Here is a 144,179-nt window from a genome sequence, read left to right as displayed (position 1 = left end):
TTCAGCTAGTACCTAAATTTGAGACCATTCTCCCCAAGGACTCAAGTGGTATAGGGGAAAACATGTCTCCAGGTACTGAGGAGGGTAGTATTTTTAATTTATATCTTCTCCATAAATATTCTTTTATAGAAACTAATTGACATTAACTATTGTTAGACCTTGAACACTAATCCTTAGTGATTGACAGTTTGAGAATGGAGAGGAAGGAGTACTAGAATGAGAGTTCAAGCCAATAGTTGTAGAAAAAAGACATCTACAATCTTTCAGGATATCTCAGGAATCCTGGGGTATGATATGGTGATTCTAGTTTTGAGAATCAGAATAATTAATGTGCATATTGGTTGGGAAAAGGAATCTAGTATCTCACTACAATTACATTTTGCTATATCAAATAGAATGCATTTGGGAAGGGGAGGGTCAACAAACACAAGGGAGTCTGCTTTTTATTAACTGCGGGACTATACAAATATGGTCTACTATTAAAAAAAGTTGTTTTGGAAACCACGCTTGGTATTTTCTCAAGTTTGAATCAAGGATTTCCTTAGTACATGTGTAGGTCATTAAAAATTATAAATTAAATATATAGATGGGTAGTTATTAATGTTCTATAATGACCTTTTAAACAAATAATAGCACACATTATTTCTTTTCTTAATTTCTTTGTCTTGATATCTTGAAAATTAATCCCTTGATATTTTAAAATTGTGTTACTTCTGGCAAAAATTCCTGATGTGTGTACTTGATCTTATCCAACTGCTTTTCCCATCTTCATCTTTTTAGGGCCATTTCTTTTTCTTCACATAGCATGTCAGGGATTGATGTGTTAGAGCACAAATTGTGATTCCACTGTCACCAATAATAAAAATAGATTGCTATTGAAATTCAAACTGATCTGTTCCATTTGTCATGTTTGTTGACTTCCTTCCAGTTTCAAATGCTCTTGAGATGATTTGGTTTCATTGGTTCTCATGCCTGACTTTCTGCAAAGCCATTTTCCCTCACACCATACTTGGGTGTTTTGTGAGGTGATGTTGCTCATAAACTCCTGCCATATTTCCCTCAAATGTTTTGCTACTGACTTTGGATGCTAAATCATTGTTATGTTTGAGCAGTATGTCTCTCTGTTTGATAGGTGTGAAATAATTGGTAGCTGAGGTAATCTCTAGATTCTTTTGGCCTCTGTTATTGTGATTGCTTCTCTAGGCTAAATTTCTATAGGAAATGGTAGTATTTCAAGTTACCTTAAAAATTCATTTTTCTCTGGTGTCAGTTTATTTGAATAGATCAGGTTGGAGCTGTTATAATTTCATTGTTGGGTTTATTTTGTTTTCATTTGGTTTTGGTCATCTTTAATCCTTTCTTCTAGTTATGTGTTGATTTTTAACTTTGTTCCACTAAGTTAATTGTGTGACTACAAATAACTGAATAAAAATGACTCTCATACTCTCAACTAGTCATTTTCTGTTTTAAGTTAGCAATTTCATTTTTCTGTTGCTCAATGCTCATGATACTCTGTACCTTTTGTTTATCTGACTGAAGAAATTATTCATCATAAAGATGTGAGACTTCAGAGCAGTCTACAAGCTTTTGACATCTTTTTAAAAATTAGTCCTGGGGCAGCTAGGTGACACAGTGGATAGAGCACCAACCCTGAAGTCAGGAGGACCTGAGTTCAAATATGGCCTTAGACATTTAACACTTCAAATCTGTGTGATCCTGGGCAAGTCACTTAATCCCAGTTGCCTCAGGGAAAAAAAATTTAGTCGGGAACCATATTCTAAAATTCATTTTTCACTGTTATCTTTTATGCTCACCTTTGCACTGAAGTTACCAAGTACTGTATTAAGGTATATGTTGACTGAGTTAGAAGGTCTGATTGAGTGCTTCGGATTTATACCAGGGAAGCCTGTTCAAATCCATAAATGGACCTGAGTTTGCAAGCTTGGGAGAAGAGTTGCATTAGGGAAAATAAGTAAACAGTTTTTCATTTTGTTTTGTTTATTGTTTTTGTTATTTTTCTGATTATACATATACACTAATTTTTTAAGTACATATTTCTTTATGAATCATATTGAGTGAGAAAAATCAGAGAAAAAGGGAAAAGCCACAAGAGAAACAAAAAACATAAGAAAAAAAAAAGTGATCATAGCATCACAGCATGTGTTGATTTACATTCATTCTCCATAGTTCTCTCTCTGGATATGGATAGCATTTTCTATCCAAACTTTATTGGGATTGTTTTGGATCATTAAACTGCTGAGAAGAACCAAGTCTTTCATAGTTGATCATCACACAATCTTGCTGGTTACTGTGTACAAGGTAGTCCTGATTCTACTTGTTTTGCTCAGAATCAGTTCATGTAAATCTTTTCAAGATTTTCTAAAATCATTCTGTTCATCATTTTTTATAGAATAATAATATTCCATTATTTTCATATACCATATACTATAACTTATTCAGCCATTCTTCAATTGATGGACATTACTCACTTTCCAATTCTTTGCCATCACAGAAAGAGCCACTACTAACATTTTTGCAAATGTGGATTCTTTATGAATTCTTGTGATACAGATGCAGTAGTAGCACTGCTGGATCAAAGGGAATACACAGTTTTATAGCCTTTTGAACATAGTTCCAAACTCCACTCCAGAATAGCTGGATCACTTCACAACTCCAACAACAATGTTTTAGTGTCCTGTGGGAAAATAACTAAACAGAAATAAAACAAATGCAATAACAAACACTATAGAGATTAAGAGAAGCCCTCAATATAAGCCCAAAGAATAATTTGATAACACATACATAAAGAAGTGAAAATCTTGGAATATGATATGCCCCAAACAAAAAATATTAGCTTAAAATAAAAAATGCCTTACTCTGAAAAAATGAATATAATAATACAAAAATTAAAATGAACCTTTAGGATAATAAATAATTTTAAATATTTCTGATGAAAAACTCTAGAGCTAAAAAGAAACACGTACAAGCACAGGAGTCAAAAGAATTTTCGAAAGATACTTATGAACAATTGGAAGGGGCTAAATAATGTTGAAGTGTTTACATTCTAATAGAAAGGAAAAGATAAGTTCCTTTAGATTCCCATCATCTCAATGGCCATAAAAGGAGCTGACTAATAAAAAAACAGGGAATGGCTATGATTTTGTTTGTTTCTTTTGTTTTTGAGATAGGAAAAAAGGGAATAAAAATGAATAAAATAAGGAAGAGAGGGATGGGAAGAAATGTATTATTTCAAGTAATTGAGATACAGGAGGAGAAAAGTATGTAAACATGGAGAAAGAGAAGAGAAAAATTATATCTCATGAATTTCATTCATAATTATATCTCAATCAAATAAAAGATAATTTGGTGTAGAAATACATTAAATTCAACAAAGAAAAAGATGGAGAAAGGAGGAGGAAAGGCAGAATTGGGAAGAAAACAATTACATACAAAATAAGCACCATCTTCAGAGGACCTAATAACTGATTATAAAGGGGAGGAGAAAAAAATGAGCCTGTAATGGAAGAAAATATACAATTGACATCACACTAATTGAATAGAGTGAACTCAATGCAAAAATTCAAGAGTGTAGCTGAATGGATTAATAACCCAAACCCAACAAGATGTTCTTTAACAAAACTTGAAACACAAAGATTTACACAGAATCAAGTGGTGGGGCAGGAGAACTTAATATGTTTCAAATGAATTTTTAAAAAGCAAAATAGCAATCATCTCAGAAAAGGCAACAGTAAAAAATGGGGATATAGTTAAAAGATATAAATGAGGAATCCTTAATTCCACCATAAGTAATGAAACAATACCATAGATAATGAAATATTTCCACTGCACAAGATGGCATAGCATCTAAATACTAAAGGGAAAAGTTAATCAAATGGTAAAGATAAATAGATAAAGAATAATAGTTAGGACTTGCATGTTCCTTTTCTCACTTAGCTAAATCTATTATTTATAATGTAAATGTCAATGTTGACATTGATTTTCTCCAATATTATATCAGACTTTGGTTGTTGGACTATATTCCAATTATTTATACTGATGGCAAGTTAATATATATAGATTGTCTAAATTCCTAATATTCTTTGGTTCCTTTTCTGGCATTCTTCAATTATCACTGTCAAAGCAGAAAAAGGATGAGGGCCCTTATATATTTGTTTTTATTTCATGAGTTGTCATAGTCAACCTAATGCAAAGTATAATTTTAAAAAATATTTAATTAAGTTTATTTTTATATTTAATATTTTTCAGATAACCTAGATTGGTATGATAATTACTAGAATAGGTAACACATCCAGTCTCTCCATCTCCCTCCAGATTTGTGTATCAAAATCAGAACCTATGGGTACTGTTCCTTTTTCTGAAGATGTCATCTTTTCATAATCAACTTTTGTGTATATTTATGTTGTCTTCCTCCATTAGATTGTTAGCATCTTAAAAGCAAGGGTTATGTCACTTTTTAGACTTGTACCCAAAGAAATGAACATAACTTCATGAACATTATGGCCTTTAACGAATGTTTATTGAAGTAATTTGGTTGATTACAACAGTCAGAACAATGGAGAATGTGTACCCTCACAATAGGCATATATTTAACCAGAACAATCACAACTTTGGTAGGCCATCCAATAATTTTGTAATGAAGTCAGTGAACAGTTTAATTAACAGGTAAAAAATATTTTTGATACTTTAATAAAATAAATGTCAACACTATTATTTGGAGGTGCTCTACCAAGGATATCTGAAATGTGTATTTCACTTTACAGACCTATAAAAACAAGCACTGATATATTTTTTAAAGTAGTGTTCTCTATTTTTTATTAGAATCATTAGAGATTTCTTTTGGGGAGGCATTTGATTTCCTAAATTAGTAGAAAAAAAAAGAAATTGAATAAAGTATAAAGGGATTTTTGAAGGGAAAATACAGGTGAATCTAGAAGAGAATTTTATCAACTATACAAAGAATAATCAACCCCAGAATAAATAATGTTTTTTGCCAAAATGGAGAAAAAAGACAATTCCTTCTATAATAAAAATATAATTCCAATACCTAAACCAGAAAAGAGAAATAAAGCAACATGTCTAATTAATATTGATGCAAAAATATTTAATGAAATATTAGTAAAAACCAACATTTTAAAAAAGATTCTATATTACAACAGGTTGTATATATACTAGAAATTCAGGAAATTCAGGGTTGGCTAAATATTAGGGAAACTATAAACTTAATTGTATATATAAATTGTAAAAATACAAAATCACATGATTATATGCCGAAAAGTGAAAATGCTTTTGACAGAATATAACACTAAGTATATTACTTCAAAGTATAGGAATAAATGAGGCTTTCCATAATATGTTAAATGTTATCTATTTACCACTAAGACCTAACATTAGCTTTAATGGAAAACTCCTAGAGAAAACTCTGAACCTTTCAGTTCAAAGGTAAAGCTGAGATTTCCATTTTCTCTACTATTATCTGATAATGTTTCTAGAAATGGTTTCTTTATCAATGACAAGAAAAAAATCAAGGAATAAGAATAGGCAAAAGAGAAGCAAAATTAGCACTTTTTGAGAATATGACCATTTATTTCAAGATTCTTAGAGATTCACCTAAGTATTAATAGAAATAACAACTTCAATAAAGTAACAGGATATAAAAAGAATATAAAAAGCTTCTAGGATTACTCCATTAAAGATAATGTTAGGTCTTGGTGGTAGATAGCATTTACCACATTTTGGAAAGTCCCACTTATTCCTATACTTTGAAGTAATATATCTAGTGTTATATTTTGTTGAAAGCTTTTTTTACTTTTCTTGATATAATCATATGGTTGTCTATGGGTTATTTTTACAATTTATATACATAATTAAGTTTACAATAAAACATATCACCAGCCTTTATGTTAATTACCAACAAAATCCAATAAGACAATAAAGGAAAATAATTACATTCAAAGTAACTACAGATTTTATAAGATATCTGGACATCTGTTTATTAAAACATATATAAGAATTATATAAATATAACTATAAATATTCTACAGAAATAAAGGAAAATCTTATTGCAAAAATACTAATTTCCTATATTTGGGCCATGTCAAAATAATACTAAATTTACAGATTCAATGTCATACCAATCAAACTACCAAATAATTACTTCATAGGACTAGACAAAAATCATAACAAAATTCTTATGAAAGAACAAAGGTCAGGGATCTCAAGATGAATCATGGAAAAAAGAGGCAAAGAACAGAATCTAGCAATATCAGTCCTCAAATTATACTACAGAACAGTAATGACCAAAATAACTTGGAACTGCTTAAAACACAACAATGCTTAATGGGTTGGATCGGATTAATAAGACCTGGAAACTACCAAATAGTAGCATAGGATTCAATAAAGCCAATGGCACTAACTATATGCATATCTTTTTGTCTTGTCCTTACTGGCATCAATTCTTTCATTTCATTTACATGCTTATTTCCCACATTGATGTGTCTTATAATGGTTCCAGTTTTGTTTGGGGAACTATTATTTATAATTCTGATTTTTTAAATAATATCTTCTCTTTGGCTTATTTGAACTCATAATAGTTGTTCATTCTATCAAAGTTAATTTGTTTCTGCTTTCTTATTTTTTTTTGTCCATCATTTTTCCATTTCTGTAAATCTCCTCTTGAAATGTTTTTATTTTCTACATTTTATTTTTTTTTTCTTCTTGTTTGACATTTCCACTGCTTCTTTTAATGGAAACATTGAGAGCTAGATTCTTTTTACAACTTCTTATTACACTATCTTACCAGTCTCCTAACAATCAGGATCTCACTACCATTTTGTTTTCTTCTTCAGTTGTTCTTATATTTTAATATTTTATCACTGAATTAGAACTGATCTTAAAAGTGAAGATTTTCATTTTAAAGATAAGGAAATGGATAAGCATAGTGAGGAAAAAAAAGAATGGAGGAAATTCACAAGTAATTATAACTTAGAATGTGAATGGAATGAATTTATCCATAAAACATATATATATATATATATATATATATATAATACACAGTGGTAAAAGACTATAGTAACTTTGTGTTTGAAAAATGTAAAGGCTTAAGTTTTTAGGATAAGAATTCATTATTTGATAAAATTTTTGGGAAAGCTAGAAAGCAGTCTGGCAGAAATTGGGCATAGACCATATACCAATCAAGATAAGGTCAAAATGGACACAGGACCTAAATATAAAGAGAGATAACAATCACAATAAAATTATATGTACATGGAAATATTACCTATCAAACTCATGAATAGGAGAGTACTATATGAAGACACCAAAGATAGAGCGTGATAATTTCAATTATTTTAAAATTTTAAAATTATTATAAAAATAAAGTAAATATAGCCAAGATTGAAGGAAAGTGCAAATGGGGAGGAGGAGTGGAATTTTCATAAACAGTCTCTCAGATAGGGTTCTCATTTCTCAAATATATGTAGAACTTTGTTAAGTTTATAAGAATACGAGTCATACTCCAATTGATGGGTGGTGAAAAGATGGAAAGATAGTTTTTCAACAAAGAAATAAAAATTGTAAATAAATATATGAGAAAATGCTCTAAATTATTATTTATTAGAAAAATGAAAATTAAAATAAATTTGAGATATCATCTTACATACATTATCAGATTGGCTAAAATGATAGATGCTCTCCAATTGAGGAATAGCTAAATAAGCTGTGGTTTATGATTGTGATGGAATATTGCTGTGATATAAGAAAATATGAGCTAGTTGATTTAGATAAATAAGGAAAGATTTGGACCTATGAAGGAAGCCATTATGCACCTCCAAAGAAAAAACTGAAAAATAGAAATATGCATAGTATAATAATCTACATATGTATGTTTGCATTTATGGATATGTATGGATATATGTGTATATATGTCTATTTATACAATTTTAGCCTTCTTTAGGAGTCAGGGAGGAGAATGCACAACAGAGAACAAAAAAAAATAAAACTTAGAAGGAAGTAAAGAAAAGCTGGGCTGCTTTGAAAACAATGTATAAGATTTATTACATAGTGAAACAGAAATTTATTGTTTCATATTGAATCTCTCTCATGTCCTTCTATGTACATGGAAATGTTTTCTTTTTTCTTTTGTATCTGTTCCAAATGAATAAAACATTAAAAAAATAAAGATGAGGAAACAGAAACTTACAAAGATTATGTCATAATAAGTGGCAGAAGCAGGACTTGGACCCACTTTTTTTCTGGCTTCAAATTTAGTTCTTTCCATTGTATCATGTATTCTTTTAAAATCTGAGTTCTTGAAGCCTTTAAATACTTCCCTTTTTTCTTCTTAATTGGGATCCATCAAACCAGAATTTTGCTTTTGAAAGCATCCCATCTTTCATTCCATCTTTCTAGAGATAACTTCCCATATAGAATCTCAAGAATGGGATCTTACTTCAGTACATTTTGAAAGTTGCTCCCATAAAAACTAAGATAAATGTTAGATGAGGCTTGGTATTTCCTTCTTTATTAGTCATTAATTCTAAGATGGCATGGCCACTGCCTCCACATATTCCTGTCATTCACAACTCTATTTCTCTTTATTGACCTCAGTTAGGCACAGAATTAACTATACTACATGTCATTTATCCCTCTTCTTAGAGGCAACAGAAGAGAGAAGATAAAAGAGGTGAGTCATGTTCATTTTTTTTTCTGACTAGATTCTTCTAAGATAATTGCTAATTGAAGCTATTGCAAATACTAGGGGTAATTAGGGTATGGAAGAAAATCTTCTAATCAGTGATTATTCACACCTGGAAAACTAAATTAGGAGAGGAAATTCAAGAGAAGAGGATTTTGGCAGTGTATGAAATCTGGAGCTCGGAAGCCCACTCCAACACAGCTGTAAGAGAAAAAGAAACAAGCACAACAAATAGGAAAGTTATTTTGTCAGGTAATAGCAAGGATTATTAGAGGAGCCCCAAATGGCAAAAAAAGGTGTCAATTCTAGCAGGTGTGGGAAGCAAAGAAGAAATGTTCCAGCAACTTACAGAAGCGATGTTGTTTATCTTTGCCATAGGCAATCAATAAATATAAGTGTACTAAGTGTGAGTTGGGTTCTGTCTTAGAAGAGAAGATAAAAGGATAATGGAATATCTCTCTGTTTCCAGAATTTTAGGAAAGATAAAGGGTTCCCTCAGCGACATGTACAAAATGACTTCAAAAGAAGAAAAAGGTTAAAAGAAAAAAAAAAGGGGGGGGGATCCAAAACAGGAAGGTGAGGATCAAGAAGTTAAAAGAAAGAAAAATCTGTATCAAGAATGTGAGATGTGTACTGAGAAATGAGTTCCAAAATCGTAAGAGATATTTTACATTGTAACATAAGTTTGAAAACTAATTGTCATTTTGGAATTTGCAGTTCAAGGAGACAAGTATTCTCTTGCAACCAGAAAGAAAATTTATTTATTTTCTCTCTTTTTTATTGTTCTTTTTCTTTTTATTAATTTTTTTATGTTTATACATGTACATTAACTTTTAAAATATTATTTATGAATTATGTTGGGAGAGAAAAATCAGAACAAAAGGAGAGAACCACCAGAGAGGAAAAAAAAACAGAAAAAAGAAGTGAACATAACAAGCATCCTCTTTGAGCCACAAGGAAGACTTGAGTCATGATTGGGAGTTTTAAAAAGAAAGAGTTTTCAAGAGAGCAAAACTGATAGAAAGGAGAAAAAACTCCAAGGCATGACTTAACTAGATATGCTGAAAGAATAGTAGAACAGGGCAACAGTTGAAAAAGAGAAACTGAAAAAGAAAGCCAAGTTTTTATTTAAAAGAAGAAATTCAAAGATCTTGGAATAGAATACTTAGAGTAAAGTTTCAAGTTGTACTAACCTCTTCAAAGTATCAGGGAAATTGCAAAAAAAGAAAAAAGAAAAAAGAAAAAAGAAAAAAGAAAAGAAAAAAGAAAGAAAGAAAGAGAGAAAAAAGAAAAAAGGCTACTTTCCCCCCCAAAAAATTTCCTGTCTAATAATAGAAATGGCACTATATTCTTTTCATTTTTTTTACTTAGCTTCTTGTTTTATGAAATTGCCACAAATATAGAGAAATCAGTCAGTCAATAAACAAGAAGCAGAAGGTGAAAGTACCCACTTGTGCAAAAATTTTTGCAGCAGCTCTTTTTGTAGTGGCAAGGAACTGAAAATTGAGTGGATGTCCATCAGTTGAGGAACGACTGAATAAGCTATGGTATATGAAAGTAATGGAATTATTATTGTTCTATATGAAATGATCAGCAGGATGATTTCAAAAAGGCCTGAAGAGAATTGCATGACATGATGTTAAATGAAGTGAGTAGAACCAAAAGAACATTGTGAGGATCAACCGGGATGGACTTGTTTCTTTTCAACAATGAGGTGATTCAGACAATTCCAACAGACTTGTGATGGACAGAGCCAGGAATCACAACATAGTATTCTCAGCTCTGTTGTTGTTTGCTTGCTTGTTTTTTTCTTTCATTTTTTAAAATCAGATTTTTCTTGTACAGCATGATAAATGTGGGAATATGTTTAGAAGAATTACATGTTTAACCTATATTGATTACTTGCTCTCTAGAGGAGGGGAAAGGTGGGAGGGGAGGGAGAAAAATAAGAACTCAAGGTTTTACAAGAGTGAATGTTGAAAACTATCTTTGTATTTTGAAAAATAAAATACTATTATAAAAATATTTTGTGAAATGTAAAGCTCTAAAAAAAATAAAAAAAAATAAACAAGAAGCAAAAGGAGATATATAAAAAAATTAATTAGGGTGAAGGACAACTTTTGTCTCAATTTTCCTAACCGGGAGTTGTAAACTAATGTAATTATTTAATGAATTTCTATCTAATGTGCACTCCATAAACTTCAAAAAAAAGGACTACAGAAATCTGAAGGTCATTTTATTGCCCCAGGTTGATTGCTGCAATTAGATATGGCTGATTATATCTCCAATCCCTATTTGAGAAAAAAAAATCAAGATAAAGACAGGTGAGATGGAGGTGAAGTTGAAATTCAGCTCCACTCTTTTAGAAGGAAAGTTGGAGCTGATAGATAAAATGCATTTTAGAATGCTACCCATTGGTATTAACACCAGAAAAGATGAATCAGGGCCTTCTGAGGAGAAAGCAGTTTCTCATGCTCCATAAAAGGTGATCCAAAAATCCCATCAGTAACAAAGGCATCTATTACTGAATTTGGGGGGGGGGGGAGAATGATGTCATAATGATACGATTCTTGTACTAATGAACATGAAGATGGTGATATGAACATGAACAGTCAGGACACCCACAAAGATGTGATAGGGCCTCCAGAGATACATCAATCATTAAAATTATCAGTAGTAGTTATCTGCATGGGAACAAATACTAAATTACATTCTTTAGCATTTAGGTACAAAATTACAAAATTATATTTTGACACATAATCTAAATTATTTTAATAATATAACTATTCTGTCCACTAATGCAGATTATCTCCACTCCCCTCCTAACACACACAGACACACATAATTTCTACTTCTGTGTGATTCTTGTTCAAATCCTCCAAAATTAAATCCTTCTAATAATGTAGAGACTTTCCTTTGTTTATTTTTTGTTGTTGTTTAATATTCTCCCAGTTTATCCATTTATTGATTTTATTCTCACTATTCAATTAGATTATCTGCTTCTGATCGTATGCATACCCTGTTGTTTTTGGGTTTCAAAGGCTAATTTTCTGGGGCTAAAGAGGTATTCAATCTTTCCTACCATTTTAGCAAATAATCTCTAAGAAAAGATGCAATAACACATAAACTTAAATATACTAGTGGAATTTAATAAAAAATCTGACAAATAAAGTGTGAATGTTAAGAACACGGCTCTTATTTGCTCAGGTACTTTTCCACATACTTTTGTCCAAGCTCATCAATTCTCATACTGTCAGTAACTACATATCAATAGATCAGCTCCTAAGATGGGACCAGCATGATAGGAAGTATTCCACAATCTTTTTAAATAGAAAAAAAAAGTCTCATTTTTCTATCTTTCTTTTCTTTTCTTTTCTTTTCTTTTCTTTTTTTTTTTTTTTTGCTGAGGTAATTGGGGTTAAGTGACTTGTCCAGGGCCCCACAGCTAGCCAGATTTGGATTCAGGTCCTCCTGACTTCAGGGCTCCACTACACCACCTAAGCTTCCCCAAAGTCTCATTTTTCATGTATGTTAGTAATACCTCAATAATTTCCCTACTTCTCAGAGAACAACAAAAAGTCAAGATACAGATAGTCAAAAATGGAGGTGGAATGTTGTCTTTCAGGATCTTGAACGATCAGGACATTCACATTCAGTCCATATTTATGCAAAACATGTACATGAGAAGACATATAATTTCCTTTTTTAAAAACAATAAAATATGTGTACTATTATATTTTAAAACAAAATAAATATGTAGCCCACAGTAATATTTTTTATCATAGTTTTTTATTTTCAAAATACAGGCAAAGATAGTTCCTAGAACAAAGATACATTCCTAGAACTGAAGGGCCAGAAAAGGACTCCTTCTCCTGCTCAGATAGTCACTGTCAATAGCAGAGGTAATCTTTTTTATGTCATAGAGTTCTCAGAATAACGCTTTTATATGCATAAAATAAAATGCCTAAGATAACAAAGGAAACCAATTACATTGAAATACAGAAGCACCCAACCAAATTCCTTCCTGAGTACACAAAGATGATGCTCTCCCACAAATGACCATATCACCAATGGGGTGATGAAACCTGACCAGGGAAAACTGAAGTGGGACACACCTAGTGAACACATGTGGTCAAGGATCATGTCAAGAGCCCACGTGGCAAAGGCACATGCATGGAGGGATCCACATAATTTTTTCTGGGAGGGCAGGTGTGCCCAGGGGCCATCTAGACCAGGGTACTAGTGACAGCATCTTGTTTTTCTGTTGCTTTCTGATAGACGTTATCACATAGTCTATGCTGGATACTGATGGTTTCCTGGATACCAAACTCTTCTCTGTTTCTGTTTGCTGGACTTCAACTCTTTAAAAACCTGCTGCTAAAATTTGCACTCCTATCAATGGACATGCAATGAATAGAAAAACCTTGACTAAGGCAGGTACTTTTTTACTATAACCTTGCCTGTGACATGCATGTTATAAGCATCACACCTACCCAAGCAGGCAACTCACGGGAGCCAGTAGAATAATCCCCAGGCTAAGATTAAATCTTCCTTAATTTATGGAGTGATAAAGGAGATTTAAAAGATTCCAAATTCATAGAAATTCTGCCTTTGGAAATTTAATCATGGAACATACAAATGGTTCATATTGATTCCCCAAGTTAGAAAAAAGCCACTTTCCCTGTGTGTTTCTCAGAGCTATTCTATAGCTTCCCTCATACCAGAAACAAGGAATATAAAGAAATGCAAATCATAAGGTCAACCACAAGGAGGGTGCTGAGAAATAAGATTATATCTATCTGATTCAGTCTGTAACAGAATAAAAACACACCTATAAATGAATGCATGACTAGAATGAGTGCCTGTCTCACCCGTTCTTAAGTAAGTTCAGGAAAGGCAATAAGGTTGCCCAGTTCCTGCATCCCTGGCTTTTGTTTCATTTTGTATTTATGTCAGCACTCCAGTCTCCAATCTCCTAATAAAACTCCAACTAAAAAATAATAAAAAATGGGAGATTTATTAGTCTCCTAATAAAACAAAAACTTCATCTCAAAATCCCCATCACTACTTTATACCTTCTCACTCCAGCTATTACCTCTCTAATCTCCTAGGAGTAGGTGTGGGTGATGTGGCCAGAGCAACTGGTGCTTGAAGCTGCTCTGTTATTCAGAGAAACCTTGCCATCTCCCTCCTCTCAAAAGTAAGCGTTAACAAATACTTTAAGCATGAAGCAATAACCCATCACCTTTTCTAATCTAAATATATGGTCCTCTAGACTTGAAGTCCTGCCTCAGGCTCACCTAAGGAAACACAAGTCTAGTATCATTGTCAAATATTCACCTCTGGCTATCATGGATGTGCTGGGAAGATGAGAAGAGAAAGACTAGCTTGGATGTGTCACAAGAGAGGAAAATGGAGATTTTCCATAGCTCTACTGGGACAATTCATGCTAGCACAGTCACCAATTATCTCTGACACACTAGCTAGTCCTGGGGATCCACAATAACCAGCCATAGTGCATGGACCCCACAACAATATTCTATGGACTTGTCCCTGTAATATTTATTTTAATTATCTTCTTATCAATGAGCATCAATTTTGTTTCCAATATTTTGTTACCACAAACAAGTCTTCTATGATTATTTTGATGGTTTTTTACCTTTTTTTCCCCTCAAGTTTATAACATCCTGAGGGCAAATACATTCTTATATTCCACCCTGGTTAGTTAGATGTATCTTTCTGACCAGAGCCAGCTGTAGGTCTAGGAATTCAAATCTCATTCTCAGAAACCATCATTAAGTAATTGTTCCCTTCCCATATCTGCTTTTCTTTTTTGCATCAGTAGCCAGCATACATTTAAAAATTACCTATCCCAGGGCACTATTCAGTTGCTGTTTGAGATTTTATCATCTTTGACAATGCTATTTTTTCATTAGTACTCAAGTGAATTACTACAAATAGTTAGTAGCCAACTTTCCTGATAAGAGTTTGGAATTCTCTCTCTCCTGACTTAGATACGAAAAAATAAATCAGCTCTTTTGTTGATTACTTTAATTATTTTTTAGTTTGATTATAGGATTAGTCACCCTTCTTTAGGAAGAGCTAGCCTTAAGTCAAACTAGACTAAAATAGATTACCTCTTAAGTCTAGGTTATCTATAAATTTAGAATAAATAGATTTAGAAGATTTTATCATTTAATAGCAGATAATTTAAAAGAGTAAAATAATAATAAGATTATAAGGTTTTTCAAAAAACTGAGTCCCCCTTTCTAGCAGAAAGTAGGGTTGACCAGAGGTCAAGTTCCTCTTTCTGGAAGCTGGAGGAAGGTTAACTAGAGGTTAAGCCCCCTTTTCTTTTTTTTTTTTCTAGCTGGACTCCAAATAGAATAATGGAGTCTCTAAAAGGAAGATGGGGGAGTGACTGCTAACCACAGACCTCAAGTTCCTCTTTTCCTAGTACACTTCCTGGTAACAAGAGGTACCACCTGGGGAAAGCATGTCTGGCATAGGATTAAAACAATCTGGGAGAAGCTAAACAGTCAGGTGACCTGCCTTGTTCAATTGAATTATGTTCAAAACAAGTTTCTGTTATTTTTTTTTAATTCCAGTTTTTTTTTTGTTATAAAAAAAAATTTCTTTGATGATTCAGGCCAGTTCCAATGATCTTGTGATAGAGAGAGCCATCTACACCCAGAGATAAGACTGTGGGGGATCACTTTTGTGTTGCTGTTTGCTTGCATTTTGTTTTCTTTCTCATTTTTTTTCCCTTTTTGATCTGCTTTTTCTTATACAGCATGATAATGATGGAACTATGTATAGAAGAATTGCACATGTTTAACTTATATTGAATTGCTTGCTGTCTGAGAGAAGAAGAAGGGAGGGAAAAAATTTGGAACACAAGTTTTTGCAAGGGTGAATGTTGAAAATTATCTATGCATATGTTTTGAAAATAAAAAGATTTGATTAAAAAAACTTAAAAAAATAAAAAAATATCTTTATAAATCACTTCTTGTCTCTGCCCTCTGGAAATTCAGGTGCCTTGATTTAATATGCAAATACTAGGTGTGCAAAGTATATTAAAACTGCAAAGTTTGGTAACTTTATTCTCAGTTTCTTTTCTAATTCAAATAATCAATTTTAATAGCTACATTCTCCAGGAAGACAATAGCCCTTCTCCATAATTGTTATCAGGTCAACAAATAGCTACCTCAGTATCCTTCTGCAATAAATCATCCACTACCTCTACTCTTCTATTCTTCCTCTGAAACTTAATGGATGATTTCTCACCTGTTGACAGATGGGAATCTTCTTTGAGAATAAACAGCTGCTTCCTCCTCAAAGCATCTACTGCTTTTAGGAAGCTTCTCCAATTTATTTCTTAGCCCTAACGGTCTAGTTGTCCATTCTTTTCTTTACATGATAATTTTTCACTCTTCAAACTCCTGAAAGGTCAGAATTTCTGTCTGCCTTTTCAGATTTTAAAAAATTCTTTCTTTTTCACACTGAAGTCATTCTGTTTAAAAAAAAAAACACATCTTGTGTTTGCTTCAGCAGCACTTATACAAACAGAGAAGATTAGTATGGCTTCTGCACAAGGGATGACATGCAAATTGGTGAATAAAAGAACACCTCATTATCTCTGGTAACCCAGAGAGGTGCCCCGTAAGCTTTTTCATTTTTTTTTTCTAGTAGGGATGAGTCCTCCCTTTGGCTACAAGAGAATATTCACTTGGTTATAAAATAGACACACATAGGACAGAAATTTTAAAATAGCCCAAAGGACCAAAGGACATCAAATTGATGCAGTACAGTTGCACATACTAGAAAATTGGAATGAAAATGTTAATTTTAAAGCAAAATTACAATATGTTTATTATTTTCTATTAAAATACATTTTTCCACAAATAAAAATTATATTAAAATTATTTTAAAATATTAAAAATATTGCATCAATTGATGCAATTAATTAACACCATACTTCTAGTGACATTGCAAAATTCTGTCCCTCTCCAAAATTACTGAAAATGAGAACTGCCTCTCCCTTTACAGGGTAATTAAGAGCCCTTGAAAGTGCCTCATTATAACTATTAAATCAGTCAAAAGTACTTCTCTTTGATACATGGTCAGCAAACTAGAACAAGTTATAAAATGTCTATCTGGGCTATAACAGTCTCTCTGAAGAACTTCATTACACATCATCACAGCTTGCCCAGAAGCAGGCTTTTAATCTCAAGGAGATGATAGCAGAGATCTCTGGTGTGTGTGTCAGTCACTGTAACACTAACCATAAAACTCACTCAAACTACATCAGTAAGTGAATGTCTCTAAATATTCCGTGGCGTGGTGGATTAAGCACTAGGGCCGAATGTTAGGAAGGTTCAAATCCCACCTCAGATGCTTGTAAGGTGGAAGACCCTAAGAAAGTCACTTAACTTTTGTAAAATGGAGATAATAATAGTGAAGATCAAATAAGACAATATTTGTGAAGCATTTTGCAGACTTTAAAGTGTTTATATAAATTATAGCTATTATTCATTCATCTCTATACTAGATATAATCCCATTACTGGATGAGCCAGGAGAGTCTTCAACTGTCAGAGCAATGTCTTTTACATCTTTAATTTCTGCCACAAAGCTGACTCAGTTATCAGAAAGTGCTGAAAGATCAAAAATGTGCATCTGTAAAACTGGCAGGGTAATTTCAGGGTTAATGTCTGAGGTATTACAGTAATAGAAACCTGGGCATGAAATCACAAGAATTATACTCCAGGTGGCTTTTAAACTACTTGACAGCAGTTTGAGCTTAGACAAGTCACTACTAACCCTTTCTATATCTCAGTTTCCATGACCTAAAAAGAATTGTGATGATCACATTAGATAGCAAATGAAAAAAATCCTTTCATAACTTTATAAATAAACATCTGCTAATATTATGATATTGACATTCAAGATCCTTCAAGTACTCCTTATGGGCAAGACATGATACATCCTTTCATTATAACATTTCCATTTCTATATTTTCTGATCACAAAACAGATTGTTCCTGCTTGAATGGGTGTAATTCCATAAGCTTTATATGTGAATATGTCTTAGGGTTATTTGATTGAACAGGAATCATTTAGTTCCTTTTTAGGTGGGTGGTTTTTTTTTTCTTTTGGTTGTTGTTGTTTTTTAAAAAATCTTCCCAAATGGTGTCATCTCTTCCCCAAGTTCTTTGCTAATATAAAACCACTCCTGACTTTTAATTTGTACATTCTCTACTTACATGTATATCTTTCATTCTCCTAAAATTTACATTTCTGCTCCTTTTGCTTATATCTCCTTCCGTGGACTGAAAATAGTGATCGAGGTTATCCATGGCATTAAAGATTTATCACTTCAAGTCTTATTTATAGGACTACTCATTTCTAAATAGTATCTCATTTGCTAAGGTTATTATGAGGGGAAAAAAGTTTAAAAAGGAATTAATGTTTCCTGGAGCTCTGCATGAGTTTTCAAAAATCTGTAGGATGGTGAGTTTTTAATAAATCCAACTAATTACCTTTTAAAAGATTAGATGTCAGGAATGAATCCTTTAAATTTGTTGCTATTTAAAACTAGCAATAAACCCAATTTGTTAAGAACTAAATGTAGTTTTAATATGAAAATACCATCAGGGATAGCAATTTCTATAAGAAAGAATTTTCTACCAGGTAAGGTATAAAGGATGATATATCAGTTCAACAAAGGTACATCAGTAGGGAGCAATTTTTCTTCTTTGCTGAGAATAATAGGATAAATTCATTTAATATATCATCTAATTGCAATAAGACTATGGTAACAGAAAGACAAAGAATAAAATTCTTACCCTCTGCTGGAAGTTAGGGAATATATTCACTTGTCAGGTTTCAAAACCTGTTTTTACAAATATTTGGGATCTGAAAAAAAAATGATCATCAAAGCCTTACAATTTGTCTTGCATTTCTATAAGCACATTAAAATATTGACATTAAAATTCTAGACATAGTTTAGGGTTTAATTCAAATGCTGCCTTTTCCATGAAACTTTCCATCATTATCCCTTCTTTTTGTTCTATATAATGCCTCCCAACTTCATCATTTACGATGATAATTACCAAACCACTTAGCCTCTAGGTCACTACTAGTAAAATTGTATTTATCTACTCATCTATCTAATAGATTCAAAAAGGTCCAATATGAAGTACTGAACTAAAGTCCTGAGCAAGTAGTATACATATGTATATATTATAGCATATGTATTTATAGAATAATAATATTAATATTTAATAATATATAATATAACATAGTATGCTTTTTATATTATAGTATAGGACAATATAATACCATTATAAAATGAATACTACTATATAAGACAGAATATTATAATACTATTTCTGTTTTCTTTTTTTTTATTTTAATAGACTTTTATTTACAGGTTATATGTATGGGTAACTTTACAGCATTGACAATTGCCAAACCACTATTTCTACTTTCTATCTGTATAAATATACACACATGTATTCTATACTTGAAGCTCTATAAAGAATATGTTTTTGACTGAGGAGAGTTGAAAGTGAGGTCAAAAATTCAGGCTATGAACAAAATTCAATGGTATCTTTGTTCTTTTTTTACCATTTCCTTACCTTGCATTTTTATGAAGTACCTTATCCTAAGCCCCAATGATTTATTTATCTATATTTATATATCCATATACAGATAGAGATAGAGATATATAATGGCCATCTATGTAAAGCATTGAGCTTCAGGTCTCAGGGAAAATGTTTGGTAGATTACAGCCAATGCTATGAGAGTAGACCCCACTACAATTCGGTTAATAATGTCTGCCAATTTAGTCATAGAATATGACATATTCTATTATCTCTTTTCCTTCTAACTGCTCCTTTATTCCAGTGATCAATTATGTTTAAAAAATCCCAAAGCAGCAGGCTGGAAGCAGAGATAACACATAATACTATATCTCCCCACAAGCACTCTTAGGCACTTTGGAAATGAGTAAAACTTATGAAACATCACTAATAAGCATAAGATATAAGACTTTCCTCAAATGTTGGAGGAAAAGTGAAAGACAGTTTTTGTATTGCTGCCTCTTATAAACCGACCTGGTCAATACCTCCTGTAATTCCCCTTTTCTCCTCTCCTTGAGGTTTCAGTTAGCTAAAAAAAAATCTTTCAATTAATCTTGATATTATAAATATGTTTTGTCCATTTTTTTATATGATGACTTGCTCAGCACAAAAATCACAATTTAGAGAGCACTCACTGCTAAATGGTGAGAAAAGCAGATCACTTTGAAGAAAGTGTTTTATAAACTTCAAAGAACAATGACAAATATGCTTGTTTTGAGAGAAACTTATGGTTTAATAGTTAGATGTCCTAGTTTTGCTTATTCTATGACTATGTAATCCTATTAGGGGCTGGTCTCTGAAATACAATTTCCTCATCTATAAAGTAAAGATAATAATAAACTACATAGATTTGTCATAAGGAAAGTTTTTGTAAAATATAAAGCATCAAAATTTTAAAAATAAGAATGCTAAAAATCAATAATTTATTTTTAAAATAAACACTGACTTTAGAGCACTATAGAAATGTAAATTATTATTTTACTTTATTCTTGACTTTAATATTCCCTTATCATATTTTATTTAAGTGATAGATATTTGCATGCATGTCTTCTCCTAGATACAAGTTAAACCTCTTGCCTTGAGATCAAAATGATATGTTTTTTGCTTTCCCCATATCTTCAATAAAGTAGACATTTTAATAAATTATTGTCATAATAAATATCAGCCTACGAAGGAATTTTAAAGGTTGCCTAATGCAATTCCTTCATTTTATAGAGTTTATATAAAAGAAAACTGAAATAAAGGGATTAGGTGATTTGCCAAAGGTCACATCTTTCATTTTGTGTGATAGTATTTTATGCTAAGAAACCATAGAATCTTAAAGTTAGAAGAAATCTCATAAGTCATATTATTAGTGAGGTACTGGTAACTGGATAAGCAATCAGCTCTTTGGTAGGGAGAAAATATATGCAGATATATTTTAAAAATTATTTTTCATTAGAATACCAGCCCTGAAGGGATCTGAGTTCTAATCCAGCCTCAGATATTAGTTCTGTATTACACAAATCATTTAACTCTAATTGACTAAAAAAATAATTAATGTTTTATTTACATTTGCCCATCTTTATTTAATCTACTTTATTAAATCTATTCAATCAACCTGACAGTGAATTAAGCCCTGATTTATACCTTTTTTCAATCTTTAAGATGCTTATGCTCACATTTACAAGTAAACAATGATTCCCAAGCGCCAGTTTAAGCTGGCTTCAGGATACCCATACCTAATCAAAACTTAACTCTGCAACATTCTTCAAGAACATTCTTAACAAACTATCAATCAACTCCCTAAGAAAAAAACCCCAGGACCAGATGGATTTACATCTGAATTCTATCAAACATTTAAAGATCAATTAACTCCAATGCTAAATAAACTATTTGAAGAAGTAGGGATTGAAGGAGTCCTACCAAACTCCTTTTATGACACAGATATGGTACTGATACCTAAACCAGGTAGGCTGAAAACAGAGAAAGAAAATTATAGACCAATCTCCCTAATGAATATTGATGCTAAAATCTTAAATAAAATATTAGCAAAAAGATTACAGAAAATCATCCCCAGGATAATACACTATGACCAAGTAGGATTTATACCAGGAATGCAGGGCTGGTTCAATATTAGGAAAACTATTAACATAATTGACTATATCAACAACCAACCAAACAAGAACCATATGATTATCTCAATAGATGCAGAAAAAGCATTTGATAAAATCCAACAGCCATTCCTAATAAAAACACTTGAGAGCATAGGAATAAAAGGACTTTTCCTTAAAATAGTTAGGAGCATATATTTTAAACCATCAGTAAGCATCATATGCAATGGGGAAAAACTGGAACCTTTCCCAGTAAGATCTGGAGTGAAGCAAGGTTGCCCACTATCACCATTATTATTCAATATTGTATTAGAAACACTGGCCTCTGCAATAAGAGTCGAGAAAGAGATTAAAGGAATTAGAGTAGGCAAAGAGGAAACCAAACTATCACTCTTTGCAGATGATATGATGGTATACCTAGAAAACCCCAGAGATTCTACTAAAAAGCTATTAGAAATAATTCATAATTTTAGCAAAGTAGCAGGATACAAAATAAATCCCCATAAATCCTCAGCATTCTTATACACCACCAACAAAATCCAAGAGCAAGAGATACAAAGAGAAATTCCATTCAAAATAACTGTTGATAGCATAAAATATTTGGGAATCTACCTACCAAAGGAAAGTCAGGAATTATATGAGCAAAATTACAAAAAAGTTTTCACACAAATAAAGTCAGACTTAAATAATTGGAAAAATATTAATTGCTCTTGGATAGGCCGAGCAAATATAATAAAGATGACAATACTCCCTAAACTAATCTATTTATTTAGTGCTATACCAATCAGACTTCCAAGAAAATATTTTAATGATTTAGAAAAAATAACAACAAAATTCATATGGAACAATAAAAAGTCGAGAATCTCAAGGGAATTAATGAAAAAAAAATCAAATGAAGGTGGTCTAGCTGTACCTGATCTAAAATTATATTATAAAGCAGCAGTCACCAAAACCATTTGGTATTGGCTTAGAAATAGATTAGTTGATCAGTGGAAAAGGTTAGGTTCACAAGACAGAATAGTCAACTATAGCAATCTAGTGTTTGACAAACCCAAAGATTCTAAATTTTGGGATAAGATTTCATTATTTGATAAAAACTGCTGGGATAACTGGAAATTAGTATGGCAGAAATTAGGCAAGGACCCACACTTAACACCACATACCAAGATAAGATCAAAATGGGTCCATGACCTAGGCATAAAGAACGAGATTATAAATAAATTAGAGGAACATAGGATAGTTTATCTCTCAGACTTGTGGAGGAGAAAGAAATTTGTGACCAAAGATGAACTAGAGACCATTACCGATCACAAAATAGAAAATTTTGATTATATCAAATTAAAAAGCCTTTGTACAAACAGAACGAATGCAAACAAGATTAGTAGGGAAGTAACAAACTGGGAAAACATCTTTACAATTAAAGGTTCTGATAAAGGCCTCATTTCCAAAATATATAGAGAACTGACTCAAATTTATAAAAAATCAAGCCATTCTCCAATTGATAAATGGTCAAAGGATATGAACAGACAATTTTCAGATGAAGAAATTGAAACTATTACCACTCACATGAAAGAGTGTTCCAAATCACTATTGATCAGAGAAATGCAAATTAAGACAACTCTGAGATATCACTACACACCTGTCAGATTGGCTAAGATGACAGGAAAAAATAATGATGAATGTTGGAGGGGATGCGGGAAAACGGGGACACTGATGCATTGTTGGTGGAGTTGTGAACGAATCCAGCCATTCTGGAGAACGATCTGGAATTATGCCCAAAAAGTTACCAAACTGTGCATACCCTTTGATCCAGCAGTGTTTCTATTGGGCTTATACCCCAAAGAGATACTAAAAAAGGGAAGGGGACCTGTATGTGCCAAAATGTTTGTGGCAGCCCTGTTTGTAGTGGCTAGAAACTGGAAAATGAATGGATGCCCATCAATTGGAGAATGGCTGGGTAAATTGTGGTATATGAATGTTATGGAATATTATTGCTCTGTAAGGAATGACCAGCAGGATGAATGTCCACTGCAGTGATATAGCTTGTCCTCCATCCATCCTGTCCATCTTTTGGGTTCTTTGTTGTAAATATTGATTTACCTAAATGAAGCTTTTAAATGAAATTATTCTAATCACTGTTGATATAATTTCCAGTGTCCAATATCCATTTTTTTATTATCAGTAACTTGTTTAAAGAGGCAACTAGGCAGCACAATGATAGAAGACCGGGTCTGGATTTAGAAAGACTCATCTGGGGGCAGCTAGTTGGTGCAGTGGATAGAGCACCACTCCTGAAGTCAGGAGGACTTGAGTTCAAATCTAGCCCCAGACACTTTTCACATCCTAGCTGTGTGACCTTGGGCAAGTCATTTAACCTGTTGCCTCAGTTTCCTCATCTGTAAAGTGAGCTGAAGGTGGAAACATCAAACCATTCCAATATCTTTGCCAAGAAAAGCTCAAATGAAGTCATAAAGAGTCAGATGACTAAAAATGACTGGACAAACTTGTTTAGAGATTATAGTCAAGTCGTTCAATTGAATGCTAAATATTTTTCCCTATTATTCCTTCTTCCATATTTATACTGGACTCTCTACTTGACTGAAGATGTAGAGAACACAACATTCCATTATCCTTGCTTTATTCTTTATCCTAACAAATTAGTGATCTGACAAAACACAGACACCTAATTTAGGTATGATATCCCATAAGAGTGGCAGAGTAAAATTTTAGTCCAAGTTTTGAGAGTGATCCAATTAGAATAAAGCCCAATATCAAGTGCCAAATGGCTTTTGTCTTAATAACTCTTAGGATCTTCCAATAGGAAGAGAATGACCAAAGAAACGCGGCCACGTATCGCCAATGATCTTTTTAATCATTATGTCAAATACACCTTTATTCTGCTACTTAGTAAGTGGAAAGATATTGCTTGTTGAATTTATATTCAACACCAATATCTCCCTGCCCAATTTTAAAGACTGGGTCTCACTGAATTGAGCTCAGTTTAGAGAGACTATGTTAGCAGCATGAAAACAATGTATAAGATTGCAGGTATAAGATTGAAAATAATTATTTCTTTGCTGCCAAGAAATCTGCGAAGAGGGAATGTCATGAAATCTGTGATTAAACCCCAGTTCAAATAAATTGATTTTTGTATATAATTTGAAGAGTTTGCCAGAATCTGCATTTAGTATCAAAATTAATCCAGGTCAGTTACTCAAGGGTTATTTCTCCATCTCTTTCAATAGGAATCAATAATCTTATGACATCTCCTCTGGGCACAGAAATATATGTCCCAGGCACTGTGGTAAAATGTAAAGGGTGCTAGATTGGGGGGTCAAAGAATATGGATTTGAATCCTGACTCTTCTTACTACCTGTGTGACTTTGGGCAAACCACCTAGTTTACTTCCTACTTGATCTCTTTCATTCAGTGACACTGGTTTTCCACAACACCCTCCATCTCTGGGCACCAGGCGTTCTCTCTGACTATCCCCCATACCTGGAATTCTCTCTCTTCTCTGACCTAAATATTGACCTCCTTGACTTCCTTTAAGTCCCAATTAAAATCCTGCCTTCTTCAGGGAACCATCCCCAACCTCTCTTAATTCCAATGTCTTCCCTATCTTAATTATTTCCTATTTATCCTTTATGTAGCTTGTTTGTACATGTTTGTTTATATCAGGTCTCCTTCTTTAGATTGTAATCTCCTTGAAATCAGGCATTGTCTTATTCCTTTTTCTGCATTCCCAGCATTTAGCAGGTCATCTGGAATATGGGAAGTGCTTAATAAATATTTATTTATTAATTGAAAGAGCCTCTTCTCTTATACTCTTCCCCCTTCTCACTCTGGAAAACCTCTCTCCCTCAGTGGCCCCTTCCTCTGGTCATTTTCTCTAGGAACCTCCATTTTATTTTAATTTTTTTCAAAGATTTATTTATTTATTTATTTTAATGAAAGTTTTTTGTTTTCAAAATATACACATGGAAAAATTTTCAACATTCATCCTTACAAAGTCTTGTGTTCTAATTTTTTTTTCCTCCATTACCCCCATTCCCTCCCCTAGACAGCAAGTAATCCAATATATGTTAACCATGTACAATTCTTTTATTCATATTTCCACAATTATCATGCTGCATAAGATAAATCAGATTAAAAAGGGAAAAATGAGAAAGAAAAACAAAATGCAAGCAAACCACAAAAAAAGAATGAAAATACTATGTTGTGATCCACATCCAGTTCCCACAATCCTCTCTCTGCAGGCAGATGGCTCTTTCTATCACAAGATCATTGGAACTGGCCTGAATTCCCTCATTGTTGAATAGAGCCACGACCATCAGAATTGATCATTGTACAGTCTGGTGCTGTGTGCAATGATCTCCTGGGAACCTCCATTTTAAAGAAGCGGCTAGTCTAGTCATGTTTACCCCTTGATTTCTCTACAGGGGCTCCTGACTTACTAGAGTTCTTTCTCCACCATAACCCAGCACTGGTACCTTCTTACTCTCCCCACCCAGGTCCAACCTTTCACCTTCCTTTTATTTTGACTTTCTTCCTTTTAGTTAGTTTGTATTTGTATTCCCAGTCTCTGGCATACAATATGCTTTCATAAATACTTGTTGACTTGGCTTGATTTTTCAAACCCTATCTTCTTAGATCTTCTTTCCTTGATACATTTGGGTCCCTAAGATAGGCAAGAACCACATCACTCATTATCAAAGCTTTTGAGTTCTCTTTGTTAGCAACTAACTGGAAGAGATCAGAATTCCTCCTCTTCAAAAGCACCCTTTTCTCTCTTTCTCTAATATATAAATTTCTTACCACTTTCATGTCTTTAAGAGAAATTTGTACCGTTATAGTTACTTTTCTCAACGTTCTTCAAGGGGCTTGCTATGACAATAGAAGTTTCATGGTTAAGAAAACTAAATTAATTGGTGCTTCTGTGTGTATGAAGAAGGAATGGATAGAAGTGGAGATAAAGTTTCATTTCTTTCTGACAGCCCAAAACTCAGAACGAATGATAGTAAGAAAATAATTTTTCACTGGCAAATATTGACTTAGTTACAAGGATTAAAGGAGATGAACATGGGAAATTTGCTAATCATATGACCAGGAAAGTGATTGGTTTCTTCAGTAGATCAGGACAGATGAGATGATCCAAGTTTCAAAAAGGGAAGTGACCACCAGACTTCTCCTTCCGGATAAACATCTTCTTCCCTTCCACCACCATTCCCAAGCGAGAGAGGAGTATCAATATTTGTGTCCTTAGCACAGCCTTTCTGCTCAGTTGCAAGTCCTTTGCTCGCCTCTACTCTTGGTGATAGAGAACTAAGTAAATTCTGAATTCACAGATGGTAAGTTCATATCCAAGAAAGACAGAAAATGACTGGACAACATTCCTTCAGTTTAGAAGAAAGCATTGAGCAATCTGCTATTGATAAGGTGTTCATATAAAAATGTGCAGCTCTTTGTACAGGGTACACACAGGGCTCAAATCCAAACATAAGACTCCCTTATTAGTGGAGAATAAATAATCTTTCTCCAGGGTGTGACAGGCAAACCTGACAAGAGCTTAGAGAAGACAGAGCTTGTTCTGGCTTCCAACTTAAAGAGAAGAAATATTCAGTTCCTGAGGTCCCTGAAGTGAGAGACCTCTTTGGTTCAATGATATTGGGAAAAGTATGTACAGAGTAGTTGGTGCCCTAATCATGTTCCTATCTACTGCTTACCCCACTATGGTCCTCAGATCATTTCTTTTTGGCTGAGATTTGTGACTCTCTGTCTTTGTTTCCTTCTCTCTCTTTCTCTCTGTCTCTCTCTGTCTCTCTCTGTCTCTCTCTCTCTCTCTCTCTCTCTCTCTCTCTCTCTCTCTCCACTGAGCAGCAGTGATATCTTGCTCCTAGTGAACGATCTCAGATACTTTGTGTATTGTCTGGCATGTTCTCATCTGTATTTCTAATTGCTATCAGCTTGAATAAAAGTGTTCATCTGCTATTCTCTGTGTCTTTTTGTAACTGGCATTTGGCAAGAAGGGAGTCAAGCTTTTGGATATATCTACTTCTCTGTCAAAGTGAAGAAATCAGAATATTTCCCCTAGCTTAACAGTATCTAGGAGGACAGAGAGAAACAATTCTTTTTTTAAAATTAAAGCTTTTTATTTTCAAAACACATATATGGATAATTTTTCAACATTGACTCTTGCAAAATCTTGTGTTCCAATTTTTCTCCTCCTTCCCCTCACCCCCTCCCCTAGATGGCAAGTAATCCAATATATGCATACATATTTATACAATTATCTTGCTGCACAAAAAAACAAACAAACAAACAAACAAACAAAAAAACAGCTCAAAAAGGGAAAATAATGAGAAAGAAAATAAAATGCAAGCAAACAACAACAAAAAGACTGAAAATGCTATGTTCTGAACCACACTCAGTTCCTGCAGTACTTTCTCTGGGTGTAGATGGTGCTCACCATCACAAGATCATTGGAACTGGCCTGAATCATCAGAAAGAAACAATTCTAAGCTGATATTCCCTCTTTGGGGAAAGCAGAGCAGGCAGACTCATGGAACTCCTTCTCCCCCTCCTGGCAGAAATCAAAGGCTCCTTTGGAGAGAGGTGATTGAGAAGTTTGTGAAAACAGCTAAAAACATATTCCATGTGGATATAACTGAAATGAGAGGACAAATACAGACCCCATATTAATAAGATGTACTTTTCATATTCCTCTTTATTTTCATTTCCCTCTAGTTGCAGAGCACTGGATTTAAAGTTAGATACCTAGTTTAAGTCCAGATTTTACTTAGCTATGTGATCTTGAGCATGTGCTCTTATTTTTTTAAGCTTCAAGTTCCCCATCTGAAAATGAGAGCAATGTGATTTATTAGCCAGACTGTAGTCCCACTGGCTCCTATTAAATAACACTGTTATGCTTAAGGCTAAATAGAAGGTAGGTTCTATTCAGAATTGAATGATAAAACATTCCTGCAAACTTGTTGAAATAATATATATGTATATGTATATACATATAATTTTATAATTATAACTGCTCCTTTCTCAGTCTGCTATGATAGTTTCTTTGTCTGAAAATCTTATACAAACCCAGCCCCCCATTAACCTTGAGCACCAAAGTGCAAATCCCACTGCTCATCCCGCCTATCACCTTGCATACTGCCCTATGGGAAACAGAACAAGGGAGACCTAATGCAACTCTATCTCTGAATGGTTGTTCATAACTTCTCAGTTTGTTCTTAGCTATGAGTAAGACATTTTAACCCATCTGACTGTTGCTTATGCTATTCATCAGAACTGAAGCTCTATTCTAAATACCTGTGAAAATAACCCAAGTTCTACTCATTGTTGGATTTGAGTGAATTGCCCTTTCATGAAAAATAGTTTTGTAATTTTTCCAAATAAACTATTGTGTGCTGAGCCCAGATATTTTGAGAAATGTCGCCCTTAATCAAATGCACTTGTTATGACAATATCCTTGTACTACCTACTTTACATAATTGTTATAAGGTATTGAGTTGGTAAACCTCAACGAGCTATAGAAATGTAAACCATTATTATCACTAGTAAGTCAAGAAATATTTGTTAAATATTTACTCTGTGCTAGGCACTGGGAATGCAAAGAAAAGCCAAATAAGTAAATATATATATATATATCCATGTGTGGGTAGGCTCTCAAGAGCTCACACAGTGTAAGGAGTAAAAAAAAAAGATGGAAATTATTATATACAACTATAAACAACTATATACAAACAGGACATATACACAGCAAATTGAAGGTAATCTCAAAAGGAAGGTGATAAGATTCAAGAGAATTAGTTAAGAGTTCATATAGAAGGGGGGACTTTGGCTTAGAATTGAAGGAAGCCAAGGAATCTAGGATGTAGGGAAGAGGAGGAAAAAAATTCCAAGTGGCAGAATATTTTGTGACCTCCTTGAGACCAAGAACTTTTTTTTTTTCTCTTTCTCTCCCTTTGCATATCCAGTTGACTGACTAGCACAGGAAAAAAAAGCCAGTGAAAATGCCTTATCAGAAGATGAAGGTCCTGTTCAAGGAAGAGCAAGGAGGCTGGTATGGCTTGGTTGCACAATATGGGAGTGGACCAAACTACAATAGGGGGAATGGGTGGTGGGTTGAAGGTAAGGTGTAAGAAGACTGGAAAGGTAAAATAGTACCCGGTTATAGAAGGATTTACAATGCAAATAGGGAGTTTTATATTTGATCCTGGAGGCAATAAAGAGCTATTGAAATTGATTAAAGAGGGAAGGTATTAAATAGTCAGATCTTTGTTTCTGAAGATCCCTTTGACAATAGAATGGGGAAGATGACCTAGACTCCAGACATGGACACCAACTATCAGTCTATTGCAATAGTCCAGGTGTGAGGCAATGTGGACTTGCAACAGGATGGTGGTGATGTCAGAAGAAAGAAGGGGCTATCTATGAGAGAGATAAGTAACAAAGGTAGAAATGACAGGACTTGGCAACTGATTGGACCTGGGAGGCAGGGAAGGAATGAGGCATTGGAAGGATGGCTAGGATGCAAACTTCAGTGAATTGGGAGGATATTTGATCTATATTAGTAGAATATTTACACTTAAGAAATCACAGATCCTTAAAATATTAAAGTAAAATGCAGTTTAATTATTTCTTTACAAATAATTGATTTCTTCCATTAGTGCTAAACTATCATAAAAGTAAATTCAGAAATCAAACAATTCTTTCTTTAATTATACCTTGATTGCAAAAATCAGCATTGTATTTTAGAAATTCCAGTGAAATACTTTGCAGACTTGGCAATGTCCTACTGAATCTTTGGAGAACTATCACAAAAAATTCAGGTAGGGGAACTTGAATTCATGACAGAATGGGAATGATATACCTATTCATGTTTTCTCACAATATCCCCCTAAGCTTTCTACTATTACCTCAAGGATATGTGATTTCATTTACTTAAGAACTACTTCAACCAACACTTTACAGATTTGTACCTTGGTGGATTTCTAATTTCATAGGTGTGGCTACTACCTCCTTCAGTGCAAATTGCAATCCATACAAGTTTCTTATCCTGTGTAATTCTCATTCTTGCTTTTCTAAAAACCTTATATAATGGATATACCCTATAGTCCTTCCTCTGGTTTTAAAAGATTTCATGATCTGATACATAGGTCACAAACTGTCCATTCTCAATTTTTTTGAGAGTTCTAGATGATCTCCCTCTCCTAGTCTATTCTCCTTTGCGTGCTTTCTAAATTATCAATAACTATTTAAGTATGGTACCCAGAACCGAATATAATATATTAAATTTTATCTTCCAGCATACTTCATATAGAAAGTCTACTTCTATGATAGAATTTAAAATCTCATTAGCTAATATCAGCAGTTGAATTACATCACTGGTTTATGTCAAGCTAGAGGTCAACTAAAACACTCACTTAACCTGCATTAAGAACAAATGCTCTTTTCAATCTACTATGCTGTCTGCCAAGATGATGCATGCAAAAGTGTTTTGTAATTATAAAGTGCTATATAATTTTATATTGTCATTATTTGAAGTAATTTATTTTGGAATATTGTTTTGTCTTGTAATATTTTATCTACCATTCTCAACTTTTTGCCAGCCATAGATTTTATGGAGATGCTTTCTATTTCTTTGACAAAGTCTGATAAAAAAACAAACAAACAACGTTTTATTAACAGGACAAAAAGCCCTCTTTGCCAGAAGATGATACACTCTGGATTTACATTATTTTAATAAACTTTTTTTAGAGACTACTATAGGCAGAACATGATAGCAAGGATCAAGTGAGGGATTTTTGAGAATGGGAGAGACAAGTTTTGTTTTGTTTTGGTTTTTACCTGCAAAAAAACAAATTTATATAGGACGTAAGAACTAGAAGACACCTTAAGGATCATCTATCAATATGTGTACATTTATAGGCAGTAGTGAAACAGTCAACTGACAAGAAGGGATTGAAAATAAGTGAGAAAGTGGAGATGATAGAGGTAACTTTTGCACTGCTGTCTCACATCCCAAGAATGGGTCTACAATTTTCTTAGAATCCTTGGTTTCCCTCCACACTTAGCTTCCATAATGACTTAGCTGTGCCCTCCCTCTAAAAACAAAAACCCTGTATTCATTTTATATGTATTTGATACGTGTGTGTATGTGTGTTTGTGTGTGTGTGTGTGTGTGTGTGTGTGTGTGTGTATGTGTATAAAATCCCATATTAGAATATGGCTGTCCCCCATTCCTGGAATATTCTCCCTCCTCCACTCCAACTATATTGACCTTACTTATTTCTCTTAAACCTAAACTAAAATACCACCTCCTATAGGAAGCCTTCCCCAACCCCTTTTAATTCCAGAATCTTCCCTCAATTAATCATTTCCTATTTACTCTCTATATATTCTTGCTTTGTGTATATTTGTTTGTTTGTTGCCTCACTCGTTTGACTGCATGCTTCTTGAGGGCAGGGCCTGCCTTTTGCCACTTTTTGTATTCCCAGAATTTAGCGCAGTTCCTGGAACATAACAGGTGCTTAATAGATGTTTATTGATTAGTTGATAAATAAACTTCATATGGATAGGCACTTTTTGACTTTTCCTCTTGGTCTCCCCAGATCTTTACACAGTACCTAGTATAGAAAATACTTGTTAGGTACAAATCCAGATTGGAACAAAACCTGGCGTTTTTCACTCAATGAATTTTGAGTCCTTTATGTTCAAATTCTTCCTTGCTGATATCATCATCAGCAACAGCAATTAGACATTTGGGGAGGGGGGCATCTTTACCCAAGGAAAAATGTTGCCATAACTTACTTTTCCTTGTCACTAAAAATGATCCTTTTTGTTGTTTAGTCATTTTCAGTTGTGCCGACTCTTCATGATTACTTCTGGGATTTTCTTGGCAAAGATACTGGAATAATTTGTCACTTCCTTCTTCAGGTCATTTTACAAATGAGGAAAATTATTTGTCCCAAAGTCACATAGCTAGTAAATATCTGAGGCTGAATTTGAACTCAGGTATTCCTAACTCTAGGCTTCTCATTCTGTTCACTATACTACCCCACTGACAAATTCAAAGAGAATTTACAATTTCCCTCAATTTCTCAAGCTAAAGGAGATATCTGTATCTAATGACTATCACAACAAACATTTGCAATTCCAATTTGACTACCTAGCAAAGGGACATGAGATGAAGTAGAATGCAGGCAGTTCCCTTTTAAGTTATGCTGCTCTATATACTCCTTAAAAATTATGCTACATAAAATGTCAGACTTAATACTACACAAAACTACATTTCATTTGATAGATTTTAGGAAGTTGCCAGGTATACTCAGAGATTAGAAATCCATTTATAAAGTACCTTTCTCCTACCCTAAATTGAACTGTATAAAAATCTTTGTTACATTAGAGCTGTTAATCTTTGCATAGAGTTTGATCTGAAACACTTAAAATTTTGAATTATTTCTGGGTAGCAAATGAAAAAAGTAAACATTTTCTTTTTTAAAAAGTAAGATTTTTTTTTAATGTTCTGGGACCATTCCCAATGGTAAGTTAATTAAAAAAAACAGCCCAACATTTTATTTGTTTTAATCAGCCAAGATCTGCTTTCTCATCCTCCCACCCCAATCCTGTCCTTCAATTGAGAACACAAAAAACCCAAAACCAATTAAAAACATATAGTCAATTAAAACAAATTCCCACATTGCCCAAATCCAAAAAAAATTAATCTTATTCTACATTCTGAATCCTTCCCCCTCTCCATCAGGATATGGGCAACATGTTTCTTCGATAATCTTCTGAAATCTTAGTTGATCATTATACTGATAAGCCTTCAGGGCAATAGTTTTCCATCACTTTTATATACCATAACTTATTAATTTGTTCCCAATTTGTGGGTACCCTCTCAGATTCCTACTCTTTGCCTCTTCTAAAAGCTATATTTTTGCACATCTTTAGAATTTGTTTTGCTTAGAACTACTTCTTGATTTCTCCTCCATCTGACTTTCCTTCTCCCCTTTTCTCTTTCCCTCCTATTTTCCCTGTTAAGTAAAATGTATTTTTTTACCCAATTTTGTGAGTGTGTGTGTGTGTGTGTGTGTGTGTGTGTGTGTGTATGTGTATTCTTACTTCTTTTGACCAGTTCATATGAATGAGGTTCAAATATTGGCTGCTTCCCTCCACCTCTCTCCTCATAGTTGTGTACTATGTACACTGATTACTTGAGAAATATTTCCCTAACATTTTTTAACCTCTTCCTCCCCCAATATATTCCTCTTCCTCTATTTCCATTTTTTCCTTAAGATCATCAAAACATAACAGAATCACTCCCAGACTTATTCTGACTAGATTCCCTCTATGAACAATAATGATGTTAAGGTTTGGAGATGTTACTATCATCTCCCCATATTGAAGGTAAACAATTTATCCTTCTTTAGCTCTTTATCATTGTTTATTTATGCTTACCTTTTTATGTTTGGCTTCAGTTCTGTTTTTGAACTTCAACATTTCTCTGTAACTTTGACCTTTCATCAGAGATACTTGGAAGTCCTCTATTTCATTAAAAATACATTTTCCCTATAATATTACATTCAGTTTTTCTGGGTAAGTTATTTTTGGTTGTAAGCCTATATCCTTTGCCTTCTGGAATAGTGTATTCCAAATTTTTCACTTCACCATTTTAGTATAGGGCTTCACTGCTTCACACCTGGACTACTGTAGGAGGCTACTGGTGAATGCACTTACTTCAAGTCTCTCCCCACTCCAATTCATCCTCTATTCCATCATAAACAGTGATTTTTCTTAAAACATAGGCCCAATCACATTAGCCTCAAAGCCCCTTTACTCAACAAATACCAGGGGTTTTCTATTACCTCCAGAATTACATACTAATTATTCAAAACTTCATAACCTAGCTGCTTCTACCTTCTACCAATCTCTTTATATCCTATATTATTATTATTGTTCAATCATGCAGTCTTGTACAACTCTTTGTGATCCCATGGATCCCATAATATACCAGACCCTTTTATCTTCTACTTTCTCTCAAAATGTCCAAGTTCATGTTTGTTGTTTCCATGACACTCTATCCATCTTATTAACCTTTACCATCACCTTTTCCATTTGCCTTCAATCTTTTCCAATATCCAATGAGTCCTGTCATCTCATTATATGGTCAAAGTATTTAAGCTTTAGCTTAATTTGACCTTTTGATGAATATTGAATTAATTTCTTTAAGCACTGACTGATTTGATCTTCTTCTTGTCCAAGGGTCTCTAAAAAATCTCCAGAACCATAATTCAAAAGCATCAATTCTGCAGAATTATATAGTCCAGTTTCCACCACCATACTTTGCTAGTGAAAAAACCATAGCTTTTACTATTTGGAACTTTGTCAGCAAGATGATGTTTCTGCAATATTTTTCAAGCCCAAGAATATAAAATCTAACAAACATTGCTTCCCTTTTTTCTCCCTGTATTTGTCAGGAAGTAATGGGACCAGTTGCCAAAAGTTTGGGTTGTTTATTTGTTTGTTTTTATATTAAGCTTCAATCAAGCTTTTCTGCTCTCCTCTTTCATCCTCATCAAAAAATTTCTTAATAATGTTTTCTGTTCTAAGAGTGCTATCATCTGTATATCTAAGATTGTTGATATTTCTCCCAGAAACCTTTATTCCAGTTTCCTATTCATCCATCCTAGCATTTCGCATCATGTCCTCTGCATATAAGTTATATAAATAAAGGGATTATATACAACCAATACATACTCCTTTTTCAATCTCAAACCAATCAATTGTTCCATGTTAGGTTTTAACTGTTTCATTTTGGCCCACATACAGGTTCTTCAGGAGATAAGATAATCTGATACTCCCATCTATTTAAGGATTTGTCACATTTTGTTGTGATCCACATGGTTAAAATAAGCTTTAGTGTAATCAAAGAAACAAAAATAAATGTTTTTCTGAAACTCCCTTGTTTTTTTCTGTAATCCAGTGAATGTTGGCAATTTATTCTCTCATTTCTCTCCCTCTTAGAAAACCAGCTTGCTTTTCTGGTAATTCTTGGTTCTCATGTTTCTGAAGCCTAACATTCAGAATATTAAATGTAATGATGAAATAAATAATGTGAAATGAGTGCAATTGTTTGATAATTTGAACATTCCTTGACATAAAAAGGAATGGGGATGTAAATTAATTTTATCCAATCCAGTGGCTAACTATTGAGTTCCCCAAATTTGTCAGCATATAGAATGTAGCACTTTAATGGTATCATCTTTTAGGGTTTTAAATACCTCAGCTGGAATTCCATCACTTCCACTAATCTTATTGTGAGCATTGTTTCCTAAAGCCCACTTGACTGCAATCTCCAGGATGTCTGGCTTGAGAGTAGCAATCATACCTTACTACTGAAAGTTTTGGATTTTGGTTCTGATGTTCCTGGGAATTTTCATTGTAGGGTTTCTTTCAGGAGATGATTGGTGAATTCTTTCTATTTCCATTTTACCATCTGGTTTTTAAGAGATCTGGATAATCTTTTGAGATTTTTTTAAATGGAGAGGCAGAACCAAGATGGTAGAGAGTAGACCCATCTTTATCTGAGGTCCTCTTAGTGTTCCTCCAGTCAACACCCGATCAAACCTCTGAACAGGTTTTGGAGTGACAAAACTCACAAATATTTGGAGTGCAACAAATTTCCACCAGAAGACACTTTGAAAGAACTTCAGAAAAGGTCTGTTTCAATAGGGTAGAGGGGAAATGATTGAGCCCAGACACAGAGCAGGAAGCCAGAGCAGAGAGCCAGGGCATTGCAATATCTATCATCAAGGAATCTACTAGAGGGCTTTTAGGCCTTTCTGTTTTAGGTACAAGCCAGTGGATCAGCAAATTATCTTCATTTAAAACATTCAAAGCAAATACAAAGGACAAATAGTGAGCTTCTGAACCCCTCAAAAACAGGATCTGGCCATGCCTAACAGCACCAGAAATCAGTCAGCAGAGCCCCAGGGCCCCCTAAAGTGGTTGTCACCCTTTTGCCCTAAGAACAGACCTCAATCTTAAAAAAAAAAAATGAGCAAAAAAGCAAAACAAACTCTGGACATAGATAGCTTTTATGGAGAAAGAGAACAGACCTCAAACCCTAAGGATCCTAAAGGAATCTTTGACTACAAAAATGTTTTTCCAGTTTATTGCTTTCCTTCTAATCTTGTCTGCATTCGTTTTGTTTGTACAAAAGCTTTTAAATTTGATATAATCAAAATTTTCTATTTTGTGATCAATAATGATCTCTAGTTCTTCTTTGGTCACAAATTCCTTCCTCCTCCACAGGTCTGAGAGGTAAATGATCCTATGTTCTTCTAATTTATTTATAATCTCATTCTTTATGCCTAAGTCATGAACCCATTTTGACCTTATCTTGGTGTATGGTGTTAAGCGTGGGTCAATGTCTAGTTTCTGCCATACTAATTCCCAATTTTCCCAGCAGTTTTTTAATTAATTAATTTATTCAATAAGTTTTTATTGATAGAACCCATGCCAGGGCAATTTTTTACAACATTATCCCTTGCACTCACTTCTATTCTGATTTTTCCCCTTCTCTCTCCACCCCCTCCCCAAGATGGAAGCAGTCCTATACATGTTAAATATGTCATAGTTTTTCCTAGATACAGAAGGTAGAAATAATTCAGGAAGAAAAACAAAAATGCAAATAGTTTACATTCATTTCCCAGTGTTCTTTCTTTGGGTTTAGCTGCTTCTGTCCATCATTGATCAATTGAAACAGAGTTAGGTCTCTTTGTCAAAGAAATCCACTTCCATTAGAATATATCTTCATACAGTATCATTGTTGAAGTATATAATTATCTCCTGGTTCTGCTCATTTCACTTAGCATCAGTTCATGTAAGTCTTTCCAAGCCTCTCTGTATTCATGCTGCCCAGCAGTTTTGTTAAACAGTGAATTCTTATCCCAAAAGTTGGGGTCTTTGGGTTTGTCAAACACTAGATTATTAAAGTTATTGCTTTTAGAAAAAACATGGAAAGACTTGCATAAAATAATGAACAATGAAAGGAACAGAACCAAGAAAACATTGTACATAGTAAAAACAATATTATTCAAAGAATAAATGACTAAGCTATTCTGAACAATATGAATATTGAAATAAACTACAAAAGACTTATGAAGGAAAATGCTACCCACCTCCAAACAAAGAATTGACATTTGAAATTGTGTATTATATAGTTTCATGAGTTTCTATCTATGTCAAAAGTTTGCCTTTTATACTGCAGGGCTGGGAAGGAGGAGGACAACTTGGAATTCAAAATGCAACAAATAATTAACTAATTTTTTTAAAAGCCAAAAGGCTAAAGCAGCAAACTATAAAACAGGGGAAAAGAGAAATTTTTTTCCCAACCATTTTATCAAAATCATTGTTGTTCTTATTTTGATTTTTCTGTCTGGAACATGTTCCCTCCTCATTCTTTTTTTTTAAGAACAAGCTTACATAAAATTCACTTTGTTCAAGTCATCCCTTAATAGACCCTCTCTACATTGTTTGTTCTCTTGATAATGAAAGGTGAGTCAACATAATGTGCTTTTAAAAACTACACACATCTTATGAATTGTACATATAAACTAATGCTATTTCTCAAAGCAGTCACTAGGGGAAGCTATATATTTCTTTCACTTATGTTGCCACTATTGATAATATTCTTACACTCTCTCTTCTGGGATGTCTTCAGGGCCCAGGGCCCATTACTTCAGAAGTTTTTCCTAGGGACAAACCTTCATCTTTTCAAGACACATTTTTCCTGGAAATTATTAAGTCATTTACAGTCAAGTGAAAATAACAAACCAGTCATAATAACCATTTTGAGTCTAAGATGACCATAATCAATGATCACTAATTCAGCCAAACAATAAGCACTTATTAATCATTTACTACATGACAGGCACAGTTCAAAGTCCTAGAGATTAAAAAAAAAAAAAGGCCAAAACAGGGTCCTGTCTTTAAGGAGATCACATTCCAATGAGAGAGACAACATGCAAACAATTCTGTACATATACCAGATAAATAGACAGACATTGTTGCTCCATCAAAGACATGACAATATTGGGGTCGAGGAACACCATGTTTAGCCATAGAAGATCAGAGCAACATGAGCTCAGAAAACAATCACACACTGAAATACAAATAGTTAACTTTGATATTTGGAATAGAAATGTCCCAAAATTTGTGTATCTCGTGTTTCTTTTGAATTACTGCAATTCTGAGCAAAAGCTCATTGAGCATCCCACCTTCTTTAATGTGAATCCCCTATGCTGGGCAGTTCTGTGCCAGTGTTTTCCATGTCTCACAGTTGATCCTAAAGTAATTGAGAGAGAGCTTGAGAGTGTCCTTGAGAACATCCTTGTATTCTTTTGACTTCTGCATGAATACTTGTTTTATGTGAGTTCTCTGTAAAAAGAGTCTTTTAGGTAAATGTGGGTTTGACAATCAAGCAATGTGGCCAGCCCATTGGAGTTGCATTCTGTGTAGTAGTATGAATGCTTGGTAGTTCAGTTTAAAAGCTAGCACCTAATCTTGCCAGGTAATCTTCAGAATCTTTCTAAGACAAAATAGATAAAATGGAAAAATTATAACATAATAAAATAATAAAATTGCAAAATAGTGTGAGTGATGTCTTCATTCACATGTAAATTGGATTTAAATAAGGCAAGAGCTGCATGAAGTTATCAGCCTCATTCTCTTTTCCAAAATTATTCAAGTTCAGTGGCAAGAGAAAAGTCAAAACAACTGGTAATGGTCCAGGATGCAGTATATGACCTCGGCTTGTTTAATGTCTGACCCAGCTCCAATCACTCCATAGCATCTGCTTTGACTACTGTTATGACCTATTGAAATAAGTTGTTCTCAATCACCCATTCTGCTGGGAAAAGTCTTAGCATGCTTGCAGCTGACATCCCCCTAAAACAGGCTCGAGACCATCAGTTACCTTCAGCTTTATTTAGCCCATCTATAGAGATGGTTTTGCTGAGGTATGACATTCTACGGCTTGTTGGAGTCACTGGTGAGAGGTGGATGAGAGATGGACCCAAAGGTGGATGAAAGGACTTGAAAAGAGCTCAGTAAGCCTTCACTCATATTGGTGCTAGTCCTCCCTGAATGCTTCACAAATCTCACTGTGTGAAAAATGATTCAGAGTCAAATGAATTGAATAAACCAGTCATAACAACAATTTGGGGTCCTAAAATGTCCATAAACCTGATTCAGCCAGTCTATAAACATTTATGAATTATGTACTATTTGCCAGGCACTATCCTAAGCACTAGAGATTTTTTTAAAGGCAAAACCCCCCCAAAAAAGGCCCTTGTCTTCAGAAAGCTCACATTGTAATGGAAGAGAGAACATGCAAGTAAATATGCACATACACCATAGACAGATATAATGACAGATATAGATATATGCAGAGACATGGATGTAGAATATAATTCAATGGTTGATCCTTTCCCTACTTGGAATGTTTTCCTTCCTTCCCTCCAACATCTACCTCCTGGTTTCCCTGACTTCCTTCAAGAATTACCTCAAATCCCATTTTCTCCAAGAAGCATAATATAATATAAATGTGTAGTATCATCTGTGCTTTGTTTGTGTGTGTGTATATATGTACACACACATATAAATATAAAATCTCTCATTTATTCTATATTATAAATATAATTTCCCTCACATTTAACTATATACACACACATATATATATATATAAAACTTTCTATTTACTAAATATAGCTATATGTGTGTGTATATATACACATATACATATATGAAACCTCCAATTTATATTACTTATATAAACACTCCCATTTATACTTTCTCTGTGTGTGTGTGTCAATGCAGCTTTAACTTATTTAGAGACTGGTTAAGAACCTAACTGAAATGTTTTCTAGAAAGTTTTTTTTATTTGTTTTTGAAGAAAGGAATTCTTTATTGTGTTATCTTTCTTGAAAGGCATAAATAAATATGTTCAGTCATTATAAACAAATCCTCAACATAATAATTAACAAAGTTCATAGGCAAAAAACCTATTCTCATACAAAATTTTTTGTACTCCTTATATTATTCTGAACAACTAGGTCCATCTTTGGGGCTGGGTACCAACCCAGAAAAACAGGAAAAAAAACCATCACTAGGTTGCTCCATCATTAGCCACATTTATACCTGACATCTCCATTCCCTATTTAACGACTATATTTTGTATGATAACAGTAAACACAGTACATTACTGATATTTCCCTTCTTTTCTTCTTCATCTCCAATTTCATATAAAAGAGTAGTACACATATATTTAAGACCTTCCATTTATACTATATTTTTCTAGCCAATTATAAAAACCTTCCCTTTATACTATATATATATACATATACATTATTCCCATTTACATTATATATGTATATATTAAATACTTCCTATTTACCTCATATACATATACAGATAAACATACATATGTTTGTATTTATTTATCTATCTATATACATACATACATACATACATACATATATATATATATGTATAATTTGCTAATGCCAAAGAAAAGGTATTGAGGATGAGAGGGCATGGTGGTGAAGAGACCAGGAAATGTCTCTTGTAGAAAGTGGGATTTGAACTAATACTTGAAGAAAACCAGGTAGCAGAGGTGGGGGAGAGAAGAGTTCCAAGTAGGGAAGGGGTCTAAAGTTAAAGGAATGTCAAATGCTGGGAACAGGAGAAAGTCATGTTTCTGGGCTAGATTGGAGAATGCATAATAGAAAGAAGAATGTGAAAAGACCAGAAAGGTAGGAAAGGGCTTTTGATTATTTGTGGCTTTGCAAACTAGATCTGAACACATCCAAAAGAAGATTTATTGTAGAAGGTATGCCCAGGAGAAACTAGGTTAACAATTGTAAAAGAAGAGGTTTTTGTTCTGGCATAAACGTGCTTATTGGTACCACACTCACACTTGGATCTGTCATTAATTGTTGTTTTGATAGGTCATGAACGTTAATTGCTTTGAGTATTTGGTCCACTGACATCACATTAAGGATGCTTAATGGATTCACAGTTTCAGTGCACCTAAGCTATGTCTCCTTTAAAAGGGAAATTGCCATAAAGTTGAAAAGGGTTTGCACAAATAAAATCAATGTAGTCAGAATTAGAAAGGAAACAGTTAAATAGTTGCAGCAAATTTTTCTGAGAAAGATCTGACACTTAGGATACAGAGATAGCATAGTGGATATAACACTGAATCTGCAGTCAAGATGACCAGAATTAAAATCCTGTCTTAAACATCTACTAGCCAAGTGATCCATGGCAAGTCACCACTTCCCTCTCAAGCTCGGTTACCTCATCTATAAAATAGGGATAATAATAGTACTTGCTTCACAGGATTATTGAAAGGATCAAACAAAAGTATATCTTTACATAGATATATCTTTATAATCTGTATGGATATGGATATATGTACACATATCTTCTGAAATTTTAAATCTTTGCAATAACAAATGGTCAAAGAATATGGATAGGCAATTATCAAAAGAAGACAAAGCTATCAGCTGACAAATGAATTTAAAAAACCTTATAGATCACTAATAACAAGAGAATCACTCATTGAAACAACTCTGAGGTTCTATTGAATCCCTATCAGATTGACAAAGATGTCTCCTTCTCCCCAAAAGAAAAATGACAATTGTTGGAGGTAGTGTGAGAAGACAGGTACATTCATGCATATTGATGAAGTTGTGAATTCATTCATTCATTCCTTAAGGAAATCTAAATCTATATGCAAAATTAGGAAACTGATATAATATGTAATTTAATTGAATATTATTGTGCCATAAAAATGATAAAAATGACAGATTCATAGTAACCTGAGAGAATCTGAGTAAGGTAAAACTGATCAAATAAAATAAGACAAACAATATTTATACAGGATTTATAATATTATAAAGGAAAACAATTGTGAGCAAACTAAGAATTGTAATTAATATGTTGATCAATCATAATCCAGAAGACTGATGAAGCATGTTTTTCACCTTTTGATGGGGAAGTGCTGAATGAGATATGAGTTTTGGGATATGGTCATTATGTGACTGAAGAAAGGACTATTTGGATGGGAAAGCCACTGCAGGCAAGAGTAAGGAATAATGACAATAAAGAATGAGGAAAGAGAAGGAGAGAGAGAAAGAAAAGGAAGAACAAGAAGAAGAGGGAGAAGAAAGAAGAAGAAGGAGAGGAGGAGGAGGAGGAGGAGGAGGAGGAGGAGGAGGAGGAGGAGGAGAGGAGGAGGAGGAGGAGAAGGAGGAAGATGAGGAAGAGGAAGAGGAGGAGGAGAAGGAGGAGGAGGAGTGGAGGAGGAGGAGGAGGAGAAGTGGAGGAGGAGTGGAGGAGGAGGAGGAGGAAGAGTAGGAAGAATAGGAGTAGGAGGAGAAGTGGAGGAGGAGGAGGAAAAAAAGGAGGAAGAAGAGGAGGAGGAAGAAGAGGGGGAGGAGGAGGAAGAGAAGAAGAAGGAAGAAGAGGAGGAAGAGGAAAAGGAAGAAGAGGAGGAATAGGAAAAGTGGAAGAGGAGGAAGAGAAGGGGCAGGAGGAGGAGGAGGAGAAGGAAGAGGAAGAGGAAAAGTGGAAGAGGAAAAAGAGGAGGAAGAGGAGGAGGAGGAGGAAGAGGAGGAAGACAAAAAGTGTCAATAAAATATAAAAAAAAACAGAAAAGCACAAGAAAGAAATCAGATTAAATGTGTGTGTGTGTGTGTGTGTGTGTGTGTGACATAGATTGGCAGAGATGAGAGACACAGATAGGCAAGGGGGTTTCAAACAGAGTTAGATTCAGTTCTGTGAACAAAAAAAAAAAAAAAAAAAAAAAGAGTTGGTGTGTATAGACACATAGTCCTGCAATTGAAACCATTCCCAGTAAAATCAGGAGTGAAACAAGGTTGCCCACTATCACCATTATTATTCAATATTGTGTTAGAAATGCTAGCTTTGGCAATAAGAAATGAAAAAGAGATTAAAGGAATTAGAGTAAGTAATGAGGAAACCAAACTATCACTCTTTGCAGATGATTATGATGGTATACTTAGAGAACCCCAGAGAGTCTACTAAAAAGTTATTAGACATAATCCACACTTTTAGCAAAGTTACAAGATACAAAATAAACCCATATAAATCATCAGCATTTTTATATATCACTAATAAAATTCAACAGCAAGGGATAGAAAGAGAAATTCCATTTAAAATAACTGTTGATAGTATAAAATATTTGGGAATCTATCTGCCAAGGGAAAGTCAGGAAGTCAGATCTAAACAATTGGAAAAAGAGTATGTGCTCTTGGATAGGTTGAGCGAATATAATAAAGGTGACAACACTCCCTAAACTAATCTATTTATTTAGTGCTATATTAATCAGACTCCCAAGAAACTATTTTAGAAAAAATAATAACAAAACTCATCTGGAAGAACAAAAGGTCAAGAATTTCAAGGGAACTAATGAAAAAAAATCAAATGAAGGTGGCTTAGCTGTACCACATCTAAAACTATATTATAAAGCAGCAGTCATCAAAACCAGTTGGTATCAGCTAAGAAATAGACTAGTTGAACAGTGGAATAGGTTAGTCTCCCAGGACAAAATAATCAATAACTATGGCAATTTAGTGTTTGACAAACCCAAAGACTTTTGGGATAAGAATACATTATTTGACAAAAACTGCTGGGAAAATTGGAAATCAGTTTGGCAGAAAGTAGGCATTGACCCACACTTAACACCATACACCAAGATAAGATCAAAATGGGTTCATGATCTAGATCATGACCTAAAGAATAAGATTATAAACAAATTAGGAGAACATAGGACAATTTACTTCTCAGACCTGTGGAAGAGGAAGGAATTTGTGACCAAAGAAGAACTAGAGATTATTCTTGATCACAAAATAGAAAATTTTGATTATATCAAGTTAAAAAGCTTTTGTACAAACAAAACTAATGCAGACAAGATTAGAAGGAAAATCAAACCATTCTCCAATTGATAAATGGTCAAAGGATATGAACAATTTTCAAATGATAAAATTGAAACTATTTCTACCTATGTGAAAAGGTGTTCCAAATCACTATTGATCAGAGAAATGCAAATTAAGACAACTCTGAGACACCACTTTACACCTGTCAAATTGGCTAAGATGACAGGAAAAAATAATGATGAATGTTGGAGGGGATGTGGGAAAACTGGGACACTAAAAGGTGGGATTGTGAATGGATCCAACCATTCTGGAGAGTAATTTGGAACTATGCTCAAAAAGTTATCAAACTGTGCATGCCCTTTGACCCAGCAGTGTTACTACTGGGCTTATATCCCAAAGAGATCTTAAAGGAGGCCAAAATGTTTGTGGCAGCCCTCTTTGTAGTGGCCAGAAACTGGAAACTGAGTGGATGCCCATCAATTGGAGAATGGCTGAATAAATTGTGGTGTATGAATGTTATGGAATATTATTGTTCTATAAGAAACGACCAGCAGGATGAATACAGAGATGCTTGGAGAGGCTTACATGAACTAATGCTAACTGAAATGAGCAGAACCAGGAGAATATTATATACTTCAACAACAATACTAGATGAGGATATATTCTGATGGAAGTGGATTTCTTCAGCAATGAGAAGATCCAATTCAGTTCCAATTGATCAATGATGGACAGAATTAGCTACATCCAGTGAAAGAACACTGGAAAATGAGTGTAAACTCTTTCTGTTATTGTTTGCTTACCTTTTTTTGTTTTTCTTCCCAAGTTATTTTTTACCTTCTTTCTAAATGATTTTTCTTGTGTAGCAAAGCAACTGTATAAATACATACACATATATTCTATTTAACATATACTTTAACATATTTAACATGCATGGAACTAACTGCCATCTAGGGGAGGGGATGGAGGGAAGGAGGGGAAAAGTTGGAACAGAAGTTTTTGCAAGGGTCAATGTTGAAAAAGGCATGTTTTGTCAATAAAAAGTTATAATACAAAAAAAAAAAAGAATTTGGATGCTATACTATTTAGCATATGTTTAGAATTGATATTGCTTCATTGTCCTATTACCATTCAGTTATAATTAATGTTTATTTCTCTCCATTCTCCTCTTCCTCCTATCTTTTCACTAGTGTTTTGCTTCTGTTTACCACCTCTCCTGATCTGCCCTCCTTTATGTCAGTCTCCATCCCATCCTCTTTACTTAATCTCCTTCCTATATTCAGTTGTAGTTACTATTCCCTCTTTGAGTCAATACTAAAGAGAAAAAGATTCAAGAAATGCTCACCACTCACCCTTTCATCTTCCCCTCTACTATAATATATCTTTTGTGCTTCTTCATGTGAAATAATTTACCCCTTTCTATCTCTCCCTTCCTTCTGCACTGTATACTGCTCTTTCTAATCTCTTATTTTTATGTCATTCCCTAAATTTGAGGGAATTTCTCAAATTTACTTTATACCTATATCCTCTGTCTATAAATATTCCTTCTAGCTGTACTATGATACAATTTTTGAGAATTACAAGTATCATCTTCCCATATATATAGTCTAGTTCTATTGAATTCTTTGTTTTCTTCCTTTTTTTTTTTTTAACTATTTATACTTCTCTTAGGTCTTGATATTGGAGGTCAAGTTTTTGGCTTAGTTTGGTCTTCTTCTGAAAGCCTGAATTCTTCTATTTCATTGAATGACATTCTCCATGCCCACTCCTTCAAATTTTGCCAGGTTGTAGTCCTACTTCCTTTGCCTTCTGGAATATCATGTTCCATGACCTTTAATCTTTTAATGCTGCAGCTGCCAAGTCCTGCATGATCCTATGACTCCAATACTTGCATTGTTTCTTTTTTGGCCACTTGTATTTTTTCCTTGACCTGATAGTTGTGAAATTTGATTGTCATGCTCCTTGGCATTTTCATTTTGGGATTTCTTTCCTGAGATGATTCTGGATTCTGTCAATGCCTATTTTGCTCTCTGGATCCAAAACATGAGGACAGTTTTCCTTGATAATTGCTTGAAACATGCTGTCCATATCCTTTTGATTATAGCTTCCAAGTAGTCCAATGATTCTGATATCATCTCTCCTGGATATACGTTTCAGGTCGTTTTTCTCATGAGGTATTTTGCATTTTCTTCCTTTTTTTTTGCATTCTTTTGAATTTGTTTTGATTGATTCTTGATGTCTCAGTATCATCAGCTTTAGCATGCCCAATTCTATTTTTTTTTAAATTTTTTTTTAAATTTTTATTTAATAATTACTTTATATTGACACTCGTTTCTGTTCCAATTTTTTTTTCCCTCCCTCCCTCCACCCCCTCCCCTAGATGGCAAGCAGTCCTTTATATGTTGGATATGTTGCAGTATATCCTAGATACAATATATGTTTGCAGAACCGAACAGTTCTCTTGTTGCATAGGGAGAATTGGATTCAGAAGGTATAAATAACCCGGGAAGAAAAACAAAAATGCAGATAGTTCACATTCGTTTCCCAGTGTTCTTTCTTTGGGTGTAGCTGCTTTTGTCCGTCATTTATCAATTGAAACTCAGATCTCTTTGTCAAAGAAATCCCCTTCCATCAAAATATGTCCTCATACAATATCGTTGTCGAAGTGTATAATGATCTCCTGGTTCTGCTCATTTCACTTAGCATCAGTTCATGTAAGTCTCGCCAGTCCTCTCTGTATTCATCCTGCTGGTCATTTCTTACAGAACAATAATATTCCATAACATTCATATACCATAATTTACCCAGCCATTCTCCAATTGATGGGCATCCATTCATTTTCCAGTTTCTAGCCACTACAAACAGGGCTGCTACAAACATTTTGGCACATACAGGTCCCTTTCCCTTCTTTAGTATTTCTTTGGGATATAAGCCCAATAGAAACACTGCTGGATCAAAGGGTATGCACAATTTGATAATTTTTTGGGCATAATTCCAGATTGCTCTCCAGAATGGTTGGATTCGTTCACAACTCCACCAACAATGCAATAGTGTCCCAATTTTCCCGCATCCCCTCCAACATTCATCATTATTTTTTCCTGTCATCTTAGCCAATCTGACAGGTGTGTAGTGGTATCTCAGAGTTGTCTTAATTTGCATTTCTCTGATCAATAATGATTTGGAACACTCTTTCATATGAGTGGTAATAGTTTCAATTTCATCCTCTGAGAATTGTCTGTTCATATCCTTTGACCATTTATCAATTGGAGAATGGCTTGATTTCTTATAAATTTGAGTCAGTTCTCTATATATTTTGGAAATGAGGCCTTTATCAGAACCTTTAACTGTGAAAATGTTTTCCCAGTTTGTTGCTTCCCTTCTAATCTTGTTTGCATTAGTTTTATTTGTACAAAGGCTTTTTAATTTGATGTAATCGAAATTTTCTATTTTGTGATCAGTAATGGTCTCTAGTTCATCTTTGGTCACAAATTTCTTTCTCCTCCACAAGTCTGAGAGATAAACTATTCTATGTTCCTCTAATTTATTTATAATCTCGTTCTTTATGCCTAGGTCATAGACCCATTTTGATCTTATCTTGGTATATGGTGTTAAGTGTGGGTCCATGCCTAATTTCTGCCATACTAATTTCCAATTATCCCAGCAGTTTTTATCAAATAATGAATTCTTTTCCCAGAAGTTAGGGGCTTTGGGTTTGTCAAACACTAGATTGCTATAATTGACTATTCTGTCTTGTGAACCTAGCCTTTTCCACTGATCCACTAATCTATTTCTTAGCCAATACCAAATGGTTTTGGTGACTGCTGCTTTATAATATAATTTTAGATCAGGTACAGCTAGGCCACCTTCATTTGATTTTTTTTTCATTAATTCCCTTGAGATTCTCGACTTTTTATTGTTCCATATGAATTTTGTTGTTATTTTTTCTAGATCAATAAAATATTTTCTTGGAAGTCTGATTGGTATAGCACTAAATAAATAGATTAGTTTAGGGAGTATTGTCATCTTTATTATGTTCGCTCGGCCGATCCAAGAGCACTTAATATTTTTCCAATTATTTAAGTCTGACTTTATTTGTGTGGAGACTTTTTTATAATTTTGCTCATATAATTCCTGACTTTCCTTTGGTAGATAGATTCCCAAATATTTTATGGTATCAACAGTTATTCTGAATGGAATTTCTCTTTGTATCTCTTGCTGTTGGGTTTTGTTGGTGATATATAAAAATGCTGAGGATTTATGGGGATTTATTTTGTAGCCAGCTACTTTGCTAAAATTATGAATTATTTCCAATAGCTTTTTAGTAGAATCTCTGGGGTTCTCTAGGTATACCATCATATCATCTGCAAAGAGTGATAGTTTGGTTTCCTCATTGCCTACTCTAATTCCTTTAATTTCTTTCTCGACTCTTATTGCCGAGGCTAGTGTTTCTAATACGATATTAAATAATAATGGTGATAGTGGGCAACCTTGCTTCACTCCAGATCTTACTGGGAAAGGTTCCAGTTTTTCCCCATTGCATATGATGCTTACTGATGGTTTTAAATATATGCTCCTGACTATTTTAAGGAAAAGTCCATTTATTCCTATGCTCTCAAGTGTTTTTATTAGGAATGGATGTTGGATTTTATCAAATGCTTTTTCTGCATCTATTGAGATGATCATATGGTTTTTATTTGTTTGGTTATTGATATAGTCAATTATGCTAATAGTTTTCCTAATATTGAACCAGCCCTGCATTCCTGGTATAAATCCTACTTGGTCATAGTGTATTATCCTGGTGATGATTTTCTGTAATCTTTTTGCTAATATTTTATTTAAGATTTTAGCATCAATATTCATTAGGGAGATTGGTCTATAATTTTCTTTCTCTGTTTTCAGCCTACCTGGTTTAGGTATCAGTACCATGTCTGTGTCATAAAAGGAGTTTGGTAGGACTCCTTCAATCCCTATTTTTTCAAATAGTTTATATAACATTGGAGTTAGTTGTTCTTTAAATGTTTGGTAGAATTCACATGTAAATCCATCTGGTCCTGGGGATTTTTTCTTAGGGAGTTGATTGATAGTTTGTTCTATTTCTTTTTCTGAGATGGGACTGTTTAGGATATTTACTTCTTCCTCTGTTAGTTTGGGCAAGCTATATTTTTGGAGGTATTTTTCTATTTCATTTAAGTTGTCGAATTTATTGGCATAAAGTTGGGCAAAGTAACTCCTAATTATTGCTCTAATTTCCTCTTCGTTAGTGGCGAGTTCTCCCTTTTCATTTTTAAGACTAACAATTTGATTTTCCTCTTTCCTTTTTTTAATCAGATTTACTAAGGGTTTGTCTATTTTGTTGGTTTTTTCATAGAACCAACTCTTAGTTTTATTAATCAATTCAATAGTTTTTTTACTTTCAATTTTATTGATCTCACCTTTTATTTTTAGAATTTCAAGTTTAGTGTTTGACTGGGGGTTTTTTATTTGTTCCTTTTCTAGCATTTTTAATTGCAAACCCAATTCATTGATCTTCTCTTTCTCTATTTTATACAAATAGGCCTCTAGAGATATGAAATTTCCCCTTATTACCGCTTTGGCTGCATCCCATACATTTTGGTATGATGTCTCATTATTATCGTTTTCTTGGGTGAAGTTATTAATTATGTCTATGATTTGCTGTTTCACCCAATCATTCTTTAGTATGAGATTATTTAGTTTCCAATTATTTTTTGGTCTACTTCCCCCTGGTTTTTTGTTGAATGTAATTTTCATTGCATCGTGGTCTGAAAAGGATGCATTTACTATTTCTGCTTTACTGCATTTGAGTTTGAGGTTTTTATGTCCTAATATATGGTCAATTTTTGTATAGGTTCCATGAACTGCTGAAAAGAAAGTGTATTCCTTTCTGTCTCCATTACATTTTCTCCAGAGATCTATCATATCTAACTTTTCTAGTATTCTATTTACCTCTTTGACTTCTTTCTTATTTATTTTGTGGTTTGATTTATCTAATTCTGAGAGTGCAAGGTTGAGATCTCCCACTATTATAGTTTTACTGTCTATTTCTTCTTGCAGCTCTCTTAGTTTCTCTTTTAAGAATTTAGATGCTACCCCACTTGGTGCATATATGTTTAATATAGATAGTGCTTCATTATCCATGCTACCCTTTAGCAAGATATAGTGTCCTTCCTTATCTCTTTTAATTAGGTCAATTTTTGCTTTAGCTTGATCTGAGATCAGGATGGCTACCCCTGCTTTTTTGACTTCACCTGAAGCATAGTAGATTTTGCTCCAACCTTTTACCTTTAACCTGCATGTATCTCCCCGCTTCAGGTGTGTTTCCTGTAAACAACATATTGTAGGATTCTGGCTTTTAATCCATTCTGCTAACCGCTTCCTCTTTATGGGGGAGTTTACCCCATTCACATTTATGGTTAGAATGACCAATTCTGTATTACTTGCCATCTTGTTAACCCCGGTTTATGCTTTTCTCCCTTCTTTCCCCTTTCCCCCCCTTCCCAGTATTAAGCTTGTGAGCACCACTTGCTTCTCACAGCTCTCCCTTTTTAGTATCCCTCCCCCCACCTTAGAGTTCCTCCCCCTATCTTACCCCTTTCCCTCCCAGTTCCCGTATTCCCTTCCGCTTAGCTTATTCCTTCCCTTTTCACTTTTCCCTTCTCACTTTTCAATGAGGTGGGAGTTTTATCATAGATTGAATATGTCTTAAGATTTTTCACTTAAAGCCAATTCTGAAGGCAGTAAGATACCCACTATATTCATCCCCCTCCATTCTTTCTCTCAGATATAATAGGCTTCCTATGCCTCTTCATGAGATGTACTACCCCCACTTTACCCTTTTTCTGATACAATGTCCTTTCCACATCAATTTCTAGAACAAGGTATACATGTATTCTTTATACATCTATATAGTCAAAATATAGTTCCCAAGATTAATCTTTACCTTTTTAGATTTCTCTTGAGTTCTATATTTGTAGATCAAACTTTTTGTTAAGTTCTGGTTTTTTCATCAGAAATAGATGAAATTCGCTTACTTCGTTGAATGTCCATCTTCTTCCCTGGAAAAAGATGCTCATTCTCGCTGGGTAAGTTATTTTTGGTTGCATACCAAGTTCCTTAGCCTTTCGGAATATCATATTCCAGGCCCTTCGATCTTTTAATGTGGATGCTGCCAGATCCTGGGTGATCCTTATTGTGGCTCCTTGATACTTGAATTGGGTTTTTCTAGCCGCTTGCAATATTTTTTCCTTCATCTGAGGGTTCTGGCATTTGGCCACTATATTCCTTGGTGTTTTGATTTTAGGATCCCTTTCAGTGGGTGATCGATGAATCCTTTCAATGTTTATTTTTTCCTCTGTTCCTATGACTTCTGGGCAGTTCTCTTTGATAATTTCCTGGAAAATAGTGTCCAGGCTCTTTTTTTCATCATGTTTTTCTGGGAGTCCAATGATTCTCAGATTGTCTCTCCTGGATCTGTTTTCCAGGTCTGTTGTCTTCCCCAGAAGGTATTTCACATTTTTCTCCATTGTTTGATTTTTTTGGATTTGCTTGACTGATTCTTCTTGTCTCCTCGAGTCATTCAATTCCACTTGTTCAAGTCTGATTTTCAGTGAAGTATTCTCTTCATTCACTTTTTAAAAATCTTTTTCTAATTGTCCCATTGAGTTCTTTTGTTCTGTGGAATTTTTTTCCATTTCGCCAATTTTGTTTTTTAGAGAGCTGTTTTCTGTTTCCAGTTCACTAATCCTATTTTTCAAGGATTTTACTTCTTTATCCACTCTCTCTTTAACTGACTTCTCCAGGCTCTTTTGCCAAGCCTCCCTCTCCTTTTCCCAAGCCTCACTCTGCTTTCCCCATTTTTCTTCTAGCTCCCTTGTGAGAGCCTTTTTAATCACTTCTATGAGGTTCATCTGTGCTGAGGAACAGACGATCTCCTCCTTTGGGGATTCACCTGGGGACTGCCTGTTTTTAGTCTCCTCAGGATTTAGAGTCTGCTCTCTATCTGTGTAGAAGCTGTCAAGGGTTAAAGTCCTCTTCAGCTTCTTGCTCATTCTGTCTATTAATCAGAGACAAACTACCAAAGAAAAACAGAAAAAACTGGAGTCTTTCTTTGGGGGAGGGGTTGGGTGTGTTATCGAGCTTCCTCTACAGACTGCAGGGGGCAGCAGTGAGGCACTAGCAGGACTGTGTGCGCCTGCGCTCTGAGATCCCAGAGCGTGCTGAGTCACTAGGGGGGGAAGGGGGGGGCGGCCAGGTCCTGAGAGACTCCAGCTGTTTGGGGTTGTGTTCTTCAGCCCCGGTGTTTTTAGCTTCTCTGCTGGGCTGCTGACTTGCTGCTGGAGTAAAGTATCCAAACCTGTAGCGAAGCTCTCCCCGCAGAGACGGCTGCGATCACCCCCACCCCCTCTCCAGTCTGCTCCCGTGCTCTCACTGCCGCTGCCCTCAGCCTGCGCCCGATCTAAAACTGCCCCAGCCCTCCAGTAAAGACAGACCTTTCTTGGCGGATCTCAAGGATGGCTTCTCTTGGTAACTATATGTGGGTTTTTTTCAGTCAAGCATTGATTCAGAGGCTTGTAATGAAGTGGATAGTGAGAGAAAGCGTGGAGCTTATGCAGCTGTGAGCCTCCTCTCCGCCATCTTAACCGGAAGTCCCCATGCCCAATTCTAAATTTTAAGGTATTGTTTTTCTTAATTAACTTTTGTACTTTCTTTTCCACTTAACCAATTGTACTCTTTAAGAAGTTATTTTCTTCAGTGGATATCTTTTTCTGTTTTGCCTACTCTCCTTTTAAAGCAGTTTTCCAAGCAGTTGACTCATTTTTTTACGATTCTCTTGCATCACTCATTTTTTCTTTTTCTTTTTTTTTTTTTTGGCTGATTGGGGTTAAATGAGCCAGGAAGTATTAAGTGTCTGAGGTCAAATTTGAACTCAGGTCCTTCTGACCTTCAAGGCTGGTGCTCTATCCACGGTACCACCTAGCTGCGCCCCTCTTCTATGATCTTTTTAAGCTTCTTTTTTGAGCCCTTCCATGAGTTCTTTCTGAGCTTGCACTTTTGGGGGGAGTTTTGCCCACAGATGTTCTGACATTGTTGTTCTCTTCTAATGTGTCTTGGCTTTGCTGTCACCATAGTAACTTTTTTATAGTCAAATTCTTTTTTTTTTGCCTTTTTTCTTTCTTTTACATTTGAGCTCTGTTCCCAGGATGTAAAAATTACTGTTTTAGGGATGATCTAGATTGTTTTCTTTGAGAGTTGAGGTCTTTTGACTTCTTCTGTATATTTGGTACCTAGCACAGTACCTTAATACACAGTAGATGCTTAATAAATTCTTGTTGACTTGGTATTGCGGCCCAAGTAATTTTCAAGTGTAGATCTAATGATCAACTCAATCAATTCCAAGGACTTCTTATTGTCTTTAGGATAAAAGAGAATACTCTTTCACTTTTAAAGATATATACAACGAAGCTTCCATGGGTATTATTTCCACTCCTGCACTTCCATGTTCTAGCCAAACTCCTGTTTCTGTGCTTGACATGCCCAGAACATACACCTTCCTTGCAACTATTTTATAATCTGAATGATCTTTCCTAACTTATCCAATTACTTGTACTCTCACTCCCAAATAACAATTATATATGTGTGTAATCACATTTGATAAATTGATTGGCAAATTAAATTTTCTGAGCCTCAATATCTTCACTTTAAAAATGAATTAGGTTAGATTATTTCTAAAATTCCTTTTCTGTATATTTTTTATCTTGTGAAGTAACTACAAGGAAAAAGAGGTTTTTGAAATCAAAGATTCAAATCCTGATTGCTACTTCTTGCCTGTGTAATATTGAGCAAATCACTTGCCCTTTCTAGCCTCTGGTTCCTCATTTCTAAAATGAGGTTTATTAGAAGGGAAGCAGAAAGCAAGAAAACAATTTTTGTTTCTGATAAAGGTCTCCTTTCTAAAATACATAAAGAGCTGAGTCAAATTTATAAGAATAGAAATCATTTGCCAATTGATAAATGGTCAAAAGATATGAACATTTTCAGAAAAGATTAAAGCCAATTACAATCTATGAAAAAAATGCTCTAAATCACTATTGATTAGAGAACTGCAAATTAAGACAACCCTGAGGTGTAAAGAGCAAAAACTTTGAAAAAGATGTGCTCGAACCAGATAACCAAGCACTTAAGGCTAATTATCTATTCAATATAAGACAATGACTTTATTAGTATATGTTTGGAAAAATGGTTCTTCTCACTGTTTCGTGTAGGCTCAATGTTTAGGGTTAAGATAATCGCAGGTAAGGATTAGAGGGTGGGTGACAGAGGCCAGAATTCACTTGGCTGCAGGACAAGGAGGAAAAAGATGGAGACTCTGGACTCCAGAATCGAGAAGAGATCTTTGGCTCATCTCCTGGCAATTTGCCTGCTTCTCCCCCTAAAGACCAAGGACTTTTACTTATCCTGACTCTGGCTGATCCCAAGGCCTCCAGGGAGCTAGCCCGGACTTAACACTGAGATATTACTTTGCACCTATCAGATTAGATAAGATGATAGGAAAAGATAGTATCTATTGGAGAGGGGTTGTGAAAAAATTGGTGAAGTTCTCATTCTAGAGAACAATTTGGAACTATGTCCAAAGGACTATAAAACTGTACATACCCTTTGTTCCAATTCACTACTGCATTTGTATCCCAGAGATTGTTAACAGGGGAAACCCATTAACTGGGGACTGGCTGAATAAGTTATGCTACACGAATGTAATGGAATATCATTGTTCTATAAGAAATGATGAGCCGATTGATTTCAGAAAAGCCTGGAAAGACTTACATAAACTGATGCTGAGTGAAGTGAGCAGAACTAAGAGAACAATGTACAGTACATAACAAAATTAGGTGATGATCTATGATAGACTTAGCTCTTCTCAGCAATGCAGTAATCTAAGACAATTCCAATAGACTTGGGAGGGAAAATGCCATCTGCATCCAGAGAGAGAACCCTAAAGACTAAATATCAAAGCATACTATTTTCACCCTTTTTTAGCTTTTTATTTTTCAAAATACATGCAAAGATAATTTTCAGCATTTACTCTCGCAAAACTTTGTGTTCCAAATTTTTCTCCCTTCCTTCCCTAGACAGCAAGTAATCCAATACAGCTTAAACACATCTAATTCCTCTAAACATATTTCCACATTTAACATGCTGCACAAGAAAAATCAGATCAAAAAGGGGGAAAATGAGACAAACAAGAAAACAAAAAGGGAAAATACTAGTTGTAATCCACATTTGGTCCCCATAGTCTTCTCTCTGGAGGCATATAGCTTTTTCCATCACAAGTCTACTGAAATTGACCTGAATCACCTCATTGCTGAAAAGAGCCCTGTCCATCAGAATTGATCTTCACAAGACTTTGCTGTTGCTCTGTATCATGTTCCCTTGGTTCTGTTCCCTTCACTTAGCATCAGTTCATCTAAGTCTCTCCAGGCCTCTCTGAAATCATCTTGCTGATTGTTTCTTATAAAACAATAATATTCCGTAACATTCATATACCATAACTTATTCAACCATTCTCCAACTGTTGGGCATCCATTGTTTCCAGTTTCTTGCCATTACAAAAAGGGCTGCCACAAACATTTTTGCACAGATGGGTTCTTTTCCCTTTTTTGTGATTTCTTTGGGATAGGGCCAATAGAGACACTACTGGAAAAAAGGGTATACACAGTTTGATAGCCCTGTGGGCATAACTCTAAATTGCCCTGCAGAATAGTTGGATCATTTACAACTCCAGCAACATTGTATTAAATGTCCCAGTTTTCCTGCATTCCCTCCAGCATTTATTATCTTTTCCTGTCATCCAATCTGAGAGATGTGAGATGGTACCTCAGAGTTGTCTTAATTTGTATTTCTCTAATCAATAGTGATTTAGAGTATTTTTTTTAATGACTAGAAATGGCTTTAATTTTTTCACCTGAAAATTGTCTATTCAAATCCTTTGACCATTTATCAATTGGAGGATTTCACCTTTTTTTTTCTTTTTTTGCTTTTTCTTTCTCAGTTTTTTCCCTTGTGGTATGATTTTTCTTGCACAACATGGCAAATATGAAAATACACTTAAAAGGAAAAAAGTAAAATAAAATGAGGGAGTTGAATTAGATGGTCCCTAAGGTCCTCCTTGTAGCTCTAAATCCTAGAGTTGGTTTCATAAAAAAAAGCTGGTTATTATAGGCCATCCACTATAACATGGAAAAAATTTTATTATACAGAAGTTTTCTTTACAACAAATACTACAATCTCCATCTCTGTCCAACAAAATAAAACCGTCTTGGTCCACCTCTTCCAAAAGTACAATGAATACAACATAGGAATTGTGTATATAGCACAATAATTTTGACAGTTCCCCTGAGTTTACTAAATACAATGTGAGCTATCTCAAAATTATTTTTATTTTTGATTTTAGAGATAACACATCAAAGGGAGTAGAGTTGGCTATAGAATTAGGAAAATCTGAGTTTAATCTCTGCCTCTGATACATACTAATTGTGTGACCGCAATCAAGTTACCTCAAGTATCCTAGTCAACAGTGAAGACCACAAGTGGTAGACAGTTTGGTGGTGAAAGTTTTCACATAGGGAGTTCTATAGATCAAATAAAATCACAGATCTAGACCAAATATATAAGTCTAGACCAAATACACAAGTCTAGATGTGTATATGTTTTACAGCCTCAATTTATTTGGGTAATAACTAATAATAAAGTTCCATGGAAATGCAAATGAAACCTTTTTAGAAATTTTATTAACCTTACCAGCCAAACACAGGTAAAAAATACTAATTCTTCAATGATATTTGTTTGCACACCAGCTTCTAGCAGCATTTTAAATGAAATGTGTATTCATGGAATGTGTCAGGTAAAAATAAAATTAGGCAAGAAACAAGTTTTCAGAATTATAATGGAAGATGAAATTATCAGCTGCCTTAACCAGACAAATAATTCCAATATTATTCCATACAATAAAATCTCAGGAAAGATTTTTTGTTTAAAGGACTGACAGTGTTCATTTATGTGCTTATCCACATTAACACTAGTAATACAATTTGTTTGCTTCGTAAGTACCATGGTCACTTTTATATTAGCAGTAAGAATCTTCAGAGTAGCTCTATAAATACTTGAAAAGGAAATTGATCAGTTTTATTTTAAGAGAAATCCATCAACCTAAAGTGCTAAGTGTAAGGAATAGGATTTGGATCTTGAACTTATGAAATAAATGCCAAAGTCTGTCACAATTATGTCACTTCCTAGGAAAACTCACTGGATTACATGTTTTTTCCTTAACGAGATGATTTGAATTCAATGTAAACTAAGTACAGTGCATTTCCTTTTGGTTATCTCGTGGCTAACACAAGAAAGTTATAAAACACAAAGGGACAAATTACTTAGCCTTCTGTGTAGCATTTTTAATGCTGACACATGTCATCTACATGCTGCTTAGAGGGGTTTGGAAGCATGCAGGCTTAAGAAATAAAAACACTTCTTTTTAAACCATAGTATTATTTTGTTTAAAAAAAAAAATGTTCAATGGTTGTCTCTTTCATATAAAATTAAAATCAGAATTTCACCACACAACAAATAACTCTTTTGAGCTATTTGTATTCAAATGACAAAACTATATTTGACTTTAAAAAAAAAACAACATTGAAACAGGAAAAGATAAAAACTGTTATATGCCTCAATAAAAATAATTTGACACTTTGAAACATAGGCATTGAGCAAGTATGATATGAAAATGAGTTCAGAGGAAGAGTTCTAGTGTATGTACAACAATATTTTCTGCTGTTTATTTAAACAGATAATTTACAAAAGTCCATTTTATCAAAACAATTGCTTTTGCATTTTGAGTAGCAGTTCTTTCCTAATTTCAAAATTTTCCATTTTTCCTAGTCCTAAAAATAAAATAAAAACCAAGCTGATTTTGCACTAACTCAGTAAAAAATGGTTTTTATGAACATACTTATACCCTCTGAGTCCAAGAATTTGTTTCTCTAGTTTTACCGTTAAAATAAAAAAATACCAGCTTAAAAATAGGGCTCATTTATAAAGAAAACCAATAATGTCGATTATTGGGCCCATTATTATAACAGTTATGGTATTTATCAATTTGAAATTCAAAAAAGAGGAATGTTCAAGATTTACTAAGCAAAATGATCTTCATTATTCACTTCTTGAGTATAATTTCTTGGGCTTAAAATGTTATCTTCCTGACTAGTTCTCTCTATATAAATTATAGAACAACAAAGGAAAACAACAAAATAAAGTGCCCTTCCTTGTTTTTTCTTAGAAAGGGGAAAGAGAGATTCATCTGAATAACAGATCCTCTACACAATAGCATATTGTTCATATAAAAGGTCTCTTATCCTATAAAAATCTTGACAAAGGCAGCCTTCAAGTCCAATGCGTCCAGTTTCAGTCTAAGAAAGAAGGGAAAAAAGGAGTTAGTTTTATAAAACATTAAAAAAAACCCAAACCTTCAACTTAATTTATATCAAAGTTACTTTTGAATTTCACATTTCCTGATAATGTTTCTGAAATCTAAGATACATACAAGCACAAAGTGGACGTTTATTTAATATTTGCTGAATTAAAATGTTAAGAGAGAGAGCAAGAGAGAGAGAGAGAGCGCATGAGAGAAAGTGAGCACGTGTATATGTTTGAGACGATTCTAAAGTCTTTGTTCAATTATCCCCTCCATAACTGTCAAGAAACACTCACTCTACGGACAGCTACTAGATTGTTGCAAACAAGTACACCTCCTACAAACTCAGCCTGGATTCCCTCTCGCAACAGCACTTGTTTAAAATCTGACAATCTTGGCTCATTCATAAACACTGACTGGTGTCCAGGAACCTTAAAAAGATGAAACAAGGAAGAATAAAAGCAAATCAAAATCAAAATACCAGATATACAATTCCAAATATTTTCTATTAATCCTAATTCATTAATTAAATATTCTATTAATAATAGAATATATTATTCTAATAATAATTAATTAATTAATATTAATTTATTTTTTATAAATCTCTATTTGAGAGATGATTTCAAGAAAATAAATCAAGTTTCCCCTATAGTTATTCTGAATTTTACATTTTTTTTACATTACAAAGAACTTCACATTTTTAATGACTTTACAATAAATCTTATTTATTATGTTTCATTGCTAATATAGCTGCCAGGTTTCTATTATGTTTAGCAAATTCACTCACTTTTAAGATAAATCAGTGTATCAGTATCAAAGGTGGAATAAGAACTCAAAGCCCCTCAAGTTCCCAGTATTTTTACTGGTTCAAAGAATATTTGTGCTTCCCTTCTCCAAACTCATCCCCCTTCTCCACTAATAGTACTCTGGCACTTTTCAAAGTGCCCTTGATGATCAGTGTATGGATGCCTTGGTTATCAGAATTAGGATGCTACAATCTGTGGCTACTCCTCTATGAGCGCTGTTGAGAGGTGAGGGACAGAGGTGGGGCAGGGCATGAAATTACCCTAAAAAAAGTAAAAGGGGGAAGAGGTTTTCTAGTTTCTCCTTCCAATTAATTCCAAAAGAAGAACACTTGAGGTATATACTATAATCTAATCATGATGCATCCACTGAACTAAAAATGTCCCATAGTTAAGTCATACAGATGCTCACAAAGTATTGCCAAGAACAACTTACAAGGCATTAAGTGGAAGATAAGAAGAGTACAGCCTACTCATTCTTTAATACCCAACTCATACATCTGGGAAGTCTTCTCTGATTCCTCAAGTCTAGGGCTTCTTAATATTTTTTTTGTGTGCATGGATCCCTTCACAGAATCTTTTTAAGTGCATAAAATACACTGAATTACCAAGGCAATGATGTTTATTGAAATAGTTTTCAAAATATATTTTTAAAGTTCACATACCTCAAGTTAATAATCCCTATTCTAGTCAATAATGACTTTCCCATTTAGACTTTCCATGGATAATGATCTAAAGTACTTATAATATCACATATTATTTTTATATTTGTATCTTTCTTCACTTTGGACTGCCTGGATAATATCCTATCTGAACTTTGCAACTCTTTGAATGCCTGGGACTATGCTTAGGACACAGGAGGTATTTGAAGTTTTGTGGAATGATTAAAGAACTGACATTTACTGGTGCTTTGAAGTTTGCAGAGCATTTTCAACACATTCTCATGTTATCCCCAAAACAAACTGCAAAGTAAACATTATAGATATTATTCCTGTTTTAAAACTGAGGTAACAACAGAAAAAGCTCAGAGAGGTCAATCGACAATTTATCTATGTACTCCTATGTAATATGTGTTAAAGGAAGAAAACTCTATGCCTCTTTACTCAATAGGAACAAATATGTGCTAATCTTTCTTGATAATACATTTCAGGCCACGTAAAATTCGAAGGTAATATATCAGAGGAAGTATCAGCAAATTCAGATGCCAAATTCAATTTGCAAATAACCAGAAAGTTTCCTGTTAATTTATATATGTTGGGGAGCCTCCATTTTAAACAAACCCTAAGCAAACCAGTACCATAAAACTCCAATTTAAAAACACAAAGATTAGATGATTTCACATTACAAAAAATTTATTTACTAGAGTTTCTTTAATTATTGATGACTTAGCTTCACAAGCAACCATTTCATCAGCATAGATTCTCCCTCTAAGTCTAAACAGTGTTATGTGTTGCCTCACCAAAAACATTCATCACCTGATTTCTAAACTGAGTGATGAGTTTCTCTGAATTTCAATAAGCTGAACTTCACATGACTCTCCCCTGCACACTTAAAGGCTTTCTAGAACTCTGCTATATGTGCGGTTGTGAGACTATGGAGGAAAACATAAATCAAAGACAGAATTGTCCTGGTACATTTAAAATGATCAGATTTTTAAAAATGATTCAGCTTACAAATAAAACTTAACAGGAACATACTTGAGCAACATATTTACTAGTTTATACACTTGAAACAAAATTATATAAACATTATTAAAACCATCGCTATAACTTTATGAAAGAACTGGAAGGATTCATTAAGAAGAGAAACAATATAAACTTTTTTTTTTACCTCATGAGGAGGCAAAGGTTCCAAAGTGGGAATAATTTCACTCTCTTCACCTGTTTCTTTGTCATCATCCCCAAAGAGACTCTTCATAGCTTTTTGTTGTGCTATGACACTAGCATCTGAAGGAGCATCCACTTGCATCTCTGAGTCTTCTCCATCATCCTTCAGTTCTCCTTCTTCTAAAATAACGCCTGTGTCTACTTTGGAAACTCGCATGTCTAAGACACCATCTATCCAAGCTAGCTCAGCATCTTTTGCTTTACAAAATTGAAGAGAGCTGACAAGTGAATCTTTTAATCTCACCTAAGTATGTATCCCACAAAGAAGATTTTGAAAAAAATGGTTGTTGGAAAAGAAAAAAAGAAAAAACAATGAACATGATAATATTAGCACAGTAAACAGCATTTTGTAGAATATTCAATTTTTATAAACATAATACTTATAAATACTTGTGAAAATCTGATTAATAAAGAAATACATAACTATCTTTAGACCTCAAGATGAGAAGATTAACTCAGTGAATAACAGTATGAGTGGTCACTATTACTATGGCAGACTGAAACTGCTACCTTTAAGAGGTAGACCTACTGATTTCACTACACATGAAGTATTAGTATTATATAATAGCAATGATTTGATACAATTAGATCGTTTCCTAAAGAATTTCTAGAACAAGATAGAATAATTAATGAATATCCATCAATGCAGCCTTTTACCCCAAAGAAAGTCAGCAAATCCCTTTCTCTAGCTAAGCTAATCATGATTGGTGTCAAGGACAAGGCTTTTCTTCTCCTGGACTGGAGGATATGAAACTTTTTGTCTACTCAGTATAAAATCTCATAGCAGCTAGCAGTCTGGTTATTTTCCTAGATAGGTATGACTTTCAAGGAGTAGTTATTTGTACTGTTTTTCTTTCTTTGATCAGACAATGACAGAGTCCCACTAAATGACTGACAAGCACATATGAATATTTTCTTAGATCCTTTTGTAGAAATGTGTAGTTTGTATATTTAATAAATCTTGCAGTTAGATCAAGTAAGCATTACATTTTGTTTTCTTTGAAATTCTGAATCTAGGAAGCAGTACGTCTATTTGTGTCCTTGTTCCTTATTCATTTTGACACATAATGTGTGTTAAACACTATCACTTTCTTCTTATTTAGAGAACAGGAGAAAGGAAAAAAATTGCAGAGACATATATGTTCCTTAAATTATGAAAAAAAAAAGTTGGAGAATTTTGTTAAAAGTAGACAGGTAAGAGAAGAGAATTAAAGAGAAGAAAATTTAAATATGCTATTATATAATGATATATATAATTATTGTAAATATGCTCCTAAATCTCCACCTAAAAAACTCTCTCCACACATGCCAATTATACAAATACAAAAATTCATAGGCTTAAATTTTTTAAAAATTTGGCTTGTAGGGAACCAAGGATTGGAAATGAGAAAAACTCAGGAAATACTTTGGTTAATTTTTCTAAACTACTTCTTCTCTCAATTCCATTTCTTTTTTTATTCTTTGTTATAAAGAATGAATCCCTGGGTAGGGGAGGAGAAAGCAGGATATATCCAAAAATGAAACTGATGCAAAAACAAGGTATGAGTAATTTTTAAAAATCTGTATTGATACAGATAGATTATTGTCAAATTATCCTGTGATGAGAATCTATACTATTTCATTCAGATCAAGATAATGGTCCCTTTTCTCCCTATCAAAAAAGTATTACATCTCTATAGCTCAAATTCTAGTGTATAATTACCTGATAGATATGAGTTTCACTGGTGGCATCTACTGTTTCATGTAGCTTTGGCATATAGACTTTAATATCTTTTCCACCAAAAGCTCGGCAACATTCTGCCAGATCTTGACTGGCTTCTGGTGGTCCATGGACGATAATCAACTGCCGTGGTTTCATTTGATTAATTATTTTTTTAATGGAATCACCATCTGAACGTCCTTCATAGTCTATGTAAGTAACTCTGGCTCTGTAACAAAGTGCAGATTAATAAATGCTTATCTTCCTCAAACTAATTTTTACTTGAGCTAAGCCAGGTTCATAGTATTTCTCAAAAACTGTCAATTTACAAACAGAACAAAGCATTCATTCCAATTTAAAAAACAAAAAAAGCATCTGTTGTTGTATAACAGAAAAAAGGAGAAAACACAAGACAAATAAATTAGGTCATATGCACTTGTTAATAATAGAATACAATTCTTTAAAGTTATTGTATGTTTTCTACTTGACTTCTTAAACTTTCTAGATTTCTCTTTTATACCTATCATTTCCCCCACTTCAGCTTCCTTAAACACAATTGAGGCACTTACTTGATTTCAATTGATTCTGTTGCAGAAATGCACTTGGTAGGAACATCTGATAAATCCTGATCCATAGGTTCATCTCCATTTGTCAAGCCAGATTCTAATTTGCTTTTTTCTTCTTCAGTGGCTTGAAGCTCAGGCACTAAGAAATCTTCTGGTCTAAATAATAACATCTCACTATTAACAGTTCAATAATGTGCAAGATAATATTCCATTACTATCTAGTGGCACCATAGTAACATTTGTTTTAAGTATCTTAATCTCTAAATATGAGTGTAGTTCAAAAACAATGCAAAATGTGACTGAAAGAAATTGCATTTTTTTTACTATTATCATTTTTGAGTTCTAAAATACTTATGACAACTCAGAAAGTACTCATGACATATTTTCCTTAAACCTATCTAAAATCACCATGTCTGACTTCACCTTTACCTTCAATGCAAGGTCAGCTAGCACAAGTAGAGTGAGGTATGGAAAGAGAACTGGATTTAGACTTAGAAAACAGGTTCAAATTTATGTAAAAGATATTGGCTTAGTTAGGAGACCTCAGTTCGGGCTACAGCTCTGCCAATGACTACCAGTATGACCATGGGCAATCCTGTATAGTAAGGATGTTGGACTAGAGACATGCAAAGTTCATTTTTGCCTCCAGGTTATCACCTCTTCCTTTTGCCCAACTTTGAGCACATGATTTTGTTTTATCCTTTGTAGAGAAGTCTGAGTCCAGAAGATATGAGGATTCCAATTTTTATCTTCCTTCATGTTATCTGTTACTGTTTCTGTAGTTGTCTCCTCTTTTCCTTTCAGCTCAGGAAATTTTTTTTCTTGTCTAAAATTAACCCCTTCTGCCTATGTTCTAGACTATTTTTTTTTTTTTTACCTTTTCCAGGAATTCTGTTTCCACAAAATAAAACAAAGAACACATTAAAAAAAATCTTTAGTTTTATACCTTTGCTGTAAACCTTTTTTTTTTAGCTGTCATCTAACTTCTCTCCTTAATTTTGCTACTAAGCCTTCAAAACATTTTCTATCTTACTGACTCTACTTATATTCTCTTTTATTAAAGTGTCTTCTCCAAGTTATTTGCAAGATTTAAATTTTGTCAAACAGTGACTTTGCAGGCCTTGTTCTCTACTGCTCTACACAACGTCTCTTAAGCCTTTTGAAACTCCCCTAGTTTTTTCCTTGCTTCTCCTTATAACATGACCCTTCTTTTTCCTTCTCCCATCCTTTTAATCCTAAAATTAAGTATGCCTCCCCCACAAAATGCTTCAACCCTCAGTTTTTCTCAATACTCATATCCTTAGAAAAATCTATTTACTTTTTCTGACTTCCTTCTCTACTTCTCTACTGATGATTCACCAAGCAGTTGCCATCCCTGATCTCTCACTTCTCTTCTCATATATTCCAATCTTACTTGAAGCACACTTGCAGTAACCTGGGATAAAAGCTTTAGAATCATCTTGACACTTACCTGTGCCTCATCCTCTATATCAACTGTGCCACAAAATTCTAGTTTCTTCCTTCCAAAGGTTTTAAAATCATCTCCATTTCACTGTGCAACCTATTCAACTCAAATTCCATTTAGTCCTCAAAAACTTATCCCCAGTCAGACTAGTATTTTCTTACATACAATGTGTAATCCCCACTTCTGTGACTCTATCCAGGTGTTCTCACCATTATCCAATACCTTAGTCCAGGTATTAATCATCTCAGAAACCCGATTATTTTTTACAGATTTCTAGCATGTCTCATTGCCCTAGCTTCTCCACTTAACCCATATTTCTTACTGTTATTTCCATTATGTAACTTCATAATGATCAAGAGTTCTCTACTATATTAAGTCTAAGCTTTAAAAGCCTTTTAACATCTGACTCTATGCAACCTATTCAATGCAATTTCCATTTAGTCCTCAAAAACTTATTCCCAGTCAGACTAGTATTTTCTTACACACAATGTGTAGTTCCCACTTCTGTGACTTTATCTGGAGATGTTCTCACCATTATCCAAAAGGCATTCTGGCTATCTAAATTCTATCTGGCCTTCCAACACATTTCAATTTCTCCTTTCTCTGAACTACTATTAAAGTTAGTACTATGGACCTAGTACTGTAGGCAAGTCACCTAACCTCCCAAGGCCTCCATTTGTTCATCTAAAAAATTGGAGGATTGGCCTGAGCAGACGCTTTCTGCTATGTGTTGGTCTTATCCTCCTAAATGATAGTCTTTGAACTTAAGGACTTTATAACATCTTATATTTAAAGACTAATTACCAAGTTTAAATATAAAGTATAAGAAGAAAGAAAAATTAGCACTGCATAGCATGAGAATCCTGAATGCATATTCCCAACACTTGACTGGTTTTGTCTTTATGTACTTTTCAGCAAGTAACTTAACTTTTTTGTTCCTTACTTTACTCATCTATGAAAGGAATGGGCAGAAGAGGGTAGGGCAAGGAGAAGAATGAGATGATCTCTAAGGTCATTTGTAATTCTAAATTCACAACTTATGTTTAACAATTTTCCCTATAGGGAGTTAGTTCTTCCTGAGCTAAGTTTATCTTTCTCTAATAATGATCATAATTTCCATATCCTATCTTCAGTGTTTATGGAAACTCAACATCATTTTTTATATGCAATTTAACACACTCCAACAGCTATTGCTTTTTTTCTAAATATATTTTAATATGTTCTATTTTCAGAGTTTTAATTATTTTCTTTGAACTCTTTCCAAAACTTCTACTTCAGAGGCATCTTGGTGGAACTAGAATCTCTGTAATGCTGGACAGATCATTTAACTTCTTTTATATTTAGCTCTCTCAATTTATACCAGGGGATCAAACTTAGGGGACTTCTAGATCTAAACACTATGATCTCAAAAATTAATACATTAAACAGAAAATAAGAAATAAACTTCATTAGGTTCAGATCATTCTTTCAGACTTACAGTCCAGTATACTTAATACTTTCATTGCTAAGTAAAAGAAAAGTTTATTTCAATCACATACTTGATTATCTCTCCATACTCATCCCATTTAATTCTTTCTTCTGGGGCAGGAAACATAGGATAAGACTTTTTAGCCTGTTTGAAGAAACTTCCTTTTCGGCTACCTTCACCTTTCATCATCAAATCATGCTTGGTTTTATGTGCTGATGGTTGGTCAATATCCTCTTCAACATCACTCTCATCACTAGAATCTATATCTGCCCTGAGATGATATTGAAAAATAGACTATAAGGTTTTAACAATACAATTGCTTTCAAATTCTAATTTTTTTGGTCAAAAATATAATAATTAACACATTGGTGGTCAGGTAATACAATCATAGAAATATCATTGTTGGTTCAACTGTATAAGCTTCAACTGTGTAAAAGATAAATCTTCCTTCTAAGATACCAATAATAAAATCAAGAGAAAAATTTAAGCCTCAATATAGTACTTCTTTGAAGTAAGATCTTTGTCCAATGTGACCTACGGTAAGATTTTTAAGAACCAGTATTGAAAGTGACATATCATCCTTGTAAAAATACTACATTCATATATACTGAAGTAATTATTCATAATAATCAAGTTGGATTTATACCCAAAATGTAAAGATGCTTCAATATTAGAAAATAATTTAATTAATCAAATTAAAAACAAAAATATCCAAAACTACATGCCAAAAATACAGAAAAATCCTTTGACAAAATGCCACATTTATGCTAAAAACTTTGCAAAACACAGATACAGAGCAATCTTTTAAAATACAATGAAAAGAATCTTAAATAAAACTAGATATTAGAAATACATGAAATGGGGCAAAACTAGGAGTTTTTCCCAATTAATATTGGAGCAAATCAAGGATACCTTTTCTCTCCTTTCTGTTATTTGAAATGGTCCCAACTCTCTATACATATTGGCTTGTGTAAACACTTAACTTCTCAAGGCCCCTGGTCATTCTCCAAAATCCTAAAGGCTACAGATGATGCCAACCTGTATGCATAGAAGGAGTTTTCTATTCTAGGAGTTACTTAGGTTTGCTTCCCATAATACAAATGAGCAGTGATATCACAGGTTCAATCCAGGTGATATTATTCTAGAAATACCAGTAATAGTAATAAGGCTGGCAAAAAGAAGATTATATAAGAAATTAAGAATGGTAAAAAGAAGATAAAACTATCCTATTTGCTTATAACATGATGCTTTTCTTAAAATGCTAGAGAACCAGCATAGATAGATAGGATAAAATGGACAAGAAAATTAACAGCTTCAACAAAGTTATAGGTTGTAAAAGAAACACAAAAATATAGCATTTTCTACAGAACCATACCAAAAGCCAGAAGGGAAGTCAGTGCCCTATAAAATATCTGGCAGTCAATTTACTAAAGCTTAATTGAATACTTGCAGAATCACAGATATAACAAAATCCTTAAAGAAACAAAAAATTTAAAGAACTGAAGGAATATTCATTGATTAATCATGTAATGAAATCATAGAAATAGCACTGCTGGCTCAACTGTATAAACTTCAACTGTGTAAAAGATAAATCTTCCTTCTAAGATACCAATAACAAAGTCAAGAGAAAAATTTAAGCTTTAATTTAGTACTTCTCTGATATAAAATCTTTGTCCAATGGGACCTATAGTAAGACTTTTAAGAACCAATATTAAAAGTGACATATCATCCTGGCAAAAATACTACAATATTGAATATACTGAATACTACTATATATTGAAATAGTTATTCACAATAATCAAGTTGGATTTATACCCAAAACATAAAGATGCTTCAATATTAGAAAATGCTGAGTCAAACTGAGACAAAGACTTGAACTTAAAAAGGCCAAAGTTTCTCAGGCATCCAGGGCTGTTTCCAGTCATCCTGATCTATATCTGGTCATTGAACCCAGAGGTACTAGAGGAGAAAGTGAGTTCGGTTACTATGCACAGCCCTCCCTCCTTCAAATCCAATTCATTAGCATGGCACAGCAGCACCTCCCTGATGAAACAGTTGACTTCAAGAATGAAGGGCCAAACAACAACAATAACTGTGCCAACATAATAAAAATGACTACCCTTTTTCACTCTGAATATATCCACCTCTCCCAATAGTTACTGAGTTTGGTTGTTTCTGCTTCCATAAACAATATCTCTCACATCTATTTTCTTCTTTCCATTTATATAGCTACTACCTTATTTCAGGCTCTTATCAAAATCCACCTAGACTAATGAAATAGTCTACTAATTGCTCTACCTGTCACACATCTCTCTCTTCACTAAATGATCATTCACCCAGTCACCAAGTGATTTTCTCCCAACCACATATTGATCACGTCACTATACTAATTCAACTTTTAGTAATACCCTACTAACTGAAGAATCAATTAGTACTCCATCTTTATCTTATCCTTTTATAATTTCTATTTTTGTGTGAGATTTATAGTATACTACTGTAGTAATATTTTTTAAAATAAATGTACACATATTAGGGTACATGATCAGAAAAAGTTTGGAGTATGCTATTAAAGGGAATCATTTTCTGTATGTGTCTGTATGTTTGAAAATGAAGGTGATTTATATATCAAAGATGTTAAGTAACAACTGAAAAGTTTAAAATTTTTAAAGTAACTTACTCCTTTGACTGTTCTAGCTTTTTCGCAGCTTCCTTCTTCAGTTTCTCTTTCTCTAGATACTCTTCAAGTTCCTTTCCTTCAAGTTTCACACGTTTTCTCAACTATAACAGAATGAAGAAAATATCAAAGAATTATTATCAATTTTGAGAGAGAAGAGAGAGTGGAAGAGGAGTGATATTTAAATTAAAAATTTTTTCTCCAAAATTATTCAATAGTTCATTACATATAAGATTCTGGTGTTGTTTACATTAATAGTAAAACTGTATTATCATGGCACCAAAGAAATTTTAACCTAACTAAACTGTATAAAAATCACAGGTTATCAGTTTTCTTCTACAACTAATATAACCATTTGTGGTTTAACAAAATAAAGGCTGATGTTTACCTAATCTTTTAATATATGTACATCACTTGACAAACTTCACTTCATCCTCACAATCATATATAGTAGGTACTGTAGGTATTATGATCCCTATAATACAGATAAGCAAAATAAGACCAAAGAAGTTAAATGACTTGCCCATAATTACACAGCTATGAAGAATTCTAAGGGACACTAGAATCAGAGGTGCCTAATTCTAAATCCAGCATTGTATCATGCTACCTAACTTTTAGAATCTTAAAATTCACTTTAAGTTTCTGATGCCTTATTTTAATGACCATTCACAGATTAGATATGTAATTATGTTTTCTTAAAATAATTTTGTAATTCAGATAATTTAGTACTTAAATATGCTCAGATATTCCTAGATGAGATTTAGAAGGGGCATAAAAATCATAAAGCCCACTAGCAGTTAGATAAATTAGGTAAATGAGTCCAGAAAGCTAACTAATAGTAGTCCCCAAACCCCAATACTCCCAAGTTCTAATATCAGTAATTTTTAAAATTATACCTTACTGTCTTTCCCTAAAAAGGCATTCCTTTCATAATATTTTATTTAGGCAACAAATCCCTTTTTAAAAAAAATTGTATTGTAAACAATTTTCACAAATTTTCACCATAATCTCAAAGAGTGTCTAGCAGTTTCTAAATATGTTATATGAATTATTTCAATCCATTATCTTGTACACAGCAATGCCCTTTAATGAAACAGTAAATATATTAAACTCCCTTATCCAACAAAATCAAGGAATGAAGCAGTCTAATTGATGAAATATTCTGGTTGCTATAGACAAAAACCCTAATGTCATGTTTCTAGGAAACTGATAATATTAAGTAAAATGTTACAGATGGCAAATAGTTCCAGGGGAACAACCTGGAGCTGGGCTGAACACTTTTTGTAATAGCAAAGAACTGGAAATAAGTATGTATTGGGGAACAGTTAAACAAACTGTGGTGTGTAAACATAATGATATCTTACTATGCTTTAAGAAAAAACAAACATAATTAATATAGAAGACTTACATGAACAAACCAAATCACATAGAGACAAGAAAACAATATTCATAAAGATTATAACAATGTAAATGGAAAAAAAATTGAAAAATGACTTGTGAAACTATAAAAACAAAACAAAACAAAAAAACCCAACTCATAGAAAGGGACCCAAAGGATATAGCTCCTTCCAACCTTTTGAAGGAAGGGAATTCAGAAGTATCAAACACTACATATAATTTTGGATTTGATAGAATACTGATTAGTTTTGTTGATTCCCCTCTACCCCCATTTTCCTAAAAAAAAAAAAAAAAAATAATTAATATAATGAAATAGCCCTCTAGGGAATAGGAGAGGGGGAAAATAACTATAAAAACAAAATATCAATATGTTTGTTAACAAAATCTTCCCTTTTAGAAAGTAACCATCCAATATGAACTCATGTAATCAACTCAACAATACCATAATAGTACTTTGTAACTTTATAGTAAGGTTTGGCTAAAAATGCATTAGTCAAATTACTGTAAAACAATGTTAGCCGAGAAACCTTTTGTGAAGTTTGTAACCATATGCCATAAATGAATTAACAATTATAAAAGAATTGGAATACAATTAAAATATCCTAAACATTAAAACTACACTATAATTAACTTTAATGTGTTGATTTGAAGGGTACTTTGGATTCTAAATGTCCTCCAGTCATTATTATAAATATAAACATTGTTCTGTATATATGAAGATGTTAAAAAAATAAGACTATCTTAGAAGTGGAAATTATAAGTTTTATTTCACAATGATATAGTTGAACTATAATACTTCATACATGGATATTAGTTTATATGTAAATTTTGTTCTGTTGGGTTTTTTAAATTAAAATATTTAGCAACAAATATTGAAATTATACTTAAATGTCAATAATTATTTTCAAAATAACATTTGTCTGTAATCCATACATATGACATACTTCAAAACTTTTTAGGTAAAACTTATACTCTTACTTATTCTATAGATACAACTCTTACCTCTATTTCTGTGATTTTCTCAGAAGGGTTATCTATTAGGAAACGTGCTAATGTTCCAGGTGTTGTTCTATAAGTTAAGATGATTGAATTTTTAGAGTCCTGGCACCACTGAATAAAGAGATCTCTTGAAAATCCACATTCCAAATCAGGTTGGCTGGCAAGGACAACTTTGGGGCTAGGCACACGAGCCAGATCAGAAAGACCATGACATAAAGAAAGATGGCGAAATTGAAATGGATTATTTCTTTTGTCTTCAAAACATCTCATTAATTTATCACTCATCCATTCTACCTAATTGGAAAAGAAAAGGTAAGCCATTCAGAAATTGTTAGTAACTATACCATCTAGCTTTGGTACAAACTAAGTGTTCACAAACTATTTCCAATTTAAAAAATATATATATTTTACTCCAAAATCTCCAAAGATACCTTTAATGTAAAAACATTACAAATATGCCATTGATTTTAATATTTTACTATGAAAAAATAAAATGTTCTTTTTTTTTTGTCTTTGTGATGAAGAAATTTAAAGCCAAATTCAATTAATTATAGTGAAAAAGTATCTTATAAGTCTAGTCCAACTCTCTTCCTCTTACTTATGAGTCATATCATAAACATAAGAACCAATTCCAGAACCTAGCTTGCATTTCATGTTAGTTCTCTTTCAACCACACCACACTTTATCACAGCAGTAATCAGCATTTTCATATGCTTAATAGCATATCTTTCATATAATTCCTTTGGATGTTTTTGGTTCTTTTAACCCTCACTGTCATAAATTTACATCCTGTTTAAGATCGCCCAGAAATATTCAGAGGAAAGCAAAGTATAAATCCTAAATATATGTCTACCCATTGTCTAAAACTTCATAAGTGATCATCCTTTTCCCAAAAGAAAACAACTTTGATTCTTAGCATTCAAAAAATAAGGAAATCTCATTAATGAGTGAACATACAAATAAACCTAAACAAAAACAACTAATAAGTTAAGAGCAACATCTGAATCAAAAACATTTTTATATACACTACTACAAAATTGATTAAAAAACAAAAACAAAAGATCTCCACAAGCTTGAATTACTATCTCAAACCTTCACTGTCATTTATTACATATTACATATAATCACATAAAACAAACCTGGGATTTAGAAAACTCCACTACATTGTAGCTGACATTATTCAGAAGTGCTAATGAATATACACCCAGTCCGGCATCTTTAGTTCTCCAAATCTGATCAAGAAGTTGGGCAAGTTCCAAAACTCTGCCTGCTGTGTCTACAGCTATTAACACATTCCCATCACCTCGAAGTGTTTCCAAGACATTTGCTAGAAAAGTATGAACACAACATTTTTATAATAATACTTTGATCCAGGATTAAGAAAACATAATTTTGTCTTTCCCTTTATCCTCATGTTTACAGTATACAAATATGAAAGTACAGAACAAACATTTTCTTTCTGATTGCAATTGAGGGCCATAGGGCATGATAATTGAGTGTCAAATTGAGGCTAGGATAAATACATCATGAAATATTGGCCTTTGGTTCTTTAAAACCCAAGATGAAATGAGTAAATTACTGAATTGTTTGCATTAATAGATACGAACAATACAGAGTACAGTAAAAAATATGTTGGTCTTTGAAATGTCATATGAAATAAAGTAACAGAAAAAAAATCTATACACCAAGGAGACTTGCAGTGTGATCTGATAACCCATTTAAACAATATCTGATGTAACAAAATTATAGTACAATAGAAGAATTTAAACATATATCTGATGGGTATATGGGGGATTGTATGTATGTTTAGCAGATGGTCCTAGAAAATATAATTTAGAAAAATGTTAAAATTCTTTGAACATTATAATAAACTGATAAGAGAATTAGAAATGTGCAAGGTGATAGGTGAAAAGCCAACCTGAAATGAAAAATTTTCTGAGGATAATCCAAAGACTGTAGAATCAGACATCAAGTATAATGCACTATTGTGCTAAATGTTATCATGCTTACAAAGATTTATAACAGAACACTGGAAAAGAGGAACCCACATAAACCTTATTTCCTTTAAGGTGGTCAATTCAATTGTCACCATGAAAAATGGCAGGTACATGGAATAGTATTTAACAAAAAGTTATTCTATAATACATTTACTTCTATTTCTGATTTAAATATAACAAAATACATACTGAGTAGCTGTTCATCCCTTTGTTTTCGTCTGGGCTGCACATAAGTAGCATTAAAGGAATCTGTGATAAGCAATGAAGGTCTGCTTAACATTTCCAGAGAACATCCATTTAAGTGACTGTAAATAAAAGTTTAATTCTCAATATAAGATATAAGAGATCTGAATGCAAAAAAATGCAACCCAATATAAAAGTTACAACTTTTATGCTCACAGAAAAATATCAATTTTTAACAAATTAAAACTAAAACACTTTTATAATGATGATATAAATGTAATGTTATTTATGTGTTCTATTTAAGAAAATCTGATTTTGAAAATCAAGATTTACAAAACAGCTAAAATGGAAGGTAACATTTTATACAACAAAATGAAACCACAAGGCTCCTTTAAGTAGAAAGCATTAAAAATTTCCCACTGGTAAAAATTCAACATCTATTATATGGAATAGAGGGGTCAAACACAAGTCCTTAATCCTAAAGTGCAGCCCAAATGACATTAAAATATAATTAGAAAATATTTAACAATAAATAAAAATATAATAGAACCCAGAGAGTAGTAAAATGTTATTTTCTATGTCAATATGTGGCCTTTAAGGGTCCTAAGATACTGTTTAGTAGCCATTTCTACTTTAGTTTGACAATACTAATTTAGAGAGTATGTGGCACACTGAAAATAGTCATGTCAATTTTCAGAGCCCCTCCCCCTCTTCTTTCCCCCAACCAAAAATTCAAATATTTATTTCTGGAAAGTTAAGAGTGTGGGAGAAAAAAAATCAACTAGTATAAGAATCATTCTGAATATAAGAAAAGCCCTTGTGTAGTTAAGATTCTCGACATTTGATGCTTAAGATTTAATCTAATATCAGAGAGTTAGGCAAAAGAACTGAATCTAGTTTAAATAAGCACTTTTAACTAATTCTATCTACATGAAAATGAAATTAGAAAGCACATCTAATTGCATTTCTATAACTTCTTGTTCCAATATACATACATCTCCCTCTTGTGGTTGAAGTCAACAGCATAAACGATTTCTTCTTCTCCATCTTTGACTATTTTCCATATTGTTCCTCCTATCATGTGACCAGCTGGTAGAGGTGTGATGGACAAACCATGCCCTTTCCCTGTATCAAAAAAAAAAAAAAAAAAAAAAAAAAGAAGAAGAAGAAGAATACTCAGACTTTGTTGACAACACACTTGGGAAGATGGGATTATTGAGTAGGTGACTCAGGGGTCTGCCAGTACAGATTACAACTTTTCTCTAAATTCCCCATATTGTGACTATTTTAAGGTTGAAACTGAGCTCCAAAACTAGGAGAAATTTGCCTCAGATGAAAAACAGACCACTAGCAACAACCCCCTGTCCTAAGGGACCAAATCTCTTCTGATTATCACAGAAAGAATTCCCTGATATCGGTACTGTTCTTGTCTAGCTAAAAATTCACAATCATTTGCTAAAGGAAAAAAGGAGCAGCAGTAAACGAGAGAAGCAAAAGAAAACACCAGAAACAATGACTCTCAAAATAAGTAATATGAATTTCTATAACACTAATGAAAATGAGGAACAAGATTCAAAAAAACTACAAAATGAATAAATATCTTGAAGTTAAACTAACAAGACATAAAGGAAACTTACCTGGGTGCAACTATAAAATATTCTCTAAAGAAATAAAGTGAGATTGGTGGCTGAATAATGTGAATATTAAAAAAAAGACAATATTACCTAAACTAATATGAAGATTTAGAGCTATGCCAAATTACAGACGGGATACTTTTTAGAATGAGATAAAATAGTACCATTCATTTAAAGTAACAAAAGAACAAGACTGTCAAGAGAAAAAGGAGAAAAAGTATGAATGAAAGGGTACAACATTACCAGACTTCAAACTATTATAAAGCATTAACCATAAAAACAATTTGATAGTTATTTTAAAAAAGTAAACAATGAAATAGACTTAAATGAAACAAAAGCAGTTTAGAAAAGTAGTCCAGTGTCTGATAAACTCCAGAATATATATACCTGTTTGTCATGAACTGCTGGGAAAAGTGTAAAGCAGTTTAGCAGAAATTAGGATTAGAACAATATCTTATATCATATTTTGTAAATTTAAAACATACATGCAAATTGAATATAAAAGGTCATCATCAAAAAATTAAATGAGACCATACACATCTTTTATAACTATGGTCATAGGAGTAATTCTTAACCAAAAAAGGAATAGCAGAGATCATAAAAGATAACAGAAGTTTTTACTACTTCAAATTATATGTACTTTAAATCCAGTTTTTGGCTGAGTTGAAATCAAAGTTAAAGTCTTTCAGCCTAGCAATACAAAAAATACCAACCAAAACAACTCTGACATTTTACTTTTGATCCACTAAATTAATAAAAGAGAAAAAAAGTAAGGACAATCAATGTTGGGGGATTATGAGATGAAAAGACACTAATATTGTTAGTAGAACCACTAAGTTCTAGATTCTGGATCACCAGTCTTGGATTTCAATTTACATTATGCAGAAAAAAAAAATTTAAATGTCCATATCAACAATCCTACTAGTGGGCATATACCTGAAGAAAGATAAAAGAAAGAAGCAAAGTTTTAAAATATACTAAAAGTTATAGCAAGAATCTTTATAGTAATGAAGAACTGGGAGAGAGGGGAAGTGAGTGCTTATTAACTGGGGAATGGCTAAAAATAAAACAAAACACCCACAATAAATGAATAGAAAATCATAATTCACTATGAAAGGATGAATATGGGAAATTCAGAGAAACTTCAAAAGATTTATATAATCTGATATAGCAAAATATAAGGAGACCCAAAAAGGACATCTACACATGACAATTGCAATGTAAATGAAAAAAATCACTAAAAGAAAGTTGTGTTCAGAAACTGAAAAATTAACCAAGGTCCTAGAGGGCAGATAATAAAACACAAGTTTTCCCTCACAGCTGAGAGGGAGAGGTTTACCAGGACAAATATACTGCTGTATAAACATTGTTAGATATGTTCTCAGCATCATATTTTTGGTTTAGTCTTTTTCTTTGTCATGAGGGAGGGATAAATCTGGAGAGACAATAAGAAATTACTGTGATATGAAAATTAAAAGTATTAAAAATCCTTATTATCTCCTCTCAGATCTTTATATTCCATATCCCCACCAGTTCCTCATGCCATCGTTCGGTACACAACATACTACGGTTATGACTACTTGGCTTCATTAATCAAATACAAACTTAAAAAAAACTCCATAAAGTCTGACGTGATCATCTTTGTTGGTATTAGGTTGGGACATTCTATTGTTTGAATAAACTTTCTCTAACTCCCAGAGGTAACAAATTTTAGTGTACTGAGAAAGTTTTATTGCAAAAGCTGGATTTTCCCCTTAATTCCAACAGTTGTTACCTTTCAAATTCACAATTTGAGAGAACTTGAGTTGCTGTATTTTATCAAAAGCTGCATCCACATCATCCAACGTAAAGAGTGTGAAATCTTCTGTATTGTGACGAGACTGAAAGAGCAACCCACAAAGAAACAAAATGTTAATTTAAAAAAATTGTCAGGGCTAAAAATTACAAAATATAAAAAAAAAAAATTACCTGATAAAGATCATACATGAACATCTGTCCCATTTTATAAACAGGAATGGTTGCATAGATAGCACAATTCAAACCCAATTTTCCAACAGCATATGGGAGTGCACCAAGATGGAGAGGATCAGGATGAGAGAGCAGTACTGCATCTACCTGGTGAACATGTCTAAAAGAGTACAAAATGATTAGTTTCTGGCATCTATTAAGGGTAGGATAGTGTAATGAAAAGAATAAATCTGTAGTAAGGAAATTTGGGATCAAATCCAAGTTTTGTCACTTACTAACTGAGCAGTATCATGAGGAAGTCACTTAGCCTTAGCTTTCTAGCCAGTAGAATGAATACTTGCCCTAGATATCTTATAGAAGTGTTGTGAAGAAAGCTCTCTATAAAGTGGAAAGCATCTTAAAAATCTGAGTAATAATTATTTTATTCCCAAGAAGAAATAAGATGAAAGTACTAAAAAAAAGTAATCAATTCTAATGACTATTTATTAGCAATCCCAAAAATCCCATTTTGTGATAGGTTATAATTAAAAGGAAAAATTGGATCATGGATTCAACCATAATGTTATCTTGTTTTCCTTTATCAATGGTAATGGAATAGCCTATGCCTATAAACATAACCTAAAATACAATGCTCAGAAACAGTGATTTAAAAAAGGGGATATCTGGACAGTGAATTTAATTGTGATTGAGTGATGTATTACTGTTTAAGATTCATGTGTTCAAGTTGGAACTTTGGCAAGTATTCAAGGAATAATGCTATTTCTATCTACATCTTTGCTATGGATTTTAATTCAGCATTCTGGATGGTGACTGACAAAACCCAGTTATGGTAAAATCTCAAATTAACAGGGATGTATGGAAGAAGGGTTATTTTGGCTGATTAAGTCAAACCAGAAAAGACTCCCCTTCTCTCCCAACTTCTACTTGTCAAACATCTTTAAAAAACAATAACAACAACAAAAACCCCATGTATTACCGTGTTAATAAATAGTGAAAAGAATTATATCTTTCTTTGATAGATTAGAATCCTGAAACATCTTAGTTATCATTTTAAACACCAGTTTTCATCTTAGAATATTGCAGTTGCTGGAGAAATTACAAACCATTCCAGTATCTTTTCTTAGAAATCCCCAAATGGGGTAGCAAAGAGTCAAACACAAGTGAACAACAAAATCCAGCAAAGGATATTATGCTGGATGTATCCTGACCCTAGAATATTCAAGTTTTTGATTTCTCACTAACTCTCTGATGTGAACTTCTTTCTTATGATTTGTTTCTCTTAAAGGTAGAAAAAATGAAAGTACTTAACACTCTAATGCCTAAATTTTAAATATTTAATTTACCCTTTATCATGAGCACAATCAGAAAGAACATTAAACATTTTTGGATTATACCAAAAAAATGCTAACATATAACAAAGTACTAAAGTATACGCTAAAAATTACTTACTTTCTAAGAGAATCTATGATATCCATTGAAAAGTGTTCATCCCAGCCACAGTCCAATAAAAATCGAAACTCATCAACCTGAAGTAGATAACAAAGTGCAGACTCTTCTTGCACCCCTGAGAGGGTAGTTAGTTTGATAATAGATGTCATTTTTGCATCCCAAGGTCAGTAAACAGAAAAGTTCCTTCAAAAGAAAGAAAATACCATTAGAAATTTATCTGACAATGACAGTGAAATCTTTATCAAACTGGTAAATACATGCAAATTAATGGCAACATACGAGATCGCATATTAAAATTGCTGTGCAAAAAAGCACAATTGCCAATTATTTTCATCATCATCACCATCATCATACCACCAATAAATAGACAGTTGTCTTCTCAAAAGTCTTTGTGAAAAGAAGATTTTGGGTCTTTTTTTTTTTTTTTTTGGCTAAAAACTTGACCTTTCCCAGCAATTTTACAAAACTTTTCCAATTTAACCATCATTTCACCTTTTTAAGCCATTCTTCTCTCATTTAGACAAAAAATAAACTGCCTATTATTTTCCTCACAAAAGATATAACTACAAAGTGATAAATTATGATTTAACAATGAGTCCAACGATTAATTGTGACTGCCATTACTCAAAACATTTTTAGATTTCCTTTTTTAGAATTCTTTTCAGAACTACTGACTCAAAGCTGGAAGAAGAGACCATTTTCCAACTCCTTTATTTACAGATGAGGAAACTAAAGGCAGAGACTCAATCCTTTTAAATATCCTCAATCACTGTAAAGTTTGGTACTAATATTTTGAAATAACCACAAGTTATTTAAAGTCTAAGAGAAATAAGTTTAAGCTGGAAAATACTATTTTTAAACACTTATTCCTGAAAAATAAGTGGTTAAGTAGTAGGGCTGATTTGCTTATAATCTGGCTCAAATAATTCCGGAAGTTGCTGAGCAGTTTCTATAATGAGTGGATAACTTCCAAAGTGACTACATTAAAGGATAAAATCATTCTAACAATTTGTTACATATACTTAAATTATTTAACCAGTTGCATTTATAAACTATCAAGTTGTATTAGGTTCTGGTTTACAAAGAAAACCAAACTAGTTCCTGCCCTCAAGAAACTTGTAGTATATTAGAACTTATGTATACAGATACTTTCTAGGATATAGATGCAAACATTTTGATAGATGAGTATTAATGTCAATACACCTGCATATCATATTTTGGAAATTAGAATTCTTTATTTTTTTAGTTTTTCCTACTAATAGTCAGCCCAAACCCTATTGAATAATTGAGAAATTTTACATAAGAGCTTTTTCAATGTTTTGTAATCAGCAAGTCATCAACAAAAAGAGTCATAAAATGGTTCCTAACAGTATATTGCAAATGATTAAATTCAACTACCACCAAATGCCTACTACTTTTGGGTTAAATAATACCAGACATGTACAAAATTAAAATTAGAAAACGTTTACAATTTTTTGGAGGGGAGAAATAAAACAGACACACTAAGTAGACACAAAAATGAATAAAGAACTTCAATTTCTTCCAACTCCTGCAGAAAGTGATACTTCTAAAAACCAGGCATATTAGAAAAAAGGAAGGGAAGAGGTTTACAATTTTCACAACGCTACAGCATAGAAATTGTTAAGATAAAGAACTCAAAAGTTAATTTTGAAGCTTTAAGCCTACAAAGAAGACAAAATAAAGACTTATAAGGACCATGAATCAAGGTCTTAAAGAGAAGGAAAAGGAAGAGAATAAAGAGAATTTGAGGGAAAAAATCCTTTTTGGAAAAAAGTAAACAAATCAAAAATTGAAGAAAGGAAGAAGGAAAATTTTCCTTGAGAGGGGAAAAAGAGGGAAAGAACTGAAACACCAGATTTTTTTTAAAAATGAAGAAAAAGGAATTAAGATAAACCTTAAACTAAAGTTAAAATGGTAACAAGGTGGGGTGATACTAATGGAACGCTAAATGAGGGTAAGAGGAAGAAACTTGTGGGAACTACTTTAAAGAAGATTAAGCACATATAAACCATGAAGGTATACAACTTTCTAAAATCTATAAAGAAATAAGGCGGGGATGGGTAGTAGAGAGGGAGGGAACCACAGATTAGGAGAGGTTAAATAATAGCATGACAAGTTAAGGAACAGAATTAAAGCAGAAAAATTAGGGATTGGAAAGAAGAGAAATACACAAACATTACAAGAATCAGGAATAGAATTTATTAGGAAAAATAAAAGTATGGTTAGTAATCATTGATCTTAGACAAAGTCAAACTTAAAGATTCAATCAGGATAGAAATCTACATCATACATCAGCCATACTAATAGTTTTAGATGCATGTTTACATATGGTTAAGTCTTGAGGATACGTATGCATACTGCTCCATATTTGCGTGCATATAGATATATGTATGTGGGTGGGTTTGAATGTATATGTATATATATATGTGTGTGTGTTTATATCTATATATAAATATATCTGTACTTTAACTTGCTTTAAGGCAGATGGGAGAGGGATGCAAGGGGGGGAAGAAAAAAGTAAAAAAAAAGTGTGTAAACAGAAAACAAAAGAACAATCTACAAGGAAGCAAAGAAAAGATGGATACTCATGAATATAATTTCTTCTACTATTATAGATATTCTTTCTCATACATGTAATTTATTGTTATAAAATTTTGAATCCTCCCTGATGATCTGCTAGGCAATGTTCTGCTTTGTTTTGTTTTCTTTCTCTTCTGCTTTCTTTTTTTAATAAACAGAAAAAAAAAATTAAGAAAAAATAACTGAAGAGAAAGAAAAAGTACTTTTAAGTACTTAAAGAGAAAGAGGTTATTGTAAAATTTTCATTAAGAAAAACAATATTAGAAATTAAAGGAGAAAAATATAAACCTCTCATAACTTTAAAACTAAAGGCATTAAAAACCAATCTAGTAAAATGAAAGAGTTAACATATTGGATAAGAAACAAACCCCCACAGTTGTTTAAAACAAACACACCTGAAAAGCAAAGTCATATACATAATAAAGATGAAGGACTGGGACAAAATTTACTTCGCCTTAGGACAAGGAAAAACAAAAATTCACAAAATAAAGAGATAAATAAGGAAATAATGTTATGCTAAATCACAAATTATTATCAATATTAAACTCTGCTCCAAATGCTTTAGTATCTAAATTCATTTTTAGTTTACATATTTAATTTTTTCTATTAAGTGTTCTTTATTTTTAGCATTCTTTTTTTTTTTTTAAATGTCATTCCAAATTCTCTCCCTCCCACTTAGAAGGCAAGTAAAATGATATCAATTAATTGCAAATCATGCAAAACATATTATATAAACTCATAAATTTGTTACAGGTAAGATGCCTACACTCCCTACTATTATTTGATATGATGCTATGAGTACGTAAATTCTACTTCTAAGCTAGAAATAACAATAAGAAAAGAGAGAAATTAAAATCAAAAAGAAAAGTAAAGAGATAAAACTATTCCCATGTGCTAAATGCCATTTTCAAATATATGTGATCAAAGGATAAGAATAGTTCCCAAAAGAATAAGAATAATTCCCCAAAAAATTACACACTAATAACAAACACAAAAAAGAATGAGCCAGATCACTAATAAAAGAAATGCAATTCAAAACAATGTTCTGTTTCACCTTGAAAAGATAATAAGAAATAAGAATGGTTTATATTGGATGACATTGGAAAATAGGTATACTAGTACACAGTTTCACACAGTTTCACAGAACTGTGAATCAGTATAACTATTCTGGAAAGCAATTTGGAATTATACAAATGAAGAGATTAAAATGTCCATGATATCTGAGCCAGAGATTCCACCACTGAAACCAATAATAAAAAGCAAGATCCTATACATACCAAAATTTATAACAATATTTTTGTGGTAGAATAGAACTAGAAACACAAGAGATGCCCATTATTTGAGAAATGGTTAAATAAATTATAGTATGTGAATATAATGGAATATTACTGTGCTAAAAAAACTGACAAATATGCAGAGAAGCATGGAAATACATTAACTGAGGCACACTAAAGTAAGCCAAGTCAAAATAACAATATACATAATGGTTACAAGAGTGTAAACAGAAAGAACTCCCTCCACAAAATAACTGCAACTGAGCATTATAAAACTATAAAGAACATATTTCCTAAAAAGGAGATATGAGAAATTATCTCCCTTTCCCCGCCAACTCTATAGCAGAAAAGGAAGATTAACAGATGTGAAACACTCCATATATTTTTAGCCTTTTTTGATGTCTTGATTGCTTTTGCTATTTTGTTCCTCTTCCTCTTTTTCCTTAAAAAATTATTTGTTACAGGAGATAGCTAATAGAAAATGAGAGGGGCAATACAGGGAGAAATTTTGACTGTGTAAAAAACAAAAGATATCGATACAAATTTATTTTTTTTTTAAATTATCAATCCACCTTCTGACTCCAGAATCAATTCCTATCACTGCCCTAGACACAAGGCTACATTCCACCTAAGATCAACTACTAGCTGTTTCTCAAATTTTCATCTCATCAGCACATTCATCAGATATCTCACAAGTTATCTGTACCACCTACTCTATCTTCTCATAATCTTCCTTCTTCATTTAACTATTAGTTCATGGGCCATCTCTTATGAAAAGTTTCTCTACAGGTATTAATGTTCTCTCCTTCAATTTACTTTAAATTTGCTTATCTGATTCCACATTATGTCCCCTTGGCAGAAGGTAAGTTCTTTGGGGAACAGACTATTCAGTCTATTTTTGGAGTTCTAGTATCTTAAATTTTTTTTTGTTGTTCAGTCTTGATGACTGAATCTTTATTACCCCATTTGGGGTTTTCTTGGCAAAAATCCTGAAGTGGTTTGCCATTTCCTTCTTCAGCTCGTTTTATAGATGAGGAACTGAGGCAGTGTTATGTGACTTACCCAGGGTCACACAGCTAATGAGTGTCTATCCTGCTTTGAATTACTAAGCACTTAAACCTCAGCTGAACAAGATTCAGGTTCATGAAAATCACTGTGATGTAACAGGAAAAATAAACCACCAAAAATACACATGAAGTCAGAAGAATTGGATTACAGAAAGTTTCAGCTGTTACTAGCTGTGCAGCCATTGAAAAGTCACTTACCCTCTCTGAGCGCGTTTCCTTATCTATAAAATGGGAACAACACTTGTACACCCTTATTGTGTGTTAAGATCATGTATTCTTGAAAGAACCTTAAGGATGAATGCTATTTTTATTTCACCCTCCAAACCAGTATTTTGACCATTTGTGTAACTCAATAAATGTCTGTTGCTGGAGACAATAACAAGGGGAGAATTAAGAGGGAGGGAGCAGAAATAATAAATTCTAAGATCTAACAGGTAAAAAAAGGAGGTGGTTATCTATGTTTATTTATGACAGGGATTTTTAATCTAATTTGTACGATAGACCCTTTGGTATAAGCCTATAAATATCTTTTAATAAAGTAGAGAAAATGCTAAATTTCAAGGTCAGTGAAATAAGGATGTCATTTTTTCCCACTTCTTCCCCATTTGAGTTCAGAGACTTCCCAAAATCTATCCCCTGACTGCTCTGTGGACCCCCGGATTAAAAACCGCTGATTAGTGCAAAATCTGAGGGGACTAGGAGGAAAACATTACAGGCAACAGTAGTATAATGTTCTGTCAGGGAGTTAGTCATATGCAAGAAGGATAACAAAAACAGGAAAATCATCCATCTAAAATATGCATTTATTAAAAGCCTATTGTAAGTTAGGCTCGTAGCCAGGCCAGAGAGCCGCCAAATTAACCAAACGCGCGGGAGAGCACGTCCACGGGACGCGGGAGAGTCAACTTTTTCTAGCTCCTGGATTAATTTGCTACAATCTACATTACGGCGAGGGGTGCGGAGCCTCAAAAATGCGCTCCTAAAATCAAAACGACGGCAACAACGTAGCGCCAACCGAGGCAGTCAACATGCTAATAAAAGGCTGTCGATAATATGACAATGGACAGATGCAGCGAAGCAAGCAAACACCACCTAGCGGGCGCCGGACGCCGGAGGGAGGGAGTCAGCCTGGACAGCCTAAAGAGGAAAGCGGCACGGACAGTTCCTACAAGCGAGAAGTGGAGGCCAAGCAGAAACACGAGCCAAATTTGGTCCCAAAGAGGCTTTCCTCTTTCCGGGGGGAGGGGTGGGTAGTGATAAAAGATGTGTCTAGGCAGTCTCTCCCAAGGATGCCGGAGGGAGGATGCGAGGAGGCAGTTCAGGACCGCTGGGGTAGGGATGAGCTCAGTAACCTCCGAGCCAGGAACCACGAGGGCGGTCGCCGCGGGGGCATCAGGAAGAAGAAAACGCCTGGAGCGCCTGCCTGCGAGCGCCGAAGCGAGCCTGTCCTCCCAGAGGCCCAGGAGCTCAACTCTCCCGGTCAATTTCTCTTCTCTCCTCTTTGCATCACCACTTACCTCTTTGGCCCTCTCTCAGCACTTCTTAGCTTTTCCTTCCTGCCTCTCTCCCTTTCCAAGTCCTCGTTAGGTCCGGGCCCGTATGATAAAAGCAGCAACTCCTTCAGCAACCCGAGCAGCTACCACTGCCCGCCAACAGCAAGCGCTGACTGGCAGCCGCCATGTTGGGGGGCGGGGCGAAAGAGGGGCGGAGAGAACTGGGAGCTACCACTTTTTCCAAGGGGGGTAAAGAGGCACAGTGCGGTGCAGGAAGAGTGAATCGACCCAGTCTGGGGAAATTCCGCATAAGCTACGCTGGTGACAGAGTTTCAGAATTTAAACTATATCAGAAGGTCAAGGACAAACAAGAAAAGTGAAGGGGTGACTTTGCAACATCCCTAGCCCTTCTCCCAGCCTACGGAATGGTGGCGTCCTGCAGGATGTGACGGCGTCGGAGACCTCAGCCTGAGTCCTCAGAGGGTGCTTCTCTGCCCTTGGCTCGTCTCTCAACCCTCGGCATCTCGGCCTGCGGGTGAGTTGTTGATTCAAGGGGAACTGAAGTCGGGGAGACTCGGGGAAACTGGCTCCAGTTTCTTTCCTGCAGGCTCACACTCCGCCACCAGAGAACGAGTGAGGGGTTGGGCGTAGGGTCTTCAGGAGGGCAGAGGACGTTCGTGTCCCGGCCCGCGGGACTGCTTCCAACATCCCTGGGGAGTAGAGACGGAAGTTTCTTGTCGGACGAGAAATCTAGTGGCATTTAGAAACTACTGTGACCTCCTTGTGGACCGAAGCCGTCTTCTTTCAAAGCTGTCTTCCAGCCTGTGATTAGTGACGTGCTTTTGTTGCTTTGTAAAATGATAGCAGAGAGACTTTAAATCTTACTAGTAAAAATGTATTAGTGCTTACTACATGCTATGCACTGTGCTAAGTTCTTAAAAAAAATGGTATATTGGGAGTAAAAGTTTCTGTGCTATAGTATTTAGAATGGGTAATACTTTCTCTTTAAATTCTCAAAATCCTAGATTTTGGTGCAGCCACAAAACTGAATTCAGTTTAATTAATTATATTGATCATTTGCTAAGTAAAAGATATTGATTGGTATTTTAACCAATGTGTTTTAATTAATAGCTAACATTAATATAGCACTTAGAATGGAGATTGGGCTTTTGATGTTCTTAGTACAGACAACTTTCAAAATGATTAAATTCCCAGCAGTGCAGCTTAGTAAATTTTCAGCATTTTAAAGTGTTGAAAAGTTCCTTGGGTCAGTTTGAAGTGAAATGATTTGCCTGTGTTGACAGATTTGAATCCAAGTCTTCCTGACTTCCAATCTGGCTCTAGATTTACTATGCCCGTATTGACTCTAAACTTCACATAATTATCTGATTGTTTCCTCAAAACAATCTGTTTTCCTGTCCCCTTAACTGTAAAATGGAGATAAAAACAGTATATATATATAGCAGGCTTATTGTGAGGATCAAATGAGATATTTTTAAGCATTTAGAACAGTGTCTGAAGTAGTACTTATTCTGTATTCTTCCCCTTGACCCTTTTAAACTATCATCTTCCTTTTCCCTTTCTGCCAAATCTGTAAAAAGAATAATCAGAATTTTATTGCTTCACCACACATTAGTTTAAAACCTTACCCTGTTGCTATACTGAAGTACCACTCTCTTAAAAATACTAATGATTTTATTGTTAAATATAATGACTTTTCCCCGTCTTCATCTTTCTTAACTTCTCCATAGCATATGGAAGTATGAAGCAGTCCTTGATAACCTTGTTGACATTTAAAATGCCTCTTCTTTACATTCTGAAAGTTATCATTTGGCCATTGGTTCCTTTTCTTTTTCCGTAAGTGTATATTTCCCTCAAAAATTTTCCCTTGGCCCTTAACTTTTCTCTCTTAATGATCTCATGAACTCCCATATTTTATTAATTATTAAAATGAATACCAAATTTCGATCTTCACTCCCAGTCTTTCTATAAAGTCCTAGTCTTATATATGTTCATGTGAATTAGTGTCAGCATGAGCAAAATAAAAACTACAGTGACTTGCCCTATTGACAGCTAGTAAGTGTCAAGGCCTGAGGTAAAATTTGAATTCAAGTACTCCTGACTTCAAGGCCAGTGCTGTGACTTCATTTTTTCATATTAATTAGTGCTAGCTTCCTAATTAACTATCTATAGCTCAACACATAACACAAGTGCCTTTGCATGTAGTAAGTGTTTAATAAATAATGAACTGAACTGGATTTAAGGCTTCCTTGTAAATGAATTCTTCCTTGCAGCCAATTTTTTTTTTTTTTTTTTTACATATTATCATAGTTGGAGGATCACCTTTCTTTCTTACCTTTATCATTGTTACTGATGCTAAATTTTGCTAAATTTTTCCTGTGAAATCCCTTTCTCCCTTTTATCTTTTGTCAAACTGCTCCAGACACTAAAAGTAAATTTCTGAGGTTGTTTATGAAGGAAAAAAGATACAGATGCAGAAAAACTATACCAAAGATAATTAAAACTATAAACAAAAGAAAACTACTTTTGATTGTAATTGAAATAATTGGTACTTAAATTTCCTAAGCTATTCTGTGTAGTCATAGTTCCTTGACTCTAGCTTGGAACTTCAAATTGAACCATTTATTCCCCCTCTTAACCTGAAGATGATCATATCTTCTGTACTACAAACTTTCAGAGATGATTTTTGGGATTCATCCATTGAGTGTTTATAAAGCGCTTTGCATGCATTATCTCATTTGAGCCTTGCCAAAAAAAATTAAAAAAAAATATTTTTATCCTCATTTTATATTTGAGGAAATCCAGAAAGCATCAAAAGAATTTGAGCCACCATATCACACCATGGATTAAATTTACTTGTCTGTTTTTATATGTCTGGCTCACACTCAGTCAAAAAGCTTCCTGCATGCATGATGGATTTTGGGTATTTTCCTTCTTTTTTTAATAGAATTACTAATAAAAAATTCTCTTAAAATGTTTCTTAGGTCACTGTGAAGTTAAATGACTTGCCTAGGATCACACTAGTGTGTTAAAAGTCAGGACTTGAACCTGTGTCTTTCAGACTCCCAAATGATATAAAAGCTCAATAAAAAGAAGTAAAGGAAGAATTAAGGGTGGAAATTAACTCGAAATTTAAAAAGAAAAATACAGCCAATTGTTTGGAACAAATCATAGGCATTCTCATTAAAACAGTGGACAGTGAAAAAGATTATCCTTCCAAATGGGTTGAAACTAATGAGTCACTCTCTTCTCTTTGATAGTCTCTCTAAATTGTGTTAATTTGTGCATGTTTCTATCCCCAAATGGATCTCAAGCTTCCTGAAGGCAAGGACTATGCTCTTAATCCTTTGTATTCCACTCAGAACATGCCGGGTATTCTTCACATAGCAGTTACTCTGTAATTGTGTTATTCATTCATCTTAGACTCTTTTAAAGTGAATTATCCAAAATATTATAAGATTTAGATATAGAAATGCCCTTCCTTATAGATCAGGGATGGGGAATATCAGGCCCATAAGCTGTATAAAGCTTTTGAAATAATTTGCTAGGCAACAGCAGGCTATGATGAGCTGAAACCTAGATATGACAACTTCCTACTGATTTTTGAATTCTTTTAAGTTGATAATTGTGTGTAGCTTGCAATAATAAATATCCAAATGGCCTTTTGCAGAAAATTTTCTCACCTATTATAGATGATCTTTGCCCAGCAGCCTCATTTTACAGTAGTGGAAAATGGCTTCATAGTTTAAGTCACTTACTCAGGTCATATAATTAGTTTATTGAATTATAAGAGTTTAGAATTGTAAAGAACCTCAGAAATCCCTTGGTCTGACTAACCCCCTCCATTTTATAGAAGTAGAAATTGAGACCCAGATGGATGTATGCAGCAATTAGGATTCCCACTCTGGTTTTCTGACTTCAAATCCATTACTTTTTTCATTATTACACTTCACCTTCTGTATATTCCTTCTTAGTCACTGTATATAATTAGGCATAATTTAGTTTCTTCCTTAAAAAAAAATTAGTTTTTTAACTATTTGTTCATTTAGGGGAAATTGATGTTTTCTAATAGTTCTGCTAATCAAGGTAGAATGGGAAGATTCTGGGATCTGAATATCCTATCTCTGTCAACATATGTGTCACCTTGAGCAGGTCACTTGAATATTTCTGAATCTTAATTTTCTCCCATGTAAAATGAGAGAGCTGCAAAAGAGGGACTCTGCTCTTCCTAAGTTCTTTACAATGAAATCTAAATTTAGGATCTAATTTGGTGAAGAGATTTTTGTATTAACTTGTAATTACTGAAAAACACTATTTTGCAGATTTCAATTTTTTAGCATCATATATTGGAAATTGGTATTTCTCCATCTTCTTGTCTTTACTGCCATTAACACTTTTTCTAAGATGCTTAAGTTCAACTATTGTGATCTTTCTGCTAACAAGTTTTTTTGGTTACTTTTTTTTTTTAGTAGTCAGTTAATAATATTTGATAGATTTGCCAAGAAGTGTTTGTTTCAGTAGAAATATGAGTAGAGCTTTTGACCTTGGTGCAAAAAAAAAAAAAAAAAAAAAAAAAAAAAACTTATAAAACCTAAAATAAATAATTCTAAATGATTTTTATAAGGTGGATTAATTTGTCAGCAATGGCTTCCATTTTGAACATAAAGAGAGAAACAATATCATAAAGCTCTTTTATTTTAACTCCTGAATGAAGAGACTGTAAGCAAAACTCAAGAAACCCATTCCCAGAGAGGTTGGCGATTGCTTTGTTGGTGGAACAAACTGAAAATGGGTATAATCATTCTGGAAAACAATGTAGAGTTATGCAAATAAAATATACATATGTCTTTTTTCTTTGATTCAGAGATTTTACTCTAGACATAAACCATTAAAGACACAGCAGATTAAAAAAAAAAAAAAAAAGGTTTCTTATATACCAAAATATAAGTAACAGAGTGGATATTCATTGATTGGGCAGCTAAACAAACTGTGTTTTATGAATATCAGGGAATACTACTGTGCCTAAAAAAGGAAAAGTATTTTTAATACAAAGAAGCATATAAGACTGGCATGAACAATCAATTAAGCAGAGCCAGGAGAACAATATACACAATGACTATTATGTAACTATATATGATAATATATATAATAACTATAAGGAAAACATCTGTCACAAAATAATTAAAACAGACTGCTGCAAAAAACAAAAAACAAACTAAAATCCTTGTGATTAGGAACTTTTCATGTGTTATATTCTTATCAGCATTGTCTAGGACATTGCCTGGAACATAATATGCATTTAATAAAATGGAAATCAATGTGCACACTAATCCATACTACTACTACTATCTTTTATCTTCATCATATGAATTTTAGATACTGTTGTGGAGGGATTTACAATTCCCCTCAGTCCCTAATGCAATTATTATACCATAAATATAGTCATCATTAAATGTTGAATGAATCAATTAATGAGGCCCAAAGAATTTAAGCAAATTAGTAGTTTGAAGGGAACTTCAATATTCATATTAATCCCGTCTTTTCCACTAAGTACTTTCTTCCTATTTTAGATGAGGTTTTTAAAGATTTCTCAAAAGCAAAAGTCTTATCTCGTGATGCCTTTTTCCTTTCTTTTTTCTTTTCTTTTTTTTAAGCAGTCATTATGAATTTGATTCAGACTGTTCGTGAACACTGGGTTCATATCCTGGTACCAATGGGATTTGTCTTTGGTTATTACCTAGAGAAGTGGAGTGATGAAAAATTAACTACTTTCCGGAATAAGAGCTTGTTATTTAAAAGGTGTGTTTACAATTTATTTTCTAGACCTTCTATTAACTAACTATAGTACTCAGCCAGCAATTTTCCACAGTGAGCTTAAAATAAAAGTTATTACATTCACTTTGGAATCTCATTAAAATGCTACCATCAAAAGAAAAATGCTCTCATAATAAACTTCATAAGGTATATCAATTGGATAAAGACAATATTTCTTGTGTGTCACAAGATCATTTATCATTATGTTACTTGGAACTGGGAACACCTGTTTGGATTTTTTTTTTTAAACCATCTTAGAAAAATTGATTTTGTCCATATTTCAGAGGCTAAGACTTTACCAATGTGGGTACTTCTTCCAGTAATACATCTCACAACCCCAAATAAATTAGGAGACAATGTAAGCTGCTGTGGCTGGAAAAAAATTGGAAGAAGGCACATCAGGTGCAAAATTTGGGAACGGGGAAATGGATAACTCAGGAAGAAGTATAGACTGATAGATAATTGCAGTTCGAATAGGAGAGTTCCTTTGGTAAGCTATTATCAGGAGAAGGTTCCAGCAACCTGCATATGATTAAACATTTTACAGCTGTTTTACAAGTTAAATATTCTTAAGTCAAAGATTGTCTATTTTATGTGTAGAAAAGTTCCAGAGAAGCATATCCAAAAAGATCAAGGTGATGTTCCATATGAAGTTAGATTAAAAAGGAAATGAGACATTTTAGTCTAAGAAAAAGGCTGAGAATTTGAGATAAATGAATAAAATCATGAAAGATGAGGAAATGCATACATTTGAATATACTGGACAAACAAAACATCTTAAATGAGAACACATAAATATATATATGAATATGTATATAGTATTTTACTTAAGTCTCTGTAGGATAAAAGAAATAGTATGATCTGGCATTGTAAGTAGTAAGCTTGATAGGATTAATCCCCAAGAAGTGGGCTTCCTTGGTACAGGACTGAGGTACAAGAAAATAAAGACAAAAGTCTAATTTAACTAGGTTTTCCCCCTTTTCCCTGATACTTTCAGGTAGATTGTACATCATTTATGTTCACTAGTATATTAGTTTTGTATCATAAAAGCAAGGATTACCACATTTTGAATATGTTATAAAGTTATAATGTCACAGTGTGGAGCTAAAGGAGCCTTAGAGATCATCTGATTCAGTCTTCTCATTTTACACAAGAATTTGAGTTCCACAGAAGTTAAGGGACTTGCCAAGACTCACATAAAGTCAAGGAAACTGGAGAGTCAGGAATTGAACCAGGTCTTCTAACTATAAATCAATTTCTCTATTACACTAGTGCCTCATAAAAGTGTCATATTAACAAAATAAAATAGTAAGTTAGCCTTTTCTCCTTTTTCTTGCCCACAAAAATTGTTTCTTAAATGTTTGTCCTTTATCTCTTTTTCCTTCTACACAGGGAACTGAAACCTGATGAAGATGCTACCTGGAAATAAAAGTTTTGGCTGAATTGAGAAATGTTCGTGTTGAATAAAATATTTTATGAAAACAATGAAAATTGCTTTGTTTTTACTTAGGAAATTGTGTTTGCCCCAATTATGATGAATTAAAAAAATAACAAGCCCCTGAAAAATTTGTTCAGATTGATTATTTTTGTGAAATATCTCCAAAGGACACAGGTCTTGACTTGCACTTGATGTTTATTATTTTTATGTTTTGAAAACAATTAAATGCTGTTCACAAATTCCTATGAAACACTCCAAACATATCATGTCCCAGACATCTAATAAGGCTCTTCCACCTGATATTAATAGCATAATAGCACTTATTAAGGTGGTCATAAATATCAAATATGTTTGTAAAGCCATTTCAAATATATAAAGCAAGGGTTACTAAACTTTTTCCACTTGCAGTTTCTTTTTACCTGAAAAATTTTAAATGACCCAGAATTTATAGGTATATAAAATTAGATACATAAATCAAACATTTGCCAATAATCATTATTTGCCTAAATCATTATTTAATGACTCCCAGTCTTTTATGAGACTCCAAGTGGGGTTATAAACCATAATTTAAGAAGATGGGATATAAAACACTGCAGAAATACTAGTTATTAATAGTAATAGAAGAGTTTCATGGAAGAAGTTAGGTCTATAACTTTTAATGTATCTCTTTTGCCTCCCCCTCTAAATTACCAAAGTTTTCAATTGAATAAACATTTTTGAATGAATTGGATGAATACAGAAGCACAGAACAGGCACATTTCAGTAAATGCCTATCTGGCTTCATTTAGGGATATTTTGTTACTCATTAACATCTCTAAAAGTGAGTTAGTTCATACGATCACAGACCTAGAGCTGGAACTGAACTTCATTATTTGATGCAATCCCTTCAGGAAATTATGGGGCAGAGAAGTAAATTATTTGTCCAAGGTTACAAGGGATAGTGACAGTCTGGATTTGAACTCAGACCCCTAGGATGCCTTGCTGATTAGCTGAAAAGTTAGATTTCTCATTTCTGAACTCAGTAAAAAAACTTGCTGCCCAAGTCTAACCATTTGCTACTCTTAAACTTCCAGCAGCACATTGTCCAGTGAAAAACATACTTCTCAGCCTGGCATTTAGCGCATTCCACAATCTAATTCCAACTTCAATCAACAAACATATTGTCTCCTATGAACTAGGCACTATACTAATGAACTAGGGATACCAAAGACAAAATAAGTCACTGCCCCCAAGGAGTTTAGATTGTAAGAGAAAATAAGCAGAACATACTAGTAAATACCAGATACAAAGTAACCCTGGATGAAGGGGGACCAGGAAAGGCCTTGAAAGAAACCAGAGACTCCTAAAGGATAATACTATAATATATAATAATAAAATAAAAGAATATTTGAAGAGGGAGAACATTTCATACAAAAACATGGAAACAGTCATGGGGAAAAGGTAGGAAAAGGTCAGGTTCTAGTGATATTTAAATATTCAACAGGGGTTTCTATTTAATCATAAAAGTAATTTAGTTTTTATCATGTAGAGACATGGTCAGATCTGTGCTTTGTGGAAAGTGGTTGAAATGAGGAGAAATCTGGGACTTGATCCATCCAAGCTACAAGTCTAACAGGATAGTTGCTATGTGGATGAAAAGACATATAAAAGAGGTATTGCAACAGAAATAAGATTTGGTAACTTTCCAACCTTGTTTTATATTACTTCTTCACTCTAGCCCAAGTAGACTACTTGATGTTCCCTAACTAAACATTCCACTTAATATCACAAGCATTCAAACAGAACTTCCTGCTGACATTTCTTCAAATCCTTAATCTTCTTTCAAGGTGTCTTTTTTTTTTTTTTTTTGGAAGACTAATCTAAATTTTTCTGTAGTGAATGTTCTCTTAATTTGCCACCTGCTTACATATTCTACATAAAGAATATGTATCTACAGTGGCAGATAGGTAATGAAACGAATGGAGTACTGGATTTGGAATCAGAAAGACCTGATTTCAAATTCTGCCTCAAACCTATACCAGCTGGGTGAATATAGGCAAGTGCTTTTCTAAGTCTGTTTCCCCACTGCAAAAGCTAGGAGGCAAATTATAATGCCTACCACAACTACAATTGTAGTAATGATCAAACGATATGACATAATACAAATTATTTTACAAACCTTAAAATAGGTGGCTTAATGGATAGAGTTGAAATCTGGAAAAGCTGAGTTCAAATTTAGCCTAATACATCTAGTAGTTAGTTGTGTGATCCTGGACAAATAGTTACTGCAACTGTGAAAAGAAGATAACAGCATCTATCTCCTAGAGTTGTTGTGGGGATCAAATGAGCTACTATTTGGAAAACCCCAAGCACAGGGCCTGACTCAGTATATACTATTAAATGTTTACCCTCTTTTCTTCTATATTTGTAGTAGAATGCAAATTCCTCTAAAACAGGAATAAAGTAACTGCTTATAAATGTTTACTGCAATGGCTTTGGAGGACTAATTAGTTTAAAATACATATACATTGCATTTATCTGGGTCAAAACAATGAAACTGCTTGTTTCTATTTTAGCCTATGCTAAACTGCTTCTGTATTTCTTCTAATTTAGGTTGTGTGAGGCCACTGAAACTGAGTAATCTTAAAATTTACAGGAAGTAGTATATATGCGTGAAATGTGCACATATATATATATATATATATGTATGTATGTGTAATAAGTGCATATATACATACATGAATCAATGTATCATCTACTTACTACTGGTAAGGAACTAACCAACAAAAGCATGAATTTATCATCACGTCGTCTGAGTTCTGAGCTCTGAGCTCAAGCTTTAGTCCTCTGACCCCCAAATTCAGATCTTTTCCCTATGCCACACTTTCTACCTCTAGCAAAAGAGCCTCATCTTTCACAGACTCCCACTATGAAGGTGGCAGGAAAGGAAGTCTTCGGAACCCCACGATTCGAGCCTCGGGCTCCTCTTCTGAAAAATGAGGACCAAAGGATTTCTACGGCCCCTTCCCTGTAGGCACTAACCCTAAGATCCTGAAAGGTGAAGGACCCACCTGGACCTAGTTCAGTCAAACAATAGAGGGGAGCCCACAGCCAAATCTGACCCAAAAGGTCCAATAGTCAGCGCGAAGATGCCACAAGCTGCAGGAAATTGATTTGCTGGGGACCGGAAGCGCCGTGAGGGCGGAGACGAGCAGCTCCGTGACAGTCACGTGGAAGTTACGCTTCAGGAAGGGCTCTCAGTAGACCCGCTCTCTCCTTCCCACCCTCCCCCCGCCTACCCCCGCCTGCTTCTCACATGACTCCTTTCCCCTGAATTTGATTGGTCATCAGCGAGCTCGTGTGGGCGGGGTTTGGCGGAGTGGGTTGGACTTGAGCGTGGGGGTGGGGATGGGGACAGAGCTGGGGCGGGGGGCGGGGGGAGGGGCTGGAGGGGGGTGGTTCGACGCGGGGCGGTTGGCTCCAGACAAATAAACATGGAGTCCATCTTCCACGAGAAAGTAAGTGTCCGAGGATCGGTGGGGCGCTCTTAGTCCTCTGGGTGGTGCGGGATGAGAAGGGTGTCCAGGGTTCTCCAAGGAAGCCGAGGCGGCTTCTCTTGCCAACTCCACCCTTCCGCCAGGGCCTACCTAGCCTGGGGAAGGGACACCCACCCAGCTTAGGCAGCTGCTTCCTTCCTAGGGCACCCATCCATTTCCCAGCCCCAGGATCCTCCTCACTGGCCGCCGGCTGCAGGCCTCCGAGGAGTCCAGGAGGGACCAGTGGGGCGGGGGTCGGAAGCCCCAGGGAGAGGAGAGAAAGGGATGGATGGGATCGTGGTCGTGCTTGCCTTGGGCCCTGAACCTGAGAGGGTGCATTGGGTCTGCCGTTCCCTTGCTAGCTGTTATTTATTGTTATTGTAATCTTTATTACAATTCCACTTTTCCTCCCCGCCCCAAGCTCCGGAGTCTGTTGCTGTCAGGATAGGAGACCCCAACCTCTCTTTTCTTACCTCCCTCCCTCCGCCCCATACATACACACCTTGTAAGATGGATCGATAGGTGAAGAAGCCTAGTCCAGAAAGCTCTTCCTTTCTGCACTGAATTGACTTTAATTAGTTCAACACCTACCCATCTTTGAACTGGCAGAGTGATGTCTACTGGACATCGAGTCAGGACTTTTTGATTAAGTACAGGATCTGGAAGGCTGTAGCTGTGTGGTCCTTCCCAAGCTAGTCACGCCCCACTCCAACTGTAGTTTCTTTGGGGACTTGCCCTCCCTACCTTGAAGCCTTGTTTTTGAGGAAAGCGTTTTTGAAAACCTAATTGGCGCCATAAGACTCAATTCAAATGCCACCTTCTCTGGTTCCTCTCCTTCCCCTGACCTTCCTCTCAGACCTCACATAGTACTTTATATTTTACTTATTTGAGTTATTTATTGTGAAATATCCTGTTATCCTTTTTTTACATTGGTGTCGTCTATCTTCCTAGTTTGTATTGTAAACCTTTTAAGAGAAAAAATAATACAATGTTTGTATTATTGTATGTCATTAAAAGCCTCCAAACTGGAACTCTTTTCTCTCCATTAAAATGATCAACCCACATTAGATTTTGGTGTGGGGGTGGACCACACATGGACTCATCTTTTTAGAAGTTATGTTCAATTTCAATTCTCATTAGATAAATGCCACTCGTTAAGTGATATGGGATTGGACTGGGACATCTCAAATCCTTAATTAGTTGCACAGGACCTTTGTACATGTGTTTGTTTCTGATTGTTTCTTCCTTTGATTCTTAAGTGGCCACTTGAAAATAAGGGCAATTAAATGGTTGTGGTATGTGGAGAAACTTGTCTTCTCTCTTTGTAATTATCAGGCCCATTGGGTGTGGGTGAAACCTTCCATGAACAGCTTTGGCAAGTTTTGTTTTCTTGTTTTATAGTAAATGTCATCATGTATAAAAAGGAAAACTGTCAAGATTGTTTTGGAAGAATGGAGTCTTTCATGTTGTCCATTAAATATCATTAACTTTATTTTGATTGCTTAAATGAAGGTTTTTTTTTTTTTTTTTTTGGTACTTTTAAGATGAAGGTTAGTACTTCATCTCACAGCACCCAAATAAAAATCCACCATAGCAGTATTGTAGTGGATTTGTTATAATAAATCATAAGTACCTCTTTTTTAAAAATAGAAAATTTTAATTGCTGGAAGAATTTTCAGAAAAATTTTAAGAAGATAATAGGTTTTGTTGTTGTTGTTTGATGGTGATGTTAGTGGTATAGATATTCCTTGATTGGGATTATTGATTATTTTACTTGAGAAGGAAATGTAGTTGTCTGGCAGACAGACATATAGTGAGGCTTTACTTATATATATTTCAAAATTTTAAAAATATTCTATAATTGTTTATTCTCCTTCCATGATGCAGTTTGTGACTGTTTTACACATTGGGAGCCTATTTGCCCAAAGTTCACCAAAATTCAGGAATCTCAGATGAGATTCCCCAACTAAGCATTTATTTCCATGTTCAGTACACATTTTCTTCTATTCAAAATCTCTGTCATTTTGTTAGCACAATAAAAAGAACTGAATTTGGTGCCAGAGGATCAGCATTTGAATCTTGCTTCTGCCACTAAACTACTGTTATGACCTTGAAAAAGCCATATAACCTCTTTGGGCCTCAGTTTCCTTATTTGTAAATTAAGAGGTTAGACAAATTTACCATCAAAGATTCTTCCTAGCCAGAGCTTCCATTTCACTGGTATAGCCTTCGTGAATATAAGGTCACCTCCACATTATGAGACATTCATTGGTAATAGGATTTCAGTGGCAGTTGCTTCTATACAATACATCAGATGCCTCAAATTCAACTGGAATGTAGTAGAATCAGATTAAATCTGAGAAATTTTAACAATAAATAAAAAGACTATATACATATGGATAAATAATAGATAATATACATAAATATAGATAATGCTAATTTGTTATTATGTAGCTCCCAGGGATTGTTTCAAACACAACTGTAATACATGTCTTTAAAGTCCTATGTGTTTCTGGGTATTTTATTTTAGAATCCTTTAAATAATCTTTTACATGCTACTTCATGAATTTACCTAATTATATTTTGAGAGGTTGAAACTTTTAATTGCATTAGTGTAGAAAACTTCTACCAATGAATATGGTCACCTAGCGTGCAATTTTTGGTCTTAGAACATTGGTGGGGCACTGAGATATTAAGGACCTTCTGCAGAGTCACTAGTATTGTCAGAATCAGAAGCTGAGTTCAGATATCAGGTGACAAGGGCCTGTACCAGTATGTTGGCTTTGTCAGAAGAAAAAAGGGAACATTTGTGAGAGACATGAAAGAAAATTGACATGAATGATAACAGATTGGATATGAAGAGTAATGGGAAGATTTGAAGAAGACACTTAGATTTTGAGACTAACTGTCTAAAGGACTTCCACTTTGAGACTATTCAATAAAAGATGTAAGATTCAAAGTCAGGAGAAAGGTAGATTTGAGAGAGAAGAGAGCATCAAGAAGAGAATGATCAGTGGTATCAGAGGCTATAGAGAAGTCAGGAAGCATGAGGAATAAGAAAAGGTCATTAAATTTGATTGTTTAGGAATCATTCAGAGAAGTTTTGATTGAATGATGACATTGGAAGCCAAATTATAGAGTGTTAAGAGAATAAGAATAAAGGAAGTTAATGTGTCCATTGTAGAAGGCCTTCTCAAGGAGTTTAGTATCAAAGGGGATATCTAATAGGGATAGAGTAATCAAATAAAAATATTTTGAAGATGGGGAAGACAGAGAGATTGAAGATGTGAGAAACTGGGACTAATAATGCCTTTATAAAATGTCATTAAAAATTATGCTTGTGTAAATGATCTCAGAAAAATGCTTAATCTCAGATTATCTTGTCCTTGTGACCCAGCATCCTTTTACCTATCACAAACTAATATATGTTTGGGAAATAAAAACTCCATAAGGAATATTTTAGAAGTATGTAAGTATCTATGTGTTTTGTCCTTCATTTTTTTCCTTTTCTTTGTCTTCATTGATGTTTGAACTTATTGTTTTTAGCATTAACGTCAACTAAATAGTAAATGTGAATGTGTTCTCCTGATAACCAAAGCTGACTTTTAAACCCAGACTCAAAGCCCTTTAGTTCCTCAGCCCTACTAATCACTATCTCCTCACAAAAAATAATCCTTGAGTTTGAATTAGGTTTAAGCCATTTTGCCTCTCTGTGCCTCAGTTTCTTCATCTGTAATGTAAGGATTAAATTAAGTGTTTTCTAAGATTCCTTTTAACTCCTTATATTATTTGGTTCTTGGTACTTTTTGTTCAGAGGCACAAAGGAGTTTTGGGTAAATAAAGAGAAAAGCATGGAGTTGTGCATTTTAGCCCTAATAAAACATAACTGGGGGAATAATTGGAGGGGAATTGAGATTTGTAGTTTTGTGCTCCGTTACATTAAACTATTTTTTTGGAATTCTTACCTGTTTTTTTCCTATTTTTTTTTTAATACACCTTCTTCATAAGCAGTTTCTTAGTAGTGTCAGCATGCCTTTGAGTAGCAGCTCTTGCTACAAAGTTGAGCCTGCCTTCTCTAAAGAGCCTTCTTATAATCACTATAAATACTCTGCCTGGATCCATTTCTCAGTGGCTAGCTTCATGATTTGGGGAAGGGGGGGGGGGAGGATGGTTAAGAGGTAAGGGCCATGTTATCTTTCCTAATCCTTATGACACTTAAATCCAATTATTAGTCCTTGCTATGATTTCTCATTCTTTTATCCATCAGTACTTTCCCCTGTCATCACTGACTACATTCTCCTCGCTTCTCTATCTCTCTCCTTTAGTTAATCAGTTGAAATCTGTACTCTCTTCTACTCTCAAATCTATTGCTTCCTTGACTTACAGTCATTAAACTGTACCAGAACTCCTGCCCAGAATTACTGTCACCACTTGATGTCTCTGTGTCCTTGCATATGCTGCTGAATGGGACAAGAGAAAAATTAAGAAACCAGTGTTGATTGAGTCACCTCAAATGTATGAAGACTCCAAAGGATCTTAACTCCAAGAAGACAACTCTTTTGTGCCTTCAATTTCTTCTTTCTCACCAAAATGGCTATTTGAAACTTATTTGATTCTTCTCACCCTCTCTGATAAGAAACTTGCCTGATAGCAGCCCTTTCCCCCCTCCCCCAACATAAGAACATTAGAAAAAAGATCCTTCCTTCTTTCCTCTTCATCTTGAAATTTTTTCCACTATCTTCACTTCACCATTTGATATAAGTTGACCTTTCTTCTTGCCAAGAAAAACCTCTCTCTCCATTCTTGATTCTAAATAACAGATCATCCCCTCCATCATCTCTACTTTGTAATTTTTAATCTCTTTTTCTTGATTCTTTCCCTGCAATCTATAAACACACTCTTATTTCTCCTATCCTTAAAAAAATTCTTTATTTGATCCTACTTGCCATGTATCATCCTGTATTTTTTTACCCTTCTTGGCTAAGCTTCTTGAGAAAGTCATCTACACTAGGTACCTCCACTTCATCTACTTTCACTGTCTTCTAAATCCTCCACAGCCTAGCTTCTGTTCATTATTCAACTGAAATTATGTTCTCAAGTAGGCAATAATCTCTTAACTATCACAGCTAATGACCTTTTCTCAGTCCTCATCTTTCATCCCCTCTACAACTTTTGACATTGTTGATCATCAGTTCTTGATATCTATAAGTGTTCTTCTTTTCTTCAAATTCAAATCTTACTAACTCCTTATAAATTAATTGAGAGACTCCTCTTAAAGGAATTTTGAAGGTACATAGTTAAAAGACTTTACTTAACATACCACATTTTTCTCTGCTTCATTAGTTCTTTGACAGTTAACAATAGATGTATAAAGTAGCATTTTGGGAGATAGATGCAAGAAAGGACATTGTACTTGACAAAACAAAATAATTATAAATAAGGATGCCTGAAATTTACCTCCATGTTAATGGTGTGGTATCTCTCAAATAAGATTACTGCTTGTTTATTAATTTTTCTGGGCCCTGAAAGTAAGAGAAACCAAATGCTATTATAATCATAGAATAGTTGTAAAGTCAGTAATGGAATACTCATAGAAAAATATAAGATGTTCTATATTATTTGTGCTGTACATAATGTTTATCTCATTAAATTTATTTTTAGTTTGTAGCTGAATGGTTGATCAGACAGTACTTTGTTAACTGCTAAATTGTATCCTAAATATAACCAAGTGAGTTTAAGTGTAGCATCTGAACCATTTTTGTTCTATTTTGTTTCAAAGCTAAAGAGGTTGTGGTTCAATGTATCAAAGACAAAACTCCTAGATTTCTCTTTAAAGAATACTGCTATTCAAAAAGTGTAGCAAATGATAACTAAATCTTTTCTCTTGAATTATTAGCAAGAAGGCTCACTCTGTGCTCAACATTGCCTGAATAATCTATTGCAAGGCGAATATTTTAGCCCTGTGGAATTATCCTCTATTGCTCATCAGCTAGATGAAGAAGAGAGGATGAGAATGGCAGAGGGAGGAGTCACTAGTGAAGACTATCGAACATTTTTACAGGTAATAATGTTTAGGTCTCTAGACTCTTTGTGCCCTTTATCCATGAGGTATAGTTTGAATATATTTTTAAAAAACTAACCACTTTCTAAGGAATATTACATTTAATGATTGATTTGTTGAATAATGTTTTAAAAAGATGAACTAATTATTTCAGCAATTTGATGTGTTAATTATAACCATTAGCTGAACTTGTAAACTGATGATTTTTAAGAATCCTAATGATACTTTCTCTTCTTTTCCTCCCACCTATCAAAATCAAACAGCAACCTTCAGGAAATATGGATGATAGTGGTTTCTTCTCTATTCAAGTAAGTATGATTAGTATTGTACATTGCTTTTCAAGACATTCCTTTTAAAATCATTATAATTATATCAATATTCCTAAAGTTCTTCCATCAGGTTGACCTTAGCATTAGTCAGCATTACTTAAAGGAAACTACACAATTCTCACATCATTTCTCAGAATTTGAGCACATTTAAATGCTTTTAAAAAGTAGTTATTTTATTTTCAGCTAACTTTTAATAACGGTTCTACTAACAAGCCAAAATGTTTCAAACTTATTACCTCTTGGGTTAATTTTTGCCAGTTACTGCAAAAATCAGCATTATAATTACTATTTGTCTTTAAATCTGTAAAAATTGGATCCCTTGGTGATGCTCTGTGGCTTTTGCTTTTCTTTACTTATGGCTCTCTCCAGGGTCCTTGGGATGGGTAGGTGTGTATGGGTGTGTGGGTGTGTGTACATGTGTTTGTGGGATGCTGTCTATTTTGTATGAGTTTTTTCTTTTGTTTCTCACAGGGTCCTTTATGTGGTGCGTACAAAGATATCCCTCAGTTCCTCTGAGGGGCCAATATCTGCCTCTTATCTTTCTTCATATTCTCTCTTTGTGCACCTTCCTGGCCTCATCATTCAATTGCATTTCCTACCACTGCTTAATTGTGCTACTGTTGTAGGTAATGGCTACTGCTGGAGGCAGGATACGGGACTAGATGGATCAATGGTCTGATCCGGTATGGCAATTCCTATGTTCCTAATTGTGCTGCACTGCTCTTGATGCTAATTCAAGTTTGCCTGCTACATTGTGTCCCTCCCTCCCCCCCCTTTTTTTTTCTATGCCACTGCTTGGCTCACTTTCTACTTTGTTAACTAGCTTGGTGGGGTGGAGGGTGAATATTCAGATTTAACTCCCTCTTCTTCCAAACAGCTTTAAATAATCAGCGTCAAGAGGTTTGATTGTTTCTATAAACCCATGATCACATAAGTTTGAAATGCATAAGACCTGCATTTTTATATCTCTAGAGTAGAACCTTCTTTGAGAGACATTTAATTATATTCTCACTAACTCTGATAGTGAACTTCATATTAATTTTCTAAAGTAGCCCCAACAGCAGCCATATTCCAAACTTGTAAATTTAGATTTATGTTGTAGACTAGTTCTAAGAATAGAGTAAGACTGTGATAGCATATGCATCTGAATATTTGAGGCTGTGTTTTATCTAGGGGTTGTGTGGTACTATGGGAATTTTTCAGCAAGAAAGCTAGTTTTGATATTCCAATTCTTTTTTCAGTGCTCTGTTTGTTGTGTGTTGTATGTAGATTTGTGAAGGTTGGGTTTTGACTGTTACCATTCTAAGCTTTCCAGTTAATAGCAGTTTAAACAAAAATGATAGCTTTGTGGGAAAAATCTGTGTAATTGTTCATAGAGGCTAAAGTGGCAGCATTGCTTAAATTTGGAGTTGAATGGCTTATCTCATGAAAAGTTGCTATTTTTTAACAGGTTATAAGCAATGCCTTGAAAGTTTGGGGTTTAGAGCTAATCCTCTTCAACAGCCCAGAGTATCAGAGGCTCGGGATCGATCCTATGTAAGACTTTCTTTTTAGCACCCTGCTTTCATTTTTACACACACAAAAGATGCAAAAAAAAAAACCCAAAACAATAATAATAATAACTTCTCAAAGTGTGTTTTAATTTTTAAGAGAAAAATGCGTTAAACTCTTTTATTATGATGTTACCTTGTTTTGTTCCCTCAGCCTTTCCTTTTTCATCTTTTTGGGATTTATGTGAACATATGTCCTCTGAGCCTTCATGACATCTCAGTATCTGTGGCAGCACAGTGCTTATTCTTGAATGGTATGTGATGCCATACATTAGCATGACATCACTCACTTGTCTGCATATATACCACTAAAACCTGTAAAAAATTTTAAAGTTATTATTAACCACAAAAACCTGGACAGTGTAATAGATTGCCACAGTTGTAAAAAAATATGGTAATTTTGAAATTGTCACAGTATACAAGCTAAAATTAATATAAACTCAGTCACTTGAACTTATATATTGTATTTTATTTTTCTAGAAATGAAAGATCATTTATATGCAACTATAAGGAACATTGGTTTACGGTTCGAAAATTAGGAAAACAGGTGATTTTTTTTGTTTCTCTTGACCCATACCCATTTCCTTATTTTAGCTTCCCATTTAGAATTTAAAAGAATCGTCCCATTAGTGACTGCGTTTATTTTTGTATTCCATGATATCAGTTTGAAATAGATATAGACGTGGTTGCATCAAGAATGCAGTTATTTTGTGATCAGTTATTTTATTAGATACTTGGTTAATGAAATCTTGGTCGAATCAGTAGAGTAGACTTGCATAAGAGAAATTAATATTAGACAAACACATACATAATCGACCTTTCAAATTAATTTTTGATTTAACTTCTTGAGATTTCAGTCTTGTTCCTAAAATATCTAAGCCTTTTTGGATAAGCGAACATTTTTAAAATGTTCAAGTATTTTTTATAAAATAATTGAAAATAAAAGCACAAGATTTATCATTGCTCTATCTATATACATTCTTGGGAGCAAAATTATTTTAAGGTTCCTTTATTAGGAATATCTGTGAAAGAAGTTCATTGAAAACTTGCTACTTTTTCTTGGAAAGTCCATTTATCAGTAGTTTTAGATTTCATAGATAATTTTTAGCTTCTTAGTAACTTTCTGGCTGATGAAAGTAAAAGGAAGAAACAAGTAGGGAGCTGATATAGGAGCTCTATTGGACTAATAGAATAAGACTTGGTTCTAAAGGATCTACAGAGCAGCAGGATTGAAGCCAGAACCAAGTTATGTCCATTAGTGCCTGCTTCTAGCAACCATGCTAGAGAATTGCTTCTTTTCTTTATTAGGAATGGAAAGCATTTATGAAGCCCAAAGACAAGGTAGTCACTAAACTAGGTATATCACTTCTCTTTGTTCTTTTGATTATTTTTCTTAATCTATTCAGATAAGCCTGGTTTGCCTAGTCATAGTGTAAGGAGCAAGAAAGTCAACAACCATTTTGGAGAGTCAGCTGCTTCTCATTTCATTGATGTATAGGATTATAGATTTAAAGCTGAAAGAGATTTTAGAGGCCATCTAGTCATAGAATTATTAATTTAGAGCTGAAGGAACTTTTTAAGAGACTATTTAGTCCCTGCTTATTCTGCTGTTGGGACTCTCCTTAGAAATAGTGTTTTACTTGATAATATAATGGTATTGTTAATATCATATAATGAATAACAATGGTTGATAACAATATAACTTATTTTGTCACTAAATAGAAGTTAATATATTTATAACACCAATTAAGTAATTGAATTACTCCTAACAGAGACCTTTTGATTTAATTCTAGAAATGTGATCTCTTGGTAGTCAATTTAGAAGTCTTTCGTTTTATTTTATTTATTATATTTATTTTATTATTCTTTACATGACTTCACTTTATTCTTTCATGTAATGTTTCAGCCAGAGGCTATGTGCTTTTAAAAGTTCATAAGCTATAAAAGTGGAAATAAATTAGCACAGATACTTTATAGGAAATAAGCTATTTTAATACCTCAAACCAAGTCACAGACATGAAATCATTGCATGAAAACAATTAGCTACGTTTTTGGTAGTAAGAGTTTATAAATTGTTCTCTAGTATAAACAATATTTGGAAACATAAATTTCTGATTTAGCTCTTAATTCATTACATTTGTACCTATGTTTGACTATAAAAAATGTTTTAAGCCTGCTTCATTGTGCTTCAAAGTCCTATCAATAGTATTTTAATGGAGACTTTACAAAAATTATATGAATGTCTTCATTTCTAAAAATCTCTAAATTCTTAAAAAAATAACACTTTAAAATTACATTAAGCTTTTTAAGACAGTTCTTATAGAGACTTTTTTCCAATAAACTAGTCAATGAACTAAGAAGCCTAGTCTGTCACCTTCTTATTTTATTACTACAAAATTTTGTACCATGTTTGTTCTATGATGTTTGATAAATTTTAATTTATGTTAAATTAAAATTTAATTAAAATCAAAATTGAGGTTTTTCATACTTTGAATTATTCTGATCTTTGTCACATGGAAACTCTAAAAAATATTGGCTTATTGTTTTTGTGTGATAACTTAAATTTCCTGGCAAGATTCTAGAATGTATTAGTTTGTAAGTACTTTTAGAGTAGAAAGATTTAGTTTAGGTGAATTCAGGTCAGGTTTTTTTTTTTGTTGTTGTTGTTTTTTACAAAAATATAAAATATGAGTTAAAAGAGGTCTTAAGAAACTTTTACCTAAACAAGAATTCTCTCTAATACATCCCTGGCAAAAACTTATAACTATCTCATGCTTGAAAACTTGTAGGAGCCCACTATCTTCTGAGATAGCCCATTCTACTTTTTAATGGCACTAATCATTAGGAAGTTTTTCCTTGCTCTGAGCTTAATCTGCTTCTCTTCAGTGTCTGCCCATTGTTTTTGTTCTGTTTTCAGTGGCTACTTGTTAAAAATCCAATCCTATTAAAACATGACACAGCCCCTCATGTATTTGAAGAGTTAGCATGATCCCTTCTATCTCCCCTCTTTCCCCCCCTCTCCCAACCAGGGTATTCTCTTTTCCAAATGAGACATCAGCAGGTCTTTCAAACAAGTTCCATCATGGAATAATTAAGGCCCTTTACTATCCTGGTTGCTGTCTTTTGTACCCTTTCCCATTTATTTATTTGTTTATGTATGTATGTATGTCCTTTCTGAAGTTTCAATCAAAAAGCCTTTAATATATGTTTTTTATAGGCTAGGCCCATATAATATATAGAACTAAAGAACATATGCCAGAGGTGGTCCTACCAGGAACCAGTGTTCCAGGATTAACACCTCTCTGAACACTATACTTCCCTTAATGTAGCTTCAGATCACATTAGCTTTTTTAGCCTCCTTTTTACACTATTCACATATACTGAATTCACAGTTCTTCAAAATTCTCCTGATCTTTCAGATGGATTACTACTTAGCTATCATGCTCCTTCTGAATACTTATACTTCTAAAATAAATCTTGATCACACCTATAGAATTTTATATTTACCTTGCTAAATTTCTTCTTTTTAGTTTTGACTTAGCATTAAAGATTGCTATGATCTTTTTGGATTCTGATTCTGTCTTCTAGAATGTTAACTAGTTCTTAGCTGTCATTTATACATTTAATAAGCATACCATCTCTGCTTTTATCCTAATCATTGATGTTTAGCAACACAGGACTGAAGCACTTCATTGGAGTCCTTCGTATTGTATCATACAACCAATTCTAGATCCACATCATCAAAATTTTGTCTAGAACACATTTCTTCATCTTTTCCACAATGATCCCATTAGAGCATTTGTCAAATGCCTTCTCAAAACCCGAGGCAGACTTCTGACCTGTAGTTTGATCCAAAAGAAGTTACTTCCCATCTCTGGTTTTTGTTTTTTTCACTTTTAAATAGAGTTCATAGAGGTAGAAGGTCTTAGAAATAATCTAGCTTCATTCTTCATTTGGAAGGTAGAAAATTTAAGTCCCCTAGAAGAAGTAATTTGTTTAAGGGTATAAAAGTAGTAAATAGAGAGCACTGAAAATGGCTTCACAGTCATAAAACTGCCAGGTCTTAGTTCTGTCAGTACCTTGGGAAGTATTTCTTCTGAACTAGGTGGCATAAGCTTATTAAAAATGGCTAGATGCTCTTTTACTACTTCCCTGTCTTTCAACTCATTATTGTCTGTTTATCTTTTGTCTTTTACTGTCCAAACCTCCTTTTTTTTGACAAAACAAAATAAAAAACTCAGAGTTGAATATTTTTGCATTCTTACTGTCATTTAATATTATCCCATACTATTTAAGAATACTCCTGTCTCTGTTTCGATTTTTCCCAGTGTAGTCAAAACAAAAACCTTTTCTTCTAAGAAATTCTTGCCATCTTTAGCTTATTCTGAACTTTAGCAATCCTGACATTTTTATGGGATCATATCTTGCAAGTTAAAATTGCTACATCAAGAAAATACTTTAGATATAGTATGACTGGATTTAACTTGGGTATTTAACAAAATTTTATGCTGTCCTTTGGGGAAGCATAGTAAATAGAACATTATCCAAACAGGAAGACATAAGTTTGTATCCTACCTCCAGACTCTAACTGTGTGACTATGGGAAGTAGATTAATTTTTGTTGGTCTGTTTCTTCATCTAGAAATGAGGAAAAGACAAGATTTTTGTAAAGTATTTTGCAAAACTTAAATAAAGCCCAAATTTTTTGAAGTCTCTGCTTGAAATGATTTTAGGCATTTAGAAATTCTTTACAAATACAATATTGTTTAAATATGTACTTCATGTTAATTTTTCTCACAATTTTTTTTCTCCAGTGGTTTAACCTGAACTCTCTCTTGACGGGTCCAGAATTAATATCAGATACTTATCTTGCACTTTTCTTGGCTCAGTTACAACAGGAAGGTAAGAAAAAAACTTAAGGGTTTTCCAGTATACTAATTAGCAAATTTTATGGATTTACTTTCAGATATTTGGGGTTTGTTGCTAAAATTATTGCCACAGCAAATCAGTACCAAAATCAAAACCTGAAAACCATCACCTAAACTCAGCATCATAAATTTAGGAACCAACAAGAGTTTGCTGAATTTGCTAGCAAAAGAACCTCATTCATGCAGAAATTCCTTCAAGGAATAAAAGAACAAAGTTTATAATGGTTTCAATTTAAGCAGAAGTTGAATTGAGTATGGGGTATATCAGGATTGGACAATGTTGTTGCTGGCAGGGGGAGGAGTTCCTAGAGTAGGAACAGGGGAGGTAGTATCCTTTGATTGGGTAGGATCTGTTGCTGAGGTCTAGTAACAGGAAAGGCTTTTCTTCATATTAGCTATGTCTCCTAACCTTGCCCTAATAAATAGAACTGTTCTTGATGTTTCAGCAATAAGGAAGATCACAGACAGGTTGGGGATTCAATACTGATAGGGCAAGATAGAAGAACTGCAGATAAAATAAAGTTGATTTAGCTTTTTCTGTTATTCATGTTACTCTTTATGAAAAAGGTAATAAAATGATATTTTATATTCTTATATTTGTTAAATAAATTTCTTATCCAGTTATAATTCTTATACTAAGATAGTTTTGATATTTAGCCATCTACATTAGTTCTTATATTTTTTTTCCTCAGGTTATTCCATATTTGTTGTTAAGGGTGACCTACCAGACTGTGAAGCTGACCAGCTCCTGCAGATGATTCGGGTAAAACAAATGCATAGACCAAGACTCATTGGAGAAGAATTAGCTCAACTAAAAGATCAAAGGTAAAGAAGAATGTTACTTAAATAAGAATTTTCTCATATTAAATATATTTGATTTTAAATAGATTGGCTTGTAGTATCTAGATAGTTATGATCTGTTAAAATTATAACCTATCCCTAGATAAGGCTTTTGTAGCATTGGTACTAGTGCATTATTTTTGTAAAAATTATGTCCAGTAATTTAAAGAAATGTATTAGTTCTATGGTAATAGTGACATATTTTGGTAAAATGTAGTTGTTAAAAATAAAGTGGTTTCTAGGGTTGCCAAATATTTTGTTTTCTGCTTTGTAGTGTAGTTTAAGTTCTGATACTGGTAGACCACCCTTATCACTTTGATTTTGTATTAATTCTCTTGAGATTTTTGACTTTTTGTGTTTTTCCAGATGAATTTCTCTCTAAGGTAATCTTTGATAATTTGATTTACTCTGCATTAAATAAGTAAAATGACAGCATTATTGTTTTTATTATATTAACAACTGTGAGTCGTCAATATTTCTCTTACATATTGGAGATAATTATTTAGTCTGATCTTATGTGTATAAAAAATATTTTATAGTTATATATAGTTTCTGTATGTATCTTGGTAGATAGAATTCCAAATATTCTCTAGTCATTTTGAATGGAATTTCTCTATTTCTTTGTTCCAAGTTTTGTTAGCAATATGCAAAAATGCTGATATGTGTGTACTTTATATCCTACAACTTGGCTGAAATTCGTTTCAATTTTTTACTCTTTTGGGTTCTCTAGGTCATACATCAGGTAAAAATAATAGTTTTCTTTCTCCTTTTCTTATATATTGCTATATCTAGCATTTTTAGAACTATATTGAATAATAGTTTCATTCTTACTTTTTGATTGGATTTGATTGGAAAAGATGGTAGTATTTCTCCATTACACATAATGTTGCTTTAGTTTTGCATAAATTCTATCTATAGAAAGGAAAAAATCCGTTTAGTTTTTAATAGAAATGAGTGTTAGATTTTGTTTCAAAAGATTTTTTTCAGCATCTCAATGTAATTCTTCTTTTTATTATTTTTGTTGCTTATATATAACAATTTGTTTATAGTTTTTTATATTAAGTTAATTTTTCATTCCTTGTATCAGTCCAAGCCGATTATAGTATATAATTTTAATATTTTTTTGTAGCCTTTTTACAACATTTTAACACTTTTTTAAAATCAGTGTTCATTAGGGATATTGTCTCTTTTCAAAATTTTTTTTTAGCTGTTTATATTTCTCTCTATAAATATATTTATATTTATGTTTCTCATTGCACAGTTAGAACTTTCTAGGTAGAAATTTCTAAAGTTTTTTATTTAAATAAAAGTCTTTTATAACATTTCTTCATAGCAGAACCTAAATTTTTCATAATTTTTCATAATTCAGAATTAGGTGACTGAGTTTTTCTGTTTTCCAGAGCACAGAAAACAGACCTAGAGCAATCTTTAGAAGTAAGTCATTCATATGATGGAACTGGAATGTTAGATGAAGATGAAGAAAATCTACAAAGAGCTCTAGCACTGAGTCGACAGGAAATTGATATGGAAGATGAAGAAGCAGATCTGCGTAGAGCAATTCGACTTAGTATGCAAGGTACCAATTTTCATGTACATAGTTTCTCTTTCAGAAATCTATCTGCTTAAGAAATATAGCATGGCTTTAAGGTGTTTAATTTTGATGTTATTGTACATTATTTCCTCCCATTTTTGACTTCTCAAAATATATTCTTAATAGATGTGTGTGTGTGTAAATTATTTTCCACTGCTAATTAATTATTCTTGGGTGTTCAGATTAGTTTTATATCTGTCTGACTAAATTGCCAGGCTTCATGCTCAAAAACTTTTCCAACTTATTGGAGAGAGCTTGTTTTCTGCTAGCATAATCTCAAGAACCCAAGCTTGCCTCTACACTATATTGAGGCATCAAAATAAAACTTTTAATTACTAATGATGCTTGAATGTGACTCAAACACTAGCCAAGACAAAGTGGGAAAAATACATTATAAAAAAGTAGATCATCAATTAGTGAATTATTTTGGCCGAAGCATATATAGCATAGTCTCTTATGGCAGTTAAAGGTTGCAATGTAAGTTGGTAGAACAACCCACATTGATAAATATGTAGATATATACGTAATGATTATGCTCATTGGTTATAGCACTTTGCTTAATGTAATTGTTGTAATAGATGTGATCTTTAATGTGGGCCAGTATGGGCTAACTTTGATCACTTCAATGTTTATAACCAATCTGCTTTAATATTTCAATTAACTGTTTTCCAAAATCTTATCTGTGTCCACAAAAGAATCCTTGGACAGTAATTCAACACATATTCCTGACTGGCTTAATGCTACTTCCATCATCTGGCACTATATTATGAAAAGTATACTTTCTTTTTATTTGACTATTTTTTTTTAATAGAGGCAATAAAAAATGATTTGAACTGTTAAGATTTTACCTTATGGAGATCTGCTTTGAGTAGTTGCTTAGAAAGATGTTGAATTGGAAAGTGTTAGCTGCCTAAAAATATATACATACACATATATCCACACATACACACATATAATGTACATATACTCATATATATGTATAGATACATATACATGTGTGTATACATTCACAGATATCATTTTGTTACAGACCCTTCTCATTCTGGTTGTTAGTCTAAAATTTCTATACTATGTATACAATTAGCTGTGTATAGAGGTAAAAAAAGTTTGGTTTTTATTAACATTAGTTGGATTTAAAATCACTAGTAGAGCTTGTTTACAATCAGATTTTTTAAAAAATTAAACAGTTTAAAAACTTGGTGTAGTTTAAATATAACCTTGTTTTTATTATTAAATGGAAAAGTAAATTTAAAAAAAAATTTTAGGTGGTTCCAGAAATAATATTTCAGAAGATATTCCACAGACATCAGGTACAAATTCACCAGCATCTCTTACTTCAGAAGAACTACGAAAGAGAAGAGAAGCCTACTTTGAAAAGTAAAGTAGTTGATACTGAATTAAAACTGCATGTTTAAAATTTGTTTTGTGATTTTTGTAATGTGCCTGTTTCTAAATGTTCAATTTTGACATACAAACAAAAAGTAAAAATATTTTCACTTAAAAATTCCTTCAGTTTGCATGATAAAGACTGTCATCTCAAAATGTAGGTGTATGTGTATGTGTATGTATGTGTGTGTGTGTATGTGTATGTATGTGTGTGTGTGTGTGTGTGTGTATACACACACACACACACACACACATACATACACAGACACATATATGCAAGTATGCTTTATGTAGGTATATTTCCTTATTTCTCTATATTGAATTCTGCTTTCCCATTGGCCTCTCATAAAATCAAATGTGTTCCTTTGTGGAAAGGTTTTTTTCCCCCCCTCAAGACAAAATAAAATTATAGAGATGAATGAAGAAAATATTTTTAGATCACATTATTTAAAGGGAAAATGAAATAGTAAGATCAAGCATATTGCCTGCCTTTCTTTCTTTAGAGATTACCTCTTTTTGATTGCCTACCAACATAACATGTTTTAATTTTTTAACTCTGAATACTTACCTTAAATGGTAAGGAACAAATTGGTAGCATTTACAGCAAGGAAATAGACACCATACTGTCTATTATAGTGGTGAATTATAACACTTTTGTGGGTAAGAGACAGAAAAACATTTGGGGAAAAAAAAAGGAAAATTATATATTGAGGAAATAATTAAAGTCCAATTCTGAATCCAGTTTATTTACTGTAGTCCTTCCTAGATTAATATATAGAATTATTGTGTATTAAGGCAATTATTGCTTCAGCTATTCATCTTCTTGTAATCTTCTTTGCTTATAGTTTCATTACTATATTAGGTTGACCTGCCATTTCACATATCTTAATTTTAAATAAAAATCTTCCTTATCTTGATAATTTTCTGACTTTCAAAAAAAATTAGTCTTTCCTCAGTGTTCCAAGAGAATTATCCTTACTTCATGTTAAAGATTATTGCCCTGTGTTGAAAAAGGCTAGCTGTCAGCAATAGATACAGTAGTGGTGTTGATCCTTTGTCATACTCCTTAAATTTAAATCATTTGTTTTATATCAGATTTGTTCTTAAATATGTTATTTTGCTAAGTTTGAAATATACCAGATATGGTTACAGTATATTGGGCAAAATTTGTATTACCCTCTAAAATTGTCCCGCTTTTCTCCAACAGCCAGTTGTCATGTACATTTGTTAAATATTCTAGACTCATATTTTAAAAGTTATAAAGTTTTTAATAGATTTCATCTAGAAGTCTCTAATTCAGTATTCAGTGACTGAATCTGACCCATTTTTTCCCCTAGTCCTTGGTAAACAATACTGAAAACAAACATGCAAAGGTAACAACTTTAACTTTTTTTAAAAATAGCATTTTACTCACATACTATCTATCATTGTAAAGATAGTGAATAGTATATTAATATTTTCATTGGCATGACAGCAGACAACTATTTCACTTCTTATGTTTGACCCTTCTGTGTTTTTCACTATTGATACATTTTTTGGGGGAAATTGCCTGTGATAGAAAAATTATTCTCTAATGTTTGAATTTTTAACTTGTGTACAATGGTAAATACTCCTATACATAGATCTCTAAATTTTCTATCACATATCTCATTTCACATTATCTCTTTTGCCAAAGTAAAACTAAGTGACTAGTAAGATGTGTTTGTATTGGTGGTTTGGGGAAGATTGTCAGTGTATTCTGAAAAAAAGAAATATTTTGAAGTGTAAAAAGTTGTTCTTATAGTAAATGAGCTTTTAAAAACTTATAAACGCAGAAGCATTCCATTGAATAAAATATAGTAGCCAAATATTATAAAATGCTTTTAACATCCCAAATTAGTTATTCAGCAGTGCTGGAGAATGATTAATGCAAAGAGATATCAGTTATTTGAATCCAACCATAAGAACTTTTTCTGATTGTTCAACTCCCTTGAGCAAGTGACTATATTTGTGGCCTGTGTAGTGCTAATGTAACTGAGGATAGAATTTGCTGACTATATATCATTTTGGTAAAACTACTGACTAGTCATTTATCAACTAGAAGACTATAAAAATGACATTTCTGATATCTTCTTATAAAAATTTTGATTTTCCTTGGAATTATTATGAAAAAAAATTAAGTATAAAGAATTTACTGCAGTGAATTTATCTTTGCTTTGGGAATCTAAAAACAATAATATTTGTACATTTAATTACTACATTTCCCTATTTGGATAGTTCCTTTTATAAGTGAAGAGCAGATTACTCTCTTTGAAAAATTTCTGCACCTTTTGCTATCAATAGCCAATTATCTACCCTCAGAACTACTGATTTGAAAATTTCAGCTTGAAAAAAGGAATACAGTACTCTCAAGAAATTTGTAGCTTTATTATTGGAATTTATATTTAGGCAAATCCTATGAATGACATCTTATAAATCAGATACTTTAAAGAGAATATATTAGCTTTTTGGATACTCTTAAATGAGATCTTTTACAATGTAGTTAAAATTGATTGAATGGTACCGAAGTCTCAAAAATTAATACATCTCTCAAAATATCTAAGTAACTTAAAACTACTATTGTATTTCTGACAGAATAGGAATAAAGTTCAAAATTATCTTAATATAATCATTACCTAAAACCTAGAACATCATAAAGAAGCAAACAAAATCTAAAGAAAAAGTCAAATTATAACATGGTGACAGGTAAGCTAAATCTCTATGCATATATGTTTTCTGAGTGCAAATATAGGATAGTCAAATATAACCAATCATTATTATGAAAATAACACACAAAGTGTTAAAGATAGTTACTTAATATTCTTTACCATTTGATTCACTTTGTGTGTAACTAGTCAATAAAAAAGACGTTAAGTGTATGTCTTGTTTCAGCCATCATTTACCTAGATGATTTCAAATATTCTAAGATCACTATAATTTATTGAACACTCAATACGTAAACCACCCTCTTTTGCTCCTTTACCCTGACATTAAAGATAAGCTTTTGAAAAGGATAGATTTTTTTTTAAAGAATCTCCCTATTACTTTTATAACTCTTTTAAATTTGTATTTAAAAAATATGTTAAAAGGGCACATAATACTTTAAATTTGATCATATTTTAAGTGAAATCATAGATCCAAAAGCCATCGAAAGAGCTCATTGTTTGAAGGTAGGTAATTTAATTGTGGGAGGAGGGCATATGAATAGAAATATTACTTTTTCATTGTATACTTAATAAGGCATCTTTTTCTGGGACCTTAGACATATTTGTCCCAAGCACAGATAATTTTTAGAGCTTCTCTCTGATCACTTAAAAAAAACCTGTTAGAACACCTCTTTTACCTCATATATGGGTGGACAGATTGTTCCACTTAAATGAATTTTTTAAGATAACAAAGTATATTCTCTTTATCAGTGAACTTAAAAAAAAAAGTTAGATGCTTAGAAAAAAGTCTTAAAATATACTACCAATGTTCTTATCTTTTAAAATAGAATATGATGAATATTAAATTTAGTCTTTTATTGAAGAATTATTGTAGTCATTATTATATTGATACTCTTGAAGTGTGTAGATTTTTCTTCTCATTATTATCATTATTTTGCTTCTACACTAATAGCTTTAGTATATGGATTTGAAGCATCTCTTTTTACCACTCATTAGCGTATTAAGCTTTCATAATTTAGGGAAGAGGAAGTTCTAGGTAATTAAGGTTCTTCAATGAATTATCTCTTAATAAGTAAAGGGTCAGTTTCACTGGACTATTTATATCTTTACAAAATATTATTTCTCCTTATACTGCTACATGTTATTTTCTTTCCATTTGAAAATTGTTTAGCAATAATTAAATAACTAGGATTACACATAAAAGAAGCATTAAAATTATGTTTTGCTGTGTCAGTTGAATTGAATATCTATTTTTCCAGATTTTGCATCTTTCTAATTTCAAGCAACATCTGCTAAGTTAGCTTATATTAGATTTTTACATTGTTTTTGTTAAAAAAAAAAAAATCCTGCTTTTTTCATTTTAAAAATCATGGCTTCTATTATTTTATATCCTAAAAGTGTATTTTTTCTAGTTGTAATACGTGTTGATATTCAGAAGTTTTTTTTTTTTAAGTTTTTATTTTTTATTTAATTTCTGTCTTGTAAAATATACAGATATATCAGACTTTTATACATTAGATGATCTGAAATTACCTTCTTTACTCATCATCTTTTGTCTTCCCATCTTTCCCTTACTCTGTCAATTCATTATTTGTCTTCAATTCATTATTTGTCTTCATTATAACATCATTTCCATTTCTCCTAATCCATTATCCCTTGTCTGACTTCAGTTTCCCCTTACTTTCCTTTATTAACCAGCTTAATCATATGCTAAATTCCATTCTTAAATGCTTTATCTTCATTTCCAATAACTGTCCTCATCCTGCTAATCCTCAGTCCTCATTCCCCAAGACTGCAGGTCCCCATCACCCCCAAACATCTACCTTTTCTACCTCTGCTTCTGAATATCCTTAGAAATAGCCATGTAACAGTATTTATTTCTGTTATTATTAAGTGCTTACTATTGCACTGAAATATTTTAAATCCCTTTTTGACTTTCCCTAATTGACTTTCATATATCTCAGATAACTGTTCTTAACCTTCTCTTGAAGCCTCCCAAAGACATCCCTCTCCCAATAGGTGATGTCATCTCCAGTATTCCTGAGAAAACTTAGGCCATCCATTTCGATCTTCTTTATCCCCATCTTAAAACCTCTACATTTTTACTTATTATTTCCTCTGCTTTGGTCCCTGAGGAAGAAGTGATTTTTCTTATCAAGGCTAACCTTTCTATATTATCCTTGATCTCACCCCTTCTGTCTGTGGCTTAATATAGTCAAATCATCCCCTCCATCTCTCTCATTTTCAGTCTTTTCTATTGTCTTCTCCTTTGTCTATAAGTATGACCAAATCTGTCTAAATTCTTAAAACATCATTATTTTATCTTGCCATTCCTTAAGCTGTCATCCCATATGCATCTTCTATTATTAAAAGAGTCATTGAGAATCATTGCTTCTTTCCTCACAACTCATTAATTTCTGGCTTTTAACCTAACTATTCTCATCAAACTTTTCTTCTTGAACATTTCAAATGATTTTTTTCAATTACTGAGTCTAGTAACTTTTTTTTTAGTCATTTCACTATCTCTTTTGAACTCCTGAACTTTAGATTCCAACTTCTAAACATCTACTTTTAAATGTCCTATTGGCATCTTAAACACATTTGTCTAAAATGAAACTGATTATCCCAAACCCCTTCCCAGATCTGCTTCAAACTAATTTATTTCTGTCAAGATTACTATATCATTCTCCTAGGTTTATAATCTTAGGGTAATTTTTGACTCTTTCTTTTCCCTGACTCACTCCTTGTTCTTTTAACCATATAGTTGCCAAATCTTATCAATTCAATTACAGTATATTTAATTCTTGTTTCTGTGTTCTTGTATCTCCATTCGCACAGCCACCATTCTAGTTCAGGTCTTTCCTAATTGTTATCCCTATTTCTAGTCTTTTCCTATTGTAAGCTATCCTCTAAATAGACCTGACAGAAATGATTCTTTCCTAAGGTATGAGTCTGACCTGTCATGTACTGTTGGGGGAAAAAAGCCCAACTTCATTTGTCTTTATTCTGTTGTCTCTAAAGTAAAAGACAAATTCCTCAGATACTGTTTAGGATGCTCTATAATCTGGGTTCAGTGTACCTTTTGAATTATTTCATATTGCTTAATTTAACACACTTTTTAGATTCCAGGCAGTCAATAGTCAGGACGAAGGTAAAATGATGATTCTATAGTCTTGCAAATGGTTTTGTCCTCCAGATTGTTATAAAAATTGCTTCTTCATTTTTAATTCTTTATCACTGCATAATTGTGGTGTTTTATGTTTTATGCATGGTTTTTCTTCTAAACTGTGAGGGGGAAATTCCAGGCAAACTGGCCACCCATACTAGTCCCTGTATTTGACATTCTAGCTTTCCCCTTTGTCTGGAACACATTACTTCTTTCTAGAATCATAGAGTTAGAGCTAGAAGGGACCTTGGAAGCTATCAAGTCCAATCCCCTCCCATTTTATAGATGAAAGATGGGCACAGAGAAATTGAATGATTTACCCTTGGTCATGCAGTCATTAAGTGATTTGAATTCAGCTCTTCCTATTTTGTACCCTAACCACTAATCTGCTGCTAGTTTTCATGTCTACCTGCCAGAATCTTTAGTTTCCCATAAGAACAGCCCTGTCACAGTTTTTGATAAGCTCTCCCTAATATTCCCATCACCATATGAATTATTAATGCTTTGTCTCTCTTAAAATTACCTTGTCTTATACTTGTATACATCTTGTATACCCTCATAGAATGTAAAATCCTTAAAGCCAAGGACTTTTACATTTTTGTCTTTACTAGATGCTTAATGAATGTTTGTTGGAGTAATTGAATTGAGATGCTCCTGAATTACTTATTCATTAAGATAACATTTATTGAATTTAATATTTTCAAGGTTCTTTTATTTGTTAATAAGTATATAATGATGAAATGAGAAAAAGTCCTTGCCCTTTAGGAGCTTAGAGTCTAGTGGGGGAGATTAAACAAGAAGATTGATCATCTTAATAAAAGTAAGGATATGTCAGTATATAGGTTGGATACATTGAAAATGTTCTTTGAGATTCAGGGAGGAAGTGATCATTTCCAGCTGGAATGATCAGAAAAGGTTTCATGGAGAAAGGGGCAACTGAGTTGAGCCTTGAAGGGCAGGATTTCAACAAACAGAGATGGGAATGGGTGTCCAACCCAGGCATGAGCCAAAGGACAAGAGAAGAGGTAAGAGAGGACAAAAATAAGACTGGGAGAGAGTATGTAATACAGATTTCCTGACTCTGGCATTTATGAAAAGATAGTAGTATAAGAAATAACTGGAAATATAGGTTGGAACCAGATTGTGGAAAGCCTTGAATGCCAAGCTAAGATGTTCTTTAAATACAAAAGGAAGATTATTTTGACAATGATAAGAAAAGATTGAAAGGAAAGAATGAATGTGGGTAATAGAGTTCTTAATAAAGTAATCATCATAAAGGAGGGGAAGTAAGATTCAAAAGGTACTGTGGAAATGGAATAAAAAGAACTTAGCAACTGTTTGAGAATTGAGGGAAAGAGAAGAGTCTAAGATAAACCTATGACTATAAATATCAAGATCAGATGGTACCACAAATGAAACAATGAAGTCAGAAAGAGGAGCAGATTTAGAAGGAATGGACATATTCAGTTTTAGGTACCAGTGGAAGAGTCAGGGGGAGATGTCTTATGATACTGCAGATTTGGATCTCAGATTTCAAGAGAAATTGAGAATTGAGTTGAAAATACAGGAGTCGTGTGTGACATTGTCAAAGGAAAGAGAATATATTTAGTAAGGGGGAAAAGAGAACCAAAGACAGAAACTTGGAGCACATTCAAATTAAGGAGTCAAGAGAATGAGGAGACAGAAAAATGTTAAGTAAATAGAAACACAATAAGAGTTTTACTTGTGAATGGCAAAGGGTCTTGAGGGAGAGAAGACTGTTCAAAAGTGTCAAAAGCTCCTCAAAGTTTGGGGAAAATGAAGATTGAAAAAATGAATAGGTCATTGGTGTTGTTTGAGGGAACATTTTCAGTAAAACAATGGGACCAGATGGCTTATTAAGCAAATGTTGAAGGAAAAACTGGTAGTGAAGAATTTGAGGTAACTTTTTTCCAAACACTTATCAGGGATAGGATAGAGAGAGAGAGAAAGAGAGAGAGAGGGGGATGGTAGTTAGAAGAGCTAGAAGAGTCAAGAGAAAACTTCTTTTTTTTAGGTTTAGAGACCTGAACCATGTATGTAGGCAAATGGAAGGAATCAGTGGCAATGAAGAAATGGAAGATGCATGAGAGAAGTTATGACTGCCAAAGCAAAGACCTGGAAAAAATGGGAGAGAATGAGATCAAGGACAAAGGTAGAAAAATTAGCCTTTGTTAGGAGTAGGAGTTCTGTGAGTAGAGGAAAGGAAAGAAGAGAGGGTAGTTATAAGAATGAGAAATTTTGAAGAACTGAGAGAATTCATGACACATGGCCTCAGTCTCAGTGAAATTTTTAACACTAGCTTAACTTCCTGCTTTTAGATATTAGGACTTTGTGGGTTGGGGGAAGAGAGAAGAGATGAAAAGTTTGGGAATAATTGCTGTGGGGAAATGAGGAATAAAAGAAATGTCAAACTACAGTGCTACTGAAGTTGTCTGCTGCAAATTCAGTGTCCCTTACCAAATATAGACAAGAACTTGTGGGGAGGGGTAGCTAAGAGAATGTAAAATGGTAGCTAGTGATCCTTTAAAGGGACAAATCATGTGATCAAGACTGTGGATGGAGTTTAGGAAAGCCAATATTGGGGAGAAAGAATTGAGAGGATAAGGATGGATCAGGGGACCAAACACAGTAAAGGTCAAGGGTTATTTTGGTGTGAATGAAGGGGCATGGAAATGAAGTACTTTCTAATTTATCAGTTTTATGAAATCAGGTATTTGCATGTCCAGTTTTTTTAAAGATGGGGAGGGCACATCCATATTTCTAAGAGTTATAAGTAATCAACTAAAAATGCTCTTTGCTTTCTGTTCCAGTTTGTATCAGTGAAGATTATAACTCCTGAAACAATTCTTTGTTTCTTTCATGGAGTATTCATTATTGGAATGTATTTTCTTTAATTCACATTTGGTCTTTAAATGTTTCAGACAACAACAGACAGAACAGATATCACATCTACATGAAAAGCCAACTACAAGTGCAAATGTACTTGAAATTGATCCAGGTAATACTTTTGCACAATTATTAGCTATTACCTTAGACTAATGTATGTGTATATGTTGATCAGTAGTATCAAAAGAAATGATCACTACATTTTGACTCAGAAAACCACAGATTAACATTGTTGTATTACATTTCTAGTTATTTTGTTAAATATTTCTCAGTTATATTTTAATCTGATTATCAAATTTAATACTCAGATATAGAACTCTCATATTTTGGGAGGAGGATTGAAAGAAGAGACAAGTATATATTTTGTTTGTTTTATTTCTTTATAGATGACAATGGTCATGGTGATTAAGTATTTCTGATTTAACTAGTCTTGGTATTTAACAATAACATTTGTCACCAGACCCATACTAAAAACTTTTCCACCTTGATATAGAATTGTCAAAACTTACACTTCCCCAATATAAATAGCCTTCACTTCTATGACACAATGAAGCATCTGAGTAGGATTCTTGTTTGTTTTTTAAAATTGCTTTATCATCCTGCAGAAAATATTGACATTCTTTTTTTTGTTTTTGATTGGGATAAATTTGGAGTCTTTTTTTAATTCTCTGATTTTAAGAGAGAGGAAACATCTAAAGCTTCCTAATACTAGTAGTAGAAATTAAACTTTTGTAAAACAAACTAGATATTGAGGTGGTATTCTCAATTTATGTTCAAATGTTTGAAGATGTACCTGTAAGTTAAAATTATACCTTTTATCTTGTCTTTTATATTTGCAAATTTTATCCTATTTCATTGCAAGTTTTATTACATTTTTATAATATTCCACAGAGGTAGTTGAGGGGAGAATCATCACGTTTTACTATTGAGAGAATTGTAAAGCAATGCACAGTTTCAAAATTCAGATTGGATTATATGTTAGTATTCTTTTATTAATTGAACAAACTTTAATTGGATATAATACTGACCTATTTTCTGTCAATAGGATATTAGGAAGTGAATGAAAAGAAAATTCATGTGACAGAATGTGAATTTCATCTCTTAAGAGTATGTCTTTTAGAGAGTTTGTTGCTTAGTTGATTATCTAGAGGTAACCAAGTGTTATATTTGATTCCTTAATAGGTGACGATATGACTGAAGAAGACATGCTTCAAGCTGCTATGAATATGTCTTTGGAAACTGTTAGTAATAATTTGAAGACCGAAGAAAAAAAATAGCAAAGTGACTTTTTAAAAAATATCAAAATATTCATATTCCCCAGCATTGACTCCTTATGCAGATATCCTATATAAAGCTCATTTCAGAAATATGTCAGAGTAGTACAGTGTTCAGAAAAAAAGTAGGGGGGAGGTAGCTCACAAATAAAAATGATAGCATATACATCAAGTTTAGAACTAAAAAGTATATCTTTCAAATTCTAGCCAAAGAGGCATTCAGCAATTAAAGAAATAGACAATAGTTTTCTAAATAATAGCATTTATTCTCTTTTGGGGGTGGGGGTGGAGAAAAACCTCTTAAAGTAAGAATTTTTTCAGAATCTTTTGCAGACCAACTGGTCTGCAACTATCAATTGATAGGATCTAGCCACAAATTTTATCCAACTTAATTGATTAATCTGATTTACTTCTCTCTTACCGTCTCATAGTTGCTTATTTCTTAGTTTCCCAAAGGATTTACTGCAAAGAGTATCCCTTGTGTATAGTTAGAACAGGTATAATGTTTAATGGGATAAATCATGATAGCCACAATTATGTTTTGTGTACTCTATCTTTTTTTTTTTTCATTTTATTTGACCTCAATTTCTCTCCTATATTGTTTTCATTCCACCTTATTTGAAATTAGCATATAATAGGAATGATTTCCCATCATTTCAATATGCCATAAAGGGATCAGTGTCCTATGATTGGTGCATTCCTGGATTTGAAGGGAACCCTGCAAAAATGAGGTGTTGAGGCACACTATTCAGTTTGGGGAGAATACAACAATTTTTCCAGGTGCTTTATGAATATCTTCTCTGTTATGTCAAAATGTAGCAGCTTTTAGAAGAACATCCCATACTTTATGCACCTCAATGTCAAGTTGTTTACTCCATTGCTAAAGAAAATAAGGAAAATGAATAATGCAAGCTAGCTTGTGTTAATTGTAAAACAAGGTCCAAGATACATGTGTAATGGACTAAACTGGGTTACCTGGTTTATATCATCCTGCAGCTGTTTTTTTGTTTGTTTGTTTTTAATGAGTGGTGCTTTCTGTTTTACATACATTGGAAATGTATGGAAATGTAGATAAATGCTGCTTGACATATATTCCATTTAACAGAAATATTTTTACAAATGTCATAATCTTAGAACATATGGAAATAATTTACTTACTAAATTATATTTAAAATCATGTCACTTGAAACATACTAGTTAGCTATAAATATAATAATAATTGGATGATTCTACCAAGTGCGGTTGTTAAAAAAGTGTGGGGGAGAAATTTGTCAAACATCTTTTTATAATGGTTCCCAAAGGACTTTTTTTAATGGGAGTAGAATAATGCTATAATTTGGGTTAAGATTAACAGTGCCTTTTAAAAATAGGCATTTTGCTCCTACCATTAGTCATTATTTGTTTTCATTTATAAAATTTTTCAGAGTTAATATATTAAATAGGAATGTCCAAATTACATCTTTGGAAATTAAAGATTATAATAGGTCATTTAAAAAAATTATCACAGTACCAGATGGCTGTACTGATCAGGGAAATTTTTTTGCTGTAAAATTTGTTGCTAGATATAATTGAAAACATAAGAAATGCCTTTTATTGATGAAGTAATTTTTAACTTGACTATAAACTTTGTTTTAAAATCTCTTATGTTGTGCCATATTAGATTTTCCAAAGTGAATCAGAGTAATAAGAAAAAATTTTGGCTACTAAGTCTTTTTAAGTATTTTTAATTTATAAAATAAAATTCTTGATTTTAGAATATAGTAATGAATAAATCTGGAAGTCTGCACAATTTTCACTACAATTTTGTGTAATATTGCCATGTCTATTTTCCATTGCCTTTTCCCTCTGAAGACATACATTCAACTCTTCACGTATTTGAGTTAATCCCTTTTAATATAGAAACAGAGTTAACTGTTAAGATTGAAACTATTCTATAGTTTCTTACATAGTACAAACTCTTAAAAAAAGGAAAGTAAAACATAAGATTTAAACCCTTATAGTGCCCAAGTGAAGTAATTTTTAAGATTACACATGTCAGCCTTAATTCTTAATGCTTTTTGTTGACTCAGGTTGGACCCTTAGGCCAGAAAGTTCAGGCTGAGTTATATGTACATTGAATATGCCATATTAATTTCATATTTAAAAAAATTAACATATTATCATCTTATCATGGGATATAGACTTTTAGTAGTTTAAATTCTAATCATTCAGATTATATTCCTTAATGGATCCTTAACTTCAAAGATGGCTGCTCCATAATAATACATTGTATAAAATAAATTAACTGGAAATACTATCTCTCACCCTCAGCTTGCCTTCTTAATCTGGCATTTTATTCAGTGCAATATAAAACATTTGAATCTGTGTAAAATTTTAAATTATATAAAGATATACCAAATCTTATCATCTTCTATAAGCATCCTATGTAGATGTCAGGTTCCACAACTTGACTGTAGCCATCTTTCTGAGAAAGTTTCATCTGTGGCACTGATGTAGAAAACTACTGTAAATGTTCAAAAAAGGATTTCTATTCTGGGTCAACAATTAGAAAACCATTAATGTTTAATATTTAAACAATATTTATTCTTATGTATAACTGGTATTAAACAGGATTAACAAGGTCCAGAAAAGTTTTGGTTGGGTTTCCATAACATTAGTAATAAGTAATGACAAACTTGGAAATGCCAATGTAATGTGTATTTTCAGATGAGTGCTTGATTTTTACATGGAAGAAATACTGATCAGAGTTTTAAAGTTGTAGGGTGATGAAATAATCACCAATATTAAGGTTTGTGTATAAATAGAAATATTTGGAGGCAAACTATCTTAATATAAAAAATCAAAAAAGTAAATTTTTTTTGTTTTAAAATATTAGGCAAATAGTATTTTTAATTGATTACAAAACATTTTGTTTTGTTAATGGAGGTTCATTTTAAGTGAACTGCTACATCAAGATTTTCCTTAATTAAGACAATATTGCTAAAAATCTAGTAAATCAATGAAAATAAAATCAAATATATTCCTTAGTATAGTAAAGCAAAACTTAAAACTAGTTTATGCCAAAACAAAAATTAAAAATACAGCCTAATCTCTTGCTGTCAGCACATTCAATTTTAAAAATAATGCTTGTGCCAATTTCTATACTATGAATATGTATTTAAAGCTTCTGTACTGACAGACTGGTGCTGCCAGAGTGCAGATAAAAACTTAATTTGGTGCTTTAAAAAACTATAGTTAGTTTAATTTTGTTTTTTAATGCTTTCATTAGGTTGAAAAACAATACTTTGAAATTAGTTTTCACTTTAAAAAGAATTATTTTAAAATCTGGTGAGACCTCTCTTTACATTTGAAAGATCTACTTTACTAGTTTGTTGCAAATAGGTTGATTTCTGTATTTGGGTTTTAATATATGTACTTCCATTTTTATGCACATTTTTTTGTCTTTATTCAAAACAGCATTTCCAAACATTTGCTTTACATTTTTTTAGAAAAAAATCACATGATTTTGAGGTGATAAACATTTCAATTCAAGAAGATAAAAATCTAAATAAATGGGAGGAGGAAAAAGTAAATAAGAATTGGTTTGACTTATTTTTAGTTTTATCAGATGAATTTTTTTATTTGTTAGGAAATTCATGTTGTGAAATATTTGTCATTGAGTTTTTTCAATCATGATTGGAAATGAAATTTTAAAGGCAATTTTCATCTAATAATGATTTAAATCTTTGAGCTGTAGGAAGTATTCTTATAATTATTTTGGTAGGGAAGGGTGAACCTGAGAAAGTGTAATTGGTGTTGTGGAATTGTTTTTGTTAACTTCTTTAAATATTCTCACCCTTAAAATTGTAAGACTACTATATAATTACTGTTTCTTTGCTTTTAAAATGAAAAGGTTTTTCATTCTTAACTTTTTTCCTTTTATCATATTATGTTTTAAAAAAATGCAGATTTTGGTTTCTGTACACAAAAAAAGAGCTTGTTTTATTCCATTTGCAAGGTCTAAGTGGATCTTATCATCATTAATCCGGAACTTGATCTGCTTTTTAAAATTTTCCTTTTATAAAACCCTTCTAATTTCTTAATCTGGTTCTTCCAAAATATCTCATATCTTTTGAATGTTAATAGGTTATCTTCTTACATAGAAGTTGTCATGCTTAATTGGTGAAATAAAGGAAATATATCATGGTTTTAAAACTACCTGGGTCTTTTAGACAAAGCTATGGTAGTTATTAGCAAAATGTATGTGGAAAACATTTTTTAGGCTTAATTTGTTAACAGTTACATATGTTATTTTGAGAAACACTTACCAAATATGTTTCTGTCATAATACACAGATCAAAGATGTGTGTTTCTGGGAGGGGAGGGAGGTTGTATGTGGGTGGGTGTGTGAACACATGTGCACATATGTAAGATAGCCTGATGTCTTATTTTTTGAAAGAGGAAAATATAAAAACTTGAAATGTGATTTCTATACCACTGGATTACTAGGTATTAGCTTTTTGTAACTAATATTCTGTATAAATGGAAATTTTAAATACAAAGAATTTGTGGAAAACATCATAAAAACAAAACATATTGTTTTGACCATGATAGAAGTGCACTGTGACAGTGCTGCTTTCTCAGGGCCCAACTCTGCAGCCCTTTAGTGTGTACACTTTATCTAATTTTATTTGAAATTATTAACACACAAAGGTTTTCTTGTCTGGTCCTTAGAAAAGTCAGACTTTTAAAGCACTGTTTGAACATTAAGGATTCTATCTTTTTTTGAGTGGATGAACAACTAAGTTGTATTTTAAATATCAAAAATTATTAAATAAAAATTACTCTGCTTTTTTTATTTGTCTGTAATCTTTTTTAACTTAAAAATCTGTGTTTACATAAGTCAATGTTATTTTGAACATTTTACTTTTAATAATAAATCTTTTGTTTAACAAATGTTTAACAAACATGTACAAACTAATTTATTAGAACAGGTTTCAGAAAATTGTGTCTATCCAAAATTTAAATTCTGGATGGTATCTTGACTACCATCAAGTGGATACAAAATGTTAAAAGAAAAATTTAGTAGTATTATGAATTATGAAGAAAATTAAGGTCATTATAATGGAAGGATAGAAATGAGAGATATGTTTCTCCATTAGTAATTCCTCCCATTTCTAAGTCAGACCAGGAAGACCGATTAGATAGGGGAAGTCTAGATAGGTCAGTCTTTAGTAAAGGAATTTAAGGGATAAAAGAGAGGGGGGCAAGGAAGGGAGCTAGCATTTTTTTTTTTTAATTATATACTATGTGCTAGATGTGCTATTGATAGGTTAATTATATTTCTACACTTGGTCATTTACTTTAGAACATGTAGTGCAGTAACAATGTGGTGAAGCCTGTGGACGCATCAGAATAATATTTTTAATGCTCAAAATGCACAAGGTTGCAAAAGAAATCAGTTATATTGAAAATACATGGAGCAACTAGGTGATAACAATAGATAGAGCACATTCCTTATAGTCCAAATTTGGTCTCAGACACTTAGCATTTACTTGACCTTGGGCAAGTCACTTAATCCCAGTTGCCTTGCAAAATAAATACAATAATAAAAATTTTTTAGGTATAGGTTCATGGACCTCAGGATAAGAACTCCTGCTGCAGATCTCTCACACATTATGAACAGTAGGATTTCAACTGACAAAGCAGACTTTCATTATGGGAAAACAGAAATAATATCTCTATACAGTAACTTTTATCCATTAGGGTTTTTTTTTTTTTTTAAATCATGCTTTCTACTGAAATCCGTGTTTGCATTTCAGTGTAGAACTTGGAAAGAAGGGATAGAGACAACTTCTGGCGCAAGCAGCATTTATTTCCATCTTTTTCAAAATTGTGATATGGCAATCTAACATAGCACTCAGTGTTGTGATTAGATTATTTCTAGATAATGGGGAAAATAGAACATTTATGTGGGATACTTGAGTTTAAAACTAACTTAAACCCACCCTGAATCTATTACATCCCTCATTTTGATTCTATAGAGATTGTAGATGTATATTAAATAAAAATAAAATATTTTAGTAGAATTAAAAACTATTTAGCATCTCCAAAAAACTTACTGTTTTTAGATGATTTTTTGGAGGGAGGAAGATGTCTGGAAAGCTGAGAATTTTAAAGTCATTGAAAACCCTTTTTGCAAATGTAATTCAGTCCCTTTTTCCTCTTCCTAATAGGCCCAGCTGATATCCTCACTTATGGCATAGGTACACAGATAGACTAATTCAAAAAGATTACTGTTTTGATTTGTGAGGGTTCACAGCACCTGAGCAACAAACTATGTCAGACTCATCTAAAGTGAGCCTGGTAATCCATTCCACTTGAGACCTGAATTATGATGAAGTACTGCATTCACCTTAATCCAGTTATATTTTTTGAGTCTAAATTTATTAAATGATTTGTGCCAAAGTATACATTCCATAGCTTGCCTTTCTTGATAAAGAGGAGATAGGTCTTTGTTGGCCCCTTATTTGTGCCAACTTGGTTTCCCAAGCCGAATATAACAAGGCTTTCCTTTTTTTGTATGTTTAATTTTCTGTTTTCCAATTATATATGAAAACAATTTTTAAATTTCTTTTTTAAAATCTCGAGTTTAAAATCTCTCCTTTTTCTTCCCCTTACTTGAAAAGGCAAGCAACAGGTTATATGTTTATAGTCATGTAAAATGTATTTCCGTGCTAATCATCTTGTAAAAAACAAAACCCAACACCCAAGAAAAATAAAGCAAAAAAAAGAAAAAAGTATATTTCAATCTGCATTCAGACTCCATCAGTTCATTTTCTGGAGATGGATAGCACTTTCATCATGATGCCTTTGGAATTATATCATTATATTGCTAAGAACAGCTAAGTCATTCACATTGATCATCAAACAATATTGTTATTTGTGTACAGTTTCACTTTGTATCAGTTCCTAGTTAGTCCAGGTTTTTCTGAGTAGCTTGTCATTTTTATAGTAGTATTCCATTTTAATCACATGCCACAACTTGGTGAGTCATTCCCCAATTGATGGACATCCCTTCAATTTAAAATTATTTACCACTTACATCAGTACCACCATCAAAAGATGTTTTTTAAAAAGCTGCTGTATTTTTATGTACATAGGTCATTTTCCTTTTTTAAAAAATCTCTTAGCAATATAGACTTAGTAGTGGTATTGCTAAGTCAGTGGATAGGTACAATTTCCTAGCCTTTTGGGCATAGTTCCAAATTGTTCTCCAGAATGGTTCAGTCACAACTCCACCAAGATGGCATTAGTTTCTCCATTTTTCCCACATCCCCTCCAACTTTTGTTATTTTCCTTTTTTTGTCACATTAGTCCATCTGATAGGTGTGGGGTGGTACCTCAGAGTTGTTTTGTGTTTGTCTAATCAGTAGTGATTTAGAGCATTTTTATATGACTAGAGATGAAATGTTTTGATGTATTTGAAAATTATCTGTTCATTTCTTTTGACCACATATCAATTGGGAATGACTTTGTTTTTATAAACTTGACTCCATTTTCTGTATATGTGAGAAATGAGGATTTTAGAAGAAAAACTTGCTCTAAATTTTTTTTCATTTATAATTCAGGTATTCCTTCCATCCTATTCCCTCCAAAGTGTTGCTTTGGAGCAACAGCCTCCCCCAATAAGCCCTTCTTTTTATTAGTTCTCCCCCATCTTCTCTTTTTCCCCTTCTATTTTTGTGCCTTCTATGTATACTTTTAACTGCCCTAATAATGAGAAAGTTCTTAGGAGTTACAAGTGTCATCTTCCCATGTAAAAATGTAAACTGTTTAACCTCATTGAAACTCTTATGATTTTTTTCCTTTTTATCTTTTTATGCTTCTCTTGAGTCTTGCACGTAAAAGTCACATTTTTTTTTACAACTTTGATCTTTACATCAGAGATGTTTGAAAGTCCTTTATTTCATTTAATATCTACATTTTACCTCCAAAGGATTATATTTTTGCTGTGTAGGTAATTCTTCTTTGCCTTCTAGAATAATATATTCCAAGCTTTCTGATCCTTTAATATAGATGCTACCTTTATATGTAATGGGGATAAACTAGAACCATTCTCAATAAGATGAGGGTGAAACAAGGTTGCCCACTATCACCATTACTATTCAATATTGTATTAGAACCATCAGCTTTGGCAATAAGAGAAGAAAAAGAAATGAAAGGAATTAGAGTACGTAATGAGGAAATCAAATTATCACCCTTTGCAGATGATATGATGATATAGAAGTTTAGAGAATCAACTCAAAAACTAGTAGAAACAATTCCCAACTTTAGCCATGTTGCAGGATGCAAAATCCACAGAAATCAGCATTTTTATATATTACCAACGAAGTCCAATAGCAAGAGATACAAAGAAAAATTCCATTTAAAATAACTGTAGATAATATGAAATATTTGGGAGTCTACCTACCAAGACAAAGTCAGAAACTATATGAACACAAGTACAAAACACTTTACACACAAAGTCAGATATAATCAATTGGAAAAATATTAATGCTCGTGGATAGGCTGAGTGAATATAAAAAATGACTACCAAAATCTACTTATTGAGTGTCATACCAATCAAACTCCCAAGAAATTGTTTTATAGAGTTAAAAAAAAATTAAAAAATTCATCTGGAAGAGCAAAAGGTCAAGAATTTCAAGGGAATTAGTGAAAAAATGCAAATGAAATTGGTCTAGCTGTAGCAGACCTAAAACTATATTACAAAGCAGTGATCATCAAAATTATTTGGTACTGGCTAAGAAAGTTGATCAGTGGAATAGGTTAAGTTCATAGGACAAAATAGTCGATGACTATAGTAATCTAGTGTTTGACAAACTCAACAACTCCAGCTTTTGGGATAAGAACTCACTATTTGACAAAAACTGCTGGGAAAATTGGAAACTAGTATGGCAAAAAGTAGTCATAGACCCAGACCTAACAGCGTATACCAAGATAAGGTCGAAATGGGTCCATGATTTAGACATAGTAATACTATAAGCAAATTAGAAAAAACATAGGCTAGTTTACCTCTCAGATCTGTGGAGAAGGAAGAAATTTGTGACCAAAGAAGAACTGGAGCTCATTATTTAACGGCAATAGATAATTTTGATTATATTAAGTTTTTTACAAACAAAACTAATGCAAACAAGATTAGAAGGGAAGCAATAAACTGGGAAAACATTTTTACATTCAAAGGTTCTGATAAAGGCCTCATTTCTAAATATATAGAGAATTGGCTAAAATTTATAAAAATTCAAGCCATTCTCTAATTGATAAATGGTCAAAGGATATGAACAGACAATTTTGAGATGAAATTGCAACCATTTCTAATCATTTAAAAAGGTGCTCTAAATCACTGTTGATCAGAGAAATGCAAAGTAAGACAACTGTGAGGTTCTACTATATACCTCTCAGATTGGCTGAGAGGAAAAGATTATTATGAATATTGAAGGGGATATGGGAAAACTGAGACACTGATATATTGTTGGTGGAGTTGTGAACTGATCTAACTATTTTGGATAGCAATTTGGGACTATGCTCAAAAGGTTATCAAACTGTACATACTCTTTGATCCAGCATTGTTTCTACTGGGTTTATATCCCAAAGAGTTCTTAAAAGAGGGAAAGGGACCCACATGTGCAAAAGAGTTTGTGGAAGCCCTTTTTGTAGTGGCAAGAAACTAGAAACTGAGAGGATGCCCATCAGTTGGAAAATGGTTGAATAAGTTATGGTATATGAATCTTATGGAATATAATTGTTCTATAAGAAACAATTAGCATGATGATTTCAGAGAGGCCTGGAGAGACTTGCATGAACTGAATGAAGCTAAGTGAAATGACCAGAACCAGTATATCATTGTACATGGCAACAACAAGAGTATGTGATGATCAATTCTGATGGATGTGGCTCTTTTTAGCAATGACTTGATTGAGGTCAGTTCCAGTGATCTTGTGATGAAGAGAGCCATTTACACCCAAAGAGTGGACTGTGAGAACTGAGTGTAAATCACAACATAGCATTTTTACTCTTTTTGTTATTTGCTTGCATTTGTTTTCTTTCTCATTTTTTTCTTTTTTTGATCTGATTTTTCTTGTGCAGTAAGATAATTGTATAAATATGTATGCATATATTGGATTTAATATATTTTTAAACATGTTTAATATATATTGGATTATTTGCCATCTACAAATTTCCCAAGGGGAAAATTTGCAACACAAGTTTTTGCAAGGGTCAATGTTGAAAAATTATCCATACCTATGTTTTGAAAATAAAAATAAAAAGTTTTAATTATACATACATACATATCTCTCTCTCTCTCTCTCTATATATATATATATATATATATCCTGCTAATTTGTGTTATCCTGTGGCTCCATGATGTTTGAATTGTTTCTTTCTGGTTGGTCACAGTATTTTCTTCTTGACCTGGGATCTCTGAAATTTGTCTCTAATATTCTTGGGATTTTTAATTAGAGGCTCTTTTTTTTAGGAGGTGATAGATGAATTCTTCAATTTCTATTTTATTTCATATTTCTAGAATGTTGGGCCAGTTTTCCATGATAATTTCTTGAAAGATAATTTCTAGATTTTTTTAAAGCATGCTTTCAGACAGTTTAATAATTTTTAAAATTCTCTCCTAGGTCTATTTTCCAGATGAGTTGTTTTTCCAGTGAGTGATTTCACTTTGTTTTCTATTGTTTATTCTTTTGATTTTGTTTTATTGTTTCTTGCTATCTTGTGGAGTCATTAACTTCCTTTGGCCCAATTCTAATTTTTAAGGAATTATTTTCTTCAGTGAACTTTTGTATCTCCTTTTCCAGTTGACTGACTCTACTTTTTAAAAAGGTCTTTTCTTCAGTGAATTTTTGTTTATTTATTTATTTATTTGATGTTGCCAGTACTGCTTTTTAAGGAATTCTCTGGAATAGATTTTTGTGCCTTTTACCATTTGGCCTATTCTGTATTTATGTTATTTTCTTCAGTATTTTTTGTGGCTCTTTTACCAAGAGGAACATCATTTTCATAATTTTCTTTTTGTCACTTTCATTTATTTCTCCAGTTTTCCCTCTAAATTTTTTAAATCTTTTTTTTTTTTGAGCTTTTGCATGAATTGATTTTTTGGTCTGAAACCAATTCACATTTTTGTTTGAGACTTTGGGTATAATAGCAGGCCTGACATTGTTGTCATCTTCTGAGTTTGTTTTGTTCTTCTCTGTTACCATAGTAACCTTTTATGATCAGGTTTTTGTTTTTGTTTTTGTTATTTTTTGCTCATTTTCCCAACTTATTTCTTGACTTTTAACTTATATTAAAGTTGGGCTCTGCTCTTAGGGTGGAGGGGACATTTTCCCAAGTTTTAGTATTTTTGTGCAACTGTTTTTAGAGTTTGTTTTGGGGTCTGTATGTTTTTAGTTCTTCCAAGATAATGTGACCCTAGAAGTGATGTGTCCTCTTTTCCTGCCCTATACTCTGAACTGAGCAACCACAAGCACTCTTTTCCACTCTGAAACTGTGATGAGGGGCCCTTCTTCCCTGAAATTTTATGCTCTGTTATCCTAGTGCCCCTTCTCACTTGGGGACTACAACCCAGGACTGAGAACAGGATCTGCATATGGGCAATGCAACAAGAGTCCTGTACCTAATGCCAGCAAAGAGACCCTATAAATCTCCCTCTGAGTAGTTGTCAAACCCTCTTATCATCTGTAAACCAAGAATCCAAGAAATTTGATTCATTTGTCTCCAAACCCAGTTGCTGACTTGCTGAAGCTTAGCCTGAAGTTGATTTCTTGAGGTGTTGCCGGCTCTGCATCATCCCCCATTCTCACCCTGGTATGACAGACCTTTCCTGCAAGAATCTAAATTGTCTTGGATGGAAATTGTTTTTTACATTATGTTTCTATGAACTCTGCTGCATCAAAATTCTTTGATGAGTTAAAGTTGTTGGGAGAGAAATTTGAGAGTTCCAGGGAGTCCTACCTTTTCCCTATCATCTTGGTATTATCCCAGATTGATTTGCAAGACTTGCTTAAGGTATAGGGTAGAACAGAATGTTTATACATGCAAATGTTTTGGAAAATCCAACAGGAATGTATTTTTTGTAATCTCTGAAAAAAAATTTATTTTGAACTTCAATACAAAAAAAAAGAATATTTTCTATGTACACAGCACAATATAAACAAGAATATTCCATATAAAACTATGAATTTCCACTTCACAGTTTACTTTTTTTGGGAAAAACTATGTAATAGACATTATGAGGATTATTTTTTAAAACTCTCCTGATTTTCCAAGTTAAAAAAAAAGAAGGGGGTTTCTTTTGCTCTCTGCTTACACTTTTTCTTCTTCCTTTCTTACCCCACCCTAGAAAAGGCTGTCATTTAGACACAAATATCATATAAACATACTTTCACTGAATGTGGACAGCATTTTCCTTCATAGGTCCTTTTTAGTTGATTTGAATATAATACTCAAAATGATTTTGTTCAGAGTTGTTCTTAAAATAATATTGCCATTACTAATAATATACAAAATTCTCTTAATTCATTCTGTTAATTTTGCTCTTTTTTATTTCATGCAAGTCTTTCCATAGTTTTTATTTTAATCAAAACAGCTCATTATTTCCTACAGTACAATAGTATTGTCTTCATCATATATCACATCTTTTTTAGTTATTTCCCAATTGACAATGATCCCCTCAATTTGCAGTTCTTTGCTACCATAAAGAGATCTACTATAAATATATTAGAATGTTTAAGTTATTTTCCTTTTTTTCTAATCACATTTGGAAACATACCTAATAATAGTATATCTGGGTCAAAAGATATATACAGTTTTTTGGGGGCATAATTCTCAATTGCTCTCCAAAATAGTTGGATCAGTGCATAGTTCCACCAGTGAATCAGTGTTTCAATTTTTCCTTATTTCCTCCAATATTTGCCACTTTCCCCTTCTATCATTTTATCCATTCTGATAGGTATGATCTCCAAGTTGTTTTAATTTGTATTTCTCTAATCAATAGTGGTTTATTTGACTTTATATTCTTTTGATTTCTTCACGAAAAACTGTCTGTTCATATCTTTAGAGCATTTATCAATTTGGAAATGACTTAAACTTTATCTGAGAAACTGCCTAAAAATGTATGATATGAGACCTTTATCTGAAAAACCATATAAAAATTTTTTCCCAATTTTGTTTTCTTTCTGATCTTTACTACATTGGAAATTTTTGTAGAGGGGCTCTCACTTTTAATTGAAGATAAACTATTCAAAATATTCATTAAATCTCAGTACATTTTCAGAGGATGTGGGACATCAGTTTAATTGGAACATCGTATGAGCTGAAATGTTGAAAAAGTAAAGTGATGCCACATTGTGAATAGGCTTGAATGCTAAACAGAAAAGTACAGGGAAGAAGGCCTCTATATATGCTTTCCATCTCCAAGCCTCTTCTTACAGTAGACATTAATTGGGCAACAGCTCTCCACATATTACAACGAAAACGGTCCTCATTCAATTTCCATCAAGGCATTCTATTTATACAATATAATACGGTTGGCCTTAAAGGATCGTATAAGTTATGGAAAAAAAAAAAAGCTCTAAGAACAGCCAAATGGGGAAGCCTGAGATAAAGGAGGAAGATAATGAACAGATTAATGAATGTATCCCCACAGGATGACTTAAGTGAGGCTCAAGGGTGTGGTGAATCTGAGGCAGCTTCAGCCTCACCTAAGGAGCAGGTAATTTGACTCTCCTCCATCAACTCCACCCTCCGGGATGGAGGGAGGAGTAGTTGGGGGGGCAGTGACAACACCAGCAACTCCCCCCCAGCATCCAGCCGCTTCTATGACTAGATTGCAAAAGGGACTAATTAAGGCCAAGTGGAAGGGAGAGATGTATCGGAATTTCTTTTCTTTCTTTCTTTTTTTTTTTTTTTTTTTTTAATTTTATGTATTGGAATTTCAACATCACATTTTTCCTGTAATTCAACAGTTTAATTCTTCAGGTCAAGAAAGTAGAAAATATACTTCTTTTGATATAGAAATCCTCAAAGACCTGAAAAAGGCTTGCACCCTTTTCATAGGGCTACATTAGCTTACGTTAAGATGTTATTACAGAATTTGGCTTTTGAAATCTTGACCCCTAATGACTGGAAATCTATAGCAAGGGTATGCCTAGAACCTGGACAAAACTACTTGTGACTTTCTGAATATAGTGAGCTCTGTAGGATACAAGCCCAACAAAATAGTCAAAATGGAGTTCATGCTGCAATCACCTATGACCTACTAACAGGTGTAGGTTCCTATGCAGACGTCGCAGTACAGATTAATTATTCCATAGCAGCATATGAGCAAATTGCTGCTAATGCTATCAAAGTGTGGGCTTCTCTCCACAATAAAGATGACAAGGGTGGGGCCTTCACAAAAATAACACAAGGGCCAAATGAATCCTTTGCTGACTTGTGGGACATTTCCAGACAGCTATCGCAAGAACTAATGGGGAAAAGGCAGTAACAGACAAAATGTCTGTAAGGCAACTTACTAAGGAAAATGATAATGAGGTTTGCAGAAGAATTATACTAGGACTGAACAAGGATGCTCCTTTAGAGGAGCTCATAAGACGCTGTGCCACAGTGGGCACAAATGCCTTTTATAGCCAGGCTATGATGCAGACTTCCCAAAATCCAAACATGGGGAGACAGAGTCCCTTTTGGCAAGGGACTTCCAGAGAGACTCGTAGATGCTTTCAGTGTGGAAAAGTAGGATCTGAAAGCTCAATGTTTGTATAGAGACAGAATGAGAAAACAGGGTGGAAGAATAAGACCCAATACCCCATGTCCAAAATGCAACAGAGGCTTCCATTGGGCCTCAGAATGTAGACAGATTCAGGGAAACAGTATGAGGGACCCAGCCCCAGGGCCCAAGGCAAAAAACACTTGGAGCATGATGGCAGCCAATGGTGTACCCAGAGAGTGCCTACAAGTCCAGTACCCAGACATGACCAATCAGCCAGAAAGCTATATGATGGGAGAAGGGGATTACACAATCAACCAGCCAGGAAGCAACCTGATGGGATAAAGGAATTACAATTGGGGAGAATAGAGCTGTATGCAGCTGGGACAACTGAGATACCTCCTGGAGAGGTGAAATCTGTTCCTCTCCAGCCTGTGGATCCCTGGCCTCCAGGCACAGTAGGCTTAACCATTTCACCTCCTTTTTGTACGTACAAAACAGTGTCCATCCACACACTGATGTGGGAAACTGGAGAATGTATAGATAATATCCCAGTCACTAATACAGGTAGACAATGTGTGACTTATCACCCAGGAGAAGTAGTAGCATCAGGTTTACTCATACAGAATCCTAATAAGCAACCTGGTGATAGTCGCCCAGATTCTGACTCCAGACCACAAAATCCAGACAGCAGCTGTAACAGCTGACCGACCTATGCTCACAATCTATATAAATGGCCTACCATTAGAAGGATTGGTAGACACAGGTGCAGACCATACAGTCATTACAGGTGCCAATTGGCCCAGTCACTGGCCAAAGATTAAAGCAGACACCTACATGTCTGGTGTAGGAGGATCAATAGCAGCTGAAGTTAGTGCTGCCCCTATGAGATGGACTTTTGAAGGCAAAACAGGAGTTTTTACTGCTTTTATAGTTGAAAAAAATCCCCATCAATCTGTGGGGAAGAGATGTTTTACAGCAATTAGGATTAAAAATGAGTATTTCGTTTTTTTAAGCAGGGCTGCTGTTGAAGGCCTGCCAACACTTTCACCTGTTCCTGTCCAATGGAAAACTGATACACCAGTGTGGATAGAACAGTGGCCCTTAGGTAGCAATAAAATTCAGGCCTTATCAGATATAATACAGGAGCAACTTGAACAAGGGCACTTACAACCTTCTCTAAGTCCTTGGAATTCCCCAGTGTTTGTTGTAAAAAAGAAATCAGGAAAATGGAGGATGCTCACTGATTTAAGAAAAGTGAATGAACAGATGGAAACTATGGGAACTCTTCAGCCTGGACTTCCATCTCCTACTCAATTGCCTAGAGAATGGTCTCTTTGGGTCATAGATATTAAGGATTGTTTCTATTCTATCCCTCTGGATAAGGAGGATATAAAAAGATTTGCCTTTTCAGTGCCTAGTGTTAACTTAGCTGAGCCTTATAAAAGATATGAATGGACATTTTGCCACAGGGAATGAAAAACAGCCCCACTATGTGTCAAATGTATGTTGCTGCTGCTCTTGCTCCAGTAAGAAAAGCATTTCCAAAAGTTATGCTATTACATTATATGGATGATATATTGGGATGTGCACCTGAGGAACAAATGTTAGATGCATGTCTACAAAAGACCATAGAAACACTAAGGAATTACAAATTGTACATAGCTGAAGAAAAAATTCAAAGACATGCTCCTTTTCAATATTTAGGATACGAAGTATACCCTAAGGTGCTTACAGTATAAAAACTGTCCTTGAGAACAGAGAAGCTAAATACTTTAAATGATTTTCAGAAATTGATAGGAGATAGCCAATGGATGCGACCAGTGTTAGGCTTGACTACCTATCAGTTACAACCATTATATGACATTTTAAGGGGAGACAGTGCTTTAAATTCACCACGCCAGTTTACAAAAGAAGCTCAAGAGGCTTTGAGAAAAGTTGAACTGGCTTTATCCAATGTGGTTGAAAGAGTCACTCAAAAAACTCTTGGAAATAACAGTTTTTTGCCACACAAGAGGCACCCACAGCAGTCCTTCATCAAGGAGACAAGGTGATAGAGTGGGTGAACCTCCCGGCACAACCAGAACAAAGCCTTACTCCTTACCCAGTGCTTGGTAATAGCTAGAATTTTATTAAAGGCCATTAAGTGAGCAATACAATTATCTGGGACAAGACCTGACAAGATATACACCTTTTACACCAATATACAAATTAATGTGTGCTGTGAGACCATCCCAGAGTGGCAAATTTTATTAGCCATGGCTCCAAATTTTACACATGGGTCTCCTTTAAAGATAACCAGACTTTTACATAATTGGCAATGGATTCTTGAAGAAAAAGTTTCTAAAGTTCCTCTTAAAGGGCCAACTATCTTTACAGATGCATCCAAACATAATATGTGTGCTGTATACTCTTATGACTTAACTATAAAGAGAATAGTCAGAACTCCTTTTCAGTCCATTCAGCGGAATGAATTATATGCGATCATTCTAGCTCTTACTTATTATCCAGGAGACATAAATATAATATCTGATTCAGTCTATTCAGTAGGTGTGGTACAAAGAATTGCCACAGCCCAAATAAAATTTGTAACCTCTAATATATATCAACTCTTTAAGGAACTTCAAGAGCAAGTGAGAAAGCATCCAGGTAAGATTTATATTTTGCATGTCCACTCTCATAGGGGACTTCCAGGTCCCATTTTTGATGATAATTCAAAGGCAGATAGCCTTCTAACTATGTTGGTCAATACTCCTTTATTCCAAGAAGCTCAGGCATCTCATTATAAATATCATCAGGCTACTCGAGCTTTACGTTTACAATTTGGAATAACAAGAGAGGAAGCTAGGAGCATAGTAAAAGCCTGTACGGCTTGCCTTCCTTTCCATGCTCCTACACTGCCTCCAGGGAAGAACCCTTGTGGTTTGAAACCCAATGAAATCTGGCAAATGTATGTGACCCATTATAAATACATTGTGGTAGACACCTTTTCAGGATTCACCTTTGCAATACTAGGAGCAAAAGAGACAGCCCGAGTGGTCACTGAATTCCTCACGCAAGCATTTGCATTATGGGTGTGCCACAAGCAATAAAAACAGACAATGGTCCTTCATATACCTCCAAACATTTTGCACACTTTTGTGCACAGTATAAGATTTTACACACCACTGGCTTACCTTTTAATCATCAAGGACAGACAATAGTAGAGAGGAGAAACAGAGACATTAAAACTGCTCCAAAAACAAAAGAAAGGGGGAGCCACAGGTAACCCTAGAGAACTTCTAAATCTAACCCTTTATACTATTAACTTCTTGATTTTTGACAAAGATGCACTGGCTCCAGCAAACAGGTTTTATAACCCACCAGAAGGGCAGTGTGAGCAGCTCCACTAGCTTTAGATAATCGCCAGGTAATGTGGAGAGATCCAGAAAGTGGTGAATGGAAGGGACCAGATAGGCTAACTGTTTGGGGGAAAGGGTTTGCTTGTATCTCTACAGGTGGAGAAGGAATCAGATGAGTGCCAATGAGCCATATTCATCTTGTCCATTGCAGAGAGACAGAGCAGACCCTTGAAACGAAGGAGAAGACCCAAGAAATATCGGGTGATTCTGTTGCTGATTGTGCTCACCATTGAAAGAGCATGGTAGTTATGGCATTTGACTCATGGACATAGAAAATTGTTGGACTTCAAAACCCTCAGGAATCATTGGATTCTCTGAGACATAAGATTGTTGTAGGACTTGAAAACCCTCAGGAATCATTGGATTCTTTGAGACATAAGACTTGAAAGCCCTCAGGAATCATTGGATTCTTTGAGACATAAGACTTGAAAGCCCTCAGAAATCATTGGATTTTCTGAGAAATGTTATAGGACTTCAAAATCTGCTGGAATCATTGGATTCCCTAACACATAAAAAGACTTTTGCAGGACTTCAAAAACTTGGGGGGATCATTGGATTCCCTGATATGTGAAGCAATGGACAATAAATTGGTTTTGGACTATCTCTTGGCTGCTGAAGAAGGTATATGTGTGACTGCTGTTTACATACTCTCCTTCTAGGACTTCTGGCAATCTTTTACAACACCATGTTGATTTATATTGTTTGTTATACTGTTACTTGCATGTACAATTCATGCTTATTACACCACATCAAGCCTGCACTGACTATGGGGAGGGTCATCACTAATAGCCTCTGCATTATTGCTATGTGCTTGTGTAATACCTCCCAAGCTGATGGGTTTGTGCATAATAAGACCCTTCAGCCCAGAAATCCACTAGCAACCCCCACTTCCCTTTGGTGCTTTTCATCTTCCTGAGATGTCAGGGAGGGCATGATCACCTCCTTTTCAGTGTTTTCACCTCCTTTCCTGAAAAGTCCTGAGGAGTCCGGGATGGCATGACCACCTGTGTTCTAAAACAAAAGAAAGCAGGAGATGTAATGGGCTGAGGCTTGAGTTGATGCACTGAGGTCCCAAGCATGTGAGGCTAAATAGTAATTGGACCATACTCTATTAATATATATGCTGGAGAAAGAATGGCCCCTGCCCACTCTTTGTGTGTTGTATGGGAAATGATGATTTTGGTGGGTGGAGGCAGGGGAGTGGAACAAGAAGCGGAAAGAGAGACTGCTGGCTGGTTTCTTGACACAGCTGCTCGCATTGCTATCGCACCCCCCGCTTCACCTGCAGTCCCCCTTCACCTCTGCTGGCTGGTATCCTGTCGCAGCTGCCCATATTGCTATCACAATGCCCCTTCACCTCAAAAAGAATAAAGATTGAAGATTTTTCCCTTAACCTGAATTCCTGACTCTGGCTGATTTTAAATACATGGTCATCACAGAACTTGGTCCAAATAAAATTTTGAAGAAAAAGAAAATACAAAAATTACAGAAAATCCCAGAAAACTTCCATGAATTGCTACTGAATTAAATGATCAGAATCAGCAGAACATTGTACACAGTAACAAGATTTTATGATGATCAACTATGATGGACTTGGCTTTTCTCACCAATGCAATGATTCAAGACAATTCCAATAGACTTGAGATGGAAAACACCATCTGCATCAAGAGACAGAATTATGGAGACAATGTGAACCAAACTATAGTATTTTCACATTTTTTGGTTGTTTTCTTGTGTTTTTTCTCCTTTTGGTCTGATTTTTTTGTACAACATGACAAATATGGAAATACATTTAATAGGGTTTTACATAATCTATTTCAGATTGCTTACTGTCTTAGATAGAGGGGAGATAAGGAAGGGAGAAAAATTTGGAACACATATAAAAATGAATGCTGAAAACTATCTTTACATATATTTAGAAAAATAAAATGGTAAAAAAATACAAAGAAAAAATACAAGAATGGGAATTTGTCATATTGAATATAGAGAGAGCTAGATGATTGAAAGTTGATAGATGATGGATAGATTATAGGTAGATGATGGGTGGATGGAAGGATAGATGAATGGATAGATAAATTATAGATCTCTAATATCATACAATGGAAAAGAACTAGGTTGGGAATAGGTTCAAGCAGTCTCTGTCATTTACTACCTCTTGACCTTATGTAAGTCATGTTATCTTTGCCTCCAAATTCTTCATCTGTAGAATGGTACAGTGGGAAAAATTCTCAACTCAAGTTCATATCCTGTTTCTTATGTTCATTTTTTTGCACAAACTTGGCCAAGTCAGTCAATCTTCCTGGGCTTCATTTTCTTTCTCTCTGTATTGTTTCTTTCCTGGTATCCTTTAAGTTTCACCTAAAATCCTATCTTCTTCAGGAAGCCTTTCCCCAATTCCTTTTAATTCTAGTGTCTTCCTTCTGGTGATTATTCCTGATTTGTCCTGTCTGTAGCTTGTTTTTACGTAGTTGTTTCCCCTATTATATTTTGAAACTCCTGAGAGTAGGGACTGCCTTTTGCCTTTCTTTGTATTCTTATTACTTAGCTCAGTGCCTAATACATAGGAAGTACTTTGAGAAATTGTATCATATGCCTTCTAAGATACCTTCCCATTTTGAATTTATAAAACTATGAAAGGAGCATTTTATATATACTATGAAAGGAGCATCACACACACACACATACACACACACACATGCACACATATGTGATTACTGACAGCGTTCCAGTCATAGAAATGTCCTCGTTCAGATTCAGGACTCATCAACTAACTGATTTGGTTTTCTTCTTTACTGTGAAGAGAATGTACTGACTGGCAAAATACAAGTATTTTGGTCCATTTGGCAGTTTTTTCACTATATACATATATATTAGCACATTGATACTACCATTTATAAATCAAATGTCCTGTGCATGTTTTTTACCCTAGACTAACTAGAAAGGGAGATATGAGAGGTCTTATGTAAAATATCAAGTAATATG

At 33.6% G+C, this 144,179-nt stretch overlaps 3 protein-coding genes and 1 non-coding gene across 9 annotated transcripts; 3 read left to right on the top strand and 1 right to left on the bottom strand.

Moving 5' to 3' along the window:
* The first annotated feature begins 16,240 nt into the window (after positions 1 to 16,240).
* Positions 16,241 to 16,346, top strand: LOC127552632 (U6 spliceosomal RNA). The gene has a single exon (XR_007951490.1). It is a non-coding gene; the product is annotated as a U6 spliceosomal RNA (small nuclear RNA).
* A 40,329-nt stretch (positions 16,347 to 56,675) lies between these two features.
* On the bottom strand, positions 56,676 to 85,657 carry CPSF2 (cleavage and polyadenylation specific factor 2). 2 transcript variants are annotated; one of them, XM_051977345.1, is made up of 15 exons: positions 85,563 to 85,657; positions 79,104 to 79,286; positions 77,655 to 77,814; positions 77,461 to 77,566; positions 75,048 to 75,177; positions 74,059 to 74,174; positions 73,012 to 73,199; positions 71,876 to 72,166; positions 69,479 to 69,579; positions 66,872 to 67,072; positions 63,872 to 64,024; positions 63,306 to 63,531; positions 61,548 to 61,847; positions 59,211 to 59,345; positions 56,676 to 58,909 (listed from the first exon to the last, which is right to left on the bottom strand). In XM_051977345.1, the coding sequence occupies exons 2-15, from the start codon at positions 79,250 to 79,252 to the stop codon at positions 58,817 to 58,819; spliced, it is 2,349 nt and encodes a 782-aa protein (XP_051833305.1). In that variant the 5' UTR covers positions 79,253 to 79,286; positions 85,563 to 85,657; the 3' UTR covers positions 56,676 to 58,816. The 2 variants fall into 2 exon arrangements, with proteins under 2 accessions (XP_051833305.1, XP_051833306.1); XM_051977346.1 differs by lacking the exon at positions 66,872 to 67,072.
* A 310-nt stretch (positions 85,658 to 85,967) lies between these two features.
* Positions 85,968 to 92,864, top strand: NDUFB1 (NADH:ubiquinone oxidoreductase subunit B1). Of its 2 annotated transcripts, none has more exons than XM_051977348.1 (3): positions 85,968 to 86,073; positions 91,217 to 91,358; positions 92,766 to 92,864. In XM_051977348.1, the coding sequence occupies exons 2-3, from the start codon at positions 91,222 to 91,224 to the stop codon at positions 92,800 to 92,802; spliced, it is 174 nt and encodes a 57-aa protein (XP_051833308.1). In that variant the 5' UTR covers positions 85,968 to 86,073; positions 91,217 to 91,221; the 3' UTR covers positions 92,803 to 92,864. The 2 variants fall into 2 exon arrangements, with proteins under 2 accessions (XP_051833308.1, XP_051833309.1); XM_051977349.1 differs by having other exon boundaries at positions 85,993 to 86,073; positions 91,214 to 91,358.
* A 3,393-nt stretch (positions 92,865 to 96,257) lies between these two features.
* Positions 96,258 to 127,878, top strand: ATXN3 (ataxin 3). 4 transcript variants are annotated; one of them, XR_007950566.1, is made up of 12 exons: positions 96,258 to 96,308; positions 102,223 to 102,387; positions 102,651 to 102,695; positions 104,167 to 104,252; positions 104,747 to 104,813; positions 109,080 to 109,167; positions 109,886 to 110,018; positions 111,434 to 111,609; positions 112,890 to 113,001; positions 120,896 to 121,033; positions 121,803 to 121,879; positions 122,950 to 122,967. XR_007950566.1 is itself a non-coding variant. In XM_051977342.1 (11 exons), the coding sequence occupies exons 1-11, from the start codon at positions 96,285 to 96,287 to the stop codon at positions 123,042 to 123,044; spliced, it is 1,068 nt and encodes a 355-aa protein (XP_051833302.1). In that variant the 5' UTR covers positions 96,258 to 96,284; the 3' UTR covers positions 123,045 to 127,878. The 4 variants fall into 4 exon arrangements, 3 of the variants coding, with proteins under 3 accessions (XP_051833302.1, XP_051833303.1, XP_051833304.1); XM_051977342.1 differs by lacking the exon at positions 120,896 to 121,033 and having other exon boundaries at positions 122,950 to 127,878; XM_051977343.1 differs by lacking the exons at positions 121,803 to 121,879; positions 122,950 to 122,967 and having other exon boundaries at positions 120,896 to 121,796.
* The last annotated feature ends 16,301 nt before the right edge of the window (positions 127,879 to 144,179 follow it).

Source organism: Antechinus flavipes, chromosome 2 (assembly GCF_016432865.1).
Source record: "Antechinus flavipes isolate AdamAnt ecotype Samford, QLD, Australia chromosome 2, AdamAnt_v2, whole genome shotgun sequence".
Taxonomy (NCBI): Eukaryota; Metazoa; Chordata; class Mammalia; order Dasyuromorphia; family Dasyuridae; genus Antechinus; species Antechinus flavipes.
The sequence above is the reverse complement of the archived record's forward strand: the minus strand, read 5'-3'. Positions and strand labels throughout refer to the sequence as shown.

What these genes read in the sequence shown, in the direction of transcription:
- CPSF2 (XM_051977345.1), bottom strand. Translation starts at nt 79,252, where the DNA reads ATGACATCTATTATCAAACTAACTACCCTCTCAGGGGTGCAAGAAGAG. An exon ending in AAGCTAGAACAGTCAAAGGA is followed by an intron (nt 67,073 to 69,478) that starts GTAAGTTACTTT and finishes ATATCATCTCAG; the next exon opens with GGCAGATATAGATTCTAGTG. An exon ending in ATCTAGTAGCTGTCCGTAGA is followed by an intron (nt 58,910 to 59,210) that starts GTGAGTGTTTCT and finishes CTTCTTTCTTAG; the next exon opens with ACTGAAACTGGACGCATTGG.
- NDUFB1 (XM_051977348.1), top strand. Translation starts at nt 91,222, where the DNA reads ATGAATTTGATTCAGACTGTTCGTGAACACTGGGTTCATATCCTGGTA. An exon ending in AAGAGCTTGTTATTTAAAAG is followed by an intron (nt 91,359 to 92,765) that starts GTGTGTTTACAA and finishes CCTTCTACACAG; the next exon opens with GGAACTGAAACCTGATGAAG.
- ATXN3 (XM_051977342.1), top strand. Translation starts at nt 96,285, where the DNA reads ATGGAGTCCATCTTCCACGAGAAA. An exon ending in AGTCCATCTTCCACGAGAAA is followed by an intron (nt 96,309 to 102,222) that starts GTAAGTGTCCGA and finishes TTGAATTATTAG; the next exon opens with CAAGAAGGCTCACTCTGTGC. An exon ending in TGTACTTGAAATTGATCCAG is followed by an intron (nt 121,880 to 122,949) that starts GTAATACTTTTG and finishes ATTCCTTAATAG; the next exon opens with GTGACGATATGACTGAAGAA.